The sequence below is a fragment of the Cupressus sempervirens genome, chromosome 11, assembly GCF_028749045.1.
Source record: "Cupressus sempervirens isolate cs-2001-9-10 chromosome 11, ASM2874904v1, whole genome shotgun sequence".
Taxonomy (NCBI): domain Eukaryota; kingdom Viridiplantae; phylum Streptophyta; class Pinopsida; order Cupressales; family Cupressaceae; genus Cupressus; species Cupressus sempervirens.
The window spans coordinates 167,933,455-168,077,633 of record NC_143128.1 but is presented as its reverse complement, the minus strand read 5'-3'; the positions used below and the strand labels follow the sequence as shown (position 1 = coordinate 168,077,633).

The 144,179-nt window shown below is 35.4% G+C and overlaps 1 protein-coding gene across 2 annotated transcripts; it reads left to right on the top strand.

Moving 5' to 3' along the window:
- Nucleotides 1-28,163: 28,163 nt before the first annotated feature.
- LOC149528710 (DNA replication licensing factor MCM6-like) lies at nt 28,164-71,420 on the top strand. Of its 2 annotated transcripts, none has more exons than XM_089809617.1 (18): nt 28,164-28,328; nt 28,452-28,631; nt 29,423-29,548; nt 30,191-30,353; nt 30,941-31,134; nt 31,407-31,602; nt 31,736-31,813; nt 33,017-33,246; nt 33,739-33,853; nt 68,711-68,785; nt 68,894-69,034; nt 69,142-69,345; nt 69,459-69,620; nt 69,708-69,763; nt 69,858-69,976; nt 70,087-70,212; nt 70,430-70,560; nt 70,658-71,420. In XM_089809617.1, the coding sequence occupies exons 1-18, from the start codon at nt 28,261-28,263 to the stop codon at nt 70,799-70,801; spliced, it is 2,508 nt and encodes an 835-aa protein (XP_089665743.1). In that variant the 5' UTR covers nt 28,164-28,260; the 3' UTR covers nt 70,802-71,420. The 2 variants fall into 2 exon arrangements, with proteins under 2 accessions (XP_089665743.1, XP_089665741.1); XM_089809615.1 differs by having other exon boundaries at nt 28,169-28,328; nt 70,081-70,212.
- Nucleotides 71,421-144,179: the final 72,759 nt, after the last annotated feature.

Below are 144,179 nucleotides of genomic sequence, written 5' to 3'. Positions count from 1 at the left end.
AGGTAAATATCAAGTAAAAGATATGAATGTATATATTGAGCCTCTTATTGACGAGTTGGTGGAGTTATGGAACGGTGTCACTATGTATGACGTGTCTAGACCAATACGACAAAGACAATTTCAATTCCATGCAATACTTGCATGGACAATAAATGATGCCCCAAGGCTAACACATTTTTGTGGTATGTTATAGTGAATTCAAGTTGCGCACAATAATTCTAATTATAAAAATCAACATATTTAATAATCCAATTACATCATTATCTTGTAGGTCTTCAAACAAAGGGAAAATTTGCACGTCTAGTTTGTGGTCCAAAGATGAAATCTCATCATTCAAAAAGTTTAGGAAAGCAGGTGTTTGATGAGTGTAGACACTTCCTCCACAGGAATCATAAGTATCGAAGTACGGAAAAACATCTTTTCAATGGGAAAGAAGAGACTACATCAAAGCCACAAAGAATGACACCTCGCCTATGGAAGTTGGAATATAATAGAATTAATCGTCGAGGTAATGCCGTTCCACCTAATGGTTTATGTTTGTAATTTATATATTTCTATTGTGATTTTTGTTGACTAATTGTGTAATTGATGATCGTGAAGGTCATCAAGGCAATACTGACAACCTTCCAAAGGGACTAAAAAGCTATCCCAGACAATTTAGTAGGTTGCCCTACTACGAGCACTTACAAATTGTGCATTTGTTTGATACTATGCATATTGGAAAGAATATAACAGAGACATTGTGGAAAATATTGGATGGAAGGCGTGACAAAGAAAAAATTGTCAAAATTTGTAATGACATACATGAATCCAATCATATTGCATTGAAAAATTCCATTCACTCAAATAGCAATAGAGATCAAATTAATATAAGTGCCCTTCCATGGTTATTAACGGAGCAGCAAAGTGATGCCATAAAAGAAGTCATACGAAAAAATCGATTTCCCATAGGATTTGCTGCGAACATAAACAATCTCATATCAAAAAAAAGTGAATTTGGGCCAGGGCTCAAAACACATGATTGGCATACTTTCATCAAGGTAAGTTATGTTCTTCTGTATTTACAATATATTCATAAACTACGTGAATTTTTCGTTATGTTATGTTAGAAAACAATGAAATGATTGGTTTATAATTACTGCAGTACGTGCTTCCTCTATCTCTCCCAGAGCACTTCAACAATAACATCAAACAAGTGATATACGATCTTGGAAAATATATGAGGTAAGCAGTAATATCTGTTCAATTTTTTGTATATATTTATTATATTCGTGATTTGTTTTTCTTGCTATGTAATCTATTGTATATTATTTTGTAAAGTCTCATATCTATATATTTTTTGTGACTTGAATCTCTTAATGTAGGTGGTTGTCATCTAAAGAAATCCATAAAGAAGATATAAACTATTGGAAGAGAAGAATTCCTCATTTACTGTGTGAAATTCAAAAGTGTCTACCTCCAAATTTTTTCAATGCACAGGAACACTACCTCATACACCTAGTTGAGGAGATTGAATTGTGTGGACCTGTACACACTAGGTCAATGTGGATGGTTGAGAGGCATTTGAAATCTTTGAAGGCTTTGGTTCGACAAAGAGCACATCCTGAGGGTTCTACGGTAGAGGGATATATGGTATACTAGACTATGGTGTACATTACTGAATATCTTCCTAAGTTTGCATCAAATATCCATGTAGATCGCATTTGGGATCTCGAGCCTTTTAAAAAATTAGAAGGGGAGTACTTGATGGGGAAAGGTACATTGAGGAAAGTGAGAGGTAATAAATTATAAGATGTTATTGCAATAAATTATTTCTTAATCTTCAAAATAAATCGGTTGTAAGTTGTCTATTTTTTTTTTGTACAGGTTCTCGAGAGTGGGATGCACTACATTTGTATATTGCAAACAATCTTGATTGGATGACAGTATGGATTGAACGATGTCAACATTCTGGTCACACATTAACATGGGAAGGTGTATCTTCATTGGTTAAAGAAGCTCATCGTAATGGAGATTCCAATGTTATGCAAAGGGAAATAGATTTAGCACGTGGTTCAAGAGATTTCCAGGTACGTACAAATTTATTAATCACCCGTATGTTTATCAACTCACGATACAATAATTTTTATATGTTTCACATATTATTGCAGGTTAAACACCACAAGGCTATGTTCTGTAATGGTCAAAAATTTCGCGTCAAAGTGTTGGATGACACGAAGAAAACTTGTGATTCAGGAATAACTGCAGTCTTTCAAGTGACTAATATTTCATCTAGAAACGACTTACATCCTCAAGAGTCTGAAAATCGATACTATGGCATTTTGGATGAGATAATTGAGTGTGACTTTAGTTCCTTCAAATTAGTACTCTTCGTTGTCAAATGGTACAGGCTACGACTTAATCCAAATGATCCTGATAGAACTGTTATTGAACATGATAATGGATTTACAATGGTTAATACAAGGTCGTTTGAGCCAGTTGGGGATGAGCCTTATGTTCTTCCAAGCCAATGTGAGCAGGTATTTTACTCAGAGGTTCCACATAAACCGGGTTGGTCATTTGTTGTTAGACATGAACCGAGAGGAAGGCCAATAAAGTATAATGCGATGGAAGAAGAAGATACCGAAGAAGTAGAAGATGATGTAGATGGTGATCATGATCGACAATTATTGGATGATGTTCCTGACACAAATTTTCATGAAGAAGAAGAAGAAGATGATGACGATGATGCTGCTACTGATGATGATGATGAAGATGATGTTGATGTTGATGATGATGTTGATGATGACGACGATGATGATGATGGTGAGGAGGATGATGATGACGACGACGATGATGATGACGAGGACGATGATGATCATGATGATGATGACGACGACAAGGATGATGATGATGGAATTTAGAGGTATGCCATCAATCCTTAATCTATTTAATATTCATTTCTTGCTAGAAATATATTTGTCTTATATATATGGTTACATAGTTTATTCATTATCTATTTAAAAGCTACAAGTTTCAACTACAAATAGAATACTGCTAATCCATTTTTAAATTATTATAATGGGTTTTGGAAGAAATTACAGTTATCTTAATTAATATAAAATATCTAACTGAATTTCAAAATGTTATTCAAGTGGCTTTAGTCTAGGTGTTTCCTCCACCTCCACACACATCAAACAACTTCAAATAGCATGTCCCCAAGGTGACTAAGCCCTCAACTCATCAGCTGATACAAAAACCCAGTTTTAGCCCTTCACTAGGCCTACTTCCCTAGTAGGCTTATAATGTGAGCCTGATTTAAGTGTTTTATTGTGTACCTTTTATAATTTTTATGTGATGCTAATGATGGATGTGATTATGATTATGATGTGATTATGCTCACAATAATTGAATTACATTTGCAGGAAATTGAACCCCTTTCAGGAGCATCCCGCACAGTCTCATGGATCGACAGGTATAAGTCAATACTCCTTATAGACAGTCTATTTAATACACTTATCAATAGTAAGATTGATGTCTTCTAAGATCTCTCCCATTTGCAGGTACCAGCGAATAGGTATTTGTCAAAAGTGTCTTCCTCGAGTGAGGGAAATATAGGAATAGAAGAGGAAAGTGAGACATGCAGTTTATCTAGAACAGGGAGATTAACTAGAGGTCAAAGGACTAGAAGGAAATTCAATAAACGCATGAAATTTTTCCTTGCTCAAGGGGGGTCATGTTCTTATGATGATGAGACGGAAGGCAACATCGAGGTGCCCTTGAGGTACCAACATCTACAGAAACATTGGATACCCAAGGAACTTCCTCCAATAAACACTGATTTTTGTGTTAACGAGAGGATATATCGCATAGCACCATCATCACTACATGGTTTGGACCTATTTTCTATGGATGGCATAAAGGTGTCTTACAACAAAGTTTCTGAATTGATGGAGTATGTTGGACCATGTTACGATTACAAAAGTTGGATGCATATTGTTAAATATAAAAAAAGTATGCGTATGTATGCCCTCTCAGCAAATTATATACAACAGCAAGACAATAATCAAAGTAAAAGTGTGGCTATATACATTGATGGAAGGCCAAAAGCAACAGGGAATATTGCGGGTTTTATAAATAGTACACGACCTGGGTCAACTATAAAGCAACCCAATTGCATATTTGAGGTGCGTGAGGGAAATCATGTATTCATCTGTGCGATAAAATCAATACGTGCAAGGGAAGAGCTTCTTATTGATTACAATTTGAACCGCATAGATACAAACGAGGCTACTATCATGGGGGTGGTACATACTATTAAAACAACTTCTAATCAATGACTCCAACATACCATTTAGTCAATAAATTTTTGGCTAACATTTTTATACTTCATCTTTGACACAGGGGCACAATATGGAGCAACCGCCCAGAGGGGATGCTGACGATGCTCCCGGCTCATCTACACATGAGCGGGTAAAACTCATTTGTAATTGTGCAAACTAGATAGAAGCAAAATGTTATTTTTTTAATGTTGTTTTCTTTATTGTTTTGGAGTAATTTTGATAATACTAATACTATTGTTGTCGCAGAGGGCTAGTGGTTGGAGGGAGGGAAAGGAACCTACAGTCCCTCAGCAGGCCCCCTTGAGGAGGACCCTTTCTATATCGATTTAGCAGAGACTGATGGCCCGATCGGTTCGATTAAAATTAATTTAAAGAAAATTAGCAAAGAAATTCTACGTTTGGCAACCATAAAGCCTATGACTCAACAAATAAAAGATAGGGCATCTGAATTGTTGCACACCTCTGAGTCCTTAAAAGTAAGTATTAATGAAGTTTTTAATTATAACAAGAGTTCAATAATGGTTTTTATGTTATGCTCTTTTATGGCATTAATTAAAATATGGATGCGTTGTCTTTACAGAGTTTTTTGCTTGATTTCGAGCCCCATTCCCATGATGAGGGTGCTGCAAGTGGTTCAGGTAGATCGCATGTTCCATTCGCCACTTCTGTTTTCCACTAAATATATATAGGAATGATCATAATCATTGACAATACATGCTCGAACAATCATTTTTTTTAATGCTCTAACAATCTTGTCCATGCTAGTCCACGTGTTCTATATTTATGCATGCTCTAACAATTTTATTCTTCAGCTTCACATCAATTGAATCCTACGATGACACCGCCTCCATCCAGGACAAGCACAAATCTCTTTCCGACTGCTGAGTTAGCAACACGCAGCTTACATGCATCGACTGTTGCACCATCTGCTGGTAAACAAATCCCTCTTTTTCTCTCTTATGACAGCAACAAACAGTTTCTTTTTTACAACTTTATAACATCAATTATCATTTGTTCTTTTATACTTCGATCATGACAAAGACTTATGAAACTTTTTGCAATAGGACCTGCAACATCATTTCCTGGATGTTCCTATGTTCCTAGTACGGGAACGGTGAAGGATGTCACATTGATTGTCAGCGATGATGAAGGCATTCCATTAAAAGTAGCCAAAGTTCCAAGTACTTTAAAGTTATTATTATTCTATAGTAATATAATAGTAATTTAGTTTTTGATCACTCTTCATCGACTAATGATCCCATGATTGTTTTGTAGGGAATGATCTTTTTTGGAGAAAACTTGGTGATGAGTGTTTGTGAATATTTGGGCCCACCATGCGTACCTGGTGGAACATCATATCCTAACTAAAACCCCAAACCACTATTTTGATTTCATATCATTGCTATAATAGTTTTCCTTTTTGTCCATTTCTTGAACTATATTAAAGGTAGCTTCACTTCATTTACGAGTCTAACATGTTTTTTTTTTACTTAAAAGGTGGAATCAGCAATGCAAACCGTTGAAGGATGATCTTATAGAGAGCATGACCCAACTCTTTGGACCTCGTGCATTCGAGAGAAACAAGCTCCTTGAAAAAGCTGGTTTATGTTTGAAGTATATTAGGGACCAGTACAGAAAAAATTTACAAGATAACCCCAGGTACGAGCATCCGCCCTATGTTCCTGAGGCTAAGTGGCAGGCTCTGATTTTGGATGGAAAGTATAAAGCTGACAAGAAAAATAATATTACACCAGTGGAGAGTACAGCAAGGTATGTGATACTATTGAGAATCTAATTATTTACTAATTAACCTCCATATTTATACTATCTAACATATTTCAAACTTTTCATAGATTGCCTGACACATCAAAGGCAACAAAGGCAAGACTAGAAAAGCACGGGACACACAAGCTCGGCTCTAGTGGTTTTTCGAAACTTCAAGCAAGAGTTGTAAGTATTAGTAAATGAAAAATTGTATCAAATTTTTTATATAATGTGAAGGGAAATTCTAGGACTCCCTTATTTAGCTCATCAATTATAAATAGGTCAATAGAATATAATAACAGTAGTGGATTTTCATATTCAATATAAACAATTCAACAATTGAAGTCAAGACCCTGCAATCTAGATTAGTGAAGAAAACTTGTGATTCACTAATATGACATTATTTAAAATCTCACCCTTGACTGAATTTTCCTCCAATAGTTGAGAATAAAGGCAGTGATTGAAAGAATGAGGGAATGCAGCAGCACTTGCAGCCATTTTTATTTCCAAAGAGCTGAACTAACTCTTACCCAACTTAAGAATTTGGAGAAAATATGTTGGTACAAGAAAAGCATACAAACACGCAACATTTATATAGTAGATTGCTCCATCAAAACTGCTCGATTTTTGTCCTATTATATTGTGATGGATATAGATGATTTGATGTTGATATTTTAACTACCCTCCATTGGTTGATGAAACAATGCAAGTAAAATTCACCATACCACGCAAAAATCCAGGGCTCAGAGTTCAAGAGATGCCTCACAGAAGACGATAAGAGAATTGGCTTCCAACAAGGCTATAGAGCCGTGGTTGAACGGCTACGAGCTAAAATTAGTGTGGAAGGTTCTAATACTGATGCATCTCAACCACAGGTAAATAAGCTAAATGAAATTTATTTCAAATTGAATACTTTAGCAAATAGTCTATTTGATGTTAAGTTCCAATATAAAGTGAGTATATCTTTTTTAAGCAAGCAATGATAACAATGCGTAGGATGTTGGAATGCAGCCTGACAATCCTTCTACACAATTTGTGGATGTCAAAGGTTCGCATGATGTGCATCCCAGTGGTGGAGGTATACATTTGTTATTAAATTTTTTATATGTAATTGCAATTGGTGTTTGGATTAACGTAATATTTTGTATAGCAGCTGTAAAGGATCGAGGGGTCGATGTTCATGACCGTGTTGACGTTGAGTCCAGACAAAATGATGTGGTCAGATCAGGTAAAGAGACACAGTTATGTTATTTAAAATAATTAAATACTTGTAACAATTATAATAAATTATTTTTAATTTAACTCTTTTATTTGTTATTGTAGAGGACCCCCCTTTGCAACAACATAGGAATTTGAGATCATCAAGAACAGAGAACAGAACAATTGATGAGGGGGGAATTGATGATGACATTGATGCTCCTCTTAGAGCTTACATAGAAAAAAGAAATAGAAAGAAAAAAAAGAAATGATTGTCACTACATACCTTAATTGATAATGACTGTATTTTATGTCTCAATGAATTTAATTATGTGCTAATGAATGTTCATGAATTATGTGTTAATGCAGAATATTGATGAATGTTGCATGTTAACGAATCTAATGTGTTAATGAATGTTATCATGTGATATTGATTGAATGTTACATTTTATTAATGGTTGAAAGAATGAATGAATGTTAGATGTTAACAGGGAATGTAGAGTGATGTTAGGGGGAGGGGGTGGGGCCAAATGAGCTTCCACCTTCACGTGGTTGGCCCTGTTTAGTAGAGAATATTAAACTATTCTCGAAACAAAGTGAAGCTCAATAAGATGTAAGTGAAGCTCAAATTGGCACAAATAGGGAGTCTATATGATGTAAGGGGTCATTTGAAGTCCTAGGGTGTCCTAGGAAGAGTTATGGGTGGATGGTAGTGTTTACATGATGTAATAGGCTATTAAAGCCCCTAAATGATGTAAAATGCACTCAAAGTGCAAGATCCGTTATTTCCCGCTCCTTCCCCAATATCAAATGCTTTAATTTTGATCTCCTTGAAGTCATGTCGAAGGCTCCCAATTACACCGATACATGGATGCAAGAACACTGGCAACAACCTCATGTGTTAATAGGATATGGCATAAAGCTGCACAAGATAGATATTTTTGTTCTCAATAAGATATCACAGATAGACTTGAGACTTGATACATATTCCAAATTGAAATAAGTCACCATCTTTTCCTGAAGTAACCAAATTGCGTAAATATGTTACCTTGGATATTTTAGTCTTGCAATTTATGTACATATTATTTTATAGTATGATTAAGTATTGTTAACTGCGTATATTTACTATTTAGTTGTATAGGATACTTAATGAAATAAATTAATGTAACTTTTTTGTTTTTTTTTTTTGTATGGAGTTACCCAGCCCCAAAAAACATTGTTGTATTGGTATGTTGTATGCAACTACCCATTCCCAATTATGATTCCAATTTGGCAACTTAGGAGTTGTGAGAGTAGTTCAAATCACTCACTGGGGAAGATGGTTCATAATCATTTCCCCACTTGCTTCCTTGTATTGTCATAATTGGAACATAGGCATCTCTCTCTAATTAATGCTTACCTCTGATTTATTAACCGTATTGTTACTATGGATATAACACAATTAAATTTAAATCTCTTGATATCTAGATCATCAATCCAAGCATGGCTGTAGAGAATCGTAGCTGTGTAGACACCAAATTTGAACAGTCCACTTACAATTGAGAAATAGATTATTGGTAGTGTCCTCATCTACTTGACAGATTGAGCATGCAGAAGCTTGGTAGGTGCCTCAAACCTAGCCCTAGTTTCATTGCCAACCATAAATTTGGTGTATACACGAAAGTTGTTTTGATCTTGTGAGCATTGAGTATCAGGATCTCCATTTGACTTCTCGTTATTAATGCCTTGACTCACTACTGCTGGATAAACAACCTAGTTGAAGTCCAGTGCAAAGAGGTTGCTGGCTACCAAAGATTTGATAAGTGTTACGAAAATATTCACTGTAACAATCTCCTTCTAAATTGAACTCCTAATGAATATTAATCTGGAATTCTTTTGGCACCATCTTTTTTATTTGTTTTTTAATATTCTAAATTCCTACTCTAGCCTCATTGCTCTATTTTGTTTTTATTCTATTTAATTATATATGTAATATTACAATGTGAAATTCAATGTTCATGTAGTGCCTACCCCTAGTTCACATTTTGTTTTAATTGCCAAACTCTTTTAGGCCAGTTTTATACTTGATGTTTAGTAGCATTACTTTCAGATTATCAGATGTTGTTTTACACTCAATTTATTATATGATGAGATGACTTGGTACTCTATATTTCATGCATGTATGATGATTATTCAATGTTTTCAATTATCAATGATGATTAGTTATATGGTTTATTATCACATGTGCTTTCTTATGGATACTTACCCCATACTGCATGTGTATGGTGTGCGTGTTTTTTTTCTTTATGTATGGTGTTTATGATGTGGTTAAGGAAGGGAGTCGTAGTCACCTGCTAGTCAAGATCTACACGATGCACCACTTCCTGCCATTGTCTGTTTAGCTTAGAATATTGTGTCTGTACATGCGTGGATTTTATGCAGGTTGCAGGTACCAGGTATCGACTTCCCTGAATTGCCAGGATGAGCGTACCCTATCGCATTATCTCAATGGTAAGAGAGGGGAGATAAAATCTTAAGTCCAATTCCTAAACCCTTTAGCCAATCGTCCTAATTGATAATTAGGGCAAGTATCTGAGTTAAGTACCCTCTGAATGCATCAAATGATGTTATTTCGTGATTATAACCCTTTTGTTTGATTTAGTATGTATTTTTCTATGACGGGTTTTCGTATGTTACCTTATGAGTCCTTGATGTATTTCCTATTAATTAAGTATAATTAAATAAAAAGATTTGAATTTGGAGATAAAAAGTTTTAAGTATAATTTTAGAATGTGATAATATTTATTTAATTTAATAATAATATATATTTAGAGTTCATTTTTAAATAAATGCTAAATATTATTATTAATTGAATTAATAAATATTTTATCAATTAAAGTTTCTTAAATAAATTAAAAGTGGAAAAGATATTAAATTATTAAAGGTTTCTAGATCGCATGATCTAAGCATGAGTTTAAATATAAAAGAAATTAATTAAAAAGATTAATTAATGATTTAATAGAAGATTATTATGATATTTTAATATTTAATTATATTTAATTAATTGAGAAATTAATTAAATGAAAAGAATTAAATTTGGAGATAAAAGTTTAAGGATAATTTAGAACATTATAATATTTATTTAATTTAATAATAATATATTTAGAGTTCATTTTTAAATAAATGCTAAATATTATTGTTATTTAAGTTAATTAAATATTTTATCAATTAAGTTCTAAAATAAATTAAAAAGTGAAAATATATTAATTATTAAAAGTTGTAAGATTGCATGATTCGAGCATGTGTTGAAAATAAAGAAATAAATCAAAAGATAAAATAAGAGAAAATAATAATGTTATTTTAATTTCATAAAGTGTGCATGGGATTAAAAGTAATAAAGATTAAAAATAGAAGTCAAGTGGAAAAATTAAATAAAGTTATTTAATGATTCATTTAATATGCATTAAAAAGATAAAGCAAAGATTAATAAAAGTTAATTTTGGAGTTAACTCAGTTGAGCAAAGAGTCTTCTTGGGTGAATGCACAATTAGTGCCCCGATTTGAGGAGAATACTCCTTATCACAACTTTGGGGGGGTTCATTTTTGGGGGACACGAATTTGGACAAAGGAATTTGGGGAGACAGAAATTTTGGGAGACACTTTTGGAAGCAAATTTCAGAAGGTGAATTCTAAAGAAGATTTTTAGAAGAAAGGTTATCGAAGAGGAGCGAATTCTCTTACAGTTTTTGGAGATTGCATAATAGCATCAGGTTGAGGTAGGGTCTTGTGTTTGATCATAGGTTGAATTATGCAATTTGATAATCCTGTCTTCTTCGTGCTTGTGGATTATAAATCCGAATTGTCTGGATTTCACTGTTTGATCCTTTCGCTCTCTTGTTATGAACCTTATGATACTATATTGTATTTCATCTATATAATAGAATTGGAAGAATAAAACAATTTGAAACCCTCGCTCTAGATGATAGAATTTTACAAATTAAACTAGGGAGAACTTTTGAAAGGAAAGAAAAGAAAATCTTAATTGGAAATTCAAGTTATATTTATAAAAGTTTATAAAATAAAATAAAATTTGAATTAAAAATAAAATAAAATAAAATGTTTAATTATACATGTTTAGTGATTAGATTGTTTATGTATTAAACAAGGATCTTTTTTTTTTTTTAAATAATAATAAAAAAATAAAAAATATAGTATATATTTAATACTTGGAGGAAACGTATTTAAAAGTTTTTAATTAAAAAGAAAAATATATATATTTTGAAATATATATATATATATATATATATATATATATATATATATATATATATATATATATATATATATATATATATATATATATATATATGTTGGGAGGGGTTTTACCCACCTCCCACTTACCTGCGGCTTCATGTTTTCCCTGCCCCACGTGGATCGCAGTTTGCATGCGATGGGGGTTTGTTTTTCTTAAAATATATATATATAATTAAAAAAATTATATATGCTTTGGGAGGGGGCGGGAATACCCACACCCCCCCGTACCCACCTTCTTGGTGGCTGCCGCCGGCAGTCTGCTGGCGCAAGGACTGCGTCAGCAGGCCTGCCGTGCTGGCTTAGTTAAAAGGCCGGCGGCCTATATCAATTATATATTGTTTTATTTTTTATTTTTTTAAAATTTTTTTCTTTTATTATTATTTTTAATAATATTAATATTAATTTATAATAATTATTTTTAAATAATAATGATAATTAACAAATTTAATATTATTAATAGATTTTAATATTAAAACAAATATAATTTAATAATATTATATTAATACATTTCATAATGAAAACTTTGATATTATTTAATAATATTGATAAGTTTTATTATTGTTTAATTAATTTAAATAATAATGTATTTAAAATAAGTTTATTTTATTTAATAAAATTATTAGTAATTATATTAATTATTAATAATTGATAATTCTAGAGTTGATAATATAAGAACTTAGTTGATTATCATTAGTTAATTTAATTAAACATTAGTTTAATTAAAATTAACCATTGATGAATATAGTTAAATGAAAATTGTAAACTGATAAATTACCTATTTATTTTGTTAAGTATCTTGTCTTTAGGTCATTTTAGAAAATTGTTTTAAAACCAAATTAGGGTTTTAGCTTGATTCTAATTAAATATAAGAATAGGTTAAGGGATATATTGTAAATCATAAGTACCTGGATTATACACTAGAAACGAGAATAGAAACCTGTACATTTGAATTAACATTATATTATTAAGATTAAATCAAATTGTGAGACTATTCTATATTTCTATGTGTTATCTGTATTATGGGGTGTTTAGGTTTTGTCCTAGTGTTGACCAATCCTAGGTTGTTACCAGAGGCTCGGGGATTATGTGAATGTGATGTTATGTTGTTTTGATCTCGATCTTTTAAACCCAACCCTGGTGATGTGTTGATATGCTCTATGACATGTTTGTGACTACTGTTTGTTATTGCTTTCTAGTTTCCTGGTGTGAAGCTAAAGTGTATGTATATAAGATACCTGACTTAACCATTTTTGAGTCATCGATCGGTTATATTGGATAACCATTTTTAAGTCATCGATCAGTTATATTTGATAACCATTTTTGAGTCTCGATCAGTTACACTTGGATTGCTTTCGGTCGCTTGAGAGGACTAAAGTGTTTGTTATGTTCTTGATGATGTCATGTGTTGACTTGACCATTTTGGAGTCTTTGATCAGTATTGTGATTTATCATTGATGCCTTCAGTTGCTGATAGAGAACTGTTGTGATCATATGATTATTATTTGATGCTTACCTGTTGCTCATGAAGAACTGATGTAATTTTTGTGGCTTATCTTTTATGATGTTTTTCAGTTGCTTGTATAGGACTGAGGTGATTTTATTATGATTCTTTGATTTGTGATTTCATGAGCCTAGGGTAGGTTATCTATGTGTAGTATCGGGAAGTGGCTTGCAATGGGGATCGGGGCCCTAAGAGGCTGCCCGGAGTAACCCATTGTAAGTTGTTTTAACAAGTGAAAACATCTCACCTAAATACTGACTTAAATGAACCTAATAAGATAATTGTATGTTCTCTCCCATGCCTTGAGTGCTAGTACAGGCTAGGATGGGGTAGAGAGAACGTTTGGTTACGACCTTGCATTCCGCAGTATGCCTCGTCAATACGAGAGGATACTAGTGGCCGCAGGGATCACTAGGGACCCGGGATTCCTAAGGGATTGCTCGGGTAACTTCTACATGACTTTTGCGATGACACTTTCCCGCTCGCATAGCAGGTTTCCTACGTGTCTTTGTGGTGCCTCTGGGTCCAGATGTCTAACTATGTTGGAACCTTTGCGTTAGTGTACTTTTAGGATTTCCTAGACTTAGAGAGTACTTGTGTTTTGTGTTTTGATACCTTGTTTGGGACTTGAGACTATCTCCTCAGCGCAGTGGGAGTGGACCATTTAGGTTCCACGCGGTCGGGTGGTAGTGCTTTTTACTCTTACGATTGAGATCCGTCCGTGGTCATCGTGGCTGGAGCTTTCTTGGTTGGCATTTACCTTCACTATGTTCTTGGATTATTATGATGGATGGTTAGATTTTATGATAGATGTTTTATCATTATGGATGTATGGATGTATCAGGTATGTTATTAGTTTCATTTATTTTACTGTACTTTGTATCATGGATTTGAGGATGATGTATCTTTATCTTTACATATGTATATTCTTTTAAGCCTTTCATACCCTGTGACATGTGCAGTGGATGATTGAGCATTCCGAATTAAATTGCCAAGAGGCATTCAGAACAAATGTATATTATGGACATTGGACTTTCTTATTATTCTTTCATGTGGATGCGGTAGTTGTTAGACTTAGAATTAATTAAATTTAAATGTGACTCACCGTCTTGGGATCCTTAAGGAATGTAACTTGTGATGTATGTTTGTTGATGATTACATGTTATTGCTTCCGCTACTATGTGTTTGATGTGTATGATATACATTCTTACTTTAAAATAAAAAAATGTTTAGCAAACTTAGTGAAACTCTAGGTTAATTCTTTTGGATCCCTTGGCGGGGCGTTACAGTTCAGATGTTTGTGGATGAAGTAATGGAACTTGTGGAGCTCACTTCTTTGAGAGGTGCCTTGGTTGGGCTTCCTGGACTGAATGGCCTATCTACTGAATAGCGTAAGCGGTTAACAATAGCAGTAGAGCTTGTGGCTAATCCTTCAATTATATTCATGGATGAGCCAACTTCAGGCTTGGATGCTCGGGCAGCAACTATAATTATGAGAATAGTAAGAAATATAGTTGACACGGGGAGAACTATTGTTTGCACAATCCATCAGCCTAGTATTGATATCTTCGAGGTATTTGACGAGGTAAAGATTTGGTTTTCTTAAAATAGCTTTGTGAAGCATTTGAAATTGGCATCTTCTTAAAGCTAAATGAAATATGCTGCAGCTATTCTTAATGAAGCGAGGAGGTTAGCTTATCTATGCAGGTCCACTTGGTCACAATTCTAACAAACTTATAGAATATTTTTGGGTAAGATGCCATCCACTACGATTTTATTCTGTTGAGAGATTTAGATCTAAATTTGGTACCTTTTGATGAGCAGTTTGAATTTTGGAGTTGTAAGTAGTCACAGTTTATTGTACTAGAACCAATAGGAAGTTGATTTTATATACAAGGAATTGGTCATGCCGGATAGTGTTGACCACTAAGCTTTTAGCAAACATTCTCAATATGTTGAGCTTAAGAGTCAAGCACTAGCTACAATCATCATATATGTTTTAGCTAATTGAAAATGATTCATGTAGGCCATTGAGGGGGTTCCACGGATCAAGGAAGGTTATAATCCAGCTACATGGATGCTGGAAGTAACTTCTATGTCAGAAGAGCACCATCTAGGTGTCAACTTTAGTGAAATCTATAAATCATCAGACTAGCTTAAAGCACGATTTTTTTATTTTTTTGTTTTGTTTTACTCCTTCTACCATCGCAATTGCGACGGCATTTTCGTCGCACCTACAGTAACTCCGTCGCAATTGGAGGGGTTGGCGTCGCAATTGCGACAGAAAATACGAGAATTGTGACGCGGTTGCCGTCACACCTACCCTCCAATTGTGACGGGGTAGTTGTAGGTGCGACGAAAATCCCGTCGCAATTGTGATGAAAAACACAAGAATTGCGATGACGATGATGAGACAACATGGTGCCTGCATAGCGACGGATAGGCGTCGCAATTGCAACGACGAGGGTAGACGTCATAAATTGCGACTAAATAACTACAACGTCTATGTCTGTCGCAGTGGCGACACATTGCTGTCGTAATTGCGACACATAGCCGTCGCAAATCGATGCCAAATCTATTAGTGAAATATATTATGTGAAAATGGAAAGTGTGGAAGAAGCATACATGTATGCCTTGAGAGATGAAGAAATGTTGACAAAGAAAAAAGGACATAGAAAAATGACGAGAGGAGGAAGATTTCAGAGGAGTAGAGGTAGATCTTATGGAGAGCATAGCATATTTGATAATGAACTTCATGGAAAGGGTAAATCACAAGATAACAGTAGTAACGGAAGAGGTAACTTAACTAGAGGTAATTACTCTGGTAACTTTGGGAATAATAATAATGGAAAAAGAGAAGTTAGATCTTGGTTTAAGGGAACTTATTTAAAATGTGGATAAGAAGGGCATAGAGACTTTGAATATACCTATTCCGACAAAAATATTGGTAGTAGTATAAATATCTTAATCCAAGAGGAAGCTATTGATCCACCTAATGAACTTGAAAATGAAGAGAGCCCGGTGATCATAAGAACCTTATGGAATGAACAATTAAAGAACTTGTTTTGAGAAAAACTCTTTTCAAGACCAGATGTAAGATTGAAGGGATGTGTTGCAAGGTAATCATTAACATTGGGGGTTCAGATAATTTGGTATCAGAAAAATTGGTTTCTAAGTTACAATTGTGGAGGTTGAATCAACCTAACCCTTATTACATAGCTTGGATCAAGGATGAGCACAAGCTACTAGTAAGGGAACAATGCCTTGTGAAATTTAAGATTGAAAATTACTATGATGCAATCTTGTGTGATATTATTTCTTGTTGGAAATATAAGGTAGGCTAGGTTATTGAGAGGGGAGAAGTGAATCAGGAACCAATAAACCTTTAAACTTACTTCACCAATTAATCCTTCACACATTATTCTGATCTAGTTGCATGCATGAAAGAATGAAAGCAATAAAAACATTCATAACACTTTGATACGAGATATGGTGACCCAGAAACCTTCCAAATACAAAGTAAAAATGGGGTGGGGATGATACCTGGAAGATTTAATACTGCAGTATAAAGTTGGCCTGTTAAGTCTTATAATTGGTCACTTCTGATGACCTGTCCTATTAGGAGCAATAAGGACTATTAATCCACCTTGTGAAAGGATTTTACAAACATACAATGAAGTATGCACTCTGTTAGGAGATTTGGCATAAGACTATCAAGTCCACCTTGTTAGAGGATTTGACTAATACGCCTGTTAGGATGAACTAGTGGTTGATCTCTGATCTACAACTTTGATTTGTTGTATGAGATTTCTTGAACTACAATGATCACCTTGTTGTGATAGATAAGTCTCTGCATTTCCTTATACCATTTATAACCTTCACTAATTTTGCACTCATCTGCTTCTTACTTCTTCATATTCATGATTACAAAGGATATGATATAATACATATCATATATATCAATTTATTTAATTACCTTATGGAGTCAACTACATTACCAATTTCATCATAATTCACAAATTTGACCCACTATTGTAACTCAGGTTCTAAAGACACTTGGTGGTGTTGAGACACTTGGTAAAGATTGTCTACACTCGGAAAACTCTAGCACGCGGTTGACATTGAAGCTCGGTCAATACTGATCACTTCAAGTAGTAGGAACTCAATCAACACTCTGTGACTCGGTGAACACTAAGAAACTCAATAGATACTAAAACACTTGGTTGACACTGCATGGATTGATCAAAATTGAATTCACTTGGTTAACATTGTGAGCTTGATATGCTTGGTAAAAACTACAGAGCTCGGTTAACACTACAATCTTCTTCACTTATACTAGAAAGCTTGATAGCCATTGCTACACTTGGGTAACATTGTGCATTGCCTTTGAAGCTTGGTAAACATTGTAGAACTTGGCAAGCATTGTAACATGTCTTAGATGCTCGGTAGATACAATGAAGTTTAGGATGAATTGCAATATGTCTGTCTGGCTCAATAGCAACTAAAACACTTGGTTAGCATTGCTAGATGAATGATTAGATTGGTAGCAACTATAGAGCTCAATAGAAATGTAACCAACTATCTAAGTATTAAGTCACTAGTAAACAAATTAGTTGACCATAAGGTCAACAATTCCTATGGGTTGTTGTCATATTCTTTTGGGAATACATTGGCAATATGATAGATAAGATTTACATGATGGTAGATTGAATTAATGTACTATTTGGGCTAATGGAAATAAGCAAGTCTTTTTACCTTTAATAGAGAAACCTAAGGAAGATCACTATACAATAGTTAGAGTCTGCTTGGTTGAGGGAAACTAGTTTGTTAAGCATGTGAAGAAAAAAAAAAAAGTTTACCTTTGATCCCTACGAAAACTAAAAAATAATATAAGCTTGAGCATGCACCTAATATTATATCCTTATCAATAATATTTCAAGATATTATTTTAGACAATGCACTTGATGGTTTACCCCTTGTAAGAAGTATTAGTTACTACATGGACCTAATACCCGAGTTAGTTTGCCTAATAAATCACCACATAGATTGACACCTATAGAAAATGAAGAATTGAATAAACAAGTGCAAGAATTACTTGAGAAAGGTTTGATTAGGAGTACTTATAGTATTGACACCTAAGAAAAATGGAGAATGGAAAACACACACACTAATTCTAGAGTTATAAACATAATAACAGTGAAGTATAAGTTTCCTTTTCCTTGGATGAATGACATTATAGATCGTTTGAGTGGGGCAAGATGCTTTACTGATATTGTTTTGAAGAGTTGATATCACCAAATTAGAACTAGAGAAGGAGATGAATGGGAGACTTCTTTTAAGACTAACAAGGGTTCGTATGATTGGTTGGTTATGCCTTTTGGTTTAACTAATACACCTAATATTTTCACGGGGTTGGTGAATGAGGTTTTAAAGAAATTCTTGAGTAAATTTGTTATTGTATATCTTGATGGCATATTGATATACAATAGGACCAAAGAAGAACACCCAATGCATATCAGATAAGTGTTACAAAGGTTGAAAGATGAAAAGTTGTTGATACACCTGAATAAATGTTCTTTTATAAAATATGAGATTGTATTTTTGGGTTTTGTAATATTTGTTGGTGGACTAAATATGGATTCTAAAAAGGTAAAATCTATATTTGATTGGCCTACACCTAAGAATGTTGCAGAAGTTAGATCATTTCATGGATTGACAAGCTTTTATAGGAAGTTTATCTAAAATTTCAATTTGGCACGTAATGTTATGACAAAGAAAATGAGAGGTGATAAAAAGGAATTCAGATGGACACATGGAGCAAACAAAAGCTTTGAATCATTGAAACAAAAGGTAGTAGAATTGCTTGTGCTTGCTTTACCTAATTTTTCTAAAGTTTTTCAAGTTGATAGTGATGCTAGTGGGAATGTAATTGGAGTTTTTTTAAGTAAAGAAGGTAAGCCTATAACTTTCTATAGTGAAAGGTTGAATGATGCTAAAGGGAAATATTTTGTCTATGTTTGAGAGTTCTACACAAATATTCAAGATTTGAAGAAGTGGAAACATTACTTAATGCCTAAAGAATTTTTATTGTACATTGATCATAAGGCCTTACAATACTTGGGTAGTCGGAATAAGTTGAATCAAGGATACATGAAATGGGTTGAGTACATGCAAAAAAAAAAAATTGTATTTAACATAGGAGTGGAAAATCAAATAAGGTAGCAATGCTTTGAGTAGAAGAAGAATATTTTTGATAGATATGAGAATTGAAGTACTTGGATTTGATGATTTGAAGAATTTATATGAAACTGATCTTGATTTTCTAGAGCCTTGGAAGGATTGTAAGAATCACATAACATACAAGCAAATTAAGTGAATTGACTATTTCATTCAAGAAGACATGTTGTTGAAGGGAATTCAATTATGTATAGGAAGAGGATATATGATAGATAATATCATTAAGGAGAAACGTAGTGGTGGACTTGCAGGATATTTTGGGATAAATAAGACAGTGAAGTCTATTTATGAAAAATATTGAAGGATTTGATAAGAACAAATCCACGAATCATGTAGAGTACTTGCATGCAAGAACCTGTCACAAAGAAGCAAAAGACAAGAGAAGGCAAGGGTATAATAAATCAATCCTTATAGAAGGAGATTGCAAAACCTAAAAGGGAAACCCTAAGAGGTAAATGACATTTAATAATTAATATTTAATTATTAAGTGGAAATGTATGTGCATAAAGTGAAATCTTAAGTAGGGAGTAAAGGTAATTTGATAAATGTAATTAAAATTATCCTTTACTCTGACACCCCCCCGACCTTAAGATAAGTAACAATGCAACTACAAATAATGCATAAACAACAAGGAAACTACAATGTTCAAAGCATAAATGGGTCTTGACAACATGACCTGATGAGGTATCCAACATAATCAAATCTTTAAAAAATGGAGAAATGGGGAAAATCACACAGGAAAACCCTACTTCAAAAAGATATAAAAGAAGCTAAAAACAAGAGATAGAAGGAAGGAATCATCAATGAGACCCTCCAAGATAAATTCCTTTGCCCCAAGCATAGAATGAGGTTGAAGATATTGTGGAGATGCAAAAGGTTTAGTTTGCAACCTACTTAGTAGTGGGAATATACTTCAAGCTAAGAGAGCCATCTTGAATCAAATGCTTAATGAAGTGCATACGAAGCTCAATGTGCTTGGTCTTGGTTATGGGAAATGTGTACATCACTCTGATTATCACACAAAAGAAAGGTGGAACTATCAAGGGGAAATCCAAACTCTAACATCAATTGTCAAAGCCATAAAACCTCCTGACTAGCTAGCACTGTTGCATTGTATTCTACCTCTGTAGATGATAATGTGTGAGCACACTGCTTCCTAAAAGACCATGTGATAGGACAATAACCAAGACATAAAATAAAGCCAGAACTAGACTTTTGATCATCAATGTCACCAACCCAATGTGAGTCTGTATAACTAATAATGTGAGGATCCCTTGACGTATAATGAATGCCATAACATATAGTACCTTGAATGTACCTCAAAATATGTTTGACAACTTGTTAATGACTCTCATAAGGATCGTGTGTAAATCTAGAGACAAGGCCAACCACAAAGGAAAGATCAGGATGTATGTGAGTCAGGTACAACAAACTACCCACAAGCTATATAAAATGGAATCCACTATAAGAGTAGAGAAAGCGGTAGATAAAACAACACTTGAATGAAAAGGTGTGAGAGCAGGCTTGTAGTCAAGCATGTTGAATCTCTGAAGCATATCAAGGGCATACTTATGTTGGAATATGGCTATCCCATCCAAAGACTGAACAACCTATAGGCCCAAAAAATAGTGCAGAAGTCCAAGGTCTGTCATCTCAAACTGCTCTCTCAAAGCTCATTGAACACTCTGAATCATAGAGGGCGAGCTATATGTAATAATGATATCATCAACATATAGCCCAAGTATCAATAGATCAACCCCAATATGTTGAATGTAAATTGTAGGATTAGTCAAGTGACAATGTGTGAAGTGTGATGCAAGAAAAAAGGAATCCATCTTCTCATACCAAGCTTGAGGGGCTTGTTTGAGACCATACAAAGACCTCCAAAGTTTGCACACCATAGAAGAGTCCCACACAAAACCTTGATGCTACTCCATATATATCTCCTCATGTAGGTATCCATGCAAAAAGGCACTCTTCACAGTAGCAAGAGAGAGTACAAGGTGAATATAATTCATCTTGGCAATAGGAGAAAAAGCCTCAGAGTAGTCAATACGCTCCACATGTGAAAAACCATTTACAACAATACATGCCTTGTACCTATCAATAGATCCATTTGCAACATACTTGGTACAATACACCCACCTGTAGAAAACCAACTTTATTCCTTTTGGAAGAGGACAAAGATCCCAAGTGTGGTTCTTCATCAAAGAAGAGTACCATCCATAACCCTATCCCAATCTAAGTGTCCTATCTCATGTGAAAAACTTTATGGATCATCTAAAATGGCTTGACTCAATAGTCTAATACCCAATGTTTGAGCACAGATGCAATGAAAATTTGAAGGATCTCATGACATAGGTCCAGCTGCATCAACAATATTATGAGCTCACTTGGGTACTCATGAAACACCAAGGGGAGGAGGGGAAGGTGGATCATCATCAAGATCTTCCTCAAATGATAAAGAATCATAAAGAGAAGAAGAGGAAGTATTAGGTAGTGATGGAGAAGCTGGCAATGGAGGCTCCATCAAAGGATAACTCTCATCAAAATGGACATCTCACTGAAACAAGACCTCTCTAGAATCAAGATCAAATAACCTATATGCCTTGAAATCCTCATAATAGCCAACAAATATGAGTGTTCAATTGTTCCTCTCCATGGCTTTCCTCTGAGTATCTAGAACAAATTCCCAAGCCTCACTACCTAAGATATGGAATGTAGAAACATCAGGCTTGACATGATTCCAAACCTCCTTAAATGTCAAAAGTTACAATGCCTTGAGGGACATATGTAACTAAATATAGCTGGCACAATTGAGAACCTTGACCCAAAAAGAAGGACTCATATCTCGAGATTGTATCATACAATTGGCCATCTTTCGTAATGTTCTATTCTTTCTCTTAGCAACCCCATTCTACTAAGAGGTATGAGGATCTCTGAATTGCTTATGTAAACCATGCTCAATGCAAAAATATCTTAAAGATAGATTCACATATTCCCTGCCATTATCAATGTGCATATGCCTGACAGAAAGACCAAATTGCTTCTCAATAAATGTCTTAAAGATTCGAAATGGATCAAAGTCATCAGACTTGTACTTCAAAAAGGACACCACGCGTGTCTAGAGAAGTCATCTATGAAGGTAAGCACATATCTAGCACCTGGAAAAGATGGATTGGGGAATGACATAAGATCATTGTGCATCAAATCTAATGGTGCCTTAGCATGTGTGGATCTACCTATTAGAAAAGGATCTCTGTGATGTTTGCCAAGTGCACTACCTTGACAAAACACCGTTAGTGCAAGAAATCAGAGATAGCTCAGTCACTAGCCCTTGTGTACTCATCTATTGTAGATATTTGTAGTTGACATGGCTAAAATGTTCATGCCAAAGTTTTCTCATTGTGTCAGCATGAGAAACAAATGTAGAATCAAAGCTCCTAAAGCCATCAAATTTGATATAAGTGAGACTGTAAATCAACACTCTCAGTAGCAACAACCAAGTCAGGGTCATGGAGGTCCTAAATAACCACATAATATGGCGAGAACTCAATTGTCTTACTAGAGCCAAAATGAAAAATATGATAGATAGGCAAGAATTTCATAGAAATGGTCAGAACCAATATAACTTCCTATAGGGAACAACCCTCTAAAGAGATAGTGGTAGAACCTAAAAGGGAAAGTTGTGCAGAGTCACTAATTGCAAATTGTGTAGTAGCACTCTACGAAAGTGAGGTAACTAAATTAGATGAGTGTGTCATGTGGTGGTAAGCACCTAAACCAATGATCCAAGTAGCAAAAGAAGACAAAGTTCTTGTAGAAAGAGGATGTCCTTTCCCCGAAGGAGGAGGTGATGGATTCTAAGAAGCAATACTATGTTGTTGCATAACATCCTCTAAAGCCTCAAGACATTTCCAACACTTGAAAAATGAATGTCCTTCCTTGCCACAAAAATTGCAAGGTTCATTTATAAACTTCTTAGTCTTGGAGGAAGAATCGCCGTACTTAGAAGCTTTAACCTTTGGAGTGGAATTTTGAGTATTTGATCGAGGAGATGGCTTGGAGGAACTCTCATTGCCAACTAAATATGTTTTGGGCTTTGGTTTCAACTTTGGCTTCCCTATAAATGTCGAAGAAACCAATGTCTGGCTCTTTTATTCTGATAAAGAGTCAAACTAGGTAAGCTTGGCTTGGTTTCTAGTCAACCAATCACATAATACCTCAAATGTGGGCATGGTAAATCTAGGACCTAAAGCATCCATAGTGGAATGGAAGATGGAAGAGGAATTTTGAAAGTTTCCTTGAAGCTTTGAAAAAATTAGATAGATGCACTCTGTATCAGTCTTGTTTTTCCTACAATCTTGTAATAGTGATCTTATTGTTTAAATTTCATCAGAAATTCCTCAATCAAGGGAAAAGAATTAGGTACAAGTGATGTAAGCTATACCTCAATATGAAGTGCCCTAAACTAGTTGATGGTACCAAACAAGTTCTTGAACTTGGACCACATCTCTCGAGGAGTGTCACAACCATCAAGATGAAACTATAAGTTGTTTGAAACACTTAAAGAAATCAAACCCATGACCTCACTCATCTTATTCTCGTGTTCCAAGGTCTAATAGGTACTTAAAAAATTTGGTTGCACTTCATCTAAATAGGGCCACAAACCTTTTGAATGGAGAAGTTGTGTCATGGTAATTGTCCATGTGTGAGAGTTATGTGAGTTTAGAGGAACTAGACAAGAAGAGGTCTTGGCCATTTTTTATGTCTTTGTTTTGATATAGTTATGGTTTATTGATTAAGTGACATGAACAAGTAAAACATCCCCCCACAATGCAATAAAATTGAATCCTAGATGCCAAAAGGAATGTGTATACAATTAAGAGTAAAAAATAACTCTAAATGAGTATCATGTGTACCTTTGAAAAAGTATGATAAAAATAACAAAGAATCTAAAGAGAGCTCAAAGAGATCTTTTCAGATTGAAAAATAAAGAAAATTTGAGCAAGTTATGCCCCTTAGAATGCAAATAAGATCATCTAATTTCACCAATAAAAATAGGTACCATACTAAAAAAAAATTGCACTAATTACATCTGTCTCAAAATCATCTTTTTGATGATATCTTGTCTGCCCAAAAATGCCTTTGTATGCTCAATATATTGCAAAAAAAACATAGGTACCTCTAGAAAGCAAAAAAGAAGAAGATAAAGTCCCTTTAAGCCCTCAAAACTAAGCCCCCTGGGCACTTATGTGACCGCAGGTAGGTTGGGCTAGAGTGAGGTGGGCCTCTGGTGGTGTGTCGGTGATAGACACTGGCTGAGTGCTGTGGGGGCGGAGGCTAAGTGGGGACTGAGCAGAGGTGGCTGAAATCTTTTTGCAATGGTTGGGAATGGTTTTTTGATGGCCAACGAAGGAAGTTGCGATTTGAGAAGGCAAACCCGCGATGCAAAATAGCTTTTTTTTTTTTAAACAAAGAATGTGCTATACACATCTTTTATTTTAATAATTTAAAAAAGTTTGAAATCACATCTCGAGACTCGTTCTAAGGGTCGTATAAGTCCCAACAGAAAAAAAATTCTCTCTCTAGGCAACATTGTCCAAAATCAACGTGTTTTACCAAGAAAATGCAATGAAGCACACAAACACCTACTAAAATCCGTAGACTTCTAGTGTCCTACAAAAAAAAAGCATGTGGATAAATAGTTGCAAGGGACTAATTTAAAAAAATTAAGGATAGTAAAATGATCCAAACAAAACCAATTTGGAAAAAACAAACTTATAGTGCTTAATGTTTACGGTGAGAAGATGCAAGCACACTTGCTAGAAGAATTTGATGTACATTTTAAAAGGATTTTTTACAATTAAAGTAATTGTTATCACATAGATTTATGCACCAAACCATTTAGGTAACCTCCATCTCAACAAATGCAAGCAATTTCTTTCAAATACAATCATGACTTGAGAGTGGAGGGTTGTTGATTAAAAATAATATAAAGCACATTGAGAATCTCCATCACATGTAGCTATGAAACAAAAAAACAATATAAAGCACTTTGTTTAAAAGCATTGAATTTTTTTTTTTTAAAACATCAATTTTTTCATGAAAAAATAACAAGACTACCCCGAAAATTGCCACCAACCTATAGTAAAAAATAATTTATAATTTTTTATCTCAATTAATTATAATAAATATTTAAGTGCTATAGTTTTCGATAAGATTTTTGTACATTTCCCCATTTCCAAGAGGAAGACTAATACTAAAGAGAGACTTTAAAACAACATGGATTAATAAAATAAGTGCCACTTAGCGGTTCAATACTTGCCCCTTGTTATAATTAATTATAGTTTGAATTTTATATAAAAAATTATAATTTAATAATATTAACTGACTAATTAATTTAATTTGTTTAAAATTATAGTAGATAGTTAAAAATTTAAGAACCAAAACCTAACAATAATCCTTAAATATTTATGTGATCCTTTAAACCATAATCTTAATTTTAAATATATTTTAGTTGTATTATTTACTAATCTTAATTGTAGTTTAGTGTTGTATTTTTTTAATTATACATCATCATTAATATTTTATATGATATACTATTATACTATATATTATACTGTTATATATCAATAATTATTTAAATATAAAATTATATTATATTACTATTGTTAACGTTATATTCCAACATTATAAATATGCTTTTAATTGTTAATGTTATATTCTAACATTATAAATATGCATCATGAATAATATTGGACAAATTGTTGCAACTGTCCAACATATTCCATAAAAATGCCTCAGAATTTGTACTTTTATAATGTTTCCATGAAAAGCATATATAAAAGACTACATGTTTTTGTAACGAGGTTGGCCAATTTCTATCCAAAATGCACTTAAAAAAAATCCGTTTTAAGAGAAATTAACAAATGTTAAAAATACAACATTTTTTTTTCCAGAGTTTTTTAATACTATTTATAGCATGCTAGGTGTAGTTTGACAAAATTCTCTCATTTATTTTTCAGAATTCGACCAAAATTGGGACAGTGATAAGCCTACGAGACTTCCATCCAAATAGGTGGAATTGAGAATTGAATTCCAGGTTTAACTTTTTTGAGGATTGGAAAGAAATTAAAATAGATTAATTTTTGAAGTCTGATGACTTTTTTTACATAATATGTTTTACCATGCAAACATCAATTTTTTGACCATTTGACATTTTCAAGTTGTAAATCTTTACTTGCTATAGAAATTTAAGTTCTACAAGCTCTAATATTTGGTTCTTGTTAATGAAGGCATCATATTTTTGTATGAGGTTTGTTTGGTTAATGTTGTAGAAATAAAGTGCAATAGAGTAAATTCTTGGCCGAGAGACATTCCAAAAGAGTATGAAATAATCATTTTGGTCACTCTATCCATTGCAATAGCAGTCTTTAAGACATTTAGGAGAGGTTTATTCACTAACTCTCCTCTTAAATATTTTGCCTTATAGTTCTTAGCAGTAATATTCACTGTGGTGTTGAATGCTACACATAGCAATGACTTGAGGCAGTCATATGGATCATCTAGGTATCTGTCAATTACATTCATCTTTAAACATGGTACATTAAGGAAACAATCTAGTGAGTGCAATGGAGTTATTGGAGCAATCAATAAAAAATTGAAAAAAAGTCTAATTCCAAATCTAATTTTACAAACCAAACGTAGAAGGTGCATCTTCCCACTCATCTCTCAGATTAACTAAAGGAAACTTTTCTTCAAACTAGATTTTGAAATAGAAAACCTGATTTCGAATCAAAACCAAGTTTTGCTAATTCCACAAACCAAAGGGACCTGGGCATGTTTGGCTAAGGGAATACAAATATGGGAATATGAATATATATTATGGATTTGTTATTTTGGAATAGACAATAGGAATATAGATTCCTATTATCTGTTTGGTTGGATAACAAGCACAACTCCATAGACTTGCTTTCACCCCATTCTATTGTCTAGCTATCTAAAGATCAATTGGCCTATGAATGCTCCGCATAAGGTTGTTTTGTTATCTAGGGCTTTTACATGAACTAGTAACACACCGTCATTATCTTTGCCATAGTAGATTTAAATTCCAAGTGGATTGGAAATGGGTGGGATGCAAAACAAGTTGTAGGCGTGTGAGGAAACCCATCTCAAGAATAATTATTGGACTGAAATGATAGAGCTATGTTGTCACTTTGTTGAATAATTATTGCGTCATTTTTAGTCACTACGAATTGCTTTGAATTTGAAAAGAGAAATTTCTTTCTTTGATATTGTGAGTGAATTGTTTTTATCTCTCTCCTGTTCATATTCATTTCCAATGAGAATAGCATATTCTTGACTATGTTGGAGCTTATACTCGTCTCACATTTATGTTTGATTGGGCCAACGCTTTTGTGCTGCATATTATATTGATTCAGACACTAAATACAAAGGACAGAACAAAGGCGAGGGAACTTGATACTCTTCTCATGGAATTAATTTTTTTATTTAAAAAAAAAGAGTAGAATTGGAATAGAAATATGTATTCCAATTCCACTTTTTAGATGGAATAACAATTGCTGTTTTTAGCCAAAATTAGAATAGATATTCCTATTCTCAATTCCGTTTTGACACACCTAATTTTTAAGAATTTATAATTGCCTATTCCATCTAATTCTGTTGCCAAAGGAGCCCTTATGTATTCCACATTTGAAAAAAACACCATTCTCATACAATGATGCATCGTAAAATCTCCTCAGTAATAATAGGTCGCCAGCCACATCAGTTTTTTAAATCCACGTGGAATATTTTTCTGCGTTATGATTTGGCGGGAAAGTGGGATACACAAACCTAGGAGAGCTTCAGTTTTCCAATCCAAGTTTCTTTGCGTTCGCATTTCATTGCTGGTTCTGATCAATCTTCTCTCCACCCATCAAGAAAATGGAAGGATTTGGCGGAGATCCAAAAGCTCAATGGGCCGAAAATCTCTTCTTGGAGTTTCTCAACACGTAAATCTTTTAATTCATCTCTGCATACATTTACCCTCTTTAGTAGCACTGGGTTCGTTTAGTCTGCGTTATTGAGAGAAGTGAGAATGTATTTTAGTTTTGCTTTCTTCGGCGTAATTGCAGTTTTTCAGTGGATATGGGTGCCTCTGCAGCGAGTGGAGAAGTTTCCGGGAGACAGAAGTTGTACGAGGCAGAGCTGGAATCAATGAGAGCCAGAGAGTCCACCACATTATATGTCGATTTCAACCATGTTATGCAGTTTGATGACACCCTGCAGCAGGCCATTTCTGACGAGTTTCTAAGGTCTATTCAAAGAGTTAAACAATTTTTGTTCTGCCTTTTTAATTTTAATTTTTTTTGTTTTCTACTGATATTTGTTCTCATACTGTGGATGATCCTTTTGGACCATCTCGTGAGGGCTTGAAGTCTCATTACGGTTTGGCCTTCTTTGGTGTTATGAATCTGAGTTTTTTCCCCTTTGCTATGCACTTTTTAATCCAGAAATTCAGATTATAATGTCGAAAGCTAATGTTAACGTCATCTCTAAATGAATATAATTGGCGTTGTAAATCTCTTTCTAACTCTGTTTTCCACGATGACTTTGTTCAGTAATTGTAAAAGATCCGTTTATTGTGATTGGTTGCAAATCTTTTTCTAACTTTGTTTATCACGATAACTTCGTTCAGTAATTTCAAAGGTCCGTTTACAATGATTGGTTACAATCACTTTCTGGCCCCGTGTGAAAATGTGCATTTTATTCAAGTTAACCTTCTTGTATGAGATTAGGTGGTGACTCTTGTCATCACTCTGGTCCTCGGAGGGTATCTGGGATTGCTCGCCCTCTAGTGTTTTCCTCTGACTGAAAACTCCTTTGCAGTCTGTCTACAACTTACCCCTGCTAAAAGAAGTGCATTTGGCACTAAAATAGTTCTCTAACATAAACTTCACTTTCAATCGCTCCCCCATTTTTTGAAGCGTTTATTTTGAAAAGACTCGATAAAATTATGTATATTTGTAGTCTGTAATTAACCTGTTCCGGGAGTTTAACGAATCCACTTTTGAGGCTTTACGTGTTGAACTTGCATCTATTGTAGGTTTGAGCCATACCTGAGAAATGCATGCAAGAGATTTGTGATCCAGCATAGACCTACTTACATAACAGATGATGATCCCAACAAGGATGTCAATCTAGCATTCTACAATATTCCAACTCTGAGAAGGTAAACCAATTTATTTCCTATTGTAAGCAATTCTTGAAGCACACATTGTTTATAGTTTTTAAGCCGTAGTTCTATTTTTAAAATGAACGCCTAATAAACTTTTAGTATGTCAGAATAATATTTTCAATTACGCATGAATCGAGGCCGAGTCTTTAGATTGACAGATTGTTGTTTCTATGCTTATCATTTCTTTATACTTTTATTTGAAGCCCACTACTATTCTACTATTATACTTTAAATGAGACTCGGGACCTGCAGTACACGTTGATTTTGCTTGCAAATGTGAGAACATCGGATCTCATTACAGGGCCAATGCATATTGCTCATATGTGTAGAATTGCAACTTTTGATTGTTCAAGCCACATTCTTTGAGAGACCCATTCTCCTCAAATCCATGTTAACTCCTATGAACAATGCAATAATCAACCTCTGACCTAGATCTTCCTTACTTTTCTATAATGTTAGAAAGCATGGGCAGTTCATAATTTGAACACAAGACAATCCTGCATTGCTCTACTGCTTATATTATCACAATAACACCGGGATTCTCCATGGATCTGTGAATTGTTACAACAATTTCTTAAACCGCACAGGCATGATGAAAAATTCAAATTTTGTAATGGGGTGTTTACATTTGCATAGGTTGAGAGATCTGACCACTGCTGAAATTGGAAAACTGGTAGCTGTGAGTGGAGTTGTAACTCGAACAAGTGAGGTGCGGCCTGAGCTCTTACAGGGGACTTTCAAGTGTCTGGATTGTGGAGGAGTGATAAAAAATGTTGAACAACAATTTAAGTATACACAGGTATCTGCTATTCTTATGCTTTAGACTTCACTCTAGTGTAGGAAATTATTTAAAACCACGTAATGTAGAATCTGGTAAAGTCGCTTCTGGATGGGGAACTGCTCCTTTTTGGGGCATTGCAATGGCTCTATATGCTGTATTTCTATCTATTATCTTGGAGAGAACACAGTAAATATGAATTGTATAATGGATTCCATATTCTTCCTACATTGGTTACTTAGTAAATAGTTTCTTAATTATGCTGGCTGATGATTTGATGTCATTTATCTGATGCTTTTGTTGGGAAGCATTTGCATTTGACCCCATGTGTGCATAAGTTGTGTGTGAGCCTTATTTGATTTTGATTTAGCGATGTGTGTTACAACTTGTATAAAAAATTGTTGAAGTATATGCCTAAAGACAAATTCCAAAGAATTTTTCTGAAGATCTATCTACTTCTGAATAATATTTAGGGTTTTATGAAAGATGAATTTCTGTAGAGAGAACTATTTTTTATGTAGTAGTTACATGTCAAACATCGAAAAAACCATTGTTTGCCTTATTGAAAGTCCTTCAGACATCATCTGATTGTGGTAAATTGATTCCAGCCTGTCATTTGTGTAAATGCTACTTGTGCAAATCGTGACCGATGGGCCCTTCTTCGTCAAGAAAGCAAGTTTGCAGATTGGCAGAGAGTTCGAATGCAAGAAACTTCTAAAGAGATACCTGCAGGGTCTCTTCCACGGTCCTTAGATGTCATTCTTCGTCATGAGATTGTAGAGCAGGCAAGGGCCGGTGACAAGTAAGTTGTTTCTCTTGAATGTGGTTTCATGAATATAATTTCAGTGCTTAAATTAGTTTTTAATACATTTGTTAGTCATCATCACAAAGAACAATCTTTATGTGTAATTTTTGGTTGTGTAGACAACTGAGCCCGATGTTACTCTGCTTCCTTTAAGTGGTCTTGCAGCCACCTGCCTTACTATTGCCACTTCAGTTCTAGGAGAAAAAAACTTTTAATTTTTAATGTCCACTTCTTTCTAACTATTGACCTTGTTTTATTTTTTGTTCCAGGGTGATATTCACAGGCACAGTTGTTGTCATTCCAGATGTATCAGCTTTGGCCTCTCCTGGTGACAGAGCAGAGTCTCGCAGAGAAGGTCCTCAAAATCGAAGTGCTTCTGGTGGGTATGAAGGAGTTCGTGGGCTTAAAGCTCTTGGTGTGCGAGATCTTTCATACCGTTTAGCATTTATTGCCAATTCAGTTCAGGTGAAATGAAGATTTTATTGTTAGATTAGATCATAATTCGTGCTTCAAAGATTATGTTTTGTTTCAGGTAACTTTTCAAATGCTTTGGTAGAGGTCTAAATGACTTCGAACTGTTTTTGACCATCTTGTGCAGTTATATGACAAGAAAAGAGGTTTTGATTTCAGAGGAGCCAAAAAGGATGGTGAGGATGATGATACACCCCACTTCACGGTAATTTTCCCCAGAAATTTTTGAGGTTTCTCATATTTGAATTGGGATCTGCTTTGATTCATTACCTTTCTATTGCTTCAAGCCTTTACATTCGGTGTTTTAGTATGAAAACCCCTTGATCTAACCCTATGAAAAATGTTTGATAGTTAATTTGACTTTATTTTATAAGTTTAGCTGTAAATGTGTGATAAGTCCAATGTATAACAGTTTAGGCACCAACAAATGTGGGATTTGTACTCAGTTTCTATGCCCACATGCTTATTTATCACGTCTTTTGATTATTAACATTTTTAAATTCTGATTGTGTTTTGTTTCTGTTTTAATTGGCAATTGACTTTGCATCTTCGGTGAATTAGTCGAGGTCTTGTTATACTTCTTAGACTTTCAAGTGATTTATATAGCCATTTTCTGTATGTTCTCATTGCGGTCAAGTTTACTATACCACCTAAATTGTATATGATGTATATCTTGACCTACTTTCTGTGACTGGTTTCCGATTTAATTAAACACATCTAGGAGTTGAGTCATTGTCTATTTTCACATGATAATGATTATAATTTATGGTAATCTCATTTTATATCATTTGGTTTTTATTTTGTATTACAGTAGCAGTTCGCATTTTAGGTTTAATTTCCTCGCAAAGATGCAAATTAAATATGTCCATCTCTACAGGATTGACGACACCTTGAATTCCCATCTTTTGTCACAGACAATGTATATTTTTCTCTTTTTTGTGCTCCCTAATAATCATAATATATGCCCTGCGTCTCATCTTCTTCCTGTTGGTTTAATTGCCTATTTACTCAATTGCATTCAACTATTAGTGAGCCGAGCCTCTCAATTTATGCTGTTAATTGGATTGTCCAAATGATTCCAGAGTATCCTCTGGATTAATATGTTAATCCATGTTTCCAAAATCTAATAATTTAACATAAAACAGTTGGACTATGGTTTTATGCATTGGTTATGTTATATTTCATGAGAAGTTAAGACCCTGGAATACTATTTTTCTCTTCGAAAAAAGAGAACTTAGGTGTCAATATGCCTGACTGTTTCTTTTTGTTTCAGAAATAGAAGGCTGAGCTGTTGGATCCATTGCTTTTATCAATCATTTGAAGAAATAAGCATTTTAGATCTCAACCTTAAGCTTGTCATGACATAAAAAAAATGACAAGTTATGTAATGATGTCTTGGCTTGGGCAGATGGAAGAACGCGATGAGATACAGCAAATGAGAAGCACCATTGACTTCTTTAACAAATTGGTAGAAAGTCTTGCACCGACTGTGTTTGGCCATCAAGAGATCAAGCGAGCTCTGTTGCTTATGCTAATAGGTGGTGTGCATAAGCTAACTCACGAGGGCATTAATCTAAGAGGGGACATCAATGTGTGCATTGTTGGAGATCCAAGTTGTGCTAAATCACAGTTCCTCAAGTATGCTTCTACTTTTGAAATATGTGTGTGAATATGAGTATGTTTCTTGTTAGTGGTAACTAAATTGTTGGAAAAAATTTCAATTTAATACACTTTGAAAGTCTTGTTCTTCACACATTATTAAATATACTAATTTGATTACAATTTGTAGCATATACATTAGAGATTATGCAACAACTTGCTATTTTATCAGATGAGTTAACTCCATATATGAAACACCAAGACTTGCACATTTTCCAATGCTTTTGTCTCTTCAACTTTCTTAACTAACGCTCAATTGTGGCCAAAACAAATTGCATCTTTGCATTCTCCTGAATAATCCTAAGAGATATTGATGTATGGTGGTAGTATAAGTTAGAATTTTATTTTGTACAGTAAGATCCAGCTGCTCAAGTTGTAAACTGTAGCATATACAGATTTATGTATCTGTAATTACAATTGAACATATTCTATCTTATAATGAGATCCAATGTTTTATGTTGAATATTGCAGGTATGCATCAAGCATTGTGCCCAGGGCTGTGTACACGTCTGGGAAATCTTCATCTGCTGCTGGGTTAACGGCCACAGTTGTGAAAGAGCCAGAGACTGGAGAGTTCTGCATTGAGGTATTGAGATCTATTTATATCAATTTACTGGTCTTAATTCGGTGCTGTGGATTAAAATGGGAATACGTGGTCAATCTACAAATCAATCTTATTAACACAATATGTGGGAAGGAAATATGTGGAGTTCAGCATCAACGAAAATGTTTAATTTGTATTAAGTGGTAAAACAGGCCTCCCTAAATATTGCAAATGTGTCCATACAAGCAAATACTTCGGCATTTTTCTTCTATCTTTAATTTTTAATTTTTAAATGTTTCAGATGATTGCAGTTAATTATTACTATTCTCAATTTTAGTTGGTCCACTTCTAATAGAGAAAAATACTTGGAAATGGATTTGTTAGCTTTGTTAAATTTATGACAGTGATAGTGATGCTATTGAAAAAAAAAAACAGAATATGTTCATACTGTCGTAGAGATTTTTGTCTTTTGTATTCCTCTTTTGAAAGTGTTTTTGTATACTATTGAACCATAAAGCTCAGGCATTGTGTGTGTTTCTTTTCTAAGTTTTGATCCCTAAGAGGCTCATGCCTAAATAAGGTCGGTCGAGAAGGATTGAGCACAAAACACCATGAACTTCTTGTTGTTGGGAAGAGAACAAAACACAAAAGTTAGACAGACAGCAAAACATTCAAATTTCTCTGTCGAAGCACCTGTCAGGGCCCAAAATAAGTGTTATTGTTATCCCATTGAAATAGTTATTCCATGGGAATCTTCCTCATTTAATGTTATAAGAGAACCCCAAGTCACAAACCATTATAGATGATTGAAGGATTATGAAACATGATTCAACAAATTGCACATCTATGAGGAAATTATAGAAGCCAGAAACTACAAAATTAATAACTACATTCATTTGAAATTGACAGAGCTTCAAAATCATTCACAAAACCAATGTAGACGCACAATAGAGGTGAACTTGACATAGTTTGATATGTTTCCCAATTTACTGAAAAGATAGCTAAGGTCTGAGAATGAAATTGTAACTATTTCTAATTTTTCTTTTCTTTCAAAAGCAGTGAACAAAATACTTTAAAAACTCCCCAAAAACTCTCTAAAAAACAACCATCCCTCATTACAAAGTCCCTGTAGGTTTATATAGGAAAAAGTTGCTTCTACAGTAAAAGGCTTATGCAACTTAAAAGGCAGTTGCATGTTTGCCTCATGTAGATCTCACAATGGCCTTCTCTCATGCGCATGACTTGAATGCTGGTTGCACTTTTTTCAAACTCTTTGTTCTCATGAGAAAGTGACTTTCCACTTACAATGATTAGTCCTTTTTTGGCATGTGGTGCTGGTTGCTTTTTGGATTGAATGTGCCTCAAGATACGTTGTTGGATAAAAAGCAACATTGTGCCTTTAAAGGACGTGGGCCTTGCAGGTTCATTTGATTTGCACGCTTCTAGTCTAGATGTATGTCGCACTGGCAGGTACCCTAGGATATTCTCCCTTTAAAATTGTTTTGATGATGCATAGTGTTGACACATGGCAAGTTGGTGGGCTTGCTTGAAGATTGATCCCTAGTGCCTTCGGGATTAAGGGCTACATTGTTGTGTCTCCTCTTGCGACATGGGATGAAGAGGAGGTCATTGACTTGCTGGAGGCTGCACCGATTTGGACTTGGTAATCTCAACTTTGTAGGAGCATAGCTCCATGTTCAGTGCTCGAATTTGGAAACCTCTTACACTGTTGGAAAGTTCATTAGAAATTCAAGTCCCTTAATATGATGCCTTGGAAAAATTGAGTTAAGGGAGTGACAATAGTTTTGACCCCAAATCTTGCTTCAAAGACCTCTGAAAATGTAAATTAGTAAAACAAAGAAAAATCACGAAAAAGGTGAATTTTATTTTTTCTCATCACTTCTTAGACCATCACTTTTTTTTTTGATAGGTAATATTTGTTTTGTATTGATATTGATAAAGAGAGTACATTATGGCAATATGGTCGAGAGCCTTACAGTTTAAACTACCCTTCCTTGCCCTTACAGATACCATTAGATAAACAAAAACAGAGTATTAACACTCTGATAGAACACACCACCCACCCATAAATTAAACCGATCTCTAAAACAAAAAGAGCCACCACCACCTGCGTTATCAGCTACTTCTTGAACCAATTTGCCGCTTCCTCACGAGTAAAGGTTGGGGTTGAGCGGTCATCCTTCATCAAGAATTCTCGACTCATCCTACGACGCTTTTCATTGTCTTTTCCCTCATCAGTAATCTGAGAGAGATCGACCCATATTCCCTCTGTTGTGGACGTGCCCTCATGCAGATGAGATTTCTTCGTAATCTGATGGCGAATTTGTTGTCTAGGGGCTAGTGTGCTCTTCCTCGGTGTGGCCTTCATAAAGCCTTGCTTCTCCTCCTTCGTCACCCAAACGTGCTTAGTTAGGTATTCCATGATCATTTTCCAACCTTGTTCTGCTTTGGGGATATGAGCGCTTTGCAGATTTGAAGAAGGCCACACCACCAATGGTTGAATGTTAGAGGGTTGAATGGAAGAGTCCCCTTTGCCAATCAGCCGCCAAGGTTCAATACCCATCTCAATTCTAACATCGAGAACAACTTGCTCAATAATGTCATCTAGTCCCAGAAGCCATTGCCTATCCACACTTGCAGCCACAACCCAGCGAACCACTTCTTTTGATCCCCCCACCAACAACGCAAGCGCCACAAACAACAATGCCACATACAAATTTGACCTCCTCTTCTAGAAAACCTCCAGATACTCTGTCCCTAATAACTGTTGAACGCCTTTCAGAAAGCTCGGGTCATCAAGAACAAAGGTATGTTTTAGGCGCCACGTGGATATCCGACCTTCATAGGTCTATATTTGAGAATTCGAGTTGAGAGCAAAATTCACCTTCATTTCTGACTCAGAGACAAACAAATGAACTTTCCCTGCCTTCAGCCTGAGTATAACTGCCTCGGAACTCTCTGGAACGAAGTACTGAAGCAAGCTAAACACTCCTTTGACACATGCGAGGGATACATTGGTAACATGATCTTTGTGTATTGTGGAATGATTAATGTCATCGTAAGTCAAATTCATGATGCCATTCCTTTCAGACTCCAAATTGAAGTACCATGAGTGAATTATTAAATCTAATGGCCAAACAAATTTGCTCTCTTTATTTAATCACCAAGGTGAGGGAAGTCCTCAAAAAATTCATATTGAGGGCCTAATGCTGAATTGGCACCTAAATTGGCTAACTGATCTACCACTCTATTCGCTTCTCGAAAGCAATGTGAAAATTTAAAATCATCAAAGTCCAAAAGCAGCTCCTTGATTTGCCGTATACTTTGATCCATATGCCATGCCTCCATCTTTCCTCTCTTAATGCCATTTATAATGATTTCCGAGTCTCCTTCCAAATGTATACGTTTATATCCAATTTTTGCTCCTAATCCCAAAGCTTCCTTGGCAGCAAAACATTTTGCAGTGTTATTTGTACTATCCTGCTAGCGTTAGTTGTAAACACTAGTATGTTGCCCTTATGGTCTCTTGCCACACATCCACACTTTGATACACCTGGGTTTTCCCTTGCTGCCCCGTCAAAGTTAATTTAAACCCATCCCTCCTCTGGAGATATCCATAACGTTGTCTCCCTTTTTGAGATTGGATTAGTCCTAGTACGCTCATGAATGGGCCTGGACCATCACTTCTTTACTTCCTTAGATCTCCTTCAAATTGCTCTGGATGAAGGCCACACTGATGTGAGTTCTATGCCACTACACCATTTAGAATCAAATACTTAGTATTCTATGTGAAATACCAAATCTCCAATTCTCTCTTGAATAAGGATGCTCATATGCTAAACAATGTATACAAATTGTGTGATCAAATGAGACAACCCCAAGGATCCTTCTTATTGTGGACTTTAACTCAATTTTAGTGATGTGATATGTTGCTATCACAAAGGGGCTTACGGTCTTCATTCCATAGATATCAACCACTTTAACTTCTTCAGAACAAATGAATTATAAAGAGAAAGGGTTTACACAGCTATTCTACTCCTACAATGCGAGAAATGATGACTGCCTTTGTGACTCTACTAGACTTTGTTTAGCCATCAACATCAACCAAGCTAGTGCGATCTCTTAAAGTAGATCTAAGATGTTCAAACTATTATGGGAAGTAATTGGTAAAATACTTGCTTAATATTAACTGAGATCAAATGATCAATATGTACAAATGAACAAATGATGTGATGTTTTTTTAGGAAATGATCGTCATTCATCAAGAATAGAAACATTCTATTCTAGCTGATAGATAATCAATAGCTAACTAAATATTAGAAATATTCTAAAATTTACAATAGATAACAATAGATAGCCATTAAATAGAAATAGAAACTATACTATGTAGATAACGATAGATAGCCATTAAATAGAAATAGAAACTATCTATTATCATAGTACGCTCCCTTAATGGTTAATCTATCCACTACACCAAGTTGTCCTTTGAATTTGACAAACTTATTTGGACCAAAAGGCTTGGAGAGAATGTTTGCAATCTGATCCGCTGTAGAAATATACTGCAAGTCTATTGTCTTCTCTTCAACCAACTACTGTAGTAGTGATAGTGAACATCCACATGCTTGGTTTGTTCATGGAAGATCGGATTCCGTGCTAACGTGATAACACTGTCGTTATCAACAAACAAAGTGCTCGTCTCTGTTGGTGACATCTGCATATCCCCAAGCATTCATTGAAGCCAAATAACTTCACAACTTGCCTTAACTCTACCTCTGTAGAGGAGAGAGAAACTGCCTGCTGCTTCTTATTGGTCCATGTGACTACACTGAATCCCAAATTGAACACATATCTAGAAATTGACTTTTTATTGTCAACAAAACTTGCCTAATATGAATCCGTGAACCCCATAAGTTTAGGATTAGAACTTTGAGAGTAAAGAATTCCACAATCTGCAATGCCCTTCGTATAATGAAGCACACACGTTGTTGCCATCCAATGATCATCCTTGGGAGCTGTCATAAAGCATGAGATGTAGCTGACTGCGAAGTTGATAGCAAGTCTAGTAGCAAAGAGGCAGATGAGGCTGCCTACTAGTTGCTAGTATGTAGTATCATCAATTGAAGGAGAATCAGACTTGGCTGATAATTGTAGATCTTTCTCCATGGGTCTAGATGGAGGTTTACAATCTCGCATACAAAACTTGTCCAACAAAGCCTTGACATATTTGGACTGAGAAATGAATATACGAGAAGACTGTTGACAAATCTCAACACCTAGGCAATAATGCATGAGCCCAAGGTCAGTCATATCAAAAGACTAGCATAAACTCTATTTGATTCCCTCGATCAAAGATGCTGAACTGCAAGTGATGATCAAATCATTCACATAAATAATCCAAATGATGATGTCATTGTTAGTTGTCTTCATGTACAAATTTGAGTCTAAAGGACTCCTTAGGAAGCCTTGGTCATTGAGGTACTGACCAATTTTCATGTACTATGCCCTAGGGGCCTGCTTCAAATCATAGAGAGCTTTCAACAGTCTAAGAACCTAGTGTTCTTTACTAGAAACCTTGAAATCAGGAGGTTGCGTCATGTAGACCTCTTCTTGTAGGTCTTCATTTAGGAAAGCACTCTTGAGGTCCATTAGATGAACCTTCTAGCCAAGTTTTGCTGCCATGGCTAGGACTAATCTGATAGAGCTCATCTTTGTTGTAGGAGCAAAGGTCTCTTCGTAATCAATGCCTTGATGCTAAGAAAAGCCCTTCATAACTAAACGATTTTTGTACTTATCCAAAGTACCATCAAACTTGTATTTTATTTTGTAGACCCAATTGTAGTCAATGGGTTTCTTCCTTGGTGGAAGATCATAAAGGACACATGTTGATTCTTCAGCAGGCTGTGGTGTTCAGATTTCATGGCCTATTCCCTCTTTGGAATTCCTTGTCTCGGAGTATGTCTGAGGTTCAAGCACCTAGTGAATGTTGGCCACGAAAGCAAAATATATTGTCTTTGTAGGCGTGCTCTTTCTCTGAGTAGCTCTCCCATTGATGAGCTCATCATTTTGAAGATTAGCAAGTGTCTTAGCCCACTACTTAGGCCAGAGAGGAGAGGGATCGACATTACTATCAAGAGATGCTTTATGATAAGGTTCCTCATCAAAAAAATGTGGATCAAAATCTGGTGAAGCATCTGCATATCTAGGTGATCCTGCAGGTGAAGCTGGAGATGTTTGTACGAGAATCAGTGATAAATGGATTTGTTGGAGCCCTCCCATTAGGTGGACCTAATAGAAGCCAAACTCCCAAATCATGAGGCTTCACAGGCTGATATGTTGGATTAGGAACATGAGACATAAGCATGAATGCTCCTCACTACTCATTAAAGACCACATCATGATTGTACAGGAGATGAGATGCCTCAGTGTCGATCAAGCGGAAGGAATGAGTTTTAGACTCTTCGAATCCATCTTGGTGCATGATGCATCAAGGATCCAAACATAGACAAGAGAGCCAAACACCTTCAGGTGACATATTTTGGGCTTGCGAGTTGTCCAGGCCTTTTTCGAAGTCTTACCTTTGACCGCCATAGTGGGTGACTGGTTCAAAAGGTAAACCACAGTATTAATTGCTTCAACCAAAAAGTTTTTTGGAACATGTCTGTGGTTGAGCATGGATCGAGCCATCTCAGTGATTGTCCTGTTCCAATGTCCAACTACACTATTCTGTTGTGGTGTGTGGGGTGTGGTTAACTGGCGCTTGATGCCATCAATATCACGAAGTTAAAGAAATCATTAGAACAAAATCCCCCCCATCTAAGTGATTGTCTAGTTCCAATGTCCAACTACACTATTCTGTTGTGGTGTATGGGGTGTGGTTAACTGGTGCTTGATGCTATCAATATCACAAAAGTTAAAGAAATCATTAGAACAAAATCCATCTCCCTCCCCATTATCTAACCTAAAAGCAATAATAGATTTCCCAAACTCTTTTTCAACTAGAGGTTTTAAACTTTAGAAATACGGTAAATGCTTCTAATTCCTTTTTAAGAAAATAGACCCACAATTTTCTATTGAAATCATCAACAAACAACAGAAAATACCTGGACCCAAGAACAAGAGGAGTGGCCATAGGGCTGTGAATATCAACATGAACAAGGTGAAGTACCTAAGATGCTCGCCATGAATCGCCACTTTTGAAAGGTGCGTGATGTTGCTTCCTGCCTAGAATGCATCACGTACCCCAAGATGAGTCTGAATCTCTGGCAATCTGAGGACAAGCTCTTCTTGAGCAACCTGAGAGAGATAATGCACATTTAAGTGCCCATATCGCTGATGCCAAAGTGACTTGATAGAACACCATCGAGTAGCCATAGCTAAGTCCCAAGAGTCACTTGAATCAACAAGTCTGAAAAGACCATGATCCTCGAGGTCATCTGCAACAATAGACTGAGTCTCCCTATCAGTGATGGTGTACTGATGTGAATTGAAGGTGACATTCAACTGTGGAGTGTTGCAGCAATTGACTTATTGAGAGTAGATTTGGTTCTATCCCTAGAATGTAGTACACATTGAGGAAAATGAGATTCCTCTCAGCAAATTTAATCTAAATGTTGCCTTTGTTGACAACTATGTACTCTTCCCCTCCACCAAAAATAACAGAATCTGAAAAAAGGCTGGTAGTCATTGAACTGGTCTTTGCAGTGGGTGAAATGATGAGAGACACTTGAATCAATGTACCAGGCAAACAATTTCACATGATATGTAGGTCTTTTAGCCATAAAGGTGTTAAAGATAGATTTTGTCTGCTTAGTGTGGTTTGCATTGTCGCTTTTCGTTGCAAACTAGATTGCTTAAATTGGGTAGATAAGCATTTCCAACATTCAACCTTCATGTGACCATACATGTGGCAGTAGTTGCACTGAATGTTCTTTTTCTTGGAGCCTTTTGATGTTGGAGTAGAGGACTTCTACTAAGAAGATCGTTGTTTGTGAGACTTGTACTACTCCTTTTGAAAGGATTTAACAACAAAGGCTTGCTTTGTGGAGGTGGAGCTGGAACTACTACAAAACTATTGTTTCCATTGATCTTGCTGAAGTAGAAGTGTGCAAAGATTTGTATGCTTCAAATCAACACCAATAGAAGTGATGTTGAGAGTCTCGATAAAATGCTTGTAGGACTGTTATAAAATTTTGAGATTGATTACCAAAATTTCATCATCCTCCATATTGCGTCCAGTGGCAAACAACTGATCACAGATTTTCATGAATCCTATTAAGGTCTTCCTGGAGCGACTTTCGCTCTTCCATGACAATAGAAAACAATGTTCTTGAGAAAGAATATCTCGCTTTTGTTTGAAGGCTCATGAAGTTTCCTGAGATGCTCCCATATCTCGGTAGTTGTTTTGCTAAATGGAATTTGAGCGAGCTGATCATCAACCACGGATAATTTGAGAAGCATTGCTGCCTCTTGATTACTTTGATCAAATGTATCCTAATCAGTACCAGTCGTAGTTAGACGTTGTGTAGCACTCAAAACAATTTGATTAGTATTTTGATGTTCAAAGATTATTAGCATCCGTTGTTTCCGTGTGCCATAATTGTGACTCTAAACTTTTGATTTCCCTTGAGCAAAATATTTGGCAAAGATGCCGTAGTGCTTTTTTTAGTGAAAAAGCGTGAAAATCTGTGAAGGCGTGTACTTCAAGGCAATAGTCAGAAGACCCAAAAAAAATGAAGAGGTATCCAAAGGAGAGCTCGAAAATCTAGTAGGAATATGCTCTCAAAAAACTCACCAAGAATTTGTAATTTTTTTTGGATTTGGTACAAAAATTTAGAGTTTCGAAAAAAAATGCTCGGTTAGAAGAAAGCTTAAAAAATGGCATATTTTGTAGTTTTAATAGGAAAATTTGGGTGCAGATCTAACATAGAGGGTCTTAGAAACTAGACAGCGCCAAACACAGCAAAAAATTGGGTCAAAATTCCCTAGTAAAGGTGACGGTTTTTGCAGATTGCTGCCTAATAATGCATGCAAAAACCAGATGTAGTTGGCAAAAAAACAAGGAAATATTTTACAAATTGTGGCTCAATACAGGCGGAACCTTGCAGAGTATGTGGTTGTGATTTGGATTTGCAGAAAAAAGCCATGAAAATGGAGTATTTGGTTGTGTGGGCAGCCTGTTGAAGGATGCACAAACAAGATACAAATTGATGCCCTGCACAAAAATCTGTATTCGTGTTTTAAATAAATCACAGCCCAAAAAATGATGCTTAGAAAAAATCGTTTTTCACAATAACATTTTTTCAAAAAATGATTTTTAAAAAGTATATGCTCTGATATCATATTACAAGAAGTAATTGGTAAAATACTTGTTTAATATTAACAAAGATCAAATGATCAATATATACAAATGAATAAACAATGCTTCCTTAGGAAATGATTCTAAAAAATAGAAGCATACTCTTCTAGCTAACAACTAACAACTAACTAAATATTAGAAAGATTCTAATATTTACAACATATTACAATAGATAACCATCAAATAAAAACAAAAATTATCTAGTATCGTAATACAAACTATGACCATTCCATTAACACCAATCATCGATTCATATCAATGTGCAATCAATAATTGAAGTAAAGTCCATCAATATGTCATTCAACAATCCAAGGCAAACTTGCAATCAATTAGCAACAAGTGGTTTGGACTCAAAAAGTTTAACAAAGACGCATCCAAAATATCTTCTACTCAACTAAACATTACTACTAATCAATATCAAATGAAATTCTAATTTAAGTGAGGAAATGTAGAAACCATCCAATACTCCAAAGCAACACAAGTAATCCACCATGAAGACCAACAATGAGATAGCAATTACTTTGATAGAATTATGTGAACACTTTCTCCAACTTTTTGTCTTAGCTAATCTAATCTAATTCTAATCTAATAAGATACAACTGAGAAGGCCGTGGCCCTTTATTCATTACAATGAAGGACCAAGATCAATTCAAGATCAAGGGCAAAGATTTCTCTAGGACTTCAACAATTCCCAAATTAGGGTTCTCAATTAGAAACATTTAATATTGACCAGTTACAATAAATCACCATCTTGTGGTCCATCGAGAAAATTACAGAGCTTTTACTGACCAATCAAAAAATAGGTTAGGTAAAGGCATTAGATGCCTTGCATGTGTACACTTGGTACAATATGATTGGGCAATTTTGGACACATGCAACAAGAATTTTTTAATTGGTTGGAAATGGATAGGCACCATATCAGCATTTTTATCTCACAATCCTTGTTTTAAACTTTTAATTCCGCTTCTCTATCTTCAAAATTTGGAAATCTTCTCATTGGCATGACCTCTAACTTGTTTGAACATGGAATCTTGATGTCTTTTTAATGCCTTGACCTTGGTTTTGCATTTGTATCTTCACATTTAGTTTCATCTTGCTTGATAACTCAAACACATGCATCTTGAATTGTTCTTCAGCTTGGATGCAATTTACTTGCTTGGTGATCAGCTTGTGGTTTGGTGATAATTGAGGTCTCCATGTTGCCCTTGATGTTGAAATTATGCTTGCACTTGAAATACTTAGCTCCTTACTACTGTAATGTCCCCATTTTTGGTCAGTCTATGCAGTTGATAGAGTTAGCTCATCATGGCGACCCTCGTGAGCTGACAGGGTGTTTTGGGGATCTCAGTTGATTACTTACTAATTTTAATAAGTCTTTTTTGGATAGTGTTGATGTCAGTTTTGTACCACTACATAACATATAGCAACTGAATACTTGATATGGAATATCAAACACTCAATTCCTCTCTTGAAAAGTTAATACTCATGAGGACATGAGAAAAACTCCAATGTTCCTTATGCCTTTGGATACTAACTCAGTTATATTGATGTGATTTGCTGGTAATCACGTAGGTGGCCTTACGTTGTTCATTCAAGGATAACTTGGGTTTTGGGATGATGGTGATGATGATGGGTTTGAAAATATACGAGTGCCAAATAATGTTGATGGTGATGATGATGGGTTTGAAAATATACGAGTGCCAAATAATGTTGATGGTGGTGATGATGGGGGTGTGTCTACCAATGATGCTTCTCCTTACTTCCTTCCTCAAAGCTCCAAATACTAAACTACTCACTGCTCTACTCCTACTCCTATAAATGGAAAGATTAGGAAATGGATGGGGATCAAATCTAATGAAAGCTAACCAATTGCTCTACCTCCATAGATGCAATGATTCAAGGGAAAAGACTAGTTTACCACGCAAGGCTTCCCATCAAGTCGCTATGATGCTAGTGGCTTAGTTATAGATCCCTATCAAACATCCACTAATATCACCATGCAACTATCCATCTACTCTTACTCTTACTTTCTTGAAATGAAATCTACTTTAACAACTTCAAAGGAAATCTAATTCTAAATATTGGAAGTAGAAACCATGCAATAACACCAAATGTTTTTGATCACCATGCAAGTCACAACAATGATAAAGAGAAGCGATTTTGGTATTATCTTAGCAACAATTTTCTTTGACCCTTTACAAATGAGAGCAAATGGCCTTATATAGAGGCCAAAAATTACAACCAGTGGCCAAGATTAAGAGGCAAAATCAAGGATTGAGATTGAACCTTACAAACCCTAATTAGGGTTACCATCATTCGACCAATTACACGAGGGCACAAACTTTGTGAGCCAATGAGAAAATTACAATAATTTGTCAGCCAATGAGAACATAGGACACTTGGCATGATTTGATTGCATGAATAGGAAATTGCCACCTCATCAACCTTATAAATTTATCTAATCTTTGAGATGAGGTGAAGCCTTGGATGCTTGAGCTTGTCCTTAGAAACTTTATCATCACCACTTGAACTTGCTTGTACTTGATGTCCTAACCTTGAAAGGGTGAGGTCTCCATGCACTTGGGGTAATCTTGCCTTGGCCTCGAGGGCTTGCCCAGACGTGAACCTCCTTGCAATTTGAGAGTCTTGCTTTTGGCCACCACCTTGAAATTGAACTTGACCTCTTTCAACCTTTTGTCTCGCTTTCCTCCATTGTCCTTGCCTTCCTTAACCTTCCTATTCAAATTTGGTTTGCATGAATAGCCAAGCCTTGCCTAGCCTCAAATATTTTCAAATCACTTACTCCAAATTTGCTCTTCCTTGAAATTCATTCTTCCTTGAGATTCACTTTTCTATTTTCACTACCTCTAAATCAAATAAAAGAGGTAGGACCCCATATGGAATTGCTTTTGATTTTGCACGGTCCTAAGTTGCAATTTTAAATTTTTGCTTATAATCCTAGCCCAATCAAATTTTCTTTTTCCATTTTCAATTCCATCAATAGAATAATACATCCAATTTTCGAATTGCATACCTTGAGCTAAGCCCATGATTCAGAGAAGAAGTACAATAAGATTGCCGTACTTTGATTTGAAATCTGACATGGTGAGCCTCCATGATTTGGTAACTCCCTTTTTACCTTCGTGTAACCAATTTTGTTTTAGGTGAATGAAGAAAGCCTCCTGATTATCTTGAAATGACTTGGATGCTTGATCCATCATTACCACTGTCATGCCTTTGTATTGGGGGATATTAAATGTTTCTTCGACCACTTGTCCGCTGATGTTGGCTAACACTCTCTTTCCTTCATCAAAAATGATGGACTTGGTAACAATATCAAACCGGGATGCACACTCCATTACCAATTTTGGACAAGGCAAGGTCGGAGGGAAGGCTGCCTCGTGTACAATTTTGCTTTTGTAGATTTTCTTTGCCATGGGGGATTGCCCTTCCTTCAATCTGTCTTTTAACTGTATCATGTTCACTGTACTGATATTGGTAACTCCCTTTTTGCCTTTGTGAAACCAATTTTGCTTTAGGTGAATGAATAAAGCCTCTTGATTATTTTGAAATGACTTGGTTGCTTGATTCATCAGTACCATTGTCATGCCTTTGTACTGGGGGATATTAAATGTTTCTTCGACCACTTGTCTGCTGATGTTGGCTAACACTCTCTTCCCTTCATAAAAAATGGACTTGGTAACAATATCAAACCGGGATGCACACTCCATTACCAATTTTGGACAAGGCAAGGTCAGAGGGAAGGCCGCTGTGTGTACAATTCCGCTTTTGTAGATTTTCTCTGCCATGGGGGGATTGCCCTTCCTTCAATCTGTCCTTTAACTATATCATGTTCACTGTATCGATATTGGTATTACTTATTCGCCTCACTTTCGAGAAGAGGGCGGTCTTAGGCATCATGTCTTCCTTGTCTTTTTTGGTATTCATTCCTTTTGGGTTCTTGCTTGCACTAACATCTACCATCCTAAACACTTATTTTTGCCTTTTCGTTGTAAATGATATGGACTACACTTATCGATCTCCAACTTTCTTTCTATCGATGGAATCTAGTTTATTTTTGCCTCGCCAAGTCCTATCTCAACACTTATCTCTCCAAACTTCAACTTAGGGATGAGACTACCACTTATTTCTGCCTCTTCGTTATCTTAGGACGGACTACACTTATATCTCCTAACTTCAATCTTAGGGTGGTCTAGCTTATTTCTGCCTCGCTAAGTGTCCTATCATGGAACTTATCTCTCCAAACTTCAACCTATCAATAGAATGATGAAGTAGTGGATGATGAATGCAAGAAAAATATAAGGGAAATGAAACTAAGCGAGATTAAGGAGTGGAATCCGCCTTTAAATCAATTTTCACCTCTAAAATGAATAGAATTTTACCTTAATTTTGTCTTTACCAATAATTGGGCCTTTTTTGAATTCGGATCAAATCTCGGAAATTTCAAGCCTCCTTGCAAATAATGATGCTCTAGCAAAATCAAAATTTTGATCCCCTTGAAATTGCTCACATTTGACAAAATCAAACCCTTGGATCATATAGCCTCTTCACCAAGCAAAATCGCCTAAATCTAGGGCAAAAATTCACAACCTTTGTAAGAAAAATCAGACTTCAAGAAATCGTCCAAGCAAGAGAAAAAGTTCAGTTCTGCTCCTAAATCGTCTAGGGTAGAAATTCGCCCAAGATGGAAGAAGATAAAATGGTGCCAAGAAGGAGAATTCTGCTTCAAGAAGAAAATCGCCTAGGCTGGAAATTGCCACTTCAAGAAAAATTGCCCAACACATGAGGAGGAAGGTGGAATGAGGGAATGAGAGAGGGGGAGTCCCTCTTATACCAAATTTTCCATATCTCTCCAAGTTGGCCGACTTGCCCTAGAGGAAAACAAAAATAAATTAGCATCTATACGAATGGCCCAGATTTAAATGCTATGCTAAAATTACTTAGCTCAAAGTGAAATTAACCCATTTAATTGCCGGTTGTGATAAAAAATTGCAAAAATAAAATGAGGAAAGCCTAGGAGTTGCCAAAATTTTTATTTAACACCGTTTTGGAAATTAAAATATCATTAAAATCGAATTTGGCAAGCCAAAATCAAATTTCAATTCCAATTTACCAATCTCTTACAACATTAAAAAAATCTTCTAGGCAATATTTCAACCAATTTAATGAGATTTTGCAATTTAATCCACTTTCAATTTTGCAATGCAATTTTAATTTTTTAACCAAAATAAGTCATTTTTCTAGCATCCAAAATCGATTTTCCAATTTTAATTTCACTATCAAAAAATTTCTCTCTTCACCAAAAAAATCAAGATTTTCCAAAACAATTAAATCTTAAAAAATTCATTTTGAAAATGCTTAAGCTTATACAATCATATCGAATTTTCAAAATCAGTCTAAGTCCAAAATTTGCAAATTTATTCTGTCGAATATTGTTCTAATCATCAAAAAATGTTGTCTTTGAAATTTGTTTGGCCTAAGGATAAAATTACATGTTCCGGAAAATCAAGTTTTGCACTGGGTGAAAAAATAAATCCAACCACATCCCTCCTAGGCCAAAGGCATCCAAAGTGTAAAATTTTCAAATCAAGAACTTTTGGACAACTCTGAAAAACTCGCTAAGGCGACCCAAAAAAAGGGGGTCCCCAAAAGTTTGGAATGATGATGTGAAAACTTCACAACAGGTAGTTGTTATTTTTGGCAGCGCAGTGGATGGCTTGGCAGTTGGTTGTCACTTGCAATTAATCAGATTAATAATTGCATAAGCCCTTATTTATTTTTTATTCATTGAGTTGCATTATTATAACAATGTTTATATTATTATAATAATGACTTTAAGAGATATTTCTAAAAAACAAGTTGGAAAGTTTCTAGTGTTAGAGTTCTTTTGGGAAACTCCCACGATTTCTAAAGTGGAGTTTTATGAAAATTTTTGCCAATGATAGCTTATAAATGAGAGCTCATTTCATTGAGAAAGACATGTTTGATTATATATTTGATTTTGTGCTTTTGTGGCTTTTTCTTGGGTTCTTAACTGTATGCCCTTGCTGATGTATAAAGGTTGGAAATTCTATGAATTGCACCTGCAATTTAGCTGTTGAGGTATAGCTAAGATTGCTTAACTTCTCTACAATTCATCACTGTATCTGAGAAGTGTTTTAATTCCACTGCTGAAGTATAGTGGATCTGATATTTGTTAGATAATCTCCGGCTGTGGTAATTGTGGTTAACGAGACAATTGTTGAAGGGTATTAGCTGAGATTGAAGTACGACGCTTAGCATTTAAGGTGCCATTGTTTATGAATATTGCCGGCTTGTAACCTTGGATTCATGTGTGGCACTGAACTCAGCTGGACATGAATATCATTCACAAATTTGGTCTGGGCATTGGCTGTGGCTAGTAAGGCATTGGTTTTCCACCCAGAAAATCGTGTATGCCACCTGCGAATTCTGATTGACATCTGACGTCAATCCCTTTGCTTGCTGATAACACTTGGATGCCAGTTTTCTGTTCCAGCTTTAACGTGGAGGATTGGGTTGTGCTGTAGCTAGAGATAGCAGACGTTAGAGCTGCAATTAACACAGATTCTGGGCGTCCTTCTCATCTGCCAGCACCTGCGATTATGATACTGCAAACAGTTGGGCTCTATCACATGGTGCGATTTTGGGTTTGGTGCTTACAGTCTGCTATATCTGCAATGGGCACCTAGATTCTGAGGAGTTTGGAGGCGTTGGGATTTACTGCAACCTGGGACGTTTGTAATTCTGAATTTTGAGTGTCGGCTGCTTGATTGGCAACATTTGGGAGGCTGCAATTATCACCCTCAGGTTCATCATTGAATATAATCAATAAATGCTCAAATTTCAATAGATGTTATGTCATGTGTATTAGCTATGTATGTTGTGGAATTTACAGCTAATTGATAATCCAATATTATAGTTGCAGCATAGAAATAGTTTGGTATTTGCTCCTCTATTGTAATTCTATTTTTTTGGGCATAGTATTGGCTAGCATTTGAAAGTGGGATGTTATTATTATATTGCAAAATTCATTGATAAAATTCACAAGGTTGAAAGATAAATCAAGGTGGTCTGAGAGTTACATGCCAAATGTTTGTCAAAATGCCAAACTATTGAATTTGTGAAAGGAAGTTGATGTTATTTGAAGCCATAACCAAGCAGGGTTACTACAACCACTTCCATCTCACCTTGCAAAACAAAATAATGTTTCAAACACTTGATCTCATGAATTTACTGTTTTAAGTTTAGATCTTATTTGCTGAGGCAAGAAAATTCTGAATGAATAAGCTCAGATCCGAAATTATTCCCGACTCTAGAATGCAGGATCACTTTCAGATTTTAAAATTTTAACATGTACATGCAATTCACAACCTTTAGAGCTTGATTTCTTTTGACAAGCTCTGGTTTGCACTATGTTTGACCTTGATTTCAATGCATTTCCAGATTTCCTTCAATTTGTACTGATTTACTTCTTGTTTAATTGCCCTTAAAACATATTGAAATTTGAAATTGAAAGGGGAAATTGTCAAAGGCAATGGAAGGTATTTTGTCTTTGCCCATGATGAAGCCCCACAGCAAGTCGAATTCTGACCTGCTCTTGGGCTCGCTAACCCCAAGAGAGGTTGGATCCTGACCTGCTCTTGTGCTCGAGGCCAAGGTGAAACTCATCCTACGCACATACACAAAAATCGATGCAAAAGCTGTTCCTTTTGATTGCACTTCTAGATTTTATCATTTGTGGTTCCAGTCTAAAATTGCACTGGTTTCAGTCATCATCAAACTTGGAAGTTTAGGCCCAACACTTCAATCACCTCTGAACACCCTGCAATTGCTGAGTTTTACCTAATTTTTTCTTATTAATGGTCTGATTTTGAGTATGTTGTTTGAGCAAATGAGGGAAACGATTGGGCATGGAGCCCCAAAAAGGGTCAGATTCTGACCTCCCCTTGGGCTTCAATGCACCAATAGAGGTTGGATTCCAACTGCCTCTTGGGCTGTAACCCAATGTCAGTCATTTGCTGCTTTACTTGACATAAACTTCTTCATTGAATCCAATTTGCATTAATTCAAACCACTCTTTCAGATTTTTGTTGATGATTTCCTTTATGTTGATCTCAAACTCAGAACTTCACCATTGATCATGTCTTTGTTCAGTTCTGCTGATTGTTCTCCAAACTCTTAACTTCTCAAATTTACCTTGCAAATGCCCTTCTTCTCCACTCATTCTGATTTTAATCCATGCTTGAGCAGATGAAATTGAGGCCGACTGTAATCATCAAAAGAAAGGGTGGAAATGAAGGGCTTGTTGGGCTCCGGATCCCCAATAGAAGTCGGATTCCAGTCTCCTCTTGGGCTTTGGAGAGCTTGGATTCTGACCACCTCTTGGACTCGCCCAAGTGGCCTCAAAAAATTCACTAAGTGAAACATTTTCAAAATTTGTCTGCTCTTCATTTCATTAGCATTATATTTGCAAATTGATCTCATTTCTCAATTTCTTCATAATCTATAAATCCACTTGCCTTTCTTCAATTCTTATTTTCAAGAGGAGAGAATTGGAACCATATGGTTATTGGTGGAAGGAATAGTCTACCTTACAGCTCGTGGAAATGCAAAGAGGGAGCTATCTACAAAAACAACCACCGTACAGCCCCAGGAGTATAGGAAAGTGATTGTACGAACATGAGTAAAGGAATAAAGTCACCGCATGGACAAGTGTACAAGGAATTCTGACCGTATGGGCACGTGTGGAAGAGAGACTTGGCCGTACGACCATATTGTAGAAGGGAGTACAGTTACCATCAAACAGAGCTGTACGACCTATGAGGGGATAAATTGCTAAAGGAGTACGAAAGAAACCATCATACAACATAGGAGAAGAGGACCGTATGACCACCTGAGAGTAGACGAAAAATGTTGTACGACAATAGGAAAGTGCACATAAAGTAAAGACATCACTGTACAGTGTACGACTGAGAAAACGAGAACTCATCATACAGACAATAAAAAGTTGCCAAAGGGCACACCGTATGATAGAACATCGCTAGAGTGGCATGAGATACAGTAGTATGGTCAGTAAACGAAAGACTAGGTGGGATTAAGAGCCAATCGTACGACCAGTAAGAGATATATTAGCTGTCGTACGACCATTTGAGTAGGAAGGTGAGTATTCAGAAGGTAAAAGTGTAAGCACAAACAAGAGAATTTGTACGACTAGCAGTTGAAAAGAAGTGTTGCATCCGAACAAAGGACTAAATTGAGGGCCGTACGGATGCCAAGATTAGGAGAAGGAACTTCAAAGAACATTGTATGGAGGGAGGTAATTGACCTAATGAATTTTTGTTTTTGAGAAAAACGACAAAAGGTGTTAGTTATGCATTCGGCCGAGTTATGCATTCAGCCGACAAGAGAGCCTAGAAAAAGAAATTGGAAGAGGATTTAGCGACAACTACAGCCATCAACAGGAATGTAAAGACATTGCCATCTGGAGTCCGTGTAGCAGGAGGAACAAGTATTGGACCAAGCAAAAATAAAGTGAAGCAACCAACATAGTCGGTTGCGACGGATAATCCCATAGTGCAGAATATTGCATGTGAAGGATTGAATGGTGCAGAATGTCGGAAGTGGTGGCAGGAGACACCTGATAACCATCCAGTGAAGGCCAATATTCAGAAGGCACAGGTCAAACGGGTGATAGAAATGCTCGTGTTCTGTATCAGAGATTATGAAGGGTTTTTACGCATCATGATCGAAAAGTATGATAGGTTTTCTTGAACCAGTACGTTTGCTTACCTTGGTTACAACTTGGTGATATCATTCAAACCGGTCGACTTCACACGGGTATTCGGGATACTTGGTCATGCACAAGGGGGAAGGAAAATATATAGCAAACCAAAAAAGATGAGTTGGGAAGTAAAGACACAATTGATACAGTTGGTATGTGGAGATTTGATGCAGGCAGCGCAAGAAGCTCTCATGGACACATCGAGGGGTAGAGGATTGGAGAAATCCAATGTGCAGGAAGGTTACTGGCGTTGTTTGATGGACGTTGTGAAGAGTCGCCTCACAGGCTCTAGCCATGCCTCATAAATTTCATTTCCATAAGTAGCGGTGATAAATGGTATTTTGCATGGAAGAGTGTACGACTGGGCTGCATTGTTGGCCGAACGGATGTATGAATTTATTACTTTACAGCACAAAACGTTCTACATGTCGCATTATGCCATCGGGCTATTCTTAGAGGCAATGATGCAGGTGATCCCCAATGATGCACTAGAGGCCAAACCTGGACAACTCATGTTAGGCGAACCCTCGATTATGCAGTGGAGACATCTTGATACACTGGGCACCAAGACCACAGTTGGATAGAAACAATTGAGACTAGATAGTGGAAATACTGACAATAGTCGAGAGGAGACTTCTTGTGAGAAAAGTGGAACCAACGGGGAGGAGGAAGAGGACAAGGAAGTAGAAGTAGTTACAGCTACATTGTTGAGATTCCCAGGGCCTGCGCTTTCAGCGATGACACACTTGACCCTTGTAGGTATTCATGGTATGCCAGGGTTTGGTCAGTTTAGGTAGCTAGTAGTGATGACACTAGTTTCAGTTGCGATTCAGCTTGTTGCGGAGGCATGAGCAAAGACACGAGCTATTCTTGAGGCATTAATAGAGGTACATCTGTTACCAACAGAGACAACCATTCCAAAGGTAATGATGGAGCCTACTCGTGAGGTTTTACTAGAGGTTGGGGCTGAGTTATTTGTACCTGATGCAGAGATGGACACTAAGGTAGGAGTAATGGAGATACCAACTGGCGAGGGTTTGAGGGCGTCAGGTGTCCAACTGGACATAGTAGGTTTAGATGCAGTGGTTTCAGTGGATACGACATTATCATCATTGCTTGAGCCAAATAGAGAGCATAACCCAAAAGTTGAGCATGTACCTGAGTATGCGGTTCCATAGTACCCCTGTAGCTCAAGTGACATACTTGCATACACCTACACGAGAAGTAATTCTGGAGGAAGACCCTTTGCAGGCACAAGTGGAGGAGCCAAAACAGGATGAGGTACTATCACGTAGCGGTGTTGAGCAAATGGCAGAAGTAGTAGAGAGGGCTACGGGTGAGTAGCAACATCTAGTAGTGCCGAAAGCAATGATGAGAGAGACATTCTTCGCTGATATAGCAGCTCTAGCGACTCGAGCTCACCAGGTAGTGGCCTCTGCAGAGATATAGGCTTTGGACTGAGTAGTAAAGGAGTTGGAGAGAGTTGTATCCTTCATGAAATTAGGATGCCTAGCTGCCTTTACAGTTTGTTTTGAGGAACAGGGATGGTCGAGCGTGGAGACTGCAGAGATGCAATAGGATTGGGCCATGACGAGAGATCTTGGTATGGAGAGCCAAGTAGAGGCTTTGACTCAGGAGATAGTGGAGATACATAGGGAGGCATATTACACCCTTTGGAGGAACCAGGCAGATCAAGTAGCAACAGAGAGAGTTCGGGAGGAGTCAGCTGCTAGGCTAGTCGTGGAGAGGGCAGCTTGGGAATCCACTAGGGAAGCCTTGTCAGCCAAACAGAGTCAACTATAGAAATTGGTAGCAGAGAAAGAACAATTAGTAGTAGAGAAGGAACAAGTAGTAGATGAGAAGGAGAGAGAGCTGGGAGAGATTGCTAGGATGATGTAGTCAACTTTGGAGATTCAGATGGAGGCGGAAGTGGAATTGAAGTTCGGAAGGAGCAAGTGTACAAGTTACGGGCAAAGCTGAATGAACTGAGGGCATAGACGAGCACTACGCTAGGGACACATTCCTCTGCTTTGTATCTATACATTGATGCAATTAGTTGTTTATTTTGAGTTTTGTTGTATTGTCGTCCGGAGATGACTTTACTTTTTGGGGGGGATGATGTTGTCGGTAAATTCTATATTGTAGCCGATGGGTAGAGTTGTATTCGAAAGGGCGTGTGACGATTGAGTCACCCCTTCGGGAAGTGTATGTACACCATACGAAAGGGACTATTGAACATCATCATAATCATTGTAATGAGCATAATCATATTGTAAGCAGTTGAATGCATCTTGCATATATGAATAAAGTAAATGTTCTGTGTTATATCTTACTATACTACATGCGATAAGTATTCTTTTACCCTGTACGGTAAACACACTCTCATTTCCTCCATCATTCTCATCATGTCATTAAACAACTCTCATCAACTGCTCAAATGGAAAAGTGCAATTAGCAATCGCAAGCAAATGCACATGGTTTCAATGCAAAGCTAGAGCATGGAGTACCACAGCATGTTAGATTCTGACTTGTTTTTGGTCTCGTGAGTGTCATGTCCTTGACAAAATGACAATAGAAGTATAAGGACGTGGCCTCCTATGCTCACTCTTGGGGGCCATCGATGGGTTTGGGAGGATGGTAAAAATGGATGAAATCTAGTGTCCAATAGCGGTGAACAAGCCAAGAACAGGCCCTTGTTTTACTTGGACACGTCATTGCTTGGGACGCCAAGTTGGATGTCATGTAGCCCTGTCATACTTGAACCACGTATTTACAATTTGCTGAAATTCTCAAGCTTTACTTAGGTAGTGGTTAAGCACAAGGCAGACAGGCGGGAATAGAGTTGCTAAAAGCTCTTCGTAGCAGGGGAATTGGGCATCTTTTGCAAAATTTTAATATTGGCATTGGGAGTCACAAGCACGAACTTGGCAGGGGTTGTAGGACAAGAACCTCACATATTTAGCAACCTTAATACCATTGAAATAGATGGTCTTGGAGTTTAGTTCTGCGAATCAGCTTCACAGGGAACTTTTTCAAGTTGTTGGAATGTTGGTGGTGAAAGGCCAACAAGCACTGTGGCAAGGTAGACACAACTGGAGCTAATAGTCACGTTACAGGCTGGGTGTTCATTAGAACGGGGTGAACAAACTCTAAAGGAGGAATGTTATGGTGACTGACATACAACAAGAAGTTGCCAAAAAGGGGGTGGTACGACAAATTGAACAATCTTGCACCTTCTATTGTTGTAGGACAAATAGAATCAACGTCATGTTGCAAGTCAGGAAACTTCGACACCAGGTGGGTACCTGAGATTATATATATTGTATTAATTGAATGTTGTCTTGCCATTCTTAAGAGTATGCAATAGGATTGTGTGGAAAGTCCATTGTATTCCTTGTTATATTGGCTAAGGTTGTGGTAAGCAATAAATCTGTATGCCTTGTGTCATTCTATGATCTTCTCTTTGTGAATTGTATATTGATCAATCTTGCAAGCTACACCAGAGTAATTTGGTTGCACCAAGAGGGAAAAAATTATTCACACATAGCGGTCTAGACTGGTGCATCAACCAATATAGACTATTTAATAAGCCGGCTAAAAACAGATCACTACAGTGAGCCTCAAGAGAGGTTGGATTCCAACCTTCTCTTGGGCTCAACCAAATGGTTAAATTTTTTCAAAGTGTCAACTCGTTGCTTGGAGGGATTTTTTTAATATAAAATATAACATTTAAGTGATCTCATACTTTAAGTTTAATTTAAAATAAAAATTGTCAAGATGTTTGAGAGTGGTTTTAGATTTGTAGGAGTTATAATTGAGATTCTAGATCTTGGGAGATCTTAAACTTTTCAGATGGATCCAAATTTTTTGTGATTAGGACACTCCCTTTAGTGTTCTCTTCCATAGCTTTTCTTGACTCTTAAGATAAATTTGATACTAGAACAAGGATTTTCCAAGGATTCTAATTCATTTCATTACAAAATCTCTTGACTTCAATTCCACATCCTTGACCAGTTTGGCTCAGATTGCACTCATTTCCTTGATTGACATGACTCCCTAACAAGCCAAAGTTGCTCAAACTCATATGTTAGACTCGGAGAAGTGAAAATTGCCACTAAACTAAGATTACCTTGGACAATGCCCCATTGCCAAGTGAGAAAAAGGGGTTTCCATTTGCAATAGGGCAATGGTGTGAAAACCTCACAATAGGCTGCAATTGATAAAATTTACACCTAGTATTGCAGTGATATTGAGAAATCCTAAAACAATATTTTACTACCTTAGAAATGGCTTCAAATAGTTTGAAGGCTTTTTGTGAAACAATGTGTAGTTTGAAACTTACATTTTAATATGGTTATTTAAATATCTTGGATATGAGATAATAATTTTACGTGTGTTCATAACTTCATAATTGTGTTTGTAGATTTAATAGTATTTTGAGCTGGTGAGGCTTAGGACTCGAAGGATAATCCACCTTTCGTACGAGGATGAAGTTTTGAATCAAGGCTAGAGAGAGATATGCTATTGTTACTGGGTTACACACCATGGATTCATGTTTCAATGTTTCTTAGGCATATGAGATGTTATAGAGAAGACTAGGGTAAGTCTATCACATAGTTTAGGCACATTCAATTATCTTGCATTTTAAAAGAAATATAGAGTTATACCATTGCTCATGGCAAGACTTTGATTCTCAGGTTACAGTCAATCAATTTGACTTATTCTAAGTAATTGCGGGAAGAGTCATCTTAATCTTAGAAAGAATAAAAGGCCAATACTCCCATCCTAATGAGCATGAGGGGTTCATCTTATTTTATCTACCTAGAGAAAGGGTTTACTCTACCATGGTAAGTGCTAAGGACTTAGTGTGGGTTGGCACTATCCATAAAATAACTTTTATAGGGGTTTTCTATCTTGTAATTTTAACTGAACAGTGTTGTGGGATGATTGGCTTTAATCGACTAAAATAATGACACAAAAGCTTAGTTGCTTTGATCAATTCGGGATTTTTTTTTCCCAATTATGATTTATGGAGGATTCGTGTGTGTGTGTGTGTATACATATACATATACATATACATATATGCATTATATATACTAAAAGATAAAATAAATATACATAATTCTAAAACTAAATCGTTTCATAGTATGAATCTATGAATTTAGTATACTTGATAATTGATCTATTTTCACGAATATAAAGAAAATCAACACACTCACATTGAATAACTGAAAGTGAAAGTTTGTAACATTCAAAATATAGCTCCTTAAAGTTTGTAACATGATTCACTCAAAAGAGTCAAGAGTGGAGACTAAATTTTTTGATTTCAATCATCAAATGGATTTTCAAGAAAATTCACATCAAAGGGCATTGATGAGCTGCAAGTGCCATATCTGCATCACTAGAGGAACCCAAACCAGCTCCACTAGTAGTAGAGGGGATTGTGAACTCATAATCCTCCTCCTCATCATCCACATCAACCAAAGTGGATCTAGCAAGATCCCGGATGGTCATATCTAACTTAGGAGTCTAGGGTGCTACATCCAAAAGCTTTTTGGGACCCTTCTTGTACGTAAGATCCTTCTGTGACAACAAGCACAAATTGTTGTGAATGAACACAAGGTCTTCTGCTTTTTTTGCAGCCAACTGGTTGCATTTGACCAAGTGGATAAAGGAGTGAGTACTCCAAGTCTGCTCAGCTGCAAAAGAGCTGGCAACCTAGAGAGAAATTAAAAGAATATCAATACAACAATCAAGATAAATTCAAGGAATTGAGAGTCTTTATTTTTAAGCTTCAGAAATTAACTTTAGGTGTTAAATTTACAAACTTACTTGGGATAGGATCTTTATGGCAAGAGGTTGGAGGTATGTGAAGTCTTGCCCATGAAGGTACCACCATTTAATGGCATCCATCCTGCTTTGGTCCTGTTACTGAATTATTACTTATGTGAAAATTCAGTTTCATACAAAGCAAAAGATTTCACAAAAGTGCATGCTGAATGTACATGTAGCTCTCACACAAAGGGCTGTAAGAATAGCCTCTATTACTCTACTGCTTAGATGTTACCTATTCTATACAAATGTAATGAACATGGAAGAAAGAAAAGAATAGGTATGTAAAGGTCATTGGTAACCAGTCATTGCCTGTGGTAAATGACTGGTTGTGTGTCTTCTTGTTTGCTTCTTCTTATCAGCTTCCCTGTGCCATGCCTCCAAAGCTTAAGTTGTTCCCTGCTGCAGAAAGAGAAATGAGCTAGATCAAAAGATCTAAGCAATGCCAGTACCTCCTCTTATACATACATATCCTATCCTAGTGCCATCTTGTACATTTTCATAGAAAAGGAAGGATATATCAGCAAGAGATCATAAATCACATGCATATATCAGAAGTGTAAAGAGTGTGCACCTAAAATCAATTGAATGTAAGCATAAAAGGGACATCCAACCTTTATGAAACCTTTTTTTTATACTTCCTTCCTGATTATGAACAGCAAGTATAGTTCATAATGATAAAGCATTAAAGGGACATTTCTATCAGTTTTGAAACCTTTTGCTTTAATATATGTAAGCAAGTGTAAGAACAGAAAAAGTATGTCAGAAATTGCATTTTGTGCTCAAGAATGTGGTAATAAAGGATAAACATCAAGAGGAGTAGGGGCTTTACGTTTCAGCCTGGAAAAGCACAAGTTCAAAATGCAGAGCAAACAAGCAATTTGTGTGATACGAGGAGAAGAAAAGATACAGTAGAGGAATATATTCATAAACATGAATGCAAAACAACAAAGGTAACAATATCTCAGTAATAACAAGTAAAGATTGAAAGTATTTTTAATAGCAGAGCAACAAACAAAATATTTCCAAGGAGGCAATGAATATGTAAGATTCAAGGGGTGGATGCAAATAATGTGATAGAGGTAAAAAAAATCAGTTATTCAACATTCCAGATTCAAATCAAGTTCATATATGTGACAATTTTCAGCATGTGTTATGAATCATGATCAATAATGTATGATAGCATCTTGCAACTCAAAACATGTAACACAACAATCAGATGATAAAGAGTTTTGAAGCATCATGTATTATATGTAGCGGCCATGAAAATGACAAGCATGTTTTAAATGAGTTGATTGGTGCATGAGTTATGCATGAAATTCAATAGTAAAAAGGGTTGATGCCTGAGTAAGGCAGGTGTTCTACTGTTATGAAGATTCTAAAAAAGAAGGGGGGGGGGGCGGTGGAGTTAGTAAATGCTCACAGCATCACGAAGTAGTAGTGATATAAAAATGCTCAAAGATCTAAGAAATTCATGGATAAAAACAATATGATGGCAACAGGGGTTGAATATTGCAAATATTTGCTGTTATGAATAGCAAGTCGTTCTAGTCACCTGTAGCATGTAAAGTAAAGAGTACGTGCAAACTCTAGTAATAAAGTATGATAACGAATTGTGTCTACTTGTATTTTGAAAAAGGAGCAAGGGTTTTAAGAGAAACAAGATGCTTTACCAATTCACATTTGATCACTATCTTGAGGCCATGGATTAGTTTGGGAGTAGAAGAAGTCTACAGGAAAGTAGCTATTTGATCTTGGTATAACAACCCATGAAATATTATTTACTAGAAATAGTATTTTCAAAGAGGAGAAAACGAAAAAAATGTGCCTGCAAAATAACCAAAAAGGTAAAAGGCTTTGTTGGTGAGAGCAACAAATAAACATGTTGATTATCACAGCCCAAGAGAAAAATTCCAACACCCAAAAGATCGGGTTCTATCAAATGCATGAGAAAGAAGAAAATGGAGAATTGTGTTTCTACCAAATACCCTACTTAGTTAGAAAGTCACATCTTAGCAAAAGAAGATCTAAATAGAGGATGACAAGAAAGCAGAAATTCCAAAAAAGGGTGAACGATGGCTATGAGCATGGCATGAAGAAATGCTCAAAACTAGAATCATGAATCATAGTTGGCTAACTCCACAGTAAAGTTGATACAATAGCAATAGAAGGGGTCATAAAACCCTAGATCTCTACTACAAATGGTAGATGCAGAAATAGTCTCCAGAAGCAGTTCGAATACAACAAGTAACCAAAAATGTTCAATCATTTTCTAGATGTTGACTCACTTGTGCATCCAATAGGGCAAAATGATTTTTGTTCAACTACAAGAATGTCATCAATCATAGAAATGAAGTTAACAGTGATATAAAGAAATGGCAAAGAAGATCAACAAGTGCGTTCAAAGATTTGAAGAGAATCATCATAGGATGATCAAATACCTTCAAAGATGGTGAAAAATTTACTATTCTCTCCAGTGAAAATCGTAGAAAGCATCCAATAACACCAATGGCGGCATCAAGTTTCAGCTTCAGGTTCCAAAAATGGCAAGGAAAATGAGTAATAGAGGGAGAAGTATCTACAAATAATGACCCAAATACCAGGGAAATATACAAAAAAAATCATGAAGCTACATGCATTGACTGCTGATGTTCAAAATCCAAAACCCTGCAATGCTTCTTGCCTCAGTTTCTAGAGCATTCGATATACAAAATAAATGATTAGGGTTGAAAGAACGCCAAATATATGTCCCTCAATCAAAATGTAATATGTTTGGAGTCCGTAGGTTTTGATGGAATTTAATTTCCATATTTTTCATGTATGTTGATGGTTAATGTATGTCGTGGGGAAAAATAGGAGATGTTAAAACTTCACATTTGCATTAAGTCCACATTGTAAAACACAATACTAAATGATGTATTATAAATTATTTAATATTGTTGTTATTTCAAAATGCAAATAAAAGAAGGAAATTTAACTATATTCTTGTGACTAATGATTCAAATATGACATGTGTCATAATGCTTGGTTTTAGGAGTTATGGAGATATTATGTGAAAAAACTTAGTGTTATGAATCAATTGGAGTCATGAGAAGTAATTCTAGGAGTTAGTTTCGGGTCTAATATGACTTTCTCTGGGTAGTTTAAAGGTCTTTATGGCCTGTTGGAGCATTTTATGGGCAGTTTGACATGTGTCATAGGGTTCTTTATGACTTAGTGGAGTTTATGAGGCAGCAAGTCATCATTTTTGGTGGTTTTGACTCCTATTTTGGAGGCTCTTTTCATGGATTCGACCCTAAGGCAGTTTGTATTTAGTCTTTTGACTATCTCTTAGAGAGGTAGTTATGATTATGCAGAAAAGGATTTTTGTGACATTTTATGTCCTTAGTGTATTTTTTGATAACTTTCTGTAACTCAATTTTGGATTTTGAATACATATTGATTGGATCTTTTGTGGGAAATCCTTCTAGAAGCTAACATTCTTTCTTTTTGTTCCTTTGTGTGAATTTTTGATTGATAAAGTAGGAAGTGAATCTTAGGATTCCTTGTTATTTTGTCTCATCTCTCACCTAGTTGCAGGGTGTACTTGGTTTACAGGTTATAGCTCCTGTCTTCTACTTTGAGATAGTTATGTGAATGTCTTTCTTTTCCTTAACTCTCATTATTAGGAGCTTACTTTGAAACATTTATGCAAACCTGTATAAGGTTGAAGTGTTTTGTCTACAAGGAGGATCTTATCAGTTATTATATCTTGTATGTTCAATATTCACAAACTTTGGTGTATCACCTATTAGTGGGAAATCCTTCTAGAAGCTAACCTTCTTTCTTTTTGTTCCTTTGTGTGAATTTTTGATTGATAAAGTAGGAAGTGAATCTTAGGATTCCTTGTTATTTTGTCTCATCTCTCACCTAGTTGTAGGGTGTACTTGGTTTACAGGTTATAGCTTGTGTCTTCTACTTTGAGATAGTTATGTGAATGTCTTTCTTTTCCTTAACTCTCATTATTAGGAGCTTACTGTGAAACATTTATGCAAACTTGTATAAGGTTGAAGTGTTTTGTCTACAAGGAGGATCTTATCAGTTATTATCTCTTCTATGTTCAATATTCACAAACTTTGGTGTATCACCTATTAGCTTAGTTTCAATTTTCTCTTTAAAAAGTTTTCTATCTGCATCTCTCTCCCCTTTTCCCATCAAGTCTAGTTTGTTTCAATATTCAAAGCTAAGGTGATTATCATAAGGAGCTGGCCCATAACTTTGAGATTCACTCAAATTTCAATAGGAAAACCCCACCACCTATGAGTGATTCAATGTTGACTGAAATTTCTAGTTCATTTCAGTGAGTTTAGTAAGGTGAAAATTTTAAGCCTCGATAGTTTTGGCATGCCCGGTGGGATGAGAGTCATAATTTCTTGTTGTTTTGATCTACTACAACAAGTATACAACATTGAAGAAGTTAAGATTCAACATATCAGGCGACTCTATTTGTGAAGGAAAGTAACCAATGCAAAAATTTATATGAAAAAGGTAGAAACCAAAAGCTCAAAGTCTTTTACGTATATGCAGTTGTCAACACCCAAGTGGAAAGGAAGAACTCTTGATCGAACTCCTCATGCAAAGAGAGTTCAGACAACTCCTCCAAGAGTATATGGCAAAAGGGAAAGATCATTGCATAGTGAACGCCCTGAAAGACATTCAACATCATCGACTATCAGAGAAGAGCCACCTATTTTTTTCCTAGGAATTTGAACTTCCCAAACAACAAGAGCAATTTCGCTAGAACAAGTGTGAGCTTTTCTACTACAAGTACTTTTTCAACATTTTCAAGTACTGTAGCAGAAAGCACAAGCTCGGTTTCGGCGAGAATATCAACACAGTCTCATAATATGGTTGTATTGAGAGATTTCGCTTTTGTACCTTTTGATCAAGGGAGCCCTTTGAATCTTCAACAATATAATGACATGCCATTAGCTTCCTTGAAAGGACTGTAGGAGTTTATTGGAGAAGGACAATTCATAGCTTTTGAGCATATAAGAGATGTAGCAGCTTTATGTAATGTTCACCATGTGACTATCAGAGAAGAGCCACCTATTTCTGCTCCTAGGAATTTCAACTTCCCAAACAACAAGAGCAATTTTACTAGAACAAGTGTGAGCTATTCTACTACTAGTACAAGTACTTTTTCAACATTTTCAAGTACTGTAGTAGAAAGCACAAGCTCGGTTTCAGCGAGCATATCAACACAGTCTCATAATATGGTTGTACCGAGAGATTTTGCTTTTGTACCTTTTGATCAAGGTAGCCCTTTGAATCTTCAACAACATAATGACATACCATTAGCTTCCTTGAAAGGACTGCAAGAATTTGTTGGAGAAGGACAAATCACACCTTTTGAGCATATAAGAGATATAGTAGCACCATGTAATGTGACTCGAGAATGTGGCTATAAGATTGTTAGCTACATCTTTCAAGAAGGCGTTAGAATGGATTAGAAGTCTTCTTGTGGCTTCTATATCAACTTGGGATGAATTGGGTGATTCATTTACAAAGTTTTTTGAAGAAAAGTCAGATCATTTGTCATTAGTAGAGCAGCTAATTACTATCAAGAGAGCTTCTCAAGAGAAAATGATGGATTTTAACATCCAATTTCAAAAGACTTGGAATAGGATGCTGCGGTAAGACCTTCTGTTGATTAGGCAGTTTTGTACTACTTGAAGAGTCTCAATAGTGATATATTAATAATGATATTATCGAGAGGTCAATCATTACCTCAGGCCTATAGTATAGCTATAAGGGCAGAAAATAGCCTTATTTAGGCAGGAAAAATAGCTCCTAGGCCTCCTATGCCATATTTTCTAGATATTTAGCCAAATATGCCATTGCATACACCTCCTCTTGTTGCAATACCTGTTGTTCCAGCTATAGATTTTGCTGGAAATCAAACAAATGCCATTACTGGACTTTTGAATGAGCTGTAAGAGATAAAAAACAGACAACAAAAAATATAAACCTTTTTGCAAACCTTGGGAAATGAGTTAACCAGCATAAAAAAACAGCAATACCAAGGTCTGAGGCTACCATTTCAGCAGTATACCCAGTAGTAGCAAGGAGCAAATCAGCCATATCAAAACCAAGGGTTTAATCAATAATACTAGTAGAATAGCTAGACGTACTAAGAAAATCATCAAGGACAATGGCAAAATGTTAATCAAAGGCCATTTCAGCCATATAATCTAGAGCCTTTGAATGCAACAAAGCTGGTGAAAGATATTGTTCCAGCTCAAAATAATCTTGCGACACATTATGAATGGTGTTATCCATGCAATCAGTCACAAGACATTACTAATCCTCATCTATTATCATTCTTCTCATATTTAAGGCCCTTGTTGTATTGAAATTCTTCCAAATGCCCCATTGGGGGCTAATGACCATCTGTTTCATTGCTTCCTTTATCTTCACAAGTCATCTCAAGACGATTGTGTGAGAGGCAAAGCGGGTTTTAACAACCTAAGAACATGTTAAACTCAAGTTAATGATAAAACATGTAAATGTAAACAACAACAAAAAATAATTATGGAATCCAATAATATATTATTAAATTTTAAATTTACAAATTTATCTTAAATAGTTCCAAGTCTGAGAAGCTCCTAAAAATTACTTGTGACATGTGGTGATTTGTCACAAACATTTGAATCTCGTTAGCCTCATATCTTTTTCACCCAATCTATTTGGGTGCCAATTGATGTCATCGCCAAATTGAGAGAGTGGACGATGCATGGTGTCCAAAAGATGTAATCATATCTAAACTCTACAATTATCCTTGTGGCCCTGCAAACTTTTGCATTGTCTGTGACCACTTGGACAACATTATTAGAACCCACTGAGTCTATGGCATCAATGAGAATGCGGGAAATAAATTTTGAATCTTTCACTTGCCGTTCACAACCAATTGCCTTCAAGAACATTGCCCCCTCTCTTAGGGCATACAGCGATAACATTGATCAATTGATGGTTTCTACAATCTTTTCACCCATCCGAAATAATAGACACTCAATTGAACCCAAGAATCTCTTATTGTTTGAAGTTCAGCCTTTACATTTTTCCTTTCATCATGTAATATGGTAGTGAACAACTTTTCATAACCAGGTGCTTTGTAACCCCATGGTACTTCATTTATTGCTTGCACCATCTCCCTAAAATAAGGTGGTCTCACTTTTTTGAACAAAACACCATTTGCAATTAAACAATGTGCCACTCTGTGATCAGCAATGTCTCTCAAAACATTTTGGAATGCCCTATCTAGTGGGCCTCTCTTGTGGGTGAGTGGAGACAAGTTTGCAGCTTCATCATTTATAGATGGCATAGGCAAAAAAGGATGTATTCTTGTGCTTGTTTGATTGGATGGTGGTGTTGGTGTATTTGTTCTTTTGGAAGCATCATGTTTTCCTTTTGCAATTGCTCTATCAACATATTCGTGCTCTTTTACTAACGCTGTTATTTGTGCAGTGGGTAATCCCTTTTTATCTCCCCCACTACCTTCACACATGTTAATTTCTTCACCTGTAGGGCCCAAAAAATGTAGTTTCATTAAGGAATAGGAGCTTCTATATTGTACATTGCAATTATTACATTTCCATATGTACGATCCACCCCCAAAACATTGTGTGATTCTTGTTGTGTGTCTCCATAAAGGAGATTCCTTATCAATTTTGAATTTTGGTGATCTAGCCCCACCCACTAAGCCTTGACAACTCATTGTTCTATTTTTGCAATCTAAAAAAGTGTTAGGATTAACCTCAGATAGAAATAACAGTTACATGCAAATATAATCAATACCAAAAAATAGTGGATTGCATAAAAGAGAACACAAGACACCAAGATTTAACGTGGTTCACCCAATCCCTGGGCTACGTCCACCAATAGCAAGTCCAATATTATTACTATCCAGTGATTACAACTTGATTACAATCCGTAATTCCTCACAACTCAATACCGCTGCAAGAACCAATTTTCGCATCACACATTATGAAAATCCCTAACCCTAAGCCTTTTTATACAAGCTTTTTGCCACTTACAAAATTAGGGCTAGAATAATAGAAAAAATAATAGCCAATGCCTTTTACAATATAAGGTCATTTTTGGCTTTGGGGGCATTGCCTCTCGACCCCACCTTGTATTATGACAAGGAGCACACCTAGGGCGCTGCCCCCAAACCCCCATAGAAATAATTTGGAGGAAAATCACGCCGAATAAATCTCCGAGTCTGGTTAGGCTCCACATCACAACAAAAAGAATGAAAGAAAACCATGCTTCAATGCTTGCACAAAAACTTGAAAATTTGATAAAGAACTAAAGAAAATGGTCGAAATGCATACCTTAAACACTTCTTGCAAGATATTTGCAGCTCCACAACCGATCTCCTTCGAATCCAAGCACTTTACTTCAAACTAGCAATAATGAGAGAGCAAAATAGAGAGCAAATGAACTTGCATAATAATAACAAGGGCATTTTTAGGGTTCAGAGAAAAAAATGAAGTTAGGCCCACCATGCTTATTTTTTGCATCTTCCTTCGCCGTGGATTTGTGTGAATCTGTGCAAGATCCTCATGCTGTGGTGTGGATCCTCACAGATCCAAGCAAGGATCTGGATCTGGATTGGACCTGAATCCAGATCTGGCCTCTGTTGCATGAATCCTGCAACTAAGCACAAAAGACATTTTGATTGCTGCTGAATTCCGTACCACTTTTCATTGGGTTGCAGAGTCATTCAACAAGACATCAGTAATGAGACTAAGTCTGAGGGTGTAGTGAGATGAGCTCACAGAGGGTAGGGTATGCTCACTTCATCTAAGAGAGTATTTCTCTAAGTTTGTGTCAGATGTGTGTTACATACTTTCTGTTTAACAGTCTAGATGGGATCAATAGTCATGATGGGATCTCCTATCAACCTTGGTAGTTGACTTGGGTACTTATTTTTGTTGTTGGGTGTTTTTTATTTTCACCCATATTTTCAATCACTTGTGTTTATAATGTGTAAAACTGTTTTTGATGTGCCTATTTATATCTAGATTCCAAACATGTGTAAGGGTAAAGTAAGAGAGATTCATTACTGTTTTGGAGAATGGCTAACCTATTGCATTGGTGAATCTTTTCACTGTGCTGGGTTCCTGATTGAAGGAGTTTTACTAGGTGAAAATGTTGTATACTGTCTTTGCTTCCATTGTTCCGTTTATTTTTTAAATTTTTGATATTTCTATTTTCAGATTGCATATGCTATACTCCTAATTTGTAGGTTTATTGAGTTTCTTTTCCTCTACATCTTGAAGATGGAAGGGAGAGATGTAGAGATGCAGTTCAGGGTTGTCAAATATTTATATTTGATTTTGGATGGTAGGGGACTGCTATTAAAATAATTTGAACAAATTAATGTTTGAATTTCTAAATAATAATAAATTAAAAATTACTTAATAAGGTCAAAGGAAGATGAAATTTAAGAAAACACCGAGATTGTTCTGAAGTTACATTAGTGATCCTCATCAATAATCCATCTGATAAGTGTAGGTTTGGCTTTTGAGCATCCCTTGTCAACCCACTGCTGAGTTAGTCTATGCAAGCTAGTTTTCAGAAAGTGCTCTTTATCTGCCACTATAACATTAACACTAAAATATAAAATGTTTACAGTTTTAAGCAGGAACGCGTAAGTTTTATTTCAACTTTTATTGTTGGTGTCAAATCATAACATGCTAATAAGTTTGATATGTTGTGGACTTTGCTTTCTTTAAATGCATGATATGGAGCATATGGTAGGCATTTGTTTATATATACATTGTGTTTTCACTAATAGTAAAGTTAATGGATATTTTATTAGGCTGGAGCTCTGATGCTGGCTGACAATGGAATTTGTTGCATAGACGAATTTGATAAAATGGATGTGAAAGATCAGGTAAATTTTAGCATTTGTTGTGGATCCATCTTGTGCTTTTGTTCTCAAGCAGACCTGAATTAGTTTGGCTTGCTACTGATCCACATATTTAATATTTTCAATTTAAAGGTTGCAATTCATGAAGCTATGGAACAACAGACAATAAGTATTACCAAAGCAGGCATTCAAGCAACATTAAATGCTCGCACCTCAATTTTAGCGGCTGCAAATCCTACTGGTGGACGTTATGACAAATCAAAGCCCCTAAAGGTAATGTGGAAAATCACATAAGGCACCTATATCATTATATTTCTTTAAACTCAAAACTGTAGCATGTTAAATGGATTGGGTTCTTATTGTGTTATTTGATATTGTAGTACAATGTAGCACTTCCTCCACCCATTCTATCCAGGTTTGACCTGATATATGTGATGATAGATGAGCCTGATGATCAAATAGATCATCATATTGCTGACCATATTGTTAGAGTTCACCAAAAGCACGAGGAGGCCTTGTCTCCATCTTTTACTACTGCACAAATTCAGCGCTACATTGCTTATGCAAAGACAGTAAAACCTACTGTATGTCTTTCTGCCCTAGTTTCCCCAGATTATCTCAACTTTTTTGATATATCCCTAGCAGTTCTTTGCATTCTGTTTTTGTACTTAAATTTCTGTTCTGGGGTTGGATATAGTTAGGTCCTGAAGCGAGAAAGGTCCTCGTGGATGCATATGTATCCTTAAGACGAGATGATGCTGCGCCTGGCAGTCGGGCTGCATACAGAATTACAGTAAGGCAATTGGAAGCATTGATAAGGTTATCTGAGGCCATTGCTCGAGTCCACCTAGAGTCTGAGGTATAACAAAATTTTGAAGTCCTGAAAGTAAGCATTTGGTATGGCTTTGGCTCTAATGGTCATTTGTTGATCTTGAAATGATAACAGGTGCGACCAGCCCATGTTCATATGGCAACAAGACTTATAAATACGTCCATAATCAGGTTGCTTTGAATTACAATAGGTTGTTTTTTTGTATTTTTAAACTTCAATGCAAGCCATTGTCAAGTTGTGAATTTTAACATGTCCCTGTTACAGTGTTGATTCAAACGAGATTGATCTGGCTGATTTTCAAGATGATGACAACAATAATGAGCAGCAGTCGGGTTCTGTAGCGCAGGAAGACCAACAAGAAACAAGAAATAATCAAGCTGCAGGTAAGTGGTTAGATTTCTGCAAATGTTATGCATCGGTTTATTTGATTTGAGATCAATGCTTGGTTTTGTTGAGTCTCTTACACCAAATTGTTTCCTCTGAGAAGGGGCAGCAACACCAGCAGCAGAAGGTGGTGACCAACCAAAGCAGAAAATGACAGTAACATATGAGCACTTCCAGAAGGTTACTCGTGCGCTCGTCATGCGACTAAGACAACATGAAGAATCTGTTAAAGATGGTATTGTGATTGCTTTTAATGTAGATAAACTGCAAACAGTCTTCTTTGTTATATTCAGAAGGAAATGCAACGAATTGTTTGTTAGTTTTCTATTCAGAGGTCATGATGGCATTTTCATGACTTCAGATTGCCTTTTTTTTCATGTTCTGTCTATAGTTCAATCTCATTCTGTGGATGCTGTTATTGGTTTCATTCATTCATTATTTGGTGCCTGCAGATGGTGGTTTGGCAGGTTTAAAACAAAAAGATTTAGTCAAATGGTACATTGAAGATCTGAATGCAGAGAGAGTTTTTGATACCATTAGTGCATTGTACGAAGAGGTGAAATGCGTGAAATCTATTATACAGGTACCAGTGATGTTTAATGCCAATGTGGATGTTTACTCCATACTTTCCATAGATCATGCCTAACATTAACTGGATTCCAATATTATATGGTCTGCAGCATCTGGTTAATAGAGAGGGGGTGCTCTTGGTTCTGGATGATGGACCAGAGGCTCCACCAACAACTGGGGCAGAAGCTTCTGCCCAGTCAAAGCGCAATGATGAGAGAATATTAGCAGTAAATCCAAACTATGTCTTGGAATAGATGCCTGCGCCCTATATCAAGTGCAGAATGATTTATCAGGTAAAGCAAATATTTAACCAAAGCTTCTTGCCTCGATGGAGTTTCAGTTTACAATGGAAGCAACGGTGAAAGCATGGAAACGGTTTTCTTCTGTTTCAAATTTTGATTTTAGATCAAACCTTCAGTGTGTACATTCTCTCTTATGGAAGGGATTGTGTAGCACAAGGTCTCTTGTTCGAACTCTTCCCCTTGTGGAGAAGTTTGAGCAAAACTGGTCTATACAATGTTTTATAGGCCTTCAGAGATTTTCATTCCTACGGCCAATTTGTACGTGGGTGACATCTATGTAGTATGGGAAGAAGCAGATTTAAAGCATCTACCCCCACAAATTTAAACAGGTTTGAATGAATGAATGAGTTTAAATAGCGTCCACAAGGCCATTCAGCCTATGGGACCAAATGCATGTTCGTTCTCATGTTATCCCACTTGCTATGCATTTGCCTCAGGATACTAGCTGCCTTATGAAGATTGGTGCCCGCAAAGAGTTGGTGCAATTGGCCCTTTCAAAGTATCCTTGTATTTAACTTGGATATCTTGGTATGCAATGCATTCATATATAAAGTGCCATTCTGTTTCCACATATCCTTTATTGCAAAAGATGCATGTTCTTTCTTCCCGCGCCTCCTTGGGTACTGTCCATCTGCCTGTCTCACATCGTAAATGATGGGATCCCATTCTCAACTGTGCAATCAGCAGCCTACTTTTATCTTTCATATCTGTCTATAGGTAGTCTTTTATTTCATGGCACCATGTGGGGTTGAACTCTTTCACATAGTTTTGATGCTAGTTGAAATGTATCTATTTTATTAAGTTCTAATTCTAATTTGTATTTTAAATAAAACCCCTTCCCCAAAAGCGTCTTTTCCCCCTATATATATAGTTCATTTTTGTTGCTCAGAAGACCTACAATAATATAGGATGAGAATGTTTTCCCTGACCGTACGTATGCATATTGGGAGTTGGAGTTTAAGCTGCACGAATAATCAATATCCTCTTGCTTAGAGATTAAGACTAATCTGTATAGATATGACAGCCCCATGCCTTAAGAATATAATTCAGAGGGTAGATTTGAACATTGGTAGAAAGCTAAAAAATGGAAAACATACCATCAACTAACCACAATTCTTTGGTTTCCGCTCATTTTAGATATATGAGTGAACTCAAATTTTCAGAATGATAACCACATTGTTGCATGATCGTCATGTTTGGAAACAGGATTTAATGTTGCAAGAAAATTGGAATTGTTTCTTTGGTAGAAATGTTATGCGATTCCGAAAGTAAAGAACATAATATGAAAATTGCAATTGCAGTTACTTATTATTAATTTACTATCTTATAAAAATTATTTAATTCATGAAAATCAGTTCACTACTAATAATGAAAAATAACACAACTTCAATTTCACCAATAAAAATAGGGAAATAAATTTGCAGCACAGTGACACGATATTTTTGGACAAATTGTCCTAAAATTTCTAAGGGAAAACCAGTTCGGCAAATGAGAAATAAATTAAATTTCAAGATTAAGAGTTATAATTTTTTTTTTTGCCTCTTTTTGATAGAGCTTCAACAATCTTCCAATTCCTCTACTGCTATTCCCAACACTATCATTGCACCCTTCTAACAACACAAGACGATTTGTTATCACTACAATTGCTTCTACAAGCTTGTTCTCCAAAGTGCCAGGACTAGATGACTTCCCCATGTTCTTCCATCACTTCTAGGATATCATTAAATTTGATGTTGTGAAGGCTGTTCAAGAGTTCTTTTTTGGCTCCAAGAACCTCTTAAAGGAACTCAATGCCACTTCCCTCGTCCTTATTGCCAAGGTTCTTGGAGTGGAGGCTACGATAAATTTTGCTCGATTAGCCTCTGCAACTCCTATAAGGTCATCTTGAAAGTCCTTAACTTGAGATTTTGCCAAGAATTATTTCTTTGCAGCAAGTTGGTTTTACGTCAGGTAGACCAATTCTTGATTCCATCGTTTTGGTTCATGAAGTTATTCCCTTTCGATGGTTGGCAATCAAGGTTTTCTTCTCAAATGTGACCTTTCCAAAGCTTATGATAGGGTGGACTAGGATCTTCTTAAAACCTTGGAGGTGTTTTGTTTTGACAAGGTTTCCAAAATTATTCAACTGATTTCTATCACTTCTTTGGTTATAATGGTGAATGTAGAGCCTTCTTCCTTCTTTAAACCCTCCAGAGGCTTGGGTCAAGGAGACCCCCTCTCTCCTATCCTTTTTATTATTGCTCTTGAATGTTTGGGGAGGTTGATTTCTATTGGAATTAGTCAAAATCTGTTGGAGGGCATCAAGCCAACATCAAAAGATGAAAAATTCTCTCATCAATTGCTACTGCCAAGGTACAAGGCAACTCATAAATTGGAACAAGAGCTCTCTGGTTTTTGTCAGTACCCTGGAGAATAGACATAACAAGATAGTGGGCATTCTCACTTGTGAGATTGTTGACCTTCCTTCAGTTTATTTGGGGCTCCCCCTAGGTCTTAAACTTTTAGATTCCTTTTGGAACATCTTGATGGACAAATTTAATAGTAAGATTGCTAGATGGAAAGGAGTGTTGCTAAGTCAAGTTGGAAAGGTTCAATTGCTTAAATCTACTCTTCAAAACCTTCCCACTTATGCTCTTAGTCTTTTCCATATTCTTGTTAAGTTTGTTGAGGCTATATGTAGTGCATCTCCCATTTTACTTCTGTAAGTCATCTTGATGGATGCAACCTTGCTGATCTTTTGTTGTGATGGGATCATGATTGTGACCCTGAGTGGTCTACACCGTTGAGGTGTTTGGATTTATGTTTCTGTATCAGTTGCTTTGTTTATGCATTTGATTGATCTATGAGATTATGATGTGATTTTTGGTTCATTGAGGTTTGTGCCAGTGGTTACCAAGATCGACGTGGTATCATGAGGTTGTTCCGTGATTATCCTGAGATGTGTGCAGAGATTGCACTGGGTACTATTACCATGCTACACTGGACTAGGTTCCTGTAGCAGTGGTTAGTCATGTTTATGACTGTGTTTGCTTATGCGTTTAAAGCACCTTTTTAATGTTGTTTAAACAATCATTATTAAATGCTTAAGTAATTAGAATAGATTGTTCATGTGGGATTATTTGGTTATATGCTGCAGACATTTACCTTGTTACATTTCTGATTAGAGAGATATTTGTTATGTTATGTTTACATTTGAGATGACCTGAGGGTCAAATGTTACTCTTTGATTTCAGTATCATAGATATTAGACTACTATGCTGTTCAGTTGATCTTATTGCATGACGATGCCATTTTGAGATGACAGTGTGTTTTATGATGATATTTGGTTATTTGGTTATCTGATTTTTGAGACATACCTCTAATTTCGTTATGTGATGGATTTAATGCTATGGTTATTTACTTCATTCTTGCGTTGTTATGCTTTATGCGAACGTGAGTGATGTAAATAGATTATTTTAATATAATTAAATAAATGGTTAAATTAGGTGATTTAATGCATTTATTGCTTCGGCTATGTTATTATATGCAATTGCACTTGATCGTGTTGTTTAGTGTGCAGGATTTATATCCTTGGCAGTGGCACATGGAGTTAATGATTCAGCCTTTCATATTTTACCAATGTTGTCCTTGTATGGTCGACGTATCTTTAATTAAATGTTTAATTTAAACCTTTGGTGATTATTAAATTTGAACTCATTGCATTATGTGATTAGACCAGTAAGCGTGTCTGTGCATTTAGAGGTTCGCATTGTCGCGAAAGTCATTAAGGAGATTTATTTGTTTTTGGGTTTTCGGGCTTTTTAATTGATTTATTTTATTTTCTGGCAGCTTTGCCATAAATGAATTCCTATTTATAGGAATAGCCTATTTTCGTTTGGGTCGATTCGAGGTTTAACTAGGTTGGCTGGTTATTTGCCCTAATCAATTATTCACTCGAAAAGTGAATAAATATCCAAAGAGGAATTTAATTCCTCACTTCTCACTTTCAAATTGGAAAGTTGGAGAGTAAAATCCAAAATCCTCTTCATGAGGATTTATTGTTTTGTTCGTTGTGGGAGCTACGGGCATGGGATCGTCACGAGGTTGGGCTCGTTGGATCTAGCTCGGGGAAACCTTGGATTGCTATGATTTTCAGCTACTTTTGCGGGCTATTTATTTTATGGTTCAGATTCTTGTTTTGCCCTTTTGGTTGTGAGGTAGGGCTTTCCTGTTTTATTGTTTCTGTTTCGTTTCTGCTTCTGTTTTTGGTAGCTATTTGTTTGGAGGCTGAGAACTAGTGTTCCCTTCCGTTTCTATATGTTAGTTCTACCTGGTTGGGTGGGTATGAACATTTTTCTGTTTTTCGGGATGAGGGTTTGAGATTTTATGCTGTTATGTTGGCCGTTTTTGCATACGTGTTCGATTCTATTTATTTTTGGATTTTTGGAGTTTTTGTGCCCAAAGGTCCAATGGGTTTTAATTTTGTAGTTTTTCAAATTTTGAGGTTTTTACCTCATTTTGCGTGCTGCCCTGTTTTTCGGATTTTCTTGGCAAAATGTGGGTCATGGACCTGGATGATCCGTTTGGATATCAATCATACCACTTTTTCATTTTGATGTTGCGTGTCGCACCCATACTCCCGACGTGTTCGATTGAATGATTTTATACCTGTTATGGTTCCTTTTGGACCTTTGCTTTGTTTCTTGGACATTAGGATTCATGTAGAATCCATACTCTCAGATTGAGGCTGGTGGAGTGAGTTCATGACTTTTGGTCTTGTTGCATCATTGAGATTTGTGTAGAATCCATCCTTCCTGTGTTGCTTTCAGTTGGGTGTTTTCTTTGCATTGTGTTCTGATTCCTGTCCTTGTGTTATGATCTTCGTGATGGTGTTGCGCCACACACGAGTACGTGCGCGTACGTTTGTCGAAAGACTTGCGGGTCTCAACCTTCCATGTCTTTTTTGGAAGTTTTGATCATTGGGGTTGGGATGGGAGTATGCATGCCCACGGGCACTTGTCGTAGGATGATCATGGGTAGGGTAGGGTAGTATATGGAGGGGGCTTCTATCTCGCAACCTGGTGACCTTAGTCCCATAGGGTTGGCGGAGGATAGGAAGTTTTAAATAAGTGATAAATAAAATGTGTGTGCGGGGCCCTCCGTTGAGGAGTTGAAATGCACGATCCAAGCTTGGGCTTTTCGATGCTAAGTGACTCTTCATGATGTCAGCCCCTACTTAGTAGCCTTTTGAGTGTCTGACCAGGACCTGTACTCCTTGCATTGTCTTAGGTTCTTGGCTGCAGCCATCATACTGTCTGGCGTGAGTGTTAGCTATGGATGTTATTTTGTGTGTTTGCGGTTGGATCATTATCTCCATCAGCACGACGGGTGTGGACCTATGGGTTCCACGTGGTTGAGAGGCGTAGCTACCTTCACCACCGTTGGAGACCGGTGCACAGAGGCGGTCTTGTCCTAGTGCAACCGTTGCTGGATGTTTTCACTTGGTACTTCGGGTTTTGGAGTATGCTTTCTTGTGATTTACGCTTTCATTGGGATGCTTGTATATCATGTTTAGATGATGTTATTTTATTTGACGCATTCCCTTATCATGACGTTTACCATATGATTAGATGATGTTATTTGTTTTAGTAGTATATCTGTTGCTTACTGCTGTTTAGCATGTGATAGGTGATGTTATCTACTGTAGGATTATTTTATGCTTTACTACTAGCATGCTAGATTTCCTTATGCTGTTATTGTGCATGTTTTTATTAGTAACGTCCCTATTATGACAGTATCGACGATCTGGTCAGTGGCTTGGGATGTTACGCATGGGGGATGGCTAGGATCCACGATGGTCTTATGATGCTATTGACGGTTGGGAGGAACCGCGTACTTATTTGGTTGTTTAGTTCTGATATATATTTCTGTTCATTGTGATGTTTATTTCAGTATGCTCTTTGTTGTTATGGTTTAGATGGATAGATGTTCCTCTTTCCTTTTTGTTGTTGCTCTCGAGTGTTCATTCCTCGATTTGCGCGGATCTGGTACTCCCCAGTGTGGAGGTTTCCTTGTTTTTTTAGCTTTTCATTTGCATTTTGTGTCGCGTTGATTTGTTTCCTCGCGCAAGACTATATTTTCCTCGTGTGAGAGAATACACTTCCCGTGTGAGAATGTAAATCTTCGCGCGGTGCGCAGGGAATCCTCGCACGAGAATGTGAATCCTCACGCAAAGCTCAGTAGTCCTCACGCGAAGTGTGCACTTTCTCGCACGAAGCGGTGAAAGATCTATAAGTTGACATATATTTAATTCCTTATACTTAAGATATATTTTAATATATGCGACAAATCTTTTGAGATAGGTTTCAGACCTCTTAGAGACAAGTTAAAGATTTTAGAAAATTTCAGGGCTTCAGAAATCCAGACTTAGCCAATTTTCAGGGCTTCAGGATTTCAGGCTTAGCCAAATTTCAGGATTTTGCATTTTACCCCAGCTTGGTGTTTTGTTGATGAGTGGTCGTTTTTTGTGCCCTAATCTTTTTGTGGTGGTTGTCGGCTTTTGTTCGCATGTGTCAATTTGGTAGTGGCGTTCGGAGATCTATTGGTTGCCGAGATTGCGGTGAAGTCTTCCGTTGCGATCTTTGTGATCCTTGTATGATGTTGTCATGTGCATTCATACTTGTAAAAAAAAATTTCTTGGCTTGTATTTCATCCTTGTTTCCAAGGATTTCCAGGCGGGGCATTACACTATAGAGAGGATTTAGAAAAGATTTCTTTGGTTAGGTACTCAAGATCATAAGAAGCTTCTACACGTTTCTTGGGATAAGATTTGCCTACCTAAGAAGTTGGGAGAACTTGGCCTCAAAAAGATTCGGGCCTGCAATATTGTTCTTCTTGCCAAACATGCTTGGAGAATCTTTCAAAGTAATGGAGCCTAGCGCAAATCTTGTTCTCCAAATCCTTGTTTAATCATTCTATTTTCATGGACTTCTTAATGTTTGAAGATATCACTAGGGTATCCTTTATTTGGAATGGGGTTTTGAAGACTTGACAGATTGTTGCCTTTAAGACCATATGGAAGCCAGGCAATGGCACTTCTATATGGTTTTGGGAGGATCATTGGCTCTCTGCAGGGCCGTTAGAAGATCATGATATTTACAAAGACTAGAAGGATTAGTGTATTGCTAGGTATGGTACCATGGTGGCTAATAATTGAAGCAATAATAGTTGGGTTAATCTTGGTGATATCCCAGCGTTGAAACCTTTTATGGCTCTCTTATCCTCAATTCATTTGAACTATAGCAATGATGTTATCATCTGGGAAACCACCTTCTCTAGAGGTTTCTTTTTAGCCTCTGCTTACCATGCCATAACTGGTGATGATATTGTTCCTCCATGTTGGGCAAAGGCCTGGATCCTTGCTCTTATTCCAAAAATCAATATGTTTTTTTGGATTCTCCTCCAAAATAGAATCCTAACTATTGATAACCTTTACAAAAGAAGATTTCAAATCCCTTGAAATGTCCCTTTTCTGATTTTACATGATATTTCCAACCTTTAATCAGATCTTTAAGATCAAACAACTAATATCACAAAGATCCTCCAAATTTCTCAAGAAACCCCAAATCGGGTATGCCAGAAATTGTGCCAAAAGCTTCACAGCTTCACCAATTACTAATAAATCTGAAAATGGAAATTTTTACAGAACTTTCAGCAGCATAACAGCCTACAAATTGACATTTCCAGATCCGTATAGCCTTTACACAACAGCTCAAAAATGTAGGACCAAAACTATGCTCATCGGGCTCCCAAAATAGCACAAAATATGCCCGGAAACACCACAAGAACACTAATAATCTATCTCAGAAGTTTAATCACGTCCCAATATATATATTCAGATCTATTTTAATAGCTTAAAGTCTAAAATACAGCAGCAACCAAAACTGATATGAAATACTCAACCGGAAACACCAAACTCTTACAAAAATACACTCGGAAACTCACAAATCTGCACTGTTTAGCACAAAGGCAAACTCTGTATGAGCATGCACATGGAATGGCTTCAAACTCCCGTCCTTAGCCTTCCTGGAAACCTGCAAACTCCCGTTCTTGGGTCTCCCTGGAAACCTGCAAACTCCCGTTCTTGGGTCTCCTTCTCCACAGGTTTGGCAGCCTCTGAAGAATAACAAAGAATGAGCGAAAATCAAGTCTGGAATCCCCCCAAAATGCCTCCAAACCTCTTTAAAAAGGGCATAACTGTAACTCACGTCCAAGAGAGGTTAATGAAACATATTTTAATAATAATTATCATTTATTAGTCCAACGGTTTCCAAAGATTAACTCCCTTTTTCCGAAACTTCACTTTCTTGGGCCTGCCTGCCTTAGCAAAGATTTTCTTTTTTTTTAAATTATTTGAAAAGGGGACATGACATCCCTATTATGTGTATTCTTTGTAGCTCAGATGTTGAATCTGTCCACCACTTGTTTTTGCATTACTCCTATGCTAGGGATATATGGTTTTTATTTTTATTTTTTAAACTCAACATTTTTTGAGTCCTACCTGCTATCACAACTGACTGTTTCTCTCAATGGGATTTGCCCTACTTGTCCTCCAAGGAGTTCAAATCTATGTGGGTCCTTTCGTTACCTCACCTATGCTAGGGTATCTAGAAGGAGAGTAATACTAGAATATTAAGAGATAAACCTTTTCCCTCTTTATGGTTTATGCTAAGATTGAGAATGTTATAGTGGAAAATGCCAACATCAATGGATTGGGGTATAGTCTGTAGAGGATAATTGATAACATGTTCACTACGTATCACAATAACAATAAAAGATTGGAAAGTAAATGGACCTTCCCTTCGGAGGATTGGTGTAAGGCTAAGTTTGATGGGGCAGCTAAGGGAAATCCTGTGCTAGTTGGGTGTGGGGGAGTGTTAAGAAACCATCATGGTCGTCTTACTGTAGTGGCTCTCCCCTTGGGAATTCAAACCAACCATATTGTTGAGGCAATAATCGCTTTCTAGATAACTAAACAAGCTAAAGATCGTGGTATATCTAAGCTTTGGTTAGGAGATGCCATGAACATTATCAATTGCTTGAAAGGGGCCTTTAAACCTTTGTGGAATATTGATAATATTATTAAAGAAACTATTGATATCTTAAATTCTATGGAAAATTATTACATTTTCCACATATATTGTGAGTCCAACACGGTGGCCGATGTTGTTGCTAATGTGGCAGTGAAGTGTGAAGGAAAGATGATTTGGAGGGGTGATGATGGGCTACCCATAGATGTCATGTCTTGTATTGATTATGATTCATTAATGGGAAAGAAGGTGCAATTAATAGCAAGGATGGGTGAATCAAGAAGTGATGTTTTTGTTGATTCTAAGATGCAAGGAAAGGAGAAAGGACATCATTTGCAATAATGAGCCCATTTTTCATACACTTTGTGGGTTGTTTTGAGGACCATAGTTTCCTATTTGCATTGCATTGTGAACTGGCTCTGTGATTGCTCTTTGGTTTTTAACATTAATGGAAACAAAATGGGTGGTCAGTGTAGGTGGTGGGAACCCTCAAACTGTGATAATTGGAAAAGGAGTACAAAAGTCTGGGAGATCCTAGAAAGGGGTGGCCTCACTACTTTTGTGATAAGGCTTCACAGTGGTAATCGTGGAACAAGGGCACTCTTGTAATGGGTGGAATAAACTTCTCCATTACAAAAGAGCTCATTTCTATGATGACAGGTCTTCCAATGGTGGGCAAAAAGTTTTATAGGGATCTAAAATTCTCGGCCCTGGTTACTGACAATTTTCCCAAGGAATCAAGAGAGAGTGTTGCTTTGGTGAAGCAAGAGGGTAAGACCTATTTCTTGTTGGGGTGTGTCAAGGAATTATGGCGCTTTGTTTTGAGGTCTATTATATATATGTTACTCTAGATGGTAGGTTTTCAATGATTTGTTCACATCATTTTGTTCTTCTGAATCACTTCCACCATGATATTAAGGTGTCCATCCCTTTTTATCTTTTATCTTCCATGCATTCTATTATTAACAGTTGTAGGGAGAAAGTTTTGGTTAATCCCCACCTTCATGAGGGTTTAATGTTGCTCATCTACAAGCATATTAAAGTCCATTCTATTGGTAAAGTCTTAGAGCTGATAGAAACAAAGAAAAATGAAGATAGTGACTCTGGGGGTTCTCGGGATTTCTTTGAAACGGAGGATAGTGAGGGGTTGCATTTGGATGAGGAGGTGATGATGACAAAAGTCAAAGGGCAGGGTAAGAGTTTGGCTTGTAGAACCCTTGTGAAGACCTTAAAGAAGTTTCCTGTAGGTAAGAAATAGAAAAAGAAAGTGGAGGAGACGGACGAAGACACTTATGGTGAGGACTCCATGGACCCAGGGCAAGAGAGTTGAGAAGAAGAGAAAGGTGGTAAGGCCTTCGAAAATGGGTAAAACCCCTGTGACTAAAAAGCAAAATAAGGTTGGTATCTCATCCAACAAGTATGAGGAGGACAATGATGACATGGATATTGATTTTCAGGAGGTGGGGACCAGTCAGTTTGTTATGAAGAAGCAAAAATTGGGCAAGGGTGACACAAAGGCGAGAGGAGCGTGGACTCACCTCTTAACCTCATGAAGGACCAGTATGCAAATGACTTGTAATGACCCGTACCAATAGGCCACTGGATTGATCAAATATTGGAGACTGACTGCTGAAGATGATATGGTGAAAGTGCAACTCCACTGGAAACTCCAAATCAACAATTAAGCACAAATGAAAGGATTGAAATATCCTTCCCACAGTTGCAATAATTCAGGTGATCTTTCACACCCTCAAAATTGCGTATCAATTAAGAGTTTTCGTTCTCCATGGCCAATTGTGACTATTTATTGAAATATCTGATAGTTTGTGGGTGATAACTGGTACTAGGTGTAAGCTCAGTGCCAGACAACTGAAATATCTCCTGCCAAAAGTTACTCATTAAGCGGCTGTCCCTGTCACTCACAATGCTTCGAGGTAACCCGTGTAATCTAAAAATCTCCCTGAAGAAGACCTCTGCCACCTGAGTTGCTGAGTATGTAGTAGCAATAGGGAAGAAGTGAGCATATTTTGTCAGCCTATCCACCACCACATAGATACAATCACGCCCTTGGGCCTTAGGCAAACCCGTAATAAAATCCATAGAGATGCACTCCCACTTCCTGTCAGGAATAGGAAGTGGCTGTAGGAGCCCTGCTGGATAAGTGTGCTCTTGTTTGTTCTGCTGGCAAACATGACACTCACGCACATACTGTAAAACATCAGCTTTAAGTCCCTTCCAAGTGAATCGTTCCCATACTAACTTGTAAGTCTTGAAATACCAAGGATGGCCTGCTGTAGGTGAATTATGGAATGCTCTCAAAATCAACTGCTTTACTTTCGATCTTGGGACTAAGTAAATCCTGTTCTTGTAAATGATCAAATCATCTATGAGAGTGTATCTGGTGTCGATTGTTGTCCCCTCCACTATAGAAGAGGCCCACGTGTCTTTGGCATATTCTGCTACAATCAAGTGTCGCCAATCCTTTGATATCTGAATCATAGAAGTGAGGTGTGGCCTACGGGATAAAGCATCTGCAACAATATTCTGTCCCCTTAACATATGTGATATCAAAATCATATGCTTGTAACTTACTCACCCACTTTTGCTAATGATCATTTAGGTCCCGCTGTCCCAAAAAGTGCTTCAAACTATTATGATCAGTTTTAATACAAAATTTGCTGCCCACAAGATACTGTCTAAATTTGGCCAAGGCATGCATGATGGCCAGCCTCTCCTTATCATATATGCTGAATGATCTCTCAGCCCCTCTGAGTTTCCTACTCTCATAAGCTATAGGATGCTTGTCCTGCATGAGTACAACACCAACTCCCTTTTCAGAAGCATCACATTGAAGCTCAAATGGCTTCGTGAAATCAGGCAATGCTAATACTGGGCATGTAGTCATTATTTCCTTGAACTGCATAAAACACTCCTATGCCTCCCGAGTCCACACAAATGCCCCTTTCTTCAGCAAATCTGTCATGGGCGTTGCATGTCGTGAGTAGCCACTAATAAACTTGCGATAGAATCCACATAGACCAAGGAACCCTCTTAACTGTGTAAGGTTCTCTGGTGGTGGCCAATCAACAATAGTACAGATCTTTTCAGGATCCATTCGCACTCCTTTCGCACTAATGATGTGTCCGAGATACAACAATTCTGTCATTCCCAAATCACATTTGGACTCCTTGGCGTACAAGGACTCGCTCTGTAAAATGCTTAATACTGTCTCCAAGTGCTCTAAATGTTCCTGCCATGTCCTGCTATAGATCAAAATATCATCAAAGAACACTAGCACAAATTTCGTCAACTGATGGTGGAAGACCTTGTTCATAGTGGATTGAAAAGTGGCAGGTGCATTAGTCAAACCAAAAGGCATGACTACAAACTCAAAATGACCGTAATGACATCTAAAAGCAATTTTTTCAATATCCTACTTTCGAACTCTGATCCGGTGATAGCCTGATCTCAAATCAATTTTTGTGAAATAACAAACCCCATGCAATTCGTCTATGAGCTCATCGATGCGTGGGATGGGATACTTGTTCTTTATAGTTCTCTTATTCAACACCCTATAATCAATACACATTCATAGAGTTCCATCCTTCTTTTTTACCAAAACAACAGAAGATGCAAAAGGTGACTTGGTCTGATGTGTCCCATTGCTAGCAACTTGTTGATGGTCCTCTCGATCTCATCTTTGAGTCGTTTTGGGTGCCAGTATGGTGTGATCATGACAGGCTTAACACCTTCCTCCAACTCGATAATGTGCTCAATACCTCTATCTGGTGGCCTGCCTGGTGGAATCTCATTGAATACCTTCCCATACTTGATTCTCAATTTTTGAATATCTGGATTATATTCAGTCTTATGTTGCTCCCCTTGGGTAGGCATCAAGGCACATATTGTTGCCCATTCTATATTATTATGCTTGGCTAATCTCTCCAACCGCCTAAATGAGATAGTCCTAACATCACCATTACGGATAGCCTTTAGCACATGAGTCCTGCCATCCACCACGAATCGTATCTCCATATCCTCTAATCTCAGGGTAACCTCCTTCAAAGAATGTAACCATTGCATCCCAAGTACTATGTCCATGTCACCCATGTTGACCACATGATAGTCCGCCTTAAACTCATAGTTGTTTAGGTTCAAAGGTAGATCTCGCACCATCCTATCACAACGAAGAGTATATCCATCAGCTACCTTAACTCTTAGTCCCTCGAACTCCTCAGTAATGAGTCCACGTCTCTCCACAAATCGTGCATCAATGAAATTATGCGTGGCACCTGTATCCAATAGAGTAATAATCTTTTGTCCTGCCAAGACTCCTCAAAATCTGAAAGATCCCTCTCTTTGAATACTAGACAGACGTGCCTCCTATAAATGTATCTCTGGAGCCTCTTTTTTCTTAGCACTATCTACCTCTTGTTCACCTTCTACCTCATTAGGATCCTCATCATGATGCTCTGAGATGTCTGAATCTGAACCTTCATAATAAGCCCACATCACCCAGTTAGCCTTCCCCTTAGGCTTCATAGGACAATCATGACCAAACTCATAGGGACCTTTGCAAAAGAAGCATAGCTTCGTCCTACGCAAGTCATTAAGTGTTTCCTTATCCCAAGGTGCAACTAGCTTGTCTTTTGAGTCACTAACCTTCTCTTTACCCTTGTTGAATTCTCCTTTGTTATCTCTAAATGATGAAGAACCCTTTGAACTAAACCGGTTTGCTGGAGCTGCAAGTTCCATACTGCGGGCTTTCTTCATGGCTTCCTGTAATGTAGGAGGATCAAAGGCCTTTACCCACCCCTTGAGTGGTTCAGTTAATCCCTCTGTGAATAAAATGACTAGCCTCCTTTCTGAAATGTCAGGCACCATCACTGCAAGCTTCTGGAAGTCATTGATAAATTGTTCTAAGCCTCCTGACTGTCTCAACTGGGCTAACTCTCGGAAATAAACTTCAGGATTTTTTTTATCAAACCTTTCTATCAATCTATCCACAAACTCCTCATAAGTGGTTACCTGATTGTGTTGCAATGTGATCATGCCATGTGTCCACCAATCATGTGCTGCCCCATCTAAGTGTAAAGTGGCATACTTGAGTGCTTCAATTTCTGTCATAGTCTTCAGAGATAGGAAAGTATCCACCTTATGAATCCAAGCACGAGCAGTCATTTTTCCACTGCCATCAAATGTGGGTAATACCAACTTGTTGGTGACCTGTTGCAACTCACTGTGTTTATCTATTTGCTTCTGCCTGGCAGCTCTATAGTTTAGGTACCTGTCAAATGTCCATCCATCCTGTACATATTCTGGTAATGAATCCCACTCATTCCTCGCTTGTCGGAGTTCATCTACAATATCTGTTACCATAGCATCAGGTGTGCGTGCTGGAGTTTTTTCTCTAAATGTAGGACGTGTGGGTCTATCAACTGTTCCAGATCGTGTACTATGTTGTGATCCTGCTATGCTCCTGTCATCCTGGTCATTATTATGATTATTCCTCCTATTTTCCCCAATCAAATGTTGCATCATAACCATCATTGCCCGTGTACTTGCCTCTATTGACTGTAGAAGCCTCTCCTGTTGCTGTAAAGTCTCATCATCTCGCACACTTCTGGATGGGCTTGGAGAATGTCTCTCAGCCATATTCTTAGTTATGCTGGTTCCTTTGTAAACTAAATTAAATGGTGGCTGGGTAACCCTATCAGGCTGGTAGGAAACCGCTCTGATACCACTGTAATGACCTGTACCAATAGGCCACTGGATTGATCAAATATTGGAAGCTGATTGCTGAAGATGATATGGTGAAAGTGCAACTCCACTGGAAACTCCAAATCAACAATTAAGCACAAATGAAAGGACTGAAATATCCTTCCCACAGCTGCAATAATTCAGGTGATCTTTCACACCCTCAAAATTGCATACCAATTGAGAGTTTTCGTTCTCAATGGCCAATTGTGACTATTTGCAGAAACCCTAGGCTCCACAACGCACATAAGCACAAATCAATAATAAATCTCGATGATAGACAATGAGCCCTCAATGCCTATTTATTCTTTTTTCCTTGATAGGTCGGCCTCCCTTTTTAATTTTCCTCCGCTTATTCCAGCAACCTCTAGAAGATTTTTTTTATTTAATTTATAAAGTTACTTTGTAATATATATTTTTTAATTGATAACTTTATAATTAATTCCTCCCAAAAAAAAATGGGACATTACATGACTCCTCTTTGGAGGAAGATGATATCACCCAGACGCTTGCTACCAGAGCCAAGATGGTGACTGCTGACACTGTTCCACAAAAAACCAAAAAGGTTATTAGGAAAAATATGAGCATGGACTCAGTTAGGCTTGGGATTGTGAGGGAGAAAATTGATTTTAAAGTTGGTGAAGTGTAGTAAGGAAAAGTGGATCTCCAAGCCCTCAGATCCCACAATGACTATTCTAAGTGATAATATAAAAGAAGGCGACATGGACCTTCTAAATAGTGCTAGAAATAGCCCGCTGGACAACTTCAGGTCTATAAAATGACTCTTTCACTAGGTTATGGATTTGAAAGAGAGGATGGGGGTTGTGGAAGGAAGAAATGAAGGGAACAATCCAGTTGGGAATGAAACTCGGGCCATGGGATCCTTAATTGATATGGCTACTTTTTACAGGCTCAAGACCCAGGTACTGGATTTGGATAATAGAGTGGATAGCATTGAAGACACCCTCCAAATATTGCAGACTAGAGCTACAATATTCTCAAGGCCTTCCATGAACATATGAAAATTCTCATCAGTAAGTTGGAAGGTTGTCAGGGGGAGAGAGCCATCATTACAATTGTTAAGGATCAAGGTGGTGTTGTTGACAACAAGGAAGGGACTTGGAGGAGGACCAAGGCCAGCACAAGGAAAATGAATGTTGGGTTCCCTTCTGATATTAGTCAGTTGAAAGACATTACTGACAAAATGGACCAGTTGGAGCTACAAGCGACCACAATGATGAAGAAGATGGAATAACTTCCTTTTGTTTTTGTGTCTTTTTCGTTCGATGTTGTCTTTTCATTTGCTTTCCTTTTGTTAGTTTCATTGTCCTTTTGTAGCTAGCGTTGTTTGTTTGTTGACTCTGTTTGTTTTTGGTCTGATGTTTCTCTAGGTATAATGTTATATTATTTGAATCTTTTGTAAAAAAGATTTCAGGGTTCGTTCAAAACCTGCTTTCCTAATAAAAAATAAGAGCACAAACTACAAAGATGAAGAGAGTGAGGAGAGAGGTTCCTTTTAAAGAGATTTGGATGGTTAGAGAATAAGAGGCAAAAGCAACGGTGGAGATTTGTTCTTTAGTTGATCCATGTGCTCGAGATCCTTAAGAGGAAAAAGGGATGGATGAGATTAAAGAGGCAAAAGATGAGTGGTGGAGATAAAGAGGAAAAAACGATTCCACTCAACTTTGGAAAGTGTACATTTAAGTCATATACAACTTTCTTTTCTCTTTATTTTTAAATTAGAAAAATCCTTTTCATGTGTACAAATGATAAAGGGAATTTTTATTTAATTAAAAGGGAGCATGTTCATTCAATTAAAAATGACTTAGGATAGGTGGTCAAACTATAGGATAGAATTGAATAAATGATTAAATCATGATTTGGTCAAAGATAAATGATTGAATAATCATGCAAAATTAATTAGGCACATTATGTGGTGTAGCATAGAGATTTAAAATACCCAGAAATGGGGCTTATAGTTTAATAGACCAACATTGGGTGATTACAATCCCTACCCTCTTACCTACTATCATCCCTCCAACTATGATGTGGTGAATTTATTATTAGATTTTTCTTTGCATAACAAAGGAATATCAGGATATTATAGGAGGGTCTCTTGGCTCTACTGAGCCCATTAAAAAAAAACATCCTTCTTACCTTAGGAATCAATCCTACCCTCTTACCTACCCAATCCTCCCTCCGACTATAATAAAGTCAATTGATAGTTCATTGTGTGATTAAGATAATACTCAAAAAAAATCCAAACCTTATTAGCCTTAATCATTCATATATTTATTTTGTATTGATTGATAAGTTTACTCAAATAAAGGATGGATTAGAAATTATCTTAATAATCATATTTAATGATATGTAGCTATTCCATAATTCTTACCTCATCTTTGTTCTTGTAAGTGGATAACTATTTTATCTTTACCATGTAGGATGATAGGATCATGTTTTAATGCCATTATAATGTATGGTGTCTAGTCTTATGGGATTTGGGACTTAATTCTTATATTTCAAATGCAAGAGACTTCTTTTTCAATCCCTGAACTATACTCAATTCTATAGTTCTCCACAAATAAATTATAATTCTTTTAAAAGAAGTTTGTATAAATGAAAATGTGGACCTATCCCCAATCTTGTTATTTATACTCAATGGTTTTCTTTGTCTTTTACATTCCCTTCGAATAATATTTACTCAAATACTTTGGGACAACTAATAGCTACTATAAAATACTGTTACTTCTTTTAGGATTAGGATTCTTCAATTTTCTCAACTAGTGAATACTGGAAATATTAAAGATTTCTTTTAACAAGGCTCACAACTTTTAAACATCACCACTGACATTATTTCCCCAATGCTCTGTAATAGTATATGTGCTTTGTATCTTTAACTCTTCAATGGTTTTCTTTTATGAGACATTCTCTTTCAAAATTGTACATTTCCTTGAGAAACTTGCATCTATCCTTGATGATTGTTCAAATTGTGCTTGGTGGCATTAACATCTAAGTGATAAACATATCTTGAGTAACTATTGGTTAGTAGTTTCATTAATCCTAATCAAACTTTCTAGGAAACTATGAGATATTATTGTTCTTGGATTTTTGTTGTAACCTATATTGATTACACGACGTCCTATTAGTTGTCTTCACCTTAAGTTGATGAAATAGTTTATAGACATTTGAGAATTTCTTTAAGATACAACTCAGAGTATAAACTTCATAGACATATTGCTCCATATCAAGACTTGTATTCATCACCAATAATAATGTGAGCATTACAAATATTGTTCTTATATTAATTTCCCTATGGTCTATTTGTTCACAATGTTGTAGGTGGTATTAATGCGTCATAATATGATGTAGCTCAATTTTTACCATAAACAATGATCATAAGAAGATAGAAAAAAATACAACAATGCTTCAAAAATCACAATTGTTTATTGTTCACCCAATGTCTCTACATTACAAAGAGAGAAAACACTAATTTAACCCCGTTCAAAAATTACTATTTTTGGCATATTTTCACAAAATCCAATTTTCTCTATTTTTGTCATTCTTGCTAATTTTAAAAATATATCTTCAAACCCACCCCCTAGAGATTCCCTAAACTAAGATAAGAAGAATTGCCAACTACAAGTGTGATAGAAGAGACAATAAGGGGTCGACTAAGAACTAGGCTTCATAATTTATCTTCCACTAATCCTAATCATTAGACTACACTTATATATCTTCCACACGTAACAATTAGATTTTATCCTTCTATTGTAACCTGCATTAATGTAATGTAAACCCCTCCTATCCTAACATGTCCTTGATATATGTGTTGGAAGTTAGGGAATATTGTAGGGATTTGTATGCTTGTTTTGATAAGAGTATGCTCTTTCTTGAGGTGTTTTCATAACACATTCTTTTCCAACTATAATAACTTCACATTCTACTATGGAAATGATTAATCTTTTAGGTATATTCCTTCATGAGTATTCATCTCTTCTTATATTTCCATGATATTTTAGGACCTAGACATTGGGGCCACTTGATAGATCTATATGTTACTCTGTGAGGTAGTCATTGTTAATGAACAAGGGATAAAACCACAGATCTATGTCACCTTTTAGGACCTCTAAACCTATTTTGGTCAAATTTCATTTCTTTATCAAAACTCAACTTTTTTCAAAAACTAAAAATACCCTTTTATAGATGTTGGATTCAATATCACAATCGTTTAAATTTCATAGTATTGTGATTGGTTATGATATGTTATATTTTCAAAATATTATAAGTAGATACTTTAACATTTGGGAAGATGCTACCTCAAAAAAGGAGAAAAATAGTAAATAGTATTTACAAAAAAATTATATTTTTATTTAGCACTAAAGGAGAGAGTCTCTTTAAGAATATGCAATTCTTTTCAAAAAGGTCTAGATTTGATAGGGATGTTTCAACGAGAGAAAAAATTGTTGATTTTTGATAACATCGACCTTGAGTAATTTATCAAAGAAAATATACATCAAAATTGATATTTCTTTTTTTGTCTACTAGCTATACGTGTCATCTATAAAATATTTTGATATCAGGCAAAAAAAGATTATTTGCATATACTTGTTTGATGGGAACTACACTATATTTTTTCACATATAAAAAAATGACTTCAATTTTTTTTATAGAATAAATAACTTCTTTCTCAAAAAAGTAAAAAATTTGCAAGCATAAAATTCATTCAATTTTACACATTTGATTAGTTTACATCATCTTCAAATTCCAAATGCAAATGCTACTTTTATGTCATTTAAGTTGAACAATTTACGTTGTGTGGTCCTTTTTCTATATAAAGGGTGACAAATGTTTGTGCTTTTACCATATAATTACCTTAGATAAATTACTTATGATGACTAAAGGGTTAATTATGATAGCCACTTGATGATACTACTTGTTATACTTCTATACATGATTATAATATTTTATTATTTTATGGACACTATGTTCCTCCTTTAGACTTAGATGATGAGATTGTATTATATTACGCCCACTACTACATTTGGACCTGAATTACGACAATAGGTAGTCATAATTGCGACGTTTACCCGTTGCCTTAGTAATAGAACCATGAATTGGCTCCCGTCAAATGATTGTTGAACTTTTACTATTGCAAATTGCGAGGGCGAGGGCATCTTTCATAGTCGCAATTGCGACATTGATGCGACAATTATGTTGTAGAAGTGAGGTTCATCCGTCGGGACACACCGTCGTAATCACGATGACTAGTCAAATTATTAAAAAATGAATTGTTGCTATATCTTAGAGTCAGTTATTTAACGTTGTGAATATAGGGTAGATATTCTGTCAAGCCCATATGCTAAAAAGCTTCTGTATAAGAAAGCTTTAGGGGTTGCAAATACAAGATTAGAGAGACACTCATCTATTGACAAGCTCGAGAAATATTTTTGATTAAGGAAAACAGGTTTTGAAGGGTGCTTGAAACCTTATACAAAGCTTAGGAGACAGAAACAAAGATGGATCCGATTACCCTCTAGGAAAGAGGTAACCATGGTGACAAAACCTATCACCAATAAAAACAAAACATCCAATTAGGAGCCAAAGAAACCAACAGTGGGCTCCATCTCCTAAAACCAGGCACAACAAGGGAACTCATGATTTGCTCTTTGATTTAGAATCTCCCTTGCCAGACCTGAGAATCATATCTAGTAGGGGAAAAGAGGGCTTAGATTTCTTTCTTTTTACTGCAATCCATCCATCCTCCACCCTTGTTGCCTCACCAAGCCAAGTCTCGGAAGAGAGGAGGCCAGGGGAAGCAGAAGCACCCCACAGATCAATCTCCTTGGGAGGAACCGAAAAAGACAGGCCCCCACCAAGACTAGGAAAATAAATCAAATCAGGGACATGAGAAGGGATAGGATCCAAACTTGAAGACTGGACATCCACAACGTTTAATGTGCCCAAAGAAGTGTCATCCAGAGGAGAGCCAACCACAGGGGAAGAACCATCCTCAGGATCAGACTTGTGCACCGTATAGTGCTCGGGGGAGTGCCCATGCCACCAGGAAGGAAGACGCCTCAACTTGTTCTTTACATAAAAGCAACGAGCAGCCAAGTGACCAATCATATGACACTTTCTGTAGCGGAAGGGGATACCTTCTATCAAAGCCTGAGTTTCTACATTGGGAGCTCTGGGTATATTGGAACGCCACTAATGTTAACTAGTTGAACAAGAACGAAAAACTTTAAACTATTATGTGTATCTCTTTCAACCTAAAACTTGAAACTAGTTGAACTGAAACATAACTTAAACTATTAGTTGCATTTAAAGAGAACAAATTTCCACAATCCATTATATTGTACTAGTATGTTTCTGGATTCGATTGTGTTAAGATTTTTACCATCAACGTTTCGAATCACACTACGTGATCCATCATCAGGATGAAGAGCAAGAGAAGCACAAAAGTATATTTTTCATACTTCAACACTTAGACTTCAAAACTGAAATTATACGTAAACCTAAACATAGGCAAAACTGAAAACTGAAATTACTGTTTTCAAAACATGTATCTTTTATCTATACATCATAACTTGTATATTTTCCAATGAATTTGGGATGTTGATCCTTGTTTGAAATGTTTTAGGGAATCTATTTTAGTATATGTTAAAGGATGAAAGTTGGATCAATGTGGTTTTCGGTTTACTATTAAACCAGAATCATATTGCTCTAAGTGTGTTGTAGTGTTCTCAGTAGAGCCATATCCTCATATAGGGGGAAAGGGTTCAATGGTACCCACACAATGAGTCCTTAGTTTTACCATTCTTGTAGGCTTCCAGGAGTAAGCCTAAGTCAAGTGGGGGTGGATGTAGTGCCTGCCCCTAGTTCGCATTTCTGTTTCCACTGTCAAACTCTTTTATGCCAGTTTTATGTTTGATGATTAGAAGCATTGTTTTGAGATTATCAGATATTGTTCTACATTCAGTTGATTATATGATGAGATTGCTTGATACTCTATACTTCATGTGTGTATGATGATTATCACAGTGTTTGCAGTTATTGATGATGATTAGTCAGATGGTTATTGTACGTTTTTTCTTATGAATACTTACCCCATACTTGCATGTGTATGGTGTGCATGTTTGTTTTCTTTATGTATGACGTTTTTGATGTGGTTAAGGAAGGGAGTCGTAGTCACCTGCTAGTCGGGATCTACACGATGCACCACTTCCTGCCATTGCATGTTTAGCTTAGAATATTGTGTTTGTACATGCGTGGATTTTATGTAGGTTGCAGGTATCAGGTATTGACTTCCCTGAATTGCCAGGATGAGCGTACCCAATCGCATTATCTCAATGGTAAGAGAGGGGAGATAAATTCTTAAGTCCAAATCCCATACCTTTAAGCCATTTGTCCTAATTGAAAATTAGGACAAGTATTTGAGTTAGTACCCTTCCAATGCGTCGAATGACATTAATTCGTGATTATAACCCTTTTTGTTTGATTTGGTATGTGCTTTTCTATGATGAGTTTTCGTATGTTGCTTTATGAGTGTTTGGTGTAATTTCTATTAATTAAGTCTAATTAAAAGATTAAATTAATGATTTAATTTAATGAAAATTATTATGACACTTTAATATTTGATTGTATTTAATTAATTGAGAAATTAATTAAATAAAAAGGAATTAAATTGGAAGATAAAAGTTATAAGTATAAATTTAGAACGTGATAATATTTATTTAATTTAATAATAATATATTTAGAATTCATTTTTAAATAAATGTTAAATATTATTGTTATTTAAGTTAATAAATATTTTATCATTTAAATTTCTAAAATTAAGAAGTGAAAATATATTAAATTATTAAAAGATTTTAGATCGCATGATGTATGCATGAGGTTAAAATATGAGAAATTAATTAAAAGATAAAATAAGTGAAAATAATAATGTTATTTTAATTTCATAAAGTGCGCACGGGATTAAAAGTAATAAAGATTAAAAATAGAAGTCGAGTGAATATTAAATAAAGTAATTTTATAATTCATAAATGTGCATGGAAAATACTAATGCAAGATAAAAGAAAAGGTTAATAAAAGTTAATTTTGAGTTGTAACTTGGGAGAAAAGAGTCCTCTCAAGTGAACGCACAATTAGTGCCCCGATTTGAGTTGAAAACTCCTTATCACAACTTGGAGGTTCATTTTTTCAGGAGATTCTGAATTTTGGAGACAAGAATTTCGGGGAAAACTTTTGGAAGCAAATTTCAGAAGGAGAATTCTAGGAAAGATTTTCAGAAGAAAGTTATTGAAGAGGAGTGAGTTCTCTTACAATTCTTGGGGATTGTGTATTAGCATCAGGTTCAGGTAGGGTCTAGTATTTTGACCTCTAAATGATTTAAGAAATTTAATATGTTCTGTCTACTTCGTGATTGTAAGAACTTGGCTTCTTGAATGTGTGAATTCTTCGTTCTGGATCTTTTGCTATTCATTTGTAAATCCAGATTGGAAAATTATTTAGAAAACCTCGTTCGTAGGTAAAAAAGGGAATTTGGATTAAATTGAGATTTGGGTTGAAATAAAATGGGATTGAGAAATTTAAATTTGGAAAAATGTTTGATTTTGGAAATAAAAATTCTAAATTGAAAATTCGAATGGTTGGAATTATTTTCTCTATCGGATTATAATTGTTAATGTTAAAAAAAATAAAAATAAAAATAAAAAATAAAATAATAATAATAATATTATTATTATTATTATTTTAAAAATTTTATGTGAGGAGGTAATTGTATTAAAAAAACGTATTTAATAAATTCTAAATAAATGAAAATAAAATGTTTTAATGAAAACATTTAAAATAAATAAATAAATATATAAATAAGTTTTCTTTAAAAATAAATAAAAATATATATAAAAATGAATTTGGGAGGGGGGGTTTTACCCCACCCCGTCCCCACTTACCGTCGACAGCCTTAATGCTGCGCTGACCGCAGTACAGACTGCGGCAGCAGCTGGCCTGCGGCCGACAGTGTTTTAATAAGCCACGCGGGCTATAAACGCAGTAACATTTCAAAATTTCATTTTTTTTGTAAAGTGGATAATTTTTAATATTATAAATTGTAATTAATTTTTAATAATTTTTAATTAAATTAAATTTATGATATTAGTTATTAATAATTTTCATTATTAAATTTCATTAATATTTTATAATTTGATACATTAATAATAAATGTAATATATTTAAATAAAATATTAATTAAGTTAATTAAATATGATTCAAATAATAATTAATTAATAATATAAGTTATTATTATTGAGGGATTAATTATTGATTTTATTTAAATCGTAATTTTTTTAATTTAAAATCATTAATGGTTATTTTATAACTTAATAAAATAAAAGATTATTCTCGAAATTATTTTGTTAGAAAATTGACTTCCAATTTGAAGGTAATTGTATATATATGGGTCGAATTAATTATCGGGTTAAATTATAAAGGTAACACTGAGAACCTTATACACTTAAAACGATCATTGAAATGCAAACTGAAACCTTATATTCAACTTAACCATGTGATTTAAAACAAGCCAAAACATGTATTTGCATCTTGTTTCTTAGGATGTATATGTTTGGGGTTTCAGGTTGACCTAGCTTTGATTAGTGTAGGATGTTACCAGAGGCTCGGGGGTTATGCAATTGTGACATTATGATGATTTGTTCTTGATCTTTCTAAATCCAACCATGGTAATGTGATGCTATGCTCTATGACATGTTTGTATTTGCTTTCCAGTTCCTTGTGTGAAGCTGAGGTGTATGTATTGAGATACCTAACTTAACCATTTTTGAGTCATTAATCAGTTATATTTGATAACCATTTTTGAGTCTCGATCAGTTATACTTGGATTACCTTCTAGTCTCTTTGAGAGGACTGAAGTGTTTGTTTTGATTTTGATGATGTCATGTTGTGACAGGTTTTGACTTGACCATTTTCGAGTCTTCGATCAATATTGCGATTTACTATTAGGATACTTTCTGGTTGCTCATTGGAGAACCATTGGATATTGTGATTTATCATTGATGCCTTTAGTTGTTGATAGAGAACTGCTGTGATCATATGATTATTATTTGATGCTTATCAGTTGCTCATGAAGAACTGATGTAATTATTGTGGCTTATCTTTTATGATGTTTTTTAGTCGCTTGTATAGGACTGAGGTGATTTTATTATGATTCTTTGATTTGTGATTTCATGAGCCTAGGGTAGGTTATCTATGTGTAGAGTCAGGAAGTGGCTTGCAATGGGGGTCGAGGCCCTAAGTGGCTGCCTGGAGAAACCCATTATAAGTTGTTTTAATAAGTGAAAACATTTACACTAAATGAGAGAAAATGAACCTAACAAGATAATTGTATGTTCTCTCCCATGCCTTGAGTGCTAGTACAGGCTAGGATGGGGTAGAGAGAACGCTTGGTTTTGACTTTGCATTCCGTGGTATGCCTCGTCAATATGAGAGGATACTAGTGGCCGCAGGGATCACTAGGGACCCGAGATTCCTAAGGGATTGCTCGGGTAACTTCTACGTGACTTTTGCGATGACACTTTTCCGCTTACATAGTAGATTTCCTACTTGTGTCTTTGTGGTGCCTCTGGGTCTAGATGTCGATCTATGTGTTGGAACCTTTGAGTTAGTGTACTTTTAGGATTTCCTAGACTTAGAGAGTATTTGTGTTTTGTGATTTGATAGCCTGTTTGGGACTTGAGACTATCTCCTCAGCGCGGTGGGAGTGGACCATTTAGGTTCCATGCGGTCGGGTGGTAGTGCTTTTTCACTCTTACTATTGAGATCCGTACGTAGTCACTGTAGCTGGAGCTTCTTGGTATACTTGTTTATCATGATTAGATGATGTTGTATACTTATGCTTTATTCTAGTATGTTAGATTTCCTTATGCATATGTTGTAGCATGTTTAGGTGTGACATCCCTATTATGATAGTATCGATGATCTCTTTGGTGGTTTGGGATGTTACGTGTGGGGGATGGCTAGGGCCCACGATGGTCTAATGATGCTATTGACGGTTGGGAGGAACCACGCATTTAGTTAGTTTTGTTTTATGATGTTATACCTTTATGATTGATAGATGTATCATGTATGTTATTAGTTTTATTTATTTTATTGTACTTGTATCATGGATCCAAGGAGGATGTTGTATTTTATAATTCTACTTATGTATATTCTTTTAAGCCTTTCATACCCTGTGACATGTACAGTGGATGATTGCGTATTCTGAATTAATTTGCCAAGAGGCATTCAAAACAAATGTATATTATGGACATTGGACTTTCTTATTATTCTTTCATGTGGATGTGGTAGTTGTTAGACTTAGAATTAATTAAATTTAAATGTGACTCAACGTCTTGGGATCCTTAAGGAATGTAACCTGTTATGTATGTCTGTTGATGATTACATGTTATTGCTTCCGCTACTATGTGTTTGATGTGTATGTTATACTTTCTTACTTAAAAAAAATAAAATAAAAATGTTTAGCAAACTTAGTAAAACTTTAGGTTAATTCTTTTGGATCCCTTGGTGGGGCGTTACACCTTCATAATCTAGTATTTGGGTCCAGGGGCCTCGCGAAGAGGCCAAGCAGATATGCTCAGGGAGGCCCTTTGAGACATCCAACTCCACAAGAATCCGTGCACATGTCGAATGGAGAATATCAAAAGTAGCCGAGTCCACAAACAAAATATTTCCAATAGCATTCCCCACAGATTTGAAAATAGAGTAAAGCCAGAGATGACTAGGGAGATTCAGAAGCCTAACCCAAATAGGAACCTTGTTGAAGGACTCCATGAGCGGGTCAAAATCCATATGCCACAGTTTGGCCATGAGAGGGAAACAACCTTGCCATGAGAAAGAATTAGACAGAATAGCCTTCTTGTCCTCAGCAGATGCAAACTTGACAATGAAGAAACCTCTAGCAACTGGGAAGATCTGAACACCATTGTCTAAGATTGGTTCTCAATGCTTGGAGATCCATGCATGAAGAACAAAAAGAGAGGGCCAGAAACCTCAGAATCAAAAAATAGCAGCTAGGGTAGAGAACTCCTCTCCCGTAGTAAATATTTCATTATCAATAGCTTGGTCTAAAACAACCCTTGCTGAGCTAGATACACTCACCGGAGAGGCCTCTTGGGAATGAGAAGGCCTGAAAGAGAGGCCCGCGGGAGGAGAAACATCATGCAATCTGGCCTCAAAAGAGGCCACATTAGCATATGAAGAAACCCAACCCCGCAGACCAGTAGAAGAGGCCAGAACAGGGGTACCCGCAAAGGCACTGGGCGGGGCAAAAACAACATTAACCAATAGGGGGGGTGGAAGAAGATGAACGCCATTAGGAGAAGGCATGAGGGAAGCCCTACCCCTCCCCCAACGACACCATCCACTGCAGTAGACCTAGACAACAGAGGAAAATTATCTTCGACGAACATTGATGTAGATACGGGAGCCTGGGATGGATCCACAGATCCACGCGCAGGGGATTTTGAATTTCCACAGGTGCGGGAAGCCATAACATCAGCTATTTGTTTGTACTTCTGTCAAGCTCGAGAAATGTTGTGGTGGTATTCCACTCATATTAGAAATGGTCGAGTCTAATTTACTAATGGATGGTAGTAACGTGTCATATTGGCTCAACTTTTTGAATGAGACATTGCAGAATGAAGAAGGAGAATTGAGTGAGAGGGTATTCAATTGTGTTTATGTCAGTTTGTAGGAGACTTCTTATAAAAAAATCCTTTCTTGACATTGCTCACTTCTTTCAGAATTGGAAAACACAAGAGGTTGGCTACGTTATTGGAGAGCTACAACTAAAAGCTTTGCAAGATGCTCCACTTGTTAAGAACTTTGAGGAAGGTAAATTGACCATGCATGATATTGTTGGAGCACGAGAAAGACACTTATGCCTTCTAAGATAAATAGGTATTTTTGTTTTATGAGTCATCTTTAATGCAATTGTTTGGATTCTTCTTGTAACAACAAATATTTATGCAGAGGCTTCAACATGTCAAAGGTATATGTCTTTCAGATAATGAAGAGAAAATTCAAATTGTAGAAGGGGATCTAGACCTCATGAGTGAGTCTTTAAGAGTTTTGTGCTTGGGGAAAAGTTTGATAGTGGAAGGACAATGTAAGGCAAGTTTTGATGAATTAAGGATTCTCCAACTCTTCAACAAGGATGAATCATTTTTGCCAATCAATGGCAACAAGTATAAACATTTGGTGTTTTTCCATGGTAACTTATCAGACGAAGATAATGATTTTGAGGCAAGTGGGCATCCATCTCTTGTTATTCAAATTTTCATTTGTGAAGAATCTCAAGCTTTTTGTTTCCATGCAAAATTATTTATACACAAAGAACATGTTGTGAAATTCAATAAAGCTTAAGTTTATTGTTGTCTTTAAATTATTGTTTGTTAATGGTCTAATCTGAAATGACAACCATATTTGCAGTTGCCATCGTCTGTGCATTTGATGAAGCTAAATAACTCATTTAAACTCATGAGAATCTTGACCAACCTATCTTTATTAGAGAAGTTAAAGCTTTTAGATTGTTTGACCTTCAACTAACTTCCCACTCAATTTGGCCAACTTTAATTTTTATGCTATCTCACAATAAACGGGTGCAAAAATCTCATGAAGTTGTCTGAAAGCTTTGGCAATATAGCTATGTTGGAGGAGCTGAAAATCTATTCGTGTGACATGGAAAATATTCCACACAACTTTGGCTGCTTAACTACCTATGTTGCCTTAAGTTGAGAGGATGTTCAAAGTTGGCTTGTTTGCCAGAGAGCTTTGGGAACTTGTCTAATTTAGAAAACCTAGATTTAGGTTTGTGAATAGGGATAAGAAAGCGATTGACTTATCTTTCCTCAGACTCTAGTAATCACTCAGAAAACTCCATCAAATGTTGGGGGAGGGGATATCCATCAGAGATTGACTATTCAAATTCATTGACCCCTGTAGGCGAAATATTATTTGACAGAACTGTCACACATTTTGGGGACACAAACTCCAACTTGTTTGCAAAGAAAGTTCAAGAGCATACGGGATGTTTTACTCTTAAGGAGGAAGGCCCGTTTGAGGAGGAAAATATGGATTATCATACTACAATCAATACAACTTGAAAAGGATTTAGCTAATTGACCAAGAAAAATGTTCTCAGTACCAAAAATATTCTAACAAACTCAACAAAACATAATTCGGCCATAGCTATATACTCCTCCAATTGGAAGTTTCTCTAAAAGGATTGTCACTAGCTCCACATAAAAAAGACTAGATCTGGAAAAAAGAAGAAGCTTTGGTGAGCCCCAAATTCAATTCTAAAAATCTTGGAGGGCAGGCTTCTGTAAAGGAAAATCTAAATGAGTTGCAAAACATATATAGTTCATCAGTTAGAAAGAAGGATTCAAAAACACCCAATGTAAGAACTGGTAGCAGCTTTGCAAGCTAGATTTCACTAAGGATAAGTTAGAAACCAAGCAACATATTATGCAATGTGAAATCATTTATTCCATTAGTTCAATAGAAATAGGTAGCAACATCAATTATGATAGGTAAATTCTTGTAGATTATGAGAAAATAGTTTGTGGTTTATGATATGTATTCATTGTTTTTAATGTATTGAACAAAACATATTTTCTTTCTTTTTTTACTTCTCTCAATGTAACAGTGGTTCATTTGAATCACTTACATGCGCTTATTTGAAATCATTTTCTCATGTAGCTTTGAACTTCATGTGATATTGTTCTACTACAACAATGACTTATGACTATTTTTAGTTTTGTTTACACTGTCACTTCATTTTGTAACTATGAAAACTACCACATTAGTGTGACTACTTTTGAAAAATGTTTTGCAAAGATTGAGGTGGAAAAAGTAATGAATATATTACAATAGAATATAGGATTATATCCACAATCATCTTGGTATCCTTCAATTAGACCAAAAAAATGAGCACATATAAAGTTGAATAATGCCTTACTTGAAGAAACTATTACTTCACACTTGCATGAAAGTACACCAACTTGCAGAAAACAACATGAAGATAGATGACTTGAGGATAAAATATAAAAGAATTAAAAACCAATTGATCTACAAAAAGCCATTATTTTTTAAATGCACATCTACTTTCAAACAAAACTACCAAAACTCAGGCGATAATGCACATAGGACAAGGCTAGATCTTGAATAAATTTAGATAAGATTGGGACAAAAGGGTCACATATCTATTTCTTTGCTACATAAAAATTTCTCTAGGAAGGGCTCACATAAAGCACAGGGACCAATCTAACCATTTTACCATCTCTTCTAGGTCATTTTTTCCTTACTAGCAATAATTTAGATATATAAAAGGTTAGCCAATAAAATAGGTTGGTCTAGAGATGTAATGAGTTATTTTTTATTAAATATGTTTACTCACATAGAACCAACCATCTACTTCATATTCTATTTCAACTTCCTCTTTAGCTATTAAGTTCAGCTGCAAGAGCAACATCAATCAACAAAGAGTTAAAACAACCTTGATCACATGCATCCATTTCAAATTAGAAACCCATAACACTTAAATATTTAAAGACAAATAAAGATACTTATGCGAGAATTTAACTGGTGATCTTGGGATGATGAGATTGTTGAAATCTTAATTAGTCTTTTTTGTCGAGAAAGATTTATCCTCCTGGTCAATGGAAAAAATACACCTATTTCAACCTAGAATATGAAGAAAACAATGTTCTTAAATGATATGTGTGACAAAATACTCACATTCATGTGGATATGTGTGACAAAAAAAGGTTCCAGACCTACAAAAGTGACATTGTTTTGTCATCTTCTGGTGCATGTCATTTTTTAGTCGAATCCAAAATAAGATTTTTCCACTTTGGATCAAGAATGCAAGTGCACCCGTGTTCTATATGCATGAACAATAGGTAGAGCTGAAAAAATGCAGCACAGTTGCTATGGCCAAGAGAATGTCCTCAACAAGCCAACACATAGAAAGTCTTGATTTGTTTGCATGCTGAGGACATTACCTTTGCCTATAAGAGTCAAAGTTACAATGTTCACGATGGTCTATAACTTAAAATACCTAATTAAAGACCTCTAACAAAAATGCAAACTTGTTGCATTTTTCGACTCCACCTGATGTCGTATGCATATGAATTGAGATTGCATATTGAACTATGATCTCCTTCTGCATTTCCTAAAACCAAGAGATTCACACCATTAGTTTTCATGTAATCATAGGTTAATGTTGAGCTTCACTTGGTTTCGAGAATAGTTTAATACTCTACTAATTAGGGTCAACCATGTGAAGGTGGAAGCTCATTTGGCCCCACCGCCTCTAATATCTAAATTCCCCATTAACATCTAAAATCTTTAAGAAAGGATCAATCTTTAAAGCACTTGGAAGTTGGGCTACTCTCAAGGGAAGTCCATCTTCATCGCTCATGAGAAATTCATCATAATTCTTTAGTGTTACATCTAACACGGGTACATCCAAGAATTTTTTCATCGCCTCTTACATAAAATGAATCCAATATTACAAAATTCCCCCTAAGAAATAATATTTCAAGTGAAATAAACACATGATAAATGAGAAAGAAAAAGAGGAATCTACTTACCAATAGGCGTTACCATCACATTTGTGGCCATGCTATATTTTGAGTGAGCTTTATTGTTTTATTATTTGGATTCTGGAATATGTATCAACTAGATCAATTTTTCTGTTGTGCTAAGATGTAATAAGCACCTTAAAAAAGACCACTATGTATTATGCACACACACACACACACACACACACACACACACACACACACACACACACACACACACACGTATTTATAAACACATATATATGTATACATATATACATACATACATACATACATACATATACAAAGATCACAAGAGCACGACAAATCTTAGATCTCCACTAATCTCCACCAACATTCAGAGCTCTCCACCCTCTTTCGCATGCAACTCTCCACAATCGATCAAAATAAATGGGGAATAATTAATGTCATGTTTTCTTTTTTGTTTATTTATAATCCACAATCCACATGATCTCTTTGTATATATACATACATACATACATAGACACACAAACATGCACACACACCCACATATATATGTATATACATACATACATTTATATCTCCATCTACATAAATATACACATTCATATATACATACATATAAACATACATACTATTGAGATTAGATTGTTTAGAGAAAGATTGTTGAGAAAAGAGATTAATAATGAGGGAGGTTGTTGAGATCAAATTGATGGAACCTGTCATGGAACAATCATTATTTTGTCAATGATGTCAAACCTGAAACTTGCTGGTGAGACAATTGCTTTTTGGTTTGAATGCTATCATTTGTTTGATTAATGAAGATGATTTGAAAAGAAAAGATAACAAGAGCACCTAGAGAAAGGTTGAGTTATATGGTATATGAAAGGAGCACTAAGACCAAGTAAGACATGGAAGATATGATGTTTTATTGATCTACCTAAGGCTAAAGTGAATGGTTACTTAAGCTAAGAAAGAATAAGTGTTTTCAAAATAAATGTCTGTTAAGCCTTGCAGAGTAAATAGTGTAAACCAAATTTAGTGCAAGTTGAGTAGAGAATTTCTAGTTGGTGCCAAGCATCAGTAAAATTTAGTAATTGTCAAGTATCGGGAAAAATAATAGTAGTGACTGAGCAAGAAAGACTTAGTAGATGCTAAGCAACCCAGTTTTGGTTGCGCATTAGAAGATTGTTATTGTCGAGCATCACAAGATTGTTATTGCCGAGTGAACAGTGTGGATGCTGAGTGACAATAAAATGTGTTAAATTGAATATTTGACGAATTTGAGCCTACAAAGTTGATTTCTTGAATTATGTGAAGCGTGTGGAAGATAAGATTGATGAGCTAGAGGCACATAATTCAAGGTAAACCATTTTGAGGTGAATTAAAAGAAGATTGGAGAGGAAGTTTCTAGAAGGGAATAAAGTGGGAAAAGTGGGTAGATTCATTAAATCTTACCTAACCCTAGAATGGAAGATTGTGGTTAAGTGACAAAAGACCTAAATTCTCTATTTATAAAGATAGCGAGCCAGAAGCAAAGGTTGTCATGTGGAAGAACCTAAGGAAGACAAGAAGTCTAAGGTGTTACTTCATAAGGTGGCTGAAGGGATGAATCTGCAACTGAAATGTTGAGCATAAAGGCTTAAGGAGTTGAATTCTTGAAGGGTGAACAAGTTGTCAGAGACGAAGAGGATGGATGCCAAGCAGAATGGAGGACTGAAACAAGGACCTATAATCTGCAACTGAGTTGTATTTTGTTATCAGAATAAGTCCTGTTGTTACTTTCTAACCATTGTATCAGTCTAGATAAATCCTTTGGATTAAGGTTGACCTAACAATCATTTGTAAATCCTTTAATCGGGTGACATTCTAATGGAATGGTCTAAAGTCCTCTAACAAGGCTCACTCCTAATAGGGTGATTGAAATCCTTTAACTAGGTCACATTTAACTATGTATCATAACCTTTAACAGTGTTGGTCTTTCACAGGGCATCACTTCATAAGAGTGAAATTTGGTAGCATGTTATTGGTGTCTTTTCCCAAATTGGGTTTCCATGTAAAATCCTTATGTCAAAATGCATGAATGAGTTTGTGGTGCTTATGTTTACATTACTGCAAAGTTATTTTGACTTAGGACAAAAATATGCAAATGTTTAAGGTATTTGATGATCTAATGGATGCATGCATGATATGGGTATATGGATATGAATCTATTAAGTACTAAAAAACTTTATTTGTACATTTAGACCTTAGATAACTGATTCACCCCTCTCAATTATTTTAAAGAATTCCAACAATGGGTATTAGAGCCAAGTGCTTGTGAGTGGACAGTTTGAAGGTACTACGAGCAAAAGATCAAGATATACAGAAAGGAAGTACCTAAGCTTAATAGAGATGACTTTCCTACATGGAAAAGTTTGATGAAGTTACACTTAGGAGGACTTGGAGATTATGCTTGGTCAACCACCACTACTGAACATGTTGATCCTGTTGGATCCCCTACCGTTGATGATCTGAAAAAGAAGAAAGAACAAAATCAGGCAATGTTAGAGCTTGCCTCTACCCTAAGCTACTCAGAGTTTGATGACATCAAAGGATGTGATTCTGTAAAGAAGATGTGGGATGCTATGCAAACAATTTATGGAGTAGATATAAATATTTTGAGAGCCAAAGCTTAAAGTTTAAGAGGTAAGTTTGATGAAATGAGAATGCAAGAAGGTGAGATCATAGTTTAGTATTGTACAAGAGTCAAGGAAATTGTTAATACAATTAGAGGATAAAATGGAACCATGGATGGTGAGACTATAATAAGAAAAGTATTGAGAACACTGCTACCTATTTATGCTATTAGAGTCTTTGCAATTCGAGAACTAAGGTGTGCCCCTGGTAGCAATCTAACTCTTGAAGGTTTAGATGGTAGACTCATTGCTTTTGAACTTTCTAATTTTGATAACTTCAAATCTAAGAGCATTGATTCTTCTTTCAAAGCCAAACTAAAACTAAAAGAACCTAAAGATAAGAAGAAGAAAAAGGTTAAGCATGTTTCTAGTGATAGTGATATAGATGAAGATGATGTAGAAGAGCTTGAAGCATTGCTGGCTAGGAGATTCCACAGAGGCAAAGGAAAATACAAAGTTAAGCTACCTATCATGTGTTTCAATTGTAATGAGGTTGGTTATATTGCTGCAAGGTGTCCAGAGAAGAATAACAATAGAAGTGGAGACAAATATAGAGGTAAAAGAGATGAGAACAACATATATTATAAAGACAAAGGAAATAAATCTTGCTACATTGCTGAAGAGGAATCAAATGATGGATTTGATGACTATGATGATGAAGTTGTGTATGTTGCTATGAAGGATGATTCTAATGAAGATGAGGTAATTGCATTAGTGTCTTGTGTGAACAAAAGTGACAGATGGATCATTGCCAATGGATGTTCAAACTACATGACTAAAGAAAAAAGTAAGTTCATTACCCTTGAATATTACAATGGAAATACTGTTAGATTTGGTAATGATGCACCCTATCTGATTAAAGGAAAAACATCAATAAGATTGATAGAAAAAGATCATGTGTGACACTGCTTACTATGTAGAAGGACTTAACTATAACTTCTTAAGTGTGTCACAATTGTATAGTTCAGGTTGTAAAGTTGAATTTGATAACAAGAAAGAAAAGATCTATGACAATAATGGAAAACTGATTGGAAATGGAGATCATACTAGAGGTAATATGTTTTATCTTGCCATGAATGATGCTACTTGTTTTCTTGTAGAATTTGATGATGTGTAGCTATGGCACAAGAGGTCATGTCATGTTAATTTTGATAACTTATTTAGTATTAGTAATATGAAAAGAGTCATAGGATTGTCAAAACTGAAGAAACCTGATAATGTGAATTGCAAACAATGTTAGTTAGGCCAAATGAAAAAATCTAGTTTCAAAAGCAAGACTCATACCTCAATTTTTTTTTGGAATTAGTTCATACTGATTTGTGTGGACCGATTGATGTGCAAAGCTACAAAGGTGACAAGTACATTATCCTATTTATTGATGATTATTCTAGGATGATGACAGTTATGTTTTTTGAAACAAAAATCTGATACCTTTCAATTGTTTAAGTGGTACTTGGCAAGAGCTAAAAAGGAGATTGGCAAAAGATTGAAATGTTCGAGATCTGACAAAGGTAGAGAATTTACATCAAATGAGTTTGAGATATTCTGTAATGATAGAGGAATCAAGAGATAAACTTATGCACCTAAGACCCCTCCACAAAATGGGATTGCTGAAAGGAGGAACATATCACTAATGGACTGTGCGAGTACATTGATGATGGAGAAGAATGTTGCTTTTAAATATTGGAGAGAAGTTATTAGTACAATTGTCTATACCTTGAACCAAGTACAAGTAAAAAATGTACAAATTCCACACCTTTTGAACTATGGTAGGGATACTCACCCAATGTAAAATATTTTAAGGTATTTGGAAGCAAGTGTTACATTCTTAAGGATAACATAAATGATAAATTCGATGCAAAAAGTGAAGAAGGTAAATTCCTTGGTTATTCCACAAGAAGTAAGGCTTGTAAGTGTTTAAATACTAACACTAACAAAAGTTGTGGAAAGTGAAAATGTAAAGTTTGATGAATATACAAGGGTACATAAAGTTGAACCTAAGAAGGAACTTGAAGAGTGCATATCCTTTGTGTACTTTTATGAAGATATGCCTACTGATGAAGGTGTTGTGAACCAAGTTGTAAATCAACAAGTACCAGTGACTACTGAGTCACATACAATGAATGTTGGTTTGTCTCAAGAGCCAAGTTACAATTAGAAGCCAAGGTAAATTTTGATACAATGATTAGTTTTCATGAAAGGAATGTCAAGTTACCTAGTAGAGAAGTGCACAGTGATTCTGAGATTGAACTAAATGAAAGATCCAATGCTGAGGAAAGGAGAATAGAGCCAAGACTATCAAACTATGTAAAAAGACATCACCATGTTGAACAAATCATTGGAGATAAAGAAGATAGATCAATGACAAGGAATAGGTTGAGAAATGACTCATGTTTGTTAAGCATGCATGAACCTAAGTTAGTGAAGAGTGTATTGGAGAATGAAGTATGGAATCAAGTCATGAAAGAAGAGATTGATCAGATTAAGAAGAACAAAACTTAGACATTGGTACCTAGACCAGAGAACAAGAATGTTATTAGAACCAAGTAGGTATTCAGGAATAAATTAGATGAGAAAGGTGAAGTCACAAGGAATAAGGAAAGATTAGTTTGCAAAGAGTATGCACAAGAAGAGGGAATTGACTATGGAGAAACATTTGCCCCTATTGCAAGATTGGAAGGAGTGAGAACTTTTCTTTCTTACTCTGCATACAAAGGTTTTAAAGTTTATTAAATAGATGTGAAGTCAACATTTCTGAAAGGTATACTAGAAGAGCATGTTTACATTGAACAACAAGAATGATTTGTTGATCCAAACAACAAGAACATGGTATGTAGATTACACAAAGCTTTATATGGTTTAAAGAAAGCTCCAAGAGCATGGTATGACAGGCTTCACAAATTTCTTGCGAAGATTGGTTTTGAGAAGACTAATGATGACAACAAATTATACTTGAAGATTGAAGGAGGTAAAGAAATTTTACTAGCTGAAATATTTGTTGATGATATCATATTTGGTGGACCAAATGCATTATGTAAAACATTTACAAATGAAATGAAGAAATAATTTGAGATGTCTATTTTTGGAGAGATAAAGTTCTTTGTTGGTTTGGAAGTATATCAGATGAAATATGGTATCTACATCACTCAGTCTAAGTATGTAAAGGAAATATTGAATTATTTTGGTATAGAAGATTCAAAATTAGCTAGCACTCCTATGGTGACAGGACACAAACTATCCAAAACTGATGGATTTGTTCAAGTAAATCAAATATTGTACAGGTCTATGATTGACAAGTTACAATATGTAGTGCATAACAGACTTGATATCACACTAGCTGTTGGGATTGTTGCAAGGTTTTCTAAAATCCAAAGGAGAATCATTTGATGGTTGTTAAATGAATTATGAGATATCTGAAAGGAACAAAATATTATGGTCTATACTACAAGAAGAATGATAAAATTGAATTGAGAGCCTATACAGATGTTGATTGGGCTGGAAATATTGATGACATAAAAAGTATAAGTGGTGGAGCATTTTTCTTGGGAAAGAGATTAGTCTCATAGACTAGAAAGAAACAAAATTATATATCTCAATCTATTGTTGAAGTTAAATATGTGGCTACTGTAGTGAATTGTACCAATACAGTATGGATTAAACAACTACTCAAAGGAATGAAGGAATAAATTACTGAGCCTATGGTAATCTACAATACAAGTTCTATAAACATTTCTAAGAACTATGTGATGCACACAAAGAAAAAACACATTGCAATCAAGTATCATTACTTGAGAGAATTGGTTCAAGACAAAGATGTGAGAATGAAATATGTGAATAGAAAAGAACATATAGCTTATATATTCACAATGGCTTTACCAAAGAATGCACATGAATATCTTAGAGGTGAGCTAGGGGTGATACCCCTATCCAAAGCTACTTGAGAAGCATGACTAGTGCCCTACATCAACTGAGTTGAATGTTGTATCTCACAACTTGATGCAATGGATCTTACTTTAGGAGTTTCCTAAAGTAATGAAAGAGTTGAATTACAAGATTTACAGTGGCATGCGAGGTGACAAAGGGAGAACCTCAATTGATTATATCTGTATGTATAGACAACAAGTCTTTGAAATTCTTGTCAAAGAGGGAGATATAGGAAAGAGGGAGTAATTCCTAGTGAGGGAGATATAAGTCATTGATGGAGATTTCCAAATCTTACATTAACCTATATAGAAAGAGGCACATAGAAAGTGACACATATACTGGCAGAGGGAGAAGTTCAAAAATATTAATTTTCTTTTTGGTATTGTTGCTGGTATTGGTTTGCCATCAATGCCAAAGAGCGAGATGGTTGTGATTAGATTATTCAAAGAAAGATTGTTGAGAAAAGAGATTAATAACGAGTGAGACTGTTGAGATTAGATTGATGGAACCTATCATGGAACAATCATTATTTTTTCAATGATGTCAAACCTGCTACTTGTTAGTGTTCGACAATTTCTTTTTGGTCTGAATGCTATCATTTGTTTGATTGATGAAGAGGATTTGAAAAGAAAAGAAAATAAGAGCACCTAAAGAAAGGTTGAGTTATATGGTATATGAAAGGAGCACTAAGACCAAGTAAGACATGGATGATATGATGTATTGTTGATCTACCTAAGGCTAAAGTGAATGCTTACTTAAGCTAAGTAAAGAAGAAGTGTTTTCATAAAAAAATGTCTACTAAGCCTTGTCGAGTAAATAGTGTAAGCCGACCAAATTTAGTGCAAGTCGAGCATAAAAGTTCTACTTGGTGCCGAGCATCAGTAAAATTTAGTAAGTGTTGAGCATCAAGAAAAATAACAATAGTGATCGAGCAAGAAAGACTTAGTAGATGCTGAGCAACCCAGTGTTGGTCGAGCATAAGAAGATTGTTATTGTTGAGTAGATAGTGTGGATGCCGAGTGATAGTAAAATGTGTTAAATCAAAAATTTGATGAATTTGAGTTGACAAAGTTGATTTATTGAATTATGTGAAGTGTATGAAAGATAAGCTTGATGAGATGGAGGCACAAAATTCAAGGTAAATTACTTTGAGGCAAATTGAAAGAAGATTGGAGATGAAGTTTCTAGAAGGGAATAAAATGGAAAAGTGGGTGGATTCAATGAATCTTACCTAACCTTAGAATGGAAAATTGTGGTTAAGCAAAAAAAGACCTAAATTCTCTATTTATAGAGATAACAGGGCAGAAGCAAAGGTTATCATGTGTGAGAACCTAAGGAAGACAAGAAATCAAAGGTGTTGCTTCATAAGGTAGCTGAAAGGATGAATCTGCAACTAGCATACCAAGAAAGAAGGCTTAAGGAGTTGAATGCTTGAAGGGTGAATGAGCTGTCAGAGATGAAGAGGATGAATGCCAAGCATAATGGAGAACTGAAACAAAGATCTGCAATTTGCAAGTGAGTTGTATTTTGTTATCAAAACAAGTGCTACATTTACTTTCTAACCATTGTATCAGTCTGGATAAATCCTTTGGATTAAGATTGACCTAACAATCATTTGTAAATACTTTAATTGAGTGACATTCTAATGGAATGGTATAAAGTCATCTAACAAGACTCACTCCTAATAGGGTGATTGAAATCCTTTAACCATGTCGCATTTAATAGTGTGTATTGTAACCTTTAATAGGGTTGGCCTTTCCTAGGGGATCACTTAACAAGAGTGAAATTTGGTAGCATGTTACTGGTGGTTTTTCCAAAATTGGTTTTCCATGTAAAAACCTTGTGTCAAAATGTGTGAATGAGTTTGTGGTGTTTATGTTTACATTACTGCAAAGTTATTTCAACCTAGGACAAAAACATGAAAATGTTTAAGGTATTTGATGATCTAATGAATGCATCCTTGATATGGGTATATGGATATAAATTTGTTACATGCTGAAATGTTTTATTTGTACATTTGGCCCTTGGATAATTGATTCACCCCCTCTCAGTTATTCTAAAGAATTTCAACACATACATACATACATAGACACACACACATATGTGTGTGTATGTACATACACATACATACATATGTGTGTGTGTGTGTTGTGTGTGTGTGTGTGTGTGTGTATAAATACATACATACATACATACATATATACATTCATTCATACATACATACATATACACATAGATACGTACATACATTTATATCTTTATTTTGATTTTGTTCAAGGGAAACTCGTCAATGCTAATAGAAAACAACAATGTACTTTCTAAGAGTTTACAATTGTTCAACAAAATTCATGTTTTACAAGAAAATGCATCTAAAGAACTATTAATTCAGAAGCAAGAACATGTTGTTGAAACAATATAGAGAGTGCTTGACATGAGAGGTCTACAAGTGAGGGTGTTGACCAATCTTGAAAATTTGAATGCTGAAATGAAAGCTATCAAGGATCAAACACCTATGCCAGAGTTACAAAACAATGTGAAGTTGATTTTAGATATGGTAGAGGCAGATATTCATAAGTTTGATAAAAAATTAAGGCATGAGAGAGAGTCTATGTCAATATACCAGAAGGAGAAGGAGCAACTTTAGAAAGAGACAACATGACAGAAACAAAAACTGGACGAAATAGAGGATATTATGGGAGCAGTGGATAGAATCTAGTAAAGTGTTGTGGTAGGTACTATGACATTGAAATCACTTGCAAGTGTCTTTGAGAATTTGCAGTCCAAATATTGGGAGGACTAAAAGTTGTGATATTTGTCATGTATTGCATCTGCATTTTCTTTGCCATTTCTTATAAGAGTGTTTCAAGGTTGGGAACCACTTCAACATCCTTTGCATGGTTTATAGGTAATATCATCATGGTAGAGGCTTCTGCAAGGGAATGAGCCTCGTGATTATGGCATTTACATAGAAACATAACTTTCTTCTTCAACTCTTTACACTCAACTCTTCACTGAAGTTATTCCTCCAATAGTGAGAATAGTTGCTATAAATTCCTAGGAGCCAAGGGACCCTAAATCTATGCTATGTTTTCTAGATACATGGGAGAAGTTACTATCGACTTTAGTACTTCATAACATTCTGGATCATATAGTGATACCCAGATTAACAACATCAATAGATACTTGGGATCCTCGCAAGGAGACTATACCAATACATGCATGGTCACATCCTTGGATTCCATTGTTGGGCCAGTGTATGGAGCCTTTATATCCAACCATTCGTTATAAGTTAGGGAATGTGATTCATGCTTGACATGCAAGTGATGATTTTGCATATGCAATTTTATAATGTTGGAAAGCTGTATTTGATCCTGCTAGCTGAGAACAATTGATTGTTCATTTTATTGTACCTAATCTAATGACAATTCTAAAAAAAATTGTAATCAACCCAACTAATCAGCAACTAGACCAATTTAACTAGGTTATGACTTGTTTCTTTCTAAAAATATCTGCTATGATATGGTTTTGTAAAAAAAATTACAAACTCTGCCCATTTTTCCTAGTCTGCATTATTTTTGTGCAGGATCTTGAGGTAAGTCACTTAGCATGGTTGAGTGAATTTTATTGTTTTATTATTTGGATTCTAGAATATGTATGCAACTATATCAATTTTTGTTGTTGTGTTAAGATGTAATAAGCACCTTAAAAAATATCTCTCTATATATACATACATACATAGACACACATAAGTGTGTGTATGTGTATGTATGTATATACATACATACATATACATAAAGAGAAGCTTCTCTAATCACTTGTTGGGAGAAATATAAAGAGATACATGAAGGAAAATAAAAGAACATTTACATAGGAACTTCTTCTGCCCTTAAAGAAAATCACAGAGCAAGGGCACAAAGATCACAAGGGAACAACAACAAAATGCAGAGATCACAAGGGCACAACAATGAAATACAACAATCACAAGGGCATGGCAAAAAAATCCTCGATCTCCACTGATCTCCACCAAAGGCACAATACTAAAATGCAAATATCACAAGGCACAAAAAAAAAATGTAGTGATCACAAGTGCATGACAATGAAATCCTAGATCTCCACTAACGTTCAAAGCTCTCCACCCTAATTTAGAGCTCTTCGCCCTCTTTTGTGTGTAGCTCTCCACAATCGATCAAAACAAATGGGGAATGATTAATGTCATGTTTTCTTTCTTTTTGTTTATAATCACACTGACATTGCAATTACAATGCCCACGTTAGTATAACAACGACGTCAAGCACACTTGCAAAAAGAAAAAAAACATAAAAATCACAAACAAATCACACCACCATTGCAAATTGTCATCAAAATTTGACCCCAAATGTTGTAGTGGCATTTCCTTTGAATAATATGTTCATTATCCTTATCTTTTATGTTTATTCATACATGATTTTGGTTGGCCATTTGCTTCATTATGATATTCTTATTGCTAAGTGCTGATTTAGAAATATTACTAATATCTTTTATTATGATGACATTGATGGAATTATTGTCATTAATGTCAAATAGTTTCAGGGAAATAAGTGAAATATTGTAATTAATGTCAAAGATGTAGAAACATAAGGAAGATTTGTGAGCATAGTAAAATAAAGATAATTGAAATGCTTAGCATATGAACAATGAAGATAAATAATAATAGGCATTAAAACAGGGGATATGCAAGCACATCTATAAGAAAGTAATGCCGAACATTAAGAGAAGGAATTCAAATGAAATACAAGCAATAGTTTATTAAGACAAAGATTGATGCATTAACAAAACAATCTTCTCATAATAATCACACCTATGTAGCATGCCTCTAAATAGAGATAAATATTAAACAACACATATAAAGAAAGTTGTACCAAGAATATACACTAGAGTTGAAAAGAGGGAAAACAGTAAGATGGAATAAGGTAGAGAGTATGTAAGAAACAATGAAGGGAAAATGAAATGATTGGGCATGTAATGATTGGATTGTACAAAAGCATAATTAGTAGTTTAAGAGAACATCGATTAATAAAAGAAATTCACTATGTGGGACATATACGGGAAGGTATTTGTCATTCGAACATATCATTCCATCAAAGTGCCATAAACAAAGAAAGATATGAATTGAATGACTAACCAAGGTCATAAAGAACAATAGAGCAACGTTCAAACATGTTAGAAACATGTGTGTCTATCACATGTGTTAAAAGACAAGTCAACATAAGAAACAATAAGTCTTTAGGGAATAAATAAAAAAGAAATAGACATAAGGGAAACATGGAATAAGCTAGATGAAAAAACACAATAGATAAGGGAAGTAGTGGATGTGATTACATAGAGCAATATAATACACCATATCCACAAATATTCAACCAAACTCCCTACGTAGAGGAAGAAAGAAGTATAGGATTTTTTTTTATAACCAAATACAATAGAGCCAAGCAATTTGAGAAGAATAGCAATAGGTTGAATAGGTGGCAGCAGGCTGACATGGCAGAGTCCACATGGCAAAGTTCCACGTGGCATCCCTGCCACATGTCACACATAGAAACTACACTGATTGTACAGTAAAGCCACGCGAGTTGGTGACGCAGATGGCTGATCTGAACTATGTAAACCACATGTCAATTGGAGGCAAAGTCCACACATCAACAGGCTGTCAGAGCGGAGTGGATGGAGCGTGAGCTATAGACACCAGTGGCGATTGGTGCAAAGCGGAGTGTCGGCGGCAGAAAGTGGGGGCGGTGGCGGTGGCGAGTGGCGGCTGGGCCGGTGCAATGCTGCAGCCGCACAACCAGCTGTGGTAGTCCACGGGCTGAGCGCTAGCTACCCCACAGTGGAGCGTGAGCACTACTGCGGTAGAAACCCTTTTTTTAATTTATTTTTCGACCCTGCATCCGTACGGAACCCTGCAACTAATTTTTCTTTGCCTCTCAGAGCTCTGTCTCCAAAATCGATAAGTTTTATATGAATCCTTACTGCAAATAGCCTTTTGGATCCAATGGCAGTGTCCATGTCAGTCCAAAGTGATCCAAAAATTTGCTGTCCCCCTAATTTGAAGAAAAATGCACAAACAAAGTAGGGTTTGTGACTTCAAATCATAGCTTCAAAAATCCTTCAACCAAGCAGCAGCAGGAAGGCTTTGATACCATGTTGGAGTTGATGAAATCCAACTCCGAAGATGCCCAAGATCACCTGCATGCAATAACTTGTCAAAGGGAAGCCAAGGAAGGAAGAGCGTGGAGCAAGGGAAAAACCCTAAATGGACATGAGAGAGAAAAATATATGCAAACACAAGAAAATATGTATTTACAATATGCTAAATGAGATGATATGAAATACAAAGAGGGAGCTTGAATATAAAGAGTTCAAGGAATCTCTTAGAACAAGCTAGAAGACGCTAGGAGATAAGGTTGACAACTAAGCATACATCCACATGAGGTGGGAAGTCCTCGAACAAGGTGAGAGGATAAATATGACTTAGGAGAGAACAAACTCCCGTATTGTCAACAACTTATAACTAACTCCTAGACTACAACTAATTAAAGAAATGCATTTACCTAAGTAAGCTTAAGTAATAGAATAAATAATAAATAATTAATAATTTACTCTAACAATTGGATCTATAAGTTGATTGATGGACATTGGAAGAATCTGAAGGATTTGAGCAACACAAATCCACAAAGCCCAAAGAATATTTGCATTTAAAAACCTGTCACAAAGAAGAAAAAGACAAGAGGAAGGGTTTGCTCTAAAAATATGCAAATTGTATTATAAGAAATGAAAAAGATGAGAGATAATTACAAATGATCTATCCCTATAGAAGGAGATCGAAACCCAAAAAAGGGTAACCTAAAAGGTAAATGTTATTTAATAATTACTAATTAATTATTAAATGAGAATGCACAAGTGCATAAAGTGAAATCTTAATAAGGGAATAAAGTGAATTTAATAAATGAAATTAAATTAGTGCTTTACTCTAACACCCCCCTTAAGATGAGCAACAATGTAGCTACAAACAATGTAGAAAATCAATGAAACTATAATGCAATGCTGAAAGAAAACTTGAGTCCTAGCAACAAGACCTAATAAGGTACCCAATCACAACCAAATCTCTACGAAATAGAGAAATAGAGAAAACCCAGTGGGAAAAACTCTACTCCAAAAAGAGATAGCATGAAAAATAAGGAAGGAAGGACTCAATCACTAAGGCCCCCCAAGGATAACTTCCTTCACCCCAAGCATAAAATATAGTTCAAGGTATCATGGGGATACAAAAGGTTTAATGAAGATGTTTGCAATTTGCTGAGCAATAGGAATGTACTCCAAGCTCAAAGTACCATCCTAAATCAGATGCCTGACGAAGTGCATGTGAAGCTTGATGTGCTTGGTCCGCTAATGCTCAACTGGGTTGTGTGAAATGTGTATAGCACTTTAATTGTCACACCATAGAAAGGTGTGACTATCAGAAGGAAATCCAAAATCTGTCATCAAGGGTCGAAGCCACAAAACCTCTTGACTAGCCAATATAATTGTCATGTATTCTGCTTCTATAGATGATAATGCATGATCATGATGCTTCTTGCAAGACCATGTGATAGGACCAAAACCAAGACATAAGACAAATCCAAAAGTAGACTTGCAATCATCAATATCACCAGCCCAATCTGAGTCTATGAAACCAATAATGTAAGGACCCCTTGATGTGTAGTGAATGCCATAACATGTTGTACCTGAATGTACCTTAAGATACATTTGGAAGCTTTCCAATGAATCTCATGAGGATCATGGGAGAACCGAGAGACAAGTTTAACCACAAAGGAAATATCGGAATGAGTGTGTGTCAGGTACAACAAACTACTCACAAGTTGTCTGTATAGAGTGGAATCCATTGTAGGAGTAGAGCAAGTGGTAGATAAAATAAAACCTAATTGAAAAGGTGTGGGAGAAGGCTTACAATCGAGCATGTCAAATATCTGAAGAATATCAAGAGCATACTTCTATTGGAGTATAGTTATCCCATCAAAAGACTAAACAACATGTAGGCCCAAAAAGTAGTGCAGAAGTCCAAGGTTTCTCATCTCAAACTACTCTCCCAATGCTTGCTAAACACTTTGTATCATGGCAACTGAGCTACCTATAATGATGAGGTCATCTACATAAAGCACAAGTATCAATAAGTAAGCCCCATGATGTTGAATGTAAACTATAGGGTCAAAATGACACCGAGTAAACTGTGAAGCAAGAAAGAAGGAATCCATCTTCTCATACCAAGCCTTAGGGGCCTATTTGAGACCATATAGAGACCTCCAAAGATGACTTTTTAATGAAGAGTCCTGCACAAAACCATGAGGTTTCTCTATGTAGATTTCCTCATGAAGGTCTCCATGCAAAAAGGCACTCTCCACATCCATTTAAAAAATTGTCCATCCTTGTGAAGTTTTAAGAGAGAGTACAAGGTGAATAGAATTCATCTTGGCAATAGGGGCAAAGGTCTTGGAGTAATCAATACTCTCAACCTGTGAAAAACCCTTTGCAACAAGATGCACCTTGTACCTATCAATATAACCATCTACAACATACTTGGTACGATACACCCACTGCCACTGAACCAATTTTCTTCCTTTCAGAAGAGGACGAATATCCCATGTGTGGTTCTTCATCAAAGAAGAGTACTCCTTATCCATAGCCCTATCCCACTATGAGTTTCATGTCGCTTGTGAAAAACTCTTTGGATCATTTGAAATAGCATGACCCAAGAGGCCACTACTTGTAGTCTGAGCATGAGTGCGATGAGCATTAGTGGGATCACCTGTCAAAGGTCCAACTGCATCAACAGTATCACAAGTCCACTTGGACACTCATGGAACATCTAGTGGAGGTGGTGAAGGGGGATCAATATCTAGATCTTCCTTAGAGGATGTGTAATCCTAAAGAGGAGTAGATGAAGTACTAGGTAGTGAGTAAGAAGCTAGAGATGGTGGATCCATCTGAGGATAATGCTCATCAAGCCAAACATCTTGTGAAAATAAGATATCTATAGAATTAGGATCAAACAACTTGTACACCTTCACAACCTCACAATAGCCAACAAAAATGAATGGTCAGGTCTTCTTCTCTGTGGCTTTCCATTGGGCATCTAGAATAAATGCCCAAGCCTCACTACCAAAATTGTGAAAATTAGAAACATCAGGCTTGACACGAGTCCAAGTCTCCTTATGAGTCAAGTGTCACAATGCCTTGTGAGGCATTTGATTCTGAATATAGTTAGCACAATCGATAGCTTCAACCCAGAACGAAGAACTCATATCTCTAGACTGAATCTTACAATTGGCCATCTCTCATAATGTCCTATTCTTTCTCTCTGCAACCCCATTTTGGTGAGGTGTATAGGGAACACAAAATTGATCCTCTAAACCATGTTCAATGCAAAAATATTTAAAACGATGATTCACATATCCCCTCCTGTTGTTAGTGTGTATACGCCTGACAGAAAGACTAGACTACTTCTATACAAATGTCTTAAAGATTCGAAAGGAATCAAAGACATCTGACTTATACTTCAAAAAGTACACCCATGTGCATCTAGAGAAGTCATTTATGAAGGTGAGCACATATCGAGCACCTGAAAAAGATGGAGTGGGAAATGACATAGATCACTAGGTATCAACTCCAATGGTGCCTTAGCACATGTGGATCTACTTGTCAAAAAAGGATCTCTATGATGTTTTCCAAGTGCACAACCTTAACACACACCATTAGTACAAGAGATCTAAGACAACCCAATCACTAGCTCCTGTGTACTCATCTGTTGTAGATATCTATAGTTGACATGGCCAAAATGCTCATGCCAAAGCTTTCTCACTGTGCCTATATGAGCAATGAGAGAAACACCTATAGAATCAGAGCTCTCAAATTCATTGAACTGATATAAGTGAGACTGAAGATCAACACTCCTTGTAGCAGTAACCAAGTCAGGATCATGGAGGTCTTGAATAACCACATCATGTGGTGAGAACTCAATTGTCATTCCAGAGCCTAAATGAAAAATCTGAAAGATAGATAGGAGGTTCATAGAAATGACCAAAACCAAGAGAACATCTTGTAGTGAACCACCTTCTAAACAGATAGTTCTTGAACCTGTGACTGAAAGCTAAGAATAATCACCAACTGCAATCTATGTAGTAACACTATGAACAAGTAAGGTAACCAAATCAAGTGAGTGTGTCATATGATGCTAAGCTCTGGAATCAAGAATCAAAGAAGTTGTAGAAGACAATTCTCATGCATAAAGAGCATGTCCTTTCCCTATAGGAGGAGGTGGAGGCTTTAGAGAAGAAATACTGGTATGTTGCATGGCCTCCACTAAAGCATCAAGACATTTCCAACACTTAGAAATTGGATGTCCTTCCTTACCACAAAAACTATAAGGATCACCTGTGTACTTCTTATTCTTTAAGGATGACTCACTAGACTTAGAAGAATTACCCTTCTGAGAGGGCTTCCGAGCATCTGACTTGTGAGTAGCTTTGGAGGAACTTTCACTGCCTATTGAATATGTCTTATGCTTCAATTTCTACTTTGGTTTCTCTATAGATGTTTGTGCTACCAATGCCTTCATCTTAGAACTAGTCATAGTATCCAACTATGTAAGCTTTGACTGCTCTCTAGTCAAGCGATCACACAAGACCTCAAAATTAGTCATAACAAATATATTACCCAAAGCATCTTTGGTGGAATAGAAGGTAGAAGCAAAAATATGAAAAGTCCCTCGAAGCTTAGAGAGAATCAAATAAATGTACTCAGTATTAGTCTTCGTCTTTCCCCAACCCTACAATACAAATCTCTGTTAATTAAAACTTCATCAAGAATTCATCAATGGTTGAAAAGGAATTTGGTACAAGAGAGGTAAGCTCTACCTCTATCTGAAGTGCCCTAAACTCATTCACAGTACCAAACAAGCCTTGAATCTTGGTCCACATAGCTAGAGGGGTATTGCACCCATCGAGATGAAATTGTATACTGTCAAATACTTGTAAAGAAATCAACCTCATTTCCTCATTCATCTTGTTTCTATGTTGCATGACCTCAAAAGGCCTCTGTAAAACTAGCTGCACTACATCTAAAGAAGACCACGACCCTTTTGACCAGAGAAACTATGTTATCAAGGTCTTCCATGTGTTATAGTTATGAGGGGCCAGAAGTTATAAATAAGAAGAGGTCTCAACCTTTGTTTTAGAAGGTGTTGAATTGTTTTTTAATGTAGTTTTGGTTTAAATAAGTAAATAACAGAAACAATATGACAAAACACCTCCTCTAATGCAAAAAACTAAACCCCAACTACTAGAAGGAATGTATAAATGAGAGAAGAGAAAAAAAGCTTTAGGAATGAATCATAAATACTTGGTACAAAATACTAATGAAATGTTAGAGAATTTGGAAAGTTTTTGAGAAGATCTTTCTAATGTTTTTTTTGGATAAAAAAATAGAGTATAACAAAGAAGTTATGCCCCCCAAAAGATAGAAGTCATCAACAGAATTTAAGCACAATAGCAAGTACTAAACTAGAAAAAAATCTCAAAAATACCCAATCCATCAACTCCATCTCAAAACCATCTTTCCAACACTTCTTGTGGATCAAAAAAAGACCTTCGTACGCTCAAGATATCGCAAAAAAAATGACATGGCCCCCAGAAATGATTTAAAAAGAATTTATTTAAAATAAATAAATAAATAAATCACTGCCACAGTGGTGGTCAGGTGGAAAGAAGGCAACAGATCTGCCGCAGTTTGGTGGAGTGGCGGCTGACCGAGAAATGGTGCTAGAAAATCCACAAGATAGCACCGTTTGTGATAATCGCCACTAGGAAATAGAAATTATGGTGGTGTTGTCCAAAACACTGCACAGTTTTGGAAAAACATTGCAATTTTCTTACCGCTTGCACAATATTTTTTTTTAAATTACTCGATTTATGTGTAGAGGTTATACAACCCTGCTATGCAAATTATTTTTGCCTCCCGGATCAACATTCTCCAAAATTGACAAAATTTATATGAAAATGGGGGTTTTGATGCCCTCTAAATCCATCAGTGCGGTCTATTTGGCCTCAAAGTGCTCTGAAAATTGGAGACATCCCTATTTTCACAAGAAATACTCGAAAAACTCCAAATCTATTTTGCCAAACCCTCATTTTCCTTTTTCTCCAAATATTGAACAAGCTATAGCAGATCTGGCTTTGATACCATGAAGGATTTGAGCAATAGAGATCCATAAAGCCAAAGAATACCTGCATGTAGAAACTTGTCACAGAGAAGAAAAGGTCAAGAAGAGGCAAGGGTTTGCTCTGAAAATATGCAAATTGTATTCTCAGAAATGAAAAAGATGAGAGATAATTACAAATGATCTATCCTTATAGAAGGAGATCAAAACCTGAAAAAGGGTAACCTAAAAGGTAAATGCTATTTAAAAATTACTAATTAATTATTAAATGAGAATGCATAAGTGCATAAAAAGAAATCTTAAGAAGGGAGTAAAGCGAATTTAATAAATTAAATTAAATTAATGCTTTACTCTAACAGAATCCTCTACTAATCTAGATTTCTCATGTTGCTTGAGTTGTTTCGGATTGGAATATCATGCTAGACTAAGCATCAAAGTTCATTCACAAACCATTGGGAATTGAAGCTTAAAGAGTTGTGTCACACTCATAATGCTAAACTTTCAACTTGTGATGTCGGTTATGAAATTTGTTCTTGACAAATCAAATCCTAAGATAATCACCAACATAGTGAGAATATGATGTTGAATACTAGTATGCAATACATAGAATTTGGGCCAAGTATTTTTAAGAATAAAAACTAACGTGAATATGAGTGAAATCTTATACGAATTAGCAAGATTTCTCTTGCTTATTTTTTGGTGAGACTATATCGAAGTTGGAGGAGCAACTAGAACCTTTTAAGTTGTCAATAATTGAAGCCATAATAGAATAGAATATATACATGTAATAATCCAACTATTTTCTCTAGAAATGATATGTATAAAGGAATGGACTAAGGTGTATTTGTAGGTAAAAGGAAGCTGAGAACTCAGCTGACAACTAAGAAAATTCCACAACAAATTTCAGGAATGACTTACAAAGTCAGTCATACTATGAAACATTTGCATATGGTGGCATGAATTTTTTGAATACAATAGACTAAGAAATCAACATGTATTGTAGAATATTGATAAAAAAAAGTGTATTCTAAAATATATTAACAACATAAAAATACACACTGAGTTATGCACAAAATAGCAAGAGGTAATGCCTTTTAAAGAATTGTCACTTCTTGAAAATAGTAAAAAAGTCTAAATGCCTAGCTTTACATAAAGCTTTATTACTACAAAATTAATAATTCAGCACTATTATAAATTCTTCATATATATTTCATGCATCTTAAAGATGTATTAGAACTAGAGGTAGTTCTAAAAATAAAGATCCATATATTTCCTTGTAAATTTTCTTTTATCAACATCAATTATTAAGGAGTTGCATATAGATTTATAGAGTATTTTAAAGGATGAAAAGTGTGCAACTCTTGAACAAAGTCTGAAAAATGTCTTGCTTATAAATGGTGTACTCTCAATTCATCATATAGTTGTAATATACTATTAGTTTTTCCATGAAATAAAAACTTCAATTGAAAGTTGAAGTTGACTACTATATAAATTATTGTTACAACAGTCAGCTTTAGTTTTATTTTTCAATTTAAGTTTTTCTTCTACGGAGAAATTAACAACATATTACAACTAGATTCTTAATTGAGTACACCATTTAAACAAGACATTTTCAAACTTTATTTAATAGTCTATATAATTTTAAAAACTTTCAAAAAAATCTAATCACATGTGTAAAAAAAATTGCACAACCTTTTCTAGCATCCTCCATGCCTATGCCAAAATGGGAGCTTCGAAGACTAAAAATCCATCAAATATTATTCAAAAGAAATTTTTTTGCCATATATCATACCTATAAATTTTGTGGTAGACACATGCAAAATGTGGGAGAATAGAGAAGGCACACAAAATAATCTAGTTTCTATGTTTACACTTAAATGAGAACGTAAACTCTACATTCCAAAACCTTTACCATCATCACCACAACTAGTCAAAAGAGACTTGAAACATGAAATGGATATCAATTAAAGCATAATGTAAAAATTAATTTTTGTTAAATATTATAGCTAAATATCTATGCCATACATACACCAAAATATGGAAGAATAGATAAAGAATGCGAAAATTTTGACAAAATGTATCAAAGTCAATCCATCTTATAGAATTTCATAAATTATAGATTAACAAAATTCAATTGTGTTTGTAACATGCCCCAAATAACACCATAGCATTACAAAATCTTTTAAAAAATTACAATACATGACAAACAAGTATGATGACACTCTCATGTGTTTTCAATAAAAATCTATTTGCTTGCATTGGTATCATGTGTGCTCCCAAACTCTATGCTATCGGCCATTTGTTGTGGTTCCACAATGCATGCCCCATTTCGATCATAAATGGGGACCCCCTACTTTATTTTTTGGCTTTTTAGAGCCCTAGTCTAGGGTTCGAGTCCTTTTTGGGGTATTCATAGTCCCCTAGTTTGCGTTTGAGTCCTGATTAAGAAGCTCGTTTGTCCAAAAATTAGATATTTTAACCAAGGAGGCCTTTTTTGCAAGCAAAAGGCATACCAGTGCATCTCTCGAGGTGCACTGATGTGCCAATTTTTTTTGTTTGCATATATAATGCGCAGCTGCGCAGTTGGCGCACCTGCCCAACTGCACTAAGTGTCCTCAAGTTTATTAAAAGGGGGTCCCCTTTCTTCTCACCTTGATATTTCCCTTCCACCTCGCTTAGAGTCATATCTTCAAGCTAAATGCCGCAGCTACACACCTGGTAAGGTGCACCTTTCGACTCCTTCACCTACACCCCCTCCTACCTTTAACAAAAGAACAAACCCTTAAAAGGGGGTGTACATCAACACACCCAACTTGGTGTGCTAGTGCGCACCCCCAAAACACTTTAAAACATATAAAAAATAAACAAAAAATAAAAGGAGCTATAAAGACACTAGGTTTTAGGTGTGCACTAGTGCACCTGACCAGGTGCACTAATGTGCACCTAAAACTTGTAAAACTTAAGCAATAAAGAATGTTGTGCATTAGGCACACCTTCTTGGTGCACGTGGTGCACCACATGTTGTATTTTAGGGGTTAAATTAGGTTTTTTTTGTATTTTCAAAAGCAAACCCATTTATTGGTTTTGTGCAAATCAGTTTTAGGATGTTGTTAATCAACTATTCTTTAATTCTAGACTAATGGACACACTTTTTGTGCAGATACAATGGTGTCCTCATCAGCTTCCCTTGGTGAGAAAATGACACCAAAACCTATAGTGTTTAAGTTCCAAGGTGTTCCAATGAAATCAAGGTTTTAGGATGACGATTCAGAAATTCAATATATTGATTTGGGGCATACAGATTTGGGGGAATTCTTGAAGATTTGCAATAAACCAACTGAGAGGTCCTAGATGATCTCTGCACTCATCAGATCATGACTTGTCAATGCAAAATCACACTCAGTGTTAGTGCAATCTTCAGAACTCATTATGACACTTGAAGAACACTTTATTCCTAAGGAGAGGGTTGTGAAGAGCATAACGAGAGAAATTGTTCTTGATCTTCGGTTGAAGAATATTGAGAAAGTGTCCCATCTCCCATGGGTAGATTAGTTCATCAGGTTTACCTATGAGCAAGCAAAAAGGTGGTATCAAGAACACATTGAAGAGGTCTCTGAAATCATTCAATCATCATACCTTATAGAGAAGACTCCTTTGGGAAATAAAATCGACAAGGTGGACATGACAAGAGGATATATGAAAGAAGATATTGGATACTCGATCATACTTTTGAGTAGGGTTATGGGTCTGCCGACAGCTGGGCATTTGAATATCTTCATGGTGCACTTTATTGAAACAATAAGCAAAGAAGAGATGCCACTAGATTGGGCTTCCACTCTCAGTCAGAATTTGTGTGAGAAATTGGTGGTAGCAAGAAACCAAAGGAAATTCTACATGACATCATACTTGGTATACTTATTAACTGCAAGAGCGATAGACTATCCAGGGTTGTACAAAAAGGGTAGCATGCAGGATGCTAAAGCATGGCCATACATTGTGTACCCTCAGCTAGTAAAGAAGATGCTCTTAGAATAGAGCACGAAATACATAATTGCAAATGATGCCTTCATATTTGCTATAATTAGATTCATAGAAGGAGATTATGCAAAGAGACTATTAGATGATGCCGTGGAACAAATATTATTGGTAGGGGCTTATTATATTCAATTCCAGAAATTTACATATCTAAGGGTAGCAAGTACAACCCTTAACCCTAAGAAGCTCCCAAGGTATCCCAGTGACAGACTTGTTCTCCTGGAGATTTCTCGACAACTCTTGTCTACCTATGACAGAGTTTGAAAGCAACATAAAATATGTTGGACCTGGCCTTTGACTATAGGAACTTTTTAGGAAGATCAGAGGCAAGATATCCCCTCTTTTGAAGGTGAATGGGATCAATATCCCTTGGAAGAGTACAATTCTCCTCAGCCATGCTTTGATAATATTGGGAGAGTACAATATTTGGCAAGTAAAGCATTTCAACATGAAGAAGCCATAGAAGATCATTGGATGAATGCAACAAATAACAATGATATCCATATAAGGGATTATTGTAGGATGACTTTGCATCTAGTAGAAAAGGCCTTGAAAATAAAGATTCCATTGAAGATACAACAACAAGACTTTGAGGAGTTACTTGATCCTTTGTTCAACAGGGATAAGATTGGTGAAAGGCTCATTATGAATGCTGAGGTTGACAGAGAAGAGAATTTTGATATCAACCATAGGGTGAGGCATGCCATTAAAATGATGTAGGATTGGATCAAGAAACCATTTAAGCTTGATCCAATTCCTAAAATGGTTATCTTTCATGCACAATCTTGACTAGTAAAAGGTAGAAGAAAAAAGGCCACAGTCCCTATTTTAAAGCTCAGTCACTTGTAAGGCCAAAAATGGTACACCAACAGGCTAGTTGATTCTTATAGAGATCAAAAGGGCAAAGGAAGGGGCAAGAGGAAAAGAAATTCTCCTCAGAGAGTTGAACCTGAAGAGGGAGAAATCTCGGCACCTTCACAGCAAGGAGAAGAAAATATACAAGGGCTAGAGAATATTGGAGCCGCACAAGCCTAGGTTGATCCTTAAGTGCCATCAGTTGCACCAAGCGAAATAGAAGCAAAGGTTGAGGTTCAAGAGGTCTCTCCACCTTGGCAAACAAAACAGGCATCTCCTTCAGTGCCAAAAAGAAGAAAGATTAAAACTCCGGTGAAAAGGAGACAAAAGGTGATCAAGAAAGTGATCCTTTTTCCATCCATCCCTAAACCCATCCTAAAAGAGTAAGAAGAAGAGGATGATGAGGATGAAGAGGATGATCTACCCTTGAGTCAAAGGACTCGGCTAGCTAGGGCTACAAAGCAAGAATGAAGAATAAGCTCTATGGTTATGCCACCATCTATCCTGGATGAACCCTTACAAACCACTACATCAGAGGATGAGATACAAAAATGGATAAATGAACATTATGTAGAGGTCATTGATGTCTTTAAGATGTTATATTTTGACTTTATGCCCATAGGTACTGAGTTGATTAGGGATAAGATCAGAGACACGCTGACCAATCAACCTCAATAAGAGGATTGGACTTAGATGCCCCCCGAGTCACAAGGACTTGAAATGGTTCCTGCATCCCAATTGTAGGTCACATTTTGTGTTGACAAGGGATTGGCTATCCCTCTTCCTCCTAGTATAGAAATTGAACAAGTCCAAATAGAACATCAAGAAAATCCACAATAAGTATCCACCGAGGAAGTGTCGGAAGAAGGATGGGAAAGTGAACAACCACAACAAACTTCCCAGGACACAGAGGTGCATACTGTGGGCTCCACAGATATAGGGACTGTGGACAAGGAGCCTTCACAAAGGGAAAAGACCTTGGAGAGGAGCCATAAGGGCAAGCATATAGCTAAAAAAACTCCTTCATCCTCAAAAGGAAAGTCCCTAGTACAACATGTTCCAAGGTGGCTCCGAAAAGAAGTAATCAGAAACAAGGAACAACAGTTCACTATTGAGGAGGATAGGATGGAATTGATAGAAGTACTAAGGAAGCCTGATTCAACTCCAAAGGATGTGTGAGCATTAGCCTTTGTCGTGAGTGATCAGAATCAAGACCTTTTTGTTCATGTGGCTATCCCTCCTCCAAAATAAAATGTTGAAGAACTGACTCCTAGGGATTATCAAATCTGGGAGGTCATGCTTGGATTGCCAACCTTGGAAACTACAAAACTAATGGTCACTACAGGGATGAAGGAAGTTTTTAGGAGCCTGGAACAAGATAGGGCAGAGTTGATAACACTTCGAAAATAGAATGAAATCCTAAAAGGATATTTGAGCAAAGTTGTTGGCCCTTTGGATCCCACTAACCCCGGGGAGACTCTAAATCTAGCAATTCAGAGAAGGGATAGGGGAGTAGTGCAATTGGACACATTTTTGAATACTTGTCAACAATGGTGGGAAAGTTTTGAGGAAAAGGGCATATTGATCATCTAAGGGAATCTTAAGCTGCTACATGTCATGCATGAGAATGTGGATAAAATGGTAGCAATTTTGAATCAAGATTTTGGTCTTATGGATGAGGTGCATACCTGGGGAAAGGATCTACAGGTATTATAGGCAATAAAAGGCCAAAGGTATTGGATGCTTATGGATGTATATATAGCAGAGGAACTAGATTTAATAGATGATTGGATAGAGAAGATAGTGGATCACAATAAATTAATGGAATCATTATGTGCAAAGATTCACAGGCTCAAGGACCAAGCTCGAGAGCAAATTTTGGTAGTTGAGAAACATTATAGTATGCATGTCTAGACATTTTTGAGGATGATGCACAAGAGAAATTAATACTTTTAGAGGTAGTAGTTGAGAGATTCCAAAAGATTTATGATGAAGTTTCCAATGATGAGGACATTTTTGAGGATGATGCACAGGAGAAATTAATACTTTTAGAGGTAGTAGTTGAGAGATTCCAAAAGATTTATGATGAATTTTCCAATGATGAGGACATTCAGCAGGCATTTAGGACAGAGGAAGCTTTATTAGAGCTTGATACAAAACTTAGGGATTTTGCAGAGACCCGCATAGAAGTAAATAACTATAGGCATAAAGTAAAGGATAAATATAATGCCTTAGATTTATCAGATGTAGTGCAGGTCACTGAGATAATAGAGAAATTCAAGGGCAAGCACCCAGACATAGCTCTAGTATAAAAGGGAACAAAACCCAGAAGCCAGAATTTCATTTTTGACACTCGGTGAAATTTTGCATTTTTTGACCTTAGAGGTGAGCTGTCACAATGGTGCTGGTGCACTTTTTGCAATAATTTTTTGGAAGAATTTTGAAGAAGTCAGAGGTGCACTAGTGTGCTAGGTGCACTTCTTTTCGAGGTGTACTTTTCCAAAGGTACGCCTATAATTAACTGCTAGTTCTAAAATTAGAGCTTTCCATGCATTGGGAACAAATTATGACAGTAGTTTAACTCCGATAGACACCCAGTAAAGGTTGAGCTTCTATTTTTAGTACTTCTAGACACTTCTACATCAACTAAAGGCTCTCTTCTTCTTATTCTCTCATGATTTCTTTGTTTTATGACATGTAAAGGCTCATTCATCTAATTAATGATATAAAAATGGATGAAGTCCTACTAAGCACTGGTTAGATAGTAAATTTGTATATAATTAGTCTGTTTTATTAATTAGAAGCATATTATTGCATGAAGATATCTCTCACTCTTAACACACATTGAGGAGAGGATTTCTTATAAATATAGGATTGTAATATGTAATCAGGGCCGTTGTTATTTTGCAATAATATATGCTTTTGGTGCTCGCATTTGGAGTGTAGTGATTCTTTCCTAAGTGTGTCATTTTTTTGGGAATGTATGTTCATGGAATTGTGATTGAGCCAAAATCTTATTGCATTATTTCTAGTTGTGCGATCTTTTAATTCTGGTGTTTGCTATGGTTTTACGAATTCCACTGACGTATCTGGTTCGAGAAGAGATCACTCATTTTGTTCCTACATTGCTTTTCATCTCGCATGAGCACACTTTTTGTGACCTTGCAATTTGATGAAAAGTGAAACATTTTATGGTTACTAAATCCCCATCGATGATTGCATCATTGGAATTAAGGAAGTGTTGCTCCTATTTTCATTGGTTACCCACCGATTTCTTCAAAAGCTTAACTTGCAAACGTGTTGTTTCCGTAGCTTATGTATGTTAGGATTTTATTTCTATGTTATTTGCCTAATTTTCTCATTACCTTATCTTTTTTATTTGCTTTAATAACACCTTGTTAAATTAGGAATTCATATTAGTTGCATTGTTAGATCATATTCATTGAAAAACAGAAAAATACAAAAACATAGTTCCTTTTTTGTGTGTGTTTTATTTTGAAGCAGCAAATAGATTCAACATCTTATCTAAAGTTATCAGAACCAACAAAGTCCTCCTCATGAACAAACACATTTATCTTCAACTGAGTAGATTCTAGTAGGTCGCAAGATCACTCGGAACTTTGAAGTTGATCCCCAAGATTGACTTTTCAAGAGAGGAGTTTGAATGGATTCCTACAGTTAAGCATCATGCAAATGACAGCTCAACACCATGATTGTATGTCCATTGTACATAGTATGATCCTTATCTCATTCATTTTCCCTATCAAGATCATCCATCCAATTTTGCCACTTAACATTTCATGGCATTTGTGGAAACATAGGTGTTTGGTTTGAGATACTTGTTTTTCTCCTTATATTCATGTATTCAATCAAGTCCCTTTTTCGACAAAGAGTATTACCAAATCCATAGTGTACGGGGTAAAATGGATGCACACTTGGATGGTCTAATCCAAGGTGGGATGATATGTTTCTACTTTTGACTTTATTTGACAAGTTCTTTACAAAATTTTGAATGAAAGAAAGTGTTGCTAGATTAGATGTATTAGTCATTCCTTGAATCTCATCTTTTATTTCCAACTTTATTTTTGTCGCTCTATTCTCATCTTTGTTTTCTATCATCTACAAAAAGTTAAACATATTTTAGAAATAAAATATTCAAAGAAACAAGAATAAAAATTATCAAAATGTAAGTATTATTTCACCTATGTATGTAACAAATGATCCTCCAATAGTTGATAATTTTTGTTACCTCCAATCCCATCTAATTCAGTAACTTCCTACATTGATGTTGGAACACATTTTAAAATATGATTTATAAAGAATCATATACCAAAAAAATAAACAAAAAAACATTTGTGTCACACCAAACGATTAGAGACATTGATGGGGCATATTTCTTCTATAGAATCAACTATAGTAGCAAGATAATCTAAGTCTACATGTAAATTATTATTAGATATATTTTGTCTCTCTCACTAAATTCACCTTGTATTGAAAAGTTGCAAGAGCACATACATAGATTATGTCACGAGATATACACCTCATATCGAAAACAAGTATCACTTTCACTTGTCACCCATGCTATACGATCATCAAGATCATCGAATGTAACATTCTCATCTAGAATTTGCAATGCTCTAACCGAAGATGTGTTTTTAATATTCTCAATTTTGAAGTTCCTATAGAAACCATGTCTTTTTCTTATTTGTACCCACCAATAATAGACATAAACATTTATTGTTATAACACCCAATCAACACAATGGTTTATAACACACTCAACAACTTTAGGAATCTTATATTTAGGTGTGAGTGGTATGACTCTATGGCTCCATTTGTTTCTTTACCTACATGCTTGAGTGTATGGAAACATCTAGCCCACATACTCAATCTTTCAGACCATCGACTCTTGAAATATTCAATGAAAGAGGGTTGTGTATCTTTAAATTTTTTGATAAACATGTGAACATCATTCCTTGTTGAATTTTCATTTACTAAACGATGCATGATATATCCTACCTATCAAAAGAAAGAAATAATTTAGAACTTGATGCAACTTGAGGCCTAAAAAGACATGAAAAATAGATAACAGGTATAGTTCATAACAGAGACAAGAAGTGAAATTATTGTTATAGAACTGAGAAAGACTAAAGTAAGAAAGGTTTGTCATAAAAGATATAATTAAAGATATTGTGAGATCTGGACCTAATGGATGAATTGCAACCTCTGACATTGAGAGTGAAACATGTATTATAACAATATATGCTCTATCTATTAGTGTTGTGGCTAAACCTAAACCAACCCATGTTTTTATTGCTGCTATTAAACTTGTGGCTACTCATAAAATGATTGTCTTGCTAAGAATCATAGTGCCTTTTACCACAATATAGGTGGTTGTAGCAAAAATTAAGGTAGAGGGCCTTTTAGTTCTTACATTCCAGGTTGGATACCTTATTACCATAGATGCTCTAGATGCTCTTTACAAAAGAGATCAACTCCAAGGGGATGACCATGACTTCTCTACTAGCAAAGGCAACTACACTTGCTTTAGTACAACATCCAATTGTCAACTCAAGTTGCACGAATGCTAAAAGTTTGACGTATAATAGTAGCATAAATATTGCAGTTGAAATTACAATAGATGGAGGACTTATAACACTTAGTGTGAAAATTAAAAAAGAGGTGAATGTAATTGCAGACCACAAAATAATATATGGTGCTGATTTGGCAGCCTTCTTGCAAATATTTGCGAAAGTTGTTCAAAACCTAGATGCACTTACATTTGTAAGGGTAATATATGAATTGTGATGTCTTCTCTATGTATGTGCCATATTTTGGGGATACTTCTCACCATTAAAGATTTTGATGTGCTCATAGTGCGCTAGAAAAAGATAGCACGAAATCTACAACATATGGAGAGAGTAATTGTTTTGGAATTTTTTTGTTTTTGTAGAAGCTTCATTTTTGTGACTGAAATTTGTCTCTTTAGAAAAGTACTATGAAACTTTGTAACTTTTGGTAAATGATATAACGGTGGATATAATAGCTTAAATCTACCTTGTAGCTGTCATTATGGTCAACATTACCTATATTCTACAATTTAATGAAACAAGCCCAGTTTGATCTAAAAGTAATAATAATAAAGTAACAAGAAAACAAAATAGACATAGTGACAATAATATAAATATGGTTATTATGTCAAAATACTAGTCATATGTTATTAAAAGACAACCACATATTGACAAAGGGTAGTCATATATTAAATGGAGAATCATTAAATCTCAAGTAAGTTGAGATTATTGTTATATTATCAACATAGTGGCATGGATAGAACAATTATGCAAAAGAGATACATGATAATGTCTCAAAATAATTATATGCACTTTGCATATTCATAGTATAATGTTGAAATATAGTATTTACATAAAAATAAGGTTTTGATGAACACTTGATAGCTTTGATCTCAGCACCTGCATCATCCACCATGAATGTGTTTAATCTCCAATAAATATTCTTTGAGTGAACCTATTGGAGAAGTATACACATCCAATATAAAATATCATATGCACAAGATCTTGACATAATAACCCATGCCACAGGCAACCCCATATGCTTCGAATCAAACACAAGGATTGTATATAATTGAAACTATCATAAGACATGGGGTATGATATATCAATACTATATTTTAATTAAGTGTACAAAAGTTAAATTCAGCTCTATAATGAACTAACAATAACATACCTTCATTGCATTCGTACCAATTGTCGAGTCCATTGCCAATATGTTATTATGGCCATAATGGAGCATCCAATCAAGTTGCTCTGGTAATTGAATTCCCAAAACAAATGGGATATGGTCGTCTCCATCAACAATAGCGGAACTATATTGCTGATATGCAAACCACTTATCTAGATTTTCCAAAACCCATTGTTGCACTAAATGGGCATCATTACTATCTAACACATATATTAATGTCTTAATTTTACAATCAATATTTGCAATATCATCTATGGTAAGGAAATCACCCCACATGTTTGACCCTCAAATATGGTCATCTTTTCATGCACCATTTGTTTATGTTTTATGCACCACATCTGTTGGCATGCCAAGTAATAGTAATGACTCCACCCATTGATGAAGTTGTTTGCTAATATATGATGCAAAAAAGGACCTTGTTCCTAAAAAATCATTATTTATTTGACCATGACAATATTTTTCTTCACTATCCACATGTTCAACCTAGTGATACCATATTAACACATGGTTTGGCTTACAAAGTATGATTTGAGTGTTGAAATGATAGGTGCAACCACATTGTGTATGTTTATGACCAAGTCTACTATCCTTCCCCATTTTAGGCACTAAAGAAGGATCAAGAGGCACTGCATTTTTTCCCCTATAGTCATTTGGTCCATATGCACACCAGTACCTATTAAATTCAATAAGAACATTCAAACTTTTAAGTATAGTTAACCAATCATTAGAGACATTATTTTCAATTCATTGTTATGAGTATAAACATTTTTAGTAACTAATGCATTATCCTTATTCATACATTTTATATTCTTAAATGCTATTAATTCTATTTTTTGTTTCAAAATTAAGAGAATTCTTCTTTTTATGAGTTTTGCGAAAGAAGGTTGGGTATGACTCCCTTGAGTTTTCTCCCTCAATAAAATAATTCAATCTATTGGCCTCAATCCAAGTTGAAAATAATTCAGAGCCTTTATAGACATACTCTCCCATGAAAGGTCTTTGTATGAAAACTTTCCATGAGGGGGTAGTTGAATGACTTCATCCATGATGCGAGACCAATTGACATCCATCTAATCAAAAAAAATGTTAGAATTAGAAATGGAAATGTCCACACGTGATATAATACACTTAGTAGTCCAAATAATTACATGTTAGCATTAATAGAAATATGGCTAATAGAATAAATAATAAATTATTAAGTGAGTGAGTGTGTGCACGCCTGCGTGCGCGTGCACAGACATATATGAAATAATTTATTGAGCACATTATTTATAAATTTTTATACATATATCAAATAATTCATCCAAAATTAGGACTTGGAAGATGATCAAGCCCTAGTTCACTAGTCCTAACAAACATATAGCTACATTTTAAATAGGAACACATACCATAAGAAGGGGGATAAGGAAAATGCTAGTTTGCATGTTGCAAGACACTAATAAAATTTCCATGTCAAACTTTGACTCTACATTGAAAATTATTGCACTAAAGAACCCCATAATCCTTACCAAAATAATTTGGAACTAATACTTGTTAAAGTAACTAGAATGTACCTATCAGACTGCTCTATTATTATAGGAACCAAACTCCCAACTATTGTCATAATAATACTACAAAAATGAGATAACAATTTAAGAAAAATAGTTACAACACATTACAATGCATGCACACAATCAACAAAACATGAAGAGCTCTAAGAAAAAGATACATTGAAGAGTAGAGGGTGTGGGTTGGCTATTAATCCTACAACATTTAGTTCTACCAAGACAATTGTTGAATTGGACACTCAACAAAGAGTGATAAAAATTTGTTCAAATAGTTATTGAATTCAAAAATGACCATTGAGTACTTACTATTTTTCATATTTTGAAGAAATAAAATTATCATAAGCGATATATCATATGACATGCCTCAGTTCAAAAGACAAAAAAGTGGATCATCAATTTTAGTAGTGTTTTGTATTTTCTTTGTGTATATTGTGATAGTTTGATTTTCTATGCTTACATTTTTATAATTATTATAATTGCACAAGCATAACAAAACCATACTAAAATCAAGAAAATTGACAAAACCTCAATATTACCCACGTCTATTAAATTGCCAACTTTATGACTTGATGAGTAGTAAAAACAAGTAAATTTATCTAGCACTTATTATAACGTCAAAAATTAATAAATAAAAATCTCATAGCTCTATTGAAACTCATAACTAGTAAGCACATGATACATAAACTAAAGGTTTCAAATGCACTTTCATAAAATATAATCAAAGGAAATGGATTATTATGATGTGTACCTTGAAATAATTGAGTTGAACTCAAAACCACAATCTAGAATTTTTCATTAGCATGTATGAAAAAAGTACTTGTCCCCACATTAAAAATATTATTGCATCATGTGCAGGTTACCATTGAAATAAATAAACACCTGATTCAAACACGATAACACTAATTCTTAAATATATCACAACAAAAATACATAAAAATTTATCAAATGTTTTTTTACTGCACTAAAATAATTCAACATACAATTAGTAGTTGCACTCTAACAAAAAATTGATACCTAACAGCCGATGAGCTATCACTATTCTCAAAACATGCAAAGAAATTTTGAGGATGAAAATACTCACATCATTCATTGTCAAGAGACCTAAGCACTTCTCCAATTATTTGGCCAACACTCTACCGAGATTTCAAATCATCTTCAATTTTGTCAAATTCTTTTGCATTCCTTAAAGCCTCACAAACTGTATTTTATAATTTTTATTAAGATTTTTAGATAAAAAATATTTGAAAAAATTGTTCTAAACTAATATTTCAAGCTAAAAGCAAATCATTTGAGCAACAGAATATTGGTTATCATATAAAGTAAAGATATTGAACCAAGATTACTTATTTATTCTAGAAATCTTTCAAAATTTTAGTATTATAGTATGGATGGCATGGAAGATACAATATATGCCAATCAATCAACTTAAAGAAGGAATGCAAAAAGAATATTATAACATTTTTTGACAAGGTTCCCAAAATTTTCTTGAAAAATAATTTAACATTTAATATTTGACTCCAATTTTGACAATAAATTTTCCCAAATATATTTGTCAATATATCACAATAATTGTTTTTCCCTATAGATATCAAAAACATGTTTTATTATTATTCTACCTAAAACTTTCATAAATGGGTTCCAGTTGTAAACCTTGAACAATATAGATTACTATTTAGATTTCCTATTTTCATTACTATATAGCAGTTTGATCCGTTGCCTAGGGACATTATGATTATTGTTGTTGTTAATTCAAAAATGATTATGGTTATCTACATCTATAAATACAATTGGTGTATTTTGGTTTGAAGATTGGCTTTCTTTGTTTTGAAAACCTTGTGAATAGGGAATGCAACTCACATTCTTTAGTTTGAAAACCTTGAGAATGGTGAACATATGATGAGTGATTCAATTAGTAGTGGCAGCAAGTGGATTGAGGACTTTCTCTTTAAGATTTATCTTGACTTGCTTGTTACTTTATTTTCTTATTCATTAAAGAAAATTGGAAGTTCACTAGAGAAAAACACTCATTTTCATACATTATTATTATTATTTTTTAGTAACAAGTCTTATAGATTTGAGGAGTTATGTTGTCCCTTGCTTGTGTAAGAGCACCAAGATATGGAAAAGAAAAGGTCTTGATACATTACAAGAGAGCATGATGAAGCACAAGAATGATTCCACAAATAAGGAAGCTGAACGTGACCTATATGGTATTTAAACATTGTAACTTGACAATTAGAGCCACAAAAATGTATTGAAAATGCAATGAAATGCAAAACATGTAATGTTGCCAATATAGGAAAGATGTGCCTAAAAGGGTGAGCATGAAGAATTAAGGGTTTAGTAATTAAAATAGGTTGATAAGGTCATCACAATACCCTTTTAATGTTATTAGATCAAATACAAGTGGAAAAAGATGTAAAGTTGCTAAAGTTGTCAACTTGTGGTCAATTTGGCAACACAAACTAAACATGCAATTAATTTTAGTTAGTTGAAATAGATTATTTGGAGGCTATGGTCAGTTTTAGAAGTCCAAAGGAGTCTATTTAGACTTGTGAGGCATGAGACATTGAAGAAAGCCATTGAAGTGAGATTGGTATATTAATAAAGCATGGGTTTCTACAGATTTGTGTGTTTTTATGCATGGTGACAGTGTATAATAGAGGTATTTTTTAATAGTTTCTTGTTTACTTCTTGAAGTTTAATTGATTGATCATTTTATTTCATATAATACCCTACCTTTTTATAATTAAAGCACTTAAATTGGTTAAGTATCGAGTGAGATATTGGAATTTTGAAGAATAATTGTGAAAATGAGGGCTATCAAGTGAGACCCCCACACACTTGATCCAAAAGCCTTGAAGGAATATGGTGAGTTGTGCACAAGAAATGACATTTTATTATAAAGTGTGCCTAATACAAGTTTGGATGAGAAAGAACATGTGCTAGATCAATTGGTAGTACTTGTAGAGAATGTGAATGCACTTGATGTGGATGCACAAGAAAAGTTTATGGAGAGAGGTGAAAAGAAATCAACACACAATGTAATGGAAAGGTTGGACAGTCTATTGCTATCCAACAAGTGAAACTATCATCATTGGTCACCAACTTAGAGGAACTTACCAAGGTAACCATTACTTTATTCCAAAAATTGTGCAATATTTTATTCTTTACCGAGGACATAAAGGAAAAGTTGAGGAAGATTGAAGAATATTTAAAGAATAGTAATTTGATAAGTTGATAGTAATTTGTGTACAAACTTTTCAATTTTTGTATTTTAATTTTTGGTGTCATTGTCAAAAAAGGGGAAGACCTATATATATATATATATATATATATATATATATATATATATATATATATATATATATATATATATATATATATATATATATATCCTGATATGCATAAAAGATATAAGGATTTCAAATAAGGTTTTACAAAACACAATGTAAATTGAGGATGAGTACATATTTAGGGGAACCCATGAAAATTTTCACTATGTTATTTTTAAGTATACATACTAAAGTTTTTGTCACTAATACCAAAAGGGAAGAATGAGACCTGCTATAAGAATGAATGCATTGTCATTAGTGCAAAAAGTATGGTTGATGAATATTAAAGAGATTGGTCAATGAACATAGTTAGTGAGCCACAATATAGTGATCGAGCACAAGAAGACACCAAGTGAAGTATGATCATGTACTGTTGTTACTGAGTTTTATAGAAACTAAAAAGATATGTATTAACTGAGTGAAGGTTTGACCAAACACACAACATATGTTAATTGAGCCATGCTATTACCAAATATCAACATCCTTATTGAGTAGGAATATGGAGTTTACCAAGCTACACTTAAATGACCTAAAAGTTTGAGAATTCATTGAATTCAATGCATTTGTATTCTATTGAGTGAGAAAATATGTTTTCAAAATCACGGAGAAGATTTCAAAAGATTTATTAGGAAGAGAAATTTGACTATTCGTGATCCCAAGGAAGAATTCAAGCTAATGAAATAAAAGGAAGGTAAATGAGATATTAATGATGAATTTAAATCATAGATCTTGATCATATGCAAAATCTAGAAGTTTTCATAACCCTAAATAGGTCATATATCAAAGAGGAATTTTTTTCTTTATAAATGCATATCTATATCCATATCCATATCAGATCAAGAGATGTTGTTAGTTGAGATGTTGATAGGATTATATTGATGGAATGAAAAAGTGAAGAATCTATTACAGAGTAGAATCATCGAGCAACAAAAAAGGAAGGAGTTGTTATTTATCACAGGATGTGATATATTGCTAATGAGAATAAAGGAGATTTGAATAAGGAAAATTAAGTTTCATTTTGTCAAATCAATTAATAATCACTTTCTTACCATTGTAGTAGTAAAATCCTTTAACAAGATAGACCTAACAGTCTTTATTGTAAAGCTTTTAACCAAGTTCACATTTTATGAATGTTGCAAAAATCCTTGAGAAAGATGGATTTTGATATATCCTAGTATATTAATCCTAACAAAGTAAGTCACCAACATGACACCATTGTATGCCCTTATAGGAAAACCTCTTGATAGAATAGTGAAGGATTTTTGGGTGTCATTCCCATTGTAGTTGTTATCTCTAAAAGTTGCACCCTGACTGTGTCCTAAAACTCAATCACTCTAAGAAACATGGAAACACTCCTGGGTAGTGGGTATACCAGAAATAGGAGTGAATCTCCAAGTTCTAGGCCGGTTCCCATTGGATAATCACCTAAGCCCTTGTAACTTAAAATGAACTGAACTTGATAGGAAAAGGGAGAAAGATGCAGAAAGAAACCTCAAATTGAAACTAGTTAAAAGGTGATACACCAAAAAGTTATGAATACTAAGGATATGACTGTTAACAAAATAGTTAAGCTCCCCTTGTTGACCTACACTTAGATCCTATACTAGTTTGCATTAATACTTCATAATAAGGTCCTAATAATTAGAGTTAAGGAAAACATAAAAACATTCACATAACAGTCCCAAAACGGAAGAATGCAAATTAAAACCTACAAACAAAAGTACAAACTACAACTAGGTGACAACTAAGATAGAATGATAAGGAATCCTAAAACTCACATAACATTTTATCAATCAAATATTAGTCACACACAGTAACAGAAAGGATTAAGGTTGGATATCCTAAGTCAGAAACTATCACTAAATAACTTAGTACATATATCAAGTATCTCAGAACTGAATCACAAAAAATGCAAAAAATACCAAGGACACAAGAATTTGTCACAAAAATCTCCTTTGCATAATCAAAATTTTGGAACTCCCTCAAAATGAGCCCAAAGCTCAATGCTTATGCATTTTATAGCCAAATTGCATCATAAATGCAAAACACCCACTCCTTGGGCGAGCTCAGTCAAAAAGGCACTTTTTGATCCCATAAAAAGACTTCAAAAAGGTGTACAAATGGTCCAAAAGTCATGGCCTGATAATATCATCATAAATGCCCCTTATAAATGCAATCTTATCCCCAAAAACACCTCCAAAAGTCTCTAAAATGTAATAACTCTCCTCAACTAAATTAGCCCCTACTCTTCTAAATGGCCATCCCTGCTTCTAATGGATCAACTAGGTCAACAAGTGGTAGTACCTCTGCTATTGTCTCTCCTACTACCGAATCTTCTATTGTTTCTATAGGCAATAGGTTCCCGGTAGAGTGATCAATGGCTAGAACCAATTTAGAAGCTTGCAAAAGAATCTACAACTTGCTTCCATTCATCACTTAAAAAATATATCTATTAATTTAAAAATATAAAAATAGATATTTATTTTCAATTTATTTAAATATTTTTTGAGAAATTATATTACCTTATAATAAGTATTAAACATATTAATTGTTATGTAAGTGATAATTAAATCACTTAATAATGTTAATGTTTTTAATATTTTTATTATAAAATAAATGTATTAATAATAAATACACAAACCCTATTGATATTATAAAAAATGATTTTTTTCAAATCGAATTAATAACATTAATATAGTTTATATATATATATATATATATATATATATATATATGTATGTATGTATGTATATATATATTAATATAGTTTATATATATATATATACATACATATATATATATACATATATATATATATACATGTATATATATATATACATATATATATATATATACATGTATATATATATATATATATACATGTATATATATATATATACATGTATATACATATATATATATATACATGTATACATATATATATGTATACATGTATACATATATATATGTATACATATATACATATATATATATACATACATGTATATATGTATGTATGTATATATAAATACATACATATATACATGTATATACATGTATATATGTATGTATTTATATATACATACATACATATATACATGTATGTATATATATATATGTATATATGTATACATATATATATATATACATGTATATATATATATATAATTTTAAACAATTTTTTAAAAATATTTAAATACATCATAAATAATAAATATGTTTATATTATTTAAAAATAATAAACATTTTAAGTTTTAAATAAAATATTAATAAAGTGATTTATAAAATATCACTTTGATTAATATTGACTTACATTTAAATTGGAGAACTTTAAGTTTGGATATCATAGACTTTGAAAAAAAAATTCAAAAAATTTAAAACATCCCTTGGGAGACTTTATGAAGTGAAATGTTTTAATTAAAAGTTAAAGTCTTTCCCTCTCACTTTCTCATTCATGTGAAGAGTGAAGAGATATTAGGGAAAAAGAAACCTAAAATCTTCATTCTTTCACTTCATCTGCCCTAAGGATGAGCTCCAGCCATAAGGAAGAAGAAGAGGGTTTGGAGGAGATAAAAGAATGGAGATCTCTGTGCTTTTCATGGCTCGATTTCTCTTTTGCTGGTCATTTTTTATAGTTGGGAATTTTATGAGATAGAAGGTAGATTTATTGCTTGTTTGGAGCTGAGTGTATACTTCATTCATGTTTTGACATTTTTGCTACTCTCCTTATTGAGCCACCATTTTTGGAGCAAAATAAAGAGATTTTTGAAGGTTTGAAAAAAACTTGTTGCACTTTCTTGTCTGTATTTTTTTTTGGGCAGTTTTCTCCTCTCATTTGCATCATTTTTGGCTACTGTAAAAGAAAAAAATCTGGGCACTTCTATGTATTTGCATCTTCATATTATTTTGATTTGTAACCATTAGATGGAAACAAGGATTTTGATGACACTTTGAAGCCATGTGTAGCTCAAAAACCAGAGCTTTCTGGGCTTGAAACATCAAGTTTAAATCTGCAATTTTGACTGAAGATAATCATGGTATGCAACAATATTGTTTGGTATCTTTTCATGTCTTTTGATGTTTACTCTTTTTTACAAAAATTGAGATTTATTGCATTAAAAAAGAAGAAAATGTAGCTTTCCTCTTATTCCCTTTTATGCACAAAAATCTAATGTATTTTTCATGGCTTCTACTAGATATCTTGAAATGACTGCTTTCGTTTTTTGCTATTTTTTAAAAAACACATATTCCATGGGAAAACAAATATTTGCCACAATCTGAAAATTACACTTAGTCCCTTGAGGAACTTTTACTTTTTTCAAAATCTCTTGCTTAGATTTGAGCTTCTGGATGCACGAACCTATTCTTATAGTTTTGAAAATGAAAAGATAAAACTTTTCATGGCCATATTCACTTATGAAAAGATATTAAAAATGTCTCCTTGAGATTTTTTATGATTTTTCAGTCTTAGAGACATGAAAATTTTGGCATTATCTTTACTATGCTTTGCTGATGACACTCGCATTTTTCGCACAAAAGAAATATTTTAGGAAAGCAAACTAATTTCCTTTCTATATGTTTGTTGAAAGCTCTCGTGGCTTTTGTTCTTTATATTTTTTTGCAAAATTTGTTTATTTCTCTTGATCAGTTTTCTAGATTCCATTTCTAACAGGTACATCAGGCTCAATAAGCCTTGTGGGAGCCTATAGTTATATTCATGTATTCGTTAGAAATAGGACATTGCACAAGAAACAAACATGTTAGTAGTAAAATACTTTGGATCTGATTATTTGCCTTAACTTTTATTGATAGATGTATTTGATTTATAAAATTGTACAGCATAAGAGTAACATGGATGTTTTATGTATGAGATGAGATGCTCCATCATTTCTTAGATCCAATGGATCTAACGCTTTTTCCTTTGTGAATGCAGGACTTGGAGATTCAAAAGAGATGCAGTTTGGGGCAGCGGACAAATGGAAATAGACAAATGCAAAACAACTAGTCATTACAAGAAATGACTGGTGCCCTATGACCCTATTTACCATATGTTTCTTTCTTTCATGCTATGCATTTTGATAGAATAAGAATGTGTATCAACAAACTTTAGGGTTACTCTCATAGTCACTTGTGTGAGAGAATTTACTTTCAACACTACATTTCATTTCATCATGAAAATATCAATTGTATCTATTTTTTGATTGATGAAACAAGGACATTCTTGTATGAAATGAATAGCATTTATGCACTTTTTTATCTTCATACTTAAATTTTACATGTGTGCAAAATTTTAGTACGATTTTGGTGACATCTACTATATGTCTTCCTACTAGACATCAAAAAAAAATAGTAGCTTTAAACAGTCCATTGGGCTAGGAGTTAATTCAAGTATAAGGGAATGATTAATTTCTTCATTGAGCTCAATGTGATCTACATTACTTTTAATGATGAGGAAGGAATTCTTCATCATTAGGAGTTATGTGCATGACATTGTCCTAAAAGTAATGATTGTGTATTCTTACATAGATGAAACACAAAATATGGTATAGATAGGCAAAAATAGAGTAGTGTTGGATGTGTGTAGGTGTCATAGCAAGGTATTCATGTTTGGATGTACACATTTGGACTTGTACATGGACTACATAATGACTATCAGATTTGAGGATATTATTTCATCTGCATATGTGTAAGCATGTGTAGGTGGTTATGCATTTGCATGTGTGCAACATTACCTTGCTTTGCCTAGCTCTTAGGAAACTTGGAAACTCTTTATTGAAAGTAGGAAACACTAAAATCGAAGCAAGCTTGTGCTAGAACAACACTTAGGGAACACAAAACACAAACTAGTGCAACGACACTTATTGGAAACATGAAACCTAACCTATTTATATACAAGATGAGACTAATAGATCATACCTCAAAGCAAGGCTTGAGGTGTATCTCATTTACCAAGATAGGTAGAACATCTCCATTCATCGTTGAAAGCCAAAACACATTGTGTTCTTTGCACTCTATGATGATGAATGGACCAATCTAGAAGGTATCAAATTTGGAATGTTTACCTGGCCTACTCTTGAGTTCATCCCACTTGAGTACTAGATCTCCAACTTTGAAAAATCTTGACTTTTCCTTCTTATCAAAGACCTTCTTAGTTTGCAATTTTTGGTACTCCATAGTTTGCATCGCTTTGTTTCTAATTTCTTCCAACTCCAAAAGTTAGGCATACCTTACTGTCATAGGATCACTTAGTTCAAATTGGACTAGTTGGCTAGCAAGATCTAATACTGGCAGCTCGGTAGATATTGGTAGTCGTGCTTCTCTCCCATAATACAATTTTCAATTTTGAATGCCAATCTTGTTGATTATCTTGCAAGGTTCTTTTAATGATCCTTATCAAATTTTTATTGGTGGATTCCACGAACCCATTCCCTTGAGGATAGTAATTGGAAGAAGTGTTAAGGTAAATACCATTTTTTACTACCCAATTACTTACTTTAAACCCTATAA

Bases quoted from the DNA above. Each gene is read 5' to 3' on its own strand.
- LOC149528710 (XM_089809615.1), top strand. From the start codon at position 28,261: ATGGAAGGATTTGGCGGAGATCCAAAAGCTCAATGGGCCGAAAATCTC. The intron at 69,977-70,080 runs GTAAGTGGTTAG...TCCTCTGAGAAG, and splicing joins AAGAAATAATCAAGCTGCAG to GGGCAGCAACACCAGCAGCA. The intron at 70,213-70,429 runs GTATTGTGATTG...TGGTGCCTGCAG, and splicing joins TGAAGAATCTGTTAAAGATG to ATGGTGGTTTGGCAGGTTTA.